Source organism: Oenanthe melanoleuca, chromosome 1 (genome assembly GCF_029582105.1).
Source record: "Oenanthe melanoleuca isolate GR-GAL-2019-014 chromosome 1, OMel1.0, whole genome shotgun sequence".
In the NCBI taxonomy this organism is placed as follows: domain Eukaryota; kingdom Metazoa; phylum Chordata; class Aves; order Passeriformes; family Muscicapidae; genus Oenanthe; species Oenanthe melanoleuca.
Window position 1 is genome coordinate 96,340,372 of NC_079333.1, and position 144,179 is coordinate 96,484,550.

Genomic DNA, 144,179 nt, shown 5'->3' on the forward strand with positions numbered 1-144,179 from the left:
TTCTTGGAATCGGTATTTGAGGTTGTCCAATCCTTTGCATTAGGAAATGTGTGGAGTGTGAGTAGCAGTCATGTCATGCCTGGCAGATTTTGCCAAGGAAACTGTTGGGTTTTGCAGCTTTGAAGTTCTGGGGATAATTGACGTGTGCTCCATTCCCACAGAAGGGCCTGGCTGGGGATGAGTTTAGCCAACATTGTATTTCCCAAGTGGTGGTTAAGCTAGCTTAATTAGGGAAGTGCCTTTATCCCAGCCCAGACAAAGGCTGCACTTGACCGAGCACTGTTGAGAAAATAGCTCTGAGGCAGGCCCTATGAACCTGACATGCAGAGGTGTCTCCTCCCTGGCCTTGAGCCTCTAGTGGAAATGAAGTCTTGGGGGGAGGAAATAAAAAGTAAAAGAATGACCTTTCTAACCTTCAGTGCTAACCAAACATGACTCAAGCCTAAGCAGATCTCTTCACCTGGGGAACTCCAAGAGGGAAGTGTAGGAGTCCCTTTGGAGCCCCAAGGCTACCAGCTGCAGGCAGGCAGGAAGGAAATGAGGAGCCAGACAAGCCCCCACAGCATCTCTGAGACGTGCCCATGGTCCCTCATTGAACCAGGGAGATTGAGGCTGAGTGCCCTTCCCATGCTGACACCCAGGGCAGACCCAGAGGAGTGCAAACAAGCACACCAGCCCAGCACATTTAGATGGCCTCTGGGTAGAAGATGTGTCACCCAGGGCACCATCAGCTCTTCTCTGCCCCACTCCCCAGGGAGCCCACAACAGCACTGCTGGAGCTCTGAGCATCCACCACCACCTCCATCATCATTGGGCCTTGCACAAATAACAGGAGAGGAGAGGAGAATGTTCTCACCTGAGAACCCAGCTTCAGTGCCAATAAAAGGGAGGAGATAAAACAGGGTCTGTCATACAAATGAGATCTTACACTGCAAACAAACAACTGATGTGCATAAACAGCATTGGAGAGAAAGCATGGCTCTGGATACATCAGCCACTTCTGCTTGTGCTGTGCTTTTCATTCTCTTACTTATTCAGTGTAAAATCATGGGAAGAAAATATGTCTGTAAGGAACCATTGTCATATTGGGGTTTGTTTTAGAAGCAAAGGTCTGTTACCCAGCCTGGAAAGAGCTCAGTACTCTCAGAACTCCCCAATGTTATCAGAATACAAAAGCCTGTGTTCTCACTGTCTCCATAAAACAAATAAACATGTTTTTTCTCCGTTTGCCTCAAACACATTTTGTTACAGTAGTTGCTCTCAAGCCTTAACTCTCAGCAAAGAACTGAACATGCCAGTCCCCCTTGCCTGTGCCAAGCACAAGATCAGGAGGTCAAGGCTGCAGGAATTTGCAGTGCAGAGCACTTTGGGTATTTCATCCACACCATTTCCCAGTCTGACAAACACCCCAGAGCTCTGCCCACTTTCTCATTATCAAGAGAAGCCAGTTCCTCCATGGGAATTCTGGTCTGTGCTGTCAATTCAATCACTAATCTGATGCTATGTCCTACAGCAGTGATAACCTGCACATTTGGGTTCTGAGCTTAGTCCTGTGGATTGAATGTACCCTCTATTTTGATAACCACGCATGCAGAGAAATACTGGGAGTGGGAGGGAGGAAGCAAAAAATCTGTGGAATGAAGTTAACCACTGGCTTGAAGATATTTTCCTGGAAAAAGATATGTAATGCATTGCAATTTTTGCTTTTAGCTCAATTTAAAGCAAGTACAGCTACTATTCTTCCTCAATTTTTCACTTTTTTTTTTTTTTTTTTCCAGTTTCCCTCTCAAGAGTTCTCTCAGGGCTGGGAGTCTCTGTTCTGTTCCTGAATGTCCAGCATGTTCCTCAAGCTACTGGAAACCATAGGCTTTACCTTCCCATTGCATAAAGGTAATTTGGGACCAAGGCTTCAAGCACACAAGAAATGGCATCAAAACAACTGTTGTGGATTGTTTTAATTTAATTTTCCCCAAAACAAAGCAGCAGCAGCAGCACATGGCTCTCAGTGAGATGCTGCTGTTGCACAGTTTGGCAGCTGGGCTGCCCGAGACGTGAGAGGATCAGGCACTTTGCAAAAGCAGTGTGTGTCAGCATCTCAGACTGGGGAAGAAAAACCAAGCTCTGGGCCCAGTTTCTTCTCTGTATTGCTCTTGGCTCCCAGGACTTAGCCCTTGGGAGGGATCCCAGCTACAGAAAATGCAAATAAGATCTTGCCACAGATAGAAGATAGCTTCAGGGACCTAAGACAGTGAGTTTTATCAGCACTGCCATTTCCATAATAAGTAATAAATCTACCAGCTTACGACAGGGCTGTGATAAGGATTTTGTGGGATATTTTCCAGTCATGTGGAGTATAAGACTGTAAGTAATTATTGAATCATCCAGTCCAGCTTCCTGGAAGTAGTCAGCTACTGCACCCTGAAAATTTACATCAGACTGAAAATCCTGGTGAGGTCAGAGAGCTCAGGCCTGAAGAACAAAGCCTGTGTCATGGGCAGAGTGCACTCACTGCTCCCCTCATTCATGTACCCTGGTACTACACATCCCAGGGATGCTCCCAGCTGAACCAGCCTCAGGCTTCAGGGTAGAACTGAGGGCTTGGCTTTAATTTGGTCTGCACTTCCAGCATTTGTTTTGGCTTTTCCCTGTTCTGAAAAAGATTTGTTCCCAGCTCATCTTGTTCTCCCCACTTGTGCTTGCAGGTCTGGGCACAGCTGAGGTTACCTATGCAAAGTCAGTGTTCAGTAGGAAACCTGAGAGGAAAACCCATTTTGGTGATGCACTCTGCATTTCAAGGGAACTATATCCCAGCTAAGAGGAAAGGTTTCTTTTACTGTCTGACTCCAGTGCTTTCACACAAATGGAGCCAGTTAAACAAGTACCATGTGGGGTCATCTGCTTGGATTACATGCTCAGCTTACTCTGGTAATGTGCTCTGGCAGATAAGAACCTGATCATCTTTAGCTGGACAGCTTCTAGTTGCATGGCAAACTACCTTGCCAAGGGTGTTTTACATGATACTGACATGTCCTTTGCCAGTACATGTACTTTGTATTAAAGCTCTTCTTTGCTGCCTTGAGCACATCCTGTTTGCTGATGCCCTCAGGAGTAAAGCACTGTGCACCCCTTGAACAAGGCATGCCTGAAAATCAGCAGGTAAGAGATTTGAGCACAATGCTGCATGGAGGTGGAAGCAGGATGAAAAAGGGCCAGGGGCTCCTGATGCTGAGCCACACAAGTTGTTTTCCTCCCTCTGACCCACCATGTGCCACAGTCTGGAAAAATCACTTAAAAATTATTTTCCCTCTTAGGCAGATGGGGAGATGCAAGTGCTTTGGCCTCTTTCAGACAGGTGCTGAGGGTTTCTCTTTATTTATGGTGACCTACACCCTGCACACCCCGAGCTCTGTTGAGGTCAGGTCAAAAGACACACATGCCCTCATGCCTCCCTGCATTGCATATTAAAAAATAAACACCTCACAGCAAATAGTGTACCTTGTTCTTTGATTCTGAATTGGTAGCTGTGGCAGGAAAAATATCTATTTCATTAATTCAGTGCCTGGGTGACAAAGGAGCACAGGGGAAGATGAGATTGGGTTTCTGGCAGAGAAATCCAGAAGCTGCTCACTGTATGGATGGCTATGAGTGATCCTTGAGGATAAGGTCTCATGGCAGTCAGTGTACATGTAGTGAATACCACTGTGGAGCCCAGTGGTGTATTCAGCTGGTAAAAAGTGGCTGTTTCTGCATAAGCTTCTAAGATTGGTAGTGCTGATATGTTCTGCTGGTACCTGGAGCCATGGGAGGTGCAGCAAGGCATCCCAAAAGTATCTGGTCACTGCTTTCCTGTGACCCTGGGGCAGAGCAGCCAGCCCAGCAGAGCCCACTGAGGATCCCCAGTGGCACCAGCAGAGCAGCCACTCCACACATCCTGTGTCTCACATTGCCAGGGCCTGGCCCCAAGTGTGCAAGCATTGCCTCAGCCACCACAGCTTGTTTTTAAGGACTGAGATTACCAAAGGCTTTTGCTCAGAGACTGCCACTTGACCTCTAAACAGTATTCTTGTGTTAGCATGTTAAAAGCTAAAAAAGGGAAAAAATTATTCATGAAAGACCTTTCCTGACAGATGGTTTCCTTATTCAGAGGTCTGCCTTGTAACTCAGAGCTTGAGTACTGCAAAGCTGAGGCTTACATTTGCACACCATGACTTCCCCTGCATCACTGAATGCTTTGTGATTATTTGTGTGAATTGGTAACAAAACCCTACCACAGAAAAAGCAAATCTATTTGCTTTGTAAAGTCCATGTAACTTCTGCACTTACCTCAGCTTGGGCAGTAAGGACCAGTAGGAGCTGCTTGCTTTTCCTTCTCCAATTAACTTTCAGGTTTTAATGAGCTAGTTCTTGAGCTCACTCAGTCATTGCAAGGTTATAAGGATTAAAAGAATTACAAGACACTTGTGGTCTCAATTATCAGTGCTGTAATTTTACAGCTTGCTTTAATATCACCTCAGATAAACACTTGGGCTCTTTTTCAGGCTGGGGGAACTGTGCTGCTCTCAGATCTGGCAGCTGCCAGCGAGGCCTCCAGTGTCATCCCCTTCCACTCTCACTTTCTTGTGGTCTCCCCCTGCTCAGTGCTGAAATGCAGTGTTTTGTTACCTATTAAAGTGTCACTCTCAGCAATGTTGTGCAGCTATTAAATTCTGCTGGATCATCCTTTGTGAACAAGAGGATGTTGACAGAATGGAAGCCTCATCCTTCAGCTATTATCTGGTATTCAGTGTCCTCCAATTAGTATGCACAATAAATCTAGTCCAAGACCCCCCACTGCTTTATGTAATTTCTGTATTAACCTCACTGCTTCTCAACGTGTTCCTATTATTAAGCCATTTAAAGACTTCCCTTCATTCAGTTACCAGAGCTATGTCTCATTTTCCTTTTTCCATCTATTTGCATACATTTCCAAAGGTTCACTTGTCATGACATTTGTTGTTGGTGGTTAATTTTTTAATTAAAGATTATTTCCAGTATACTTTCTTTACTCCATCCTCCTTACATGTGTTATCCTCCTCATATCTGTCAGATTGCAATGACTGGATTGAGAACTGATGGATTGTCACTTCATGTGTTCAAAAAGCCAAATCTTTAAGGCTGCCTCGGTAATTCTCAGGCTAAAATTAAGTTTTATGACAATTCTGCTCAATGAAAGATGCAAAATTTTTCTGGTGTTGCCCTGTACAATCTCCTCTGCTGTTCTTACTCCATGGGATGTGGCAGGAAATGGAGTCAGCAGTCTGCTCCTTTCACTTGAAGGCCAGTGGTTCTTAGCTCACTGGGAAACTTGAGGATACAGAGCCAAAGATGAAGCATAGGTTTTCAGGTCAAGGAAGGTTTGAAATTACTTTTTAAACTATAACTGAACTATACCTGTAACTCTGATAGTTTAGAAAAACACTGATGGAGGTGCCACTGGGTTTTTGTAGAGGTTAGATTCTATTTTTGTTGGTATTTTGCATCACTGAATGTTGCAAGTGAAAACAACTCTATAGTTGGACTTGTACAGTCAGAAGAGTCAGCTTTGGGAGGACCCAGCAGCTGCCCTACAGGAAGGTCATCAGAGTGGAGCCAAGGTCTCTGTGGTGGGGTATGGTAGGAGAGCAGAGGTTGAAATGAAAGAGTTAGACTGGTATAAGGGGAAGTTAGGCAAGGGAGCAGGCGGCCCCTCAAGCCTGTGCTGGCTCCATCCATGAAGGTTTTGAAAACCAAGTCCTGAGCAGTTTGGTGTGATCCCAGGCACCAGGCAGGCACTTGCTGCAGTTTCAAGACAGCAAGGACAGCGAGCAGCCAGTGCCGCTTGTCTCTCAGCTCCCTGGCTCCATGTACCCAAGCTGGGATGAGGAGGCACTGTGTTACCATACATCAGAAGATACCTGGAGCCACCTGAGCACACCTGCTTGGCTGAGTTACTGAGTCCCAAGGCCTCTTTATGACAGGCCATGGAAAAGATCTCCCCCAAGGAAGGCTGTGGAGGAAAAGCAGGAGATAATGCTCTCCTGTCTCTCTTTTCTGCAAGGACTGGGAAGTTGTTTCACCCCACAGTGGTAGCTTGGGCATAAGAGGGAATGTGCTGTTGCCTTTTCCTTTCTCAACCATCTTTCTACAGGGTGTGTGCCTTTTCAATATATTATACATTTTAAAAGCTGTGAAAAACCACTAAGAGGGAAAAATAACTAGAAAATAAACTCTGTGTCAAGTTCCTCCCACATTCTGACACATTAATATGAAAACATTCAGAAATACTAAGGTAAGGGAAACCCCGAGGAAAGGTTTATAGGAAAGTTATATAAAAGATAAATTATATATCTTCTTCCATTTTATCATTTCTGGCAGAGGAATGAGGAACCAGGAATATTTATACAATCCTCCACCTCTCTCTTTTTCAGGGCAGGCTGGCTACTATGCCATTACTGTATATCTAGTGTGTGAAACCCCTGCATTTTGCTGTCCAGAGCTCAAGAAATACCCTTTATTCTCTTCATAAGTAAAAAAGCTGATTTTGGTACCAAATAAACTATTCCTAGGGTAGGGAGTGCAATGCAACACAAGCAGAAATCTGTTTATGTGGACTTCTGCATCCTAATCTAAACTCTCATACCAGAGGTGATTTTGGAATCCCATACCAAAAGGTGGAGGGCAGTGGACATGGCCTTTTTTGTGCTCTCAGTTTTCAAGCAAGGTACTGGTTTGGTTTGGATTTGAAATATCTGAAGGGTTTCACAAATCTTGAATAGGAAACTAGCATCTTTCCTCCATCCAGGGATGCTCTGAAGACCTTGAAGCTATCTCAGAGCACAGGGCTGGTGCTCCTGCCACTTCTCCCCGTCATCACCCTGACTGGAGCACCTGGATGTGGGCTCTGGCTTTTATGGGCTTGCTTGGAAACATCTGCAGAAATTCCAAAGTGTTTAATTTCCCATCCAGCCCCTCCTTGCACACAGCTCCTCACTCACAGCCTGGGGTGCAAAGCAAACTGCCATGATGGCATTGGCTTTGTTAGACTGGCCAGCCCTCCCAGCCACAAAACAAATCAGCCTTGCCTTTCCAGGCACTTTCCTGGCCTGACAGCTGGAAGGAGGATGCAGGTCCTACATTCATGGTTACAGTGACCTCAGACTGTGGCACCCAAGGAGGTGCTGCTGGTGGAAATCATCTGCTTCTCCAGAGAGGCTGGCTCCTGGCTCCTTCCCCCTCCAGCAACCTGATGCTCTCTGCAGCTATTAAGGGGCAATTCAAAAGTGGGAAATGTTTGACATGACAGAGACAGAAAAGGAGAAAATGCTAATTGTTAATTAAATAACTCTCCATTTGAAAGTCTTTCCACTTCCAATGGCTTTGGCCACTGCTGGCTGTCAGGTTAGCTTGTGCTGCAGTTTTATCCCTGCAGAGCAAATCTTGCTCCTCTGGGAAGGCTGGTTGGCTTTTCACATCCAGCCCTTCCAGTCTGTGCTTCATGCAGATGAGGGGAAGAGCAACTGTCCTTGCTTCCCCAGCAGCTCATGTTCCCCTTTTATTCTAGATTAATAAAATAAAAGAGTATTTCTATCAGCTGTGGTAATCTGCTTGAGAAACAGATGTTTCTTGAAAAAGATGGAAGCAGCTTAAACATCTATGATGGGCTGATTCCTAATTCCCTGATTGAAAGCTGAAATTATCTTCATGTAACTTTGAAGAGGACATGGTATTTGTCTCCCTGGGCAGGCAGCACTCTGCAGTAAGCCCCTGAGAAGGCTGAGTCTTTAAAGGAATTTATATCCCCTGGGGGAAAATGCCTCTGGTTTATGCACTATTTTTTAAAAAGTGAAAAAAAAAAAAAAGTAATTTCACGGAATTAATTGATTATGGAAATTTTTTTAAGTATAGAAGATATTAGATTTGGTGACCAACAGGAGCTTACTGCCAATAGTACAAGTCAACTTTCATTATCTGGTTTTGTTCATTTTTCTCCTGGCTTCTAAGAATATCTGATCAATGTTGGAATCTAACTGCAAATGAAAGTGACATGTTGCAATCTCATTACAATAAAAATACCTGTCAAGCTAACAATTCTAAAAAAAAAGTCCTATATTTGTATGGTAGTTATAACTATCTCAGAAAAAAATATTTTGGACTTAGATGTTGTAAATTTATTTTCTTTTGCAATAGTTGTGTGTGTTGCCTCCATCAAACACTACCAAGCTTGTTCTCAGTATCTCTTTCTGGCAACATAAATTCCTGTGAGGGCTGAATCCCATTTAATCCATCTCCATCACACATGAAGTGGAATGGTCTCTAGTTATGAAGCTGGACTTGAATAAAAAGAAAGAAAATTTGTTGCCTTGTAACCAGCTTAAATGCACATGTGCATAATGTAGGGAAAAGCTCCTGTAAAAGATGGTGTATAAACCACATAAACCTGATAGCATCTCCTTTTCCTGTCTGGATTTATCCCAGTACTGTTTGCATTATTGTAATGAAAGTGATGGAGTTGCCTAGCTTTGGGATCTGGCTTTCTGACTCAGGACCAGCACAAGTGTTACTCATCCCTTGAAAATAATTAGGGGAGCCCTGTGTCCCCAGGAATCCTGGTGGCTGGCTGTCCTGCAGAGCAAGTCACTGTTATTCCACTGTGTCAACACATTTGAGGAGTGCACTGTGTGGTTAATAGCACCTAGATATGGCTGGCAATTTTTCAATCTGAAATAGGAAAAAATATACCTTTACTGCTATGTTTTCTCAGTTTTATTGGTGGGACTGATTCTTTTGACTGGCTACCTGCTCTAGATCTGGGTTCATTTGATGGTCCAGGGAGATGGGACCCATCTCTCTCCCCTGTACATCTGCCTGCAGCACCCAGCCCGTGTGTGCTCAGCTGCTGCTACAAGAGAAGGTTGGATTGCAGCAGTGTGGGAGCTCCTGGCCTCAGGGCAGACAGGCAGGGAGAGAACACAGGCAGGGAGAACACAGGCAGGGGGCCAAGTGGCCCTGTGGGCTGACAGGAGCTGCTCGTGGTTGCCCTGCCAGGTCTGAGTGACAGCAGTGCCTTGACCTGTGCCTGGGACAGGGACACTGCATCCCCAGCACTCAGTGTCTGCCTCCAGAAGAGGTGGGGGAAAGCAATTTTGTTTCACCCTGGTTTACAATGGTTTGGGGTTTTCTCCTACTTAAGTGCCCACCCTGTACATGCAGCCTCCAGCTGGATGTGGCAGTGGGTTGCAGGACGTTCCCTACATGGAAAGCTGCAGCTTAGCATTTCCTCAGAAAAAAAACAGCCTGCAGAAAACATCATACACCCTCCTCTGCCCTCTGTCCTGGTATCCCAAAGACTAAACAGAGTCTCAAGATGTACAGAATTATCTCCAGAGTCTTGGTCCAGTGTGCCTAATCCATCACTGTGGCTGTGTGGGAGAGCAGCAGCAGTGCTGCTCCCCTGTTCTCCCCAGGCAGAGGGGGACTCAAACTGGGGCTCAGCCGCCCACCACTGAGTGCCCTTTGCCCTGCTGGCCTCATGTCTGGGAGGCACTGCTGTCACCCACCATCTCAACCCACCCACAAAGCACTGTGTTAAGGACATGCCCAACATGATGGCTTCTGCAAGTTCTTGCTCTGCACTAAGCAAGCTGTCTCTTCTAAACTCATCTGGGCAAGAGAGAGATTTCAGTTCTTTTGTGTCTGAGGCTGCAGTATGAAATCCCATAGAGGGCAAAGAAACCCTTTTCTTCTTCATGCATATAGTGTATTTCTTTGGTTTGAACTTTCTCTGTCTAAATGCAGCCTGGTGAGTGCATTAAAAGAAAAAGAAAGAAAAGAAAGTCCATGGAAAATACTGCCCTGCACATGTAGCCCTTCCCCAAAGAGCAGGTGAGAGAGAGAGCAAACCACATGTGACAGAGGTTAGTTACCTTGCTGAATGCACTGCTGGCAGGAGCCAAGCCAAAAAGGCAGTCAGGGAACCCCTACAACACTGATCCTTAGTAGCTTCAGGTTCCAGGCAAAGATGCTGCTCCATATTGTGGTACATACACAACTTGCAGTTGTTTTTTCCTCTGCTGTTTGTGTCAAGGGAAATCAATTTTAGACATTGTTAAGATACTATTTATTTGCAGAAAGTGTATTTTTTAAATAGCAATTAATAATTTTAATGAGCAATCTATAGTCATTTATATTTTGGTTGTTTATCTTGTGTGCCATACAGAGTCTGCAATTTCCTAACTTGCATGGCATTCTGTGCAAGGGTGTATTTTGGTTTCTGCTGCTGTGTCAGGCTAATGCCACTGTTGCTATGGTAATGGTGATGTTTGAGTCTGCTTTGTCACCTTTGTCCTGCTATTTTTTTCTTTAAAAACAAATTCATGTTGTGGAGACCTGGATAACAGACAGAGGGTTTGTTGCAGGAGCTCAGCCCTTTCTCTTTTTTGTTTCTTTATAAAGCAGTGTGGCAATTTCAGACATGAATAAACCTAAAACCAGCAGAACTCTTTAGATCTGCTGAAGCCATCCTCCCACATAAATGTCACTAAATTATCCCTCCATGGCAGACTGGACATCCTGGTTGGGAGCACTGCAAGGCATCCCATCTTAATTAGAAGATGCCCATAATTATTAGTCCATCATCATCCTGCACAGTTTCATCAAAATTTTTAGAAAATCTCCATTATTTAGAAAAAGTCTACCAAATTTTTATCAGTTCTACCATGACCTCCGTCATTTTCTCAAGGCTGACTCATTTCCTGCCATTCTCCCTCGTTCCCAGGTATCACTCTCAGGACCATGCTTTTACTTCCAATTAACCCACAGTAAAATGCATTTTGCTTGTCTGGGTGCAGCAGGCTGTGTGATTCAGCCAGCCTTTCTGCTTTATTTACCCTCCTGCCTTTCCCTGGGTCTGTTATCAGCAGTGATTTCACATTTATTTCCACATCACTAACGAAGATGCTGGGGAGCAGCTGTGTGTGGCACCCTGAAAAGCCCCAGCAGCAACTTCTGCACCTGAGGATATGTTTTTCTTTGCTCAACATGTCACTCTACACTGGCATTTTCCCAGTGTGGCAAAGTGTACCAAACATAAAGCAAGGCACAGGATCCTCTACCAGCTCTGGTAGGACTGCTGAGGTTGAGCTAGTTTAAAATGTGGATCTCTACTAGAGTTCTGCACACTGTCCCTGACTGCTGGTGAATGGACAGCATTCCCAGCTTGGAATTGAACTTACCATCTGTGTGAAGCAAATTGGGCCTGAGCCCTTGTTTATTCCTAGAAGAAAACAAGGAGAAGTGGTGAAGGTCAGCTGGGCTGCTCAGGTACCCCAAGTGTCTGGCACCCACACCTCCTTTCCACAGGACTGGGGCAGCACATTTGGAGAGGGAAGCAAACCAGAGCCTGGCCTTTGGATGAAGGGATACAGTGAACCCACCCCATAAAAAATTATGAATTCCTCCTGTTCTGAGGAAAGGGCAGACCCCAGTTCCCTTTGGAGACGGGAGAGTTTCAGCAGGGGGTTTGGGGCTGGGTGGCTGTGCCAGCCTGCACACAGCTCTGGGATGGCAGCAGGATGCAGCTAGGCTCCAGAGTCAGGAGCATGGATAGCTTTACAGGAGCAGCCAGCACTGCCCTTACTCACCCTGAGCCAGGGTTACAGGTCATGAAGGTCTAATTCACTTTAAGCTTTATTTTGTGCTAGGAATTGACAGTGTTCTCTTCTGAACCACGTAGGCTTCCCAGCCACGAGACCTCCCCTTGGCATCATTTCTTGCTCTGGCTGTCTGTGCCATATTATGGCAGCAGGTAGCATTGAGGGCACAGCATTAGCACCATGTGCCTGTGGGGCTGCAGCCCACAGATGGGTGTGTGCCTGCTAATAACCCTCCTTTGCCCCTGAGATTCCTTGCCTGTGCAAATATAAAGGGGAAGGATGGGCTTCTGGCAGGGGGTCAGGGTGCAGAGTATCCCACCCATCCTATGCACCTGTGGTAGCAAGCCTATTAGAAAAGAGCATTTTTCATTCCTGAGCTGTTCATTGGAGGCAAATTGAACAACATGGCAATTACCCCCAAGATGCTCAGAGACCATTTGAGGTCTCTTGTGTGCAAATGATATGACAAAACTGTTTTGGAAAGCTAAAGAGAAAAGAGAGTCTTTATGTCCCTTGCTATCTCGAGGTCTCCTCGCTATCTGCAGTGCTGTGGCTGCAGGGCTTTGATGTTTGTCACACGTGCAACAGAGGCACTGGCAGTGCCTGCTTTTATAGCACCAATACAGTATTAACTGCAGCAATTTAAGATAGCCTGTAAAGAAATCTTGAGCAACTGGCTAAGTCCAGAGACACAGTTACTGTTGCTGGAGTGACATTTTGCCCTAATGGGATCAAGGCCATGCTCCTCAATCCTCCCTGCCTCTTCCTGAAACACAGTCGGCAGTTCATAAGCAGTGTTTGTTCCTCAAGGACTCATAAAATCACCTTTTTAGATGGGGAAAGACACAAATCATCATGAAGTTCTGGTTTCCAGTAGCTTCTGGGTTTTTTTTTTGAAGCTTTCCTGAGAACTGAAGGAGAATAAGGGTTTCAGCAGAAGTGGCCACTGCTTTTTCAAGAATGATAAAAAATAACTTTAAAAAAATCACTGTAAACAACTACTTATATCACTGCATAAATGCAAAATATATAAACTATTTTTTTGTCTTCTCTGTCATTTCTGAATAAATGCCAGGATCATGAATATCAGAACTATCAACACCACAACAGCTTTACTAGAGCCAGGCCTGCCTGCATCTTAAAACAAAGATCACCTTTAGGGGAAAAGAGGGGGGAAAACATCTCTTAAAATCCACCAGATTTCAAGAGAGGCTTTTTCCCTGACTCATTTGTAGCTGTGCCCTGGCACAGGAGAGCTAGTGGAGAGCTCAGTTTCTCCAGATGGTTTGCTGAGTGCACTGAGCACCATCAGCAAGCAGAGCTTTCCAGCCTGGTGAGCTGCACAGGACAGGAGAAGGTCACAGGCATGGCCCTGCTGGGGAACATTTCCAGCACTCCTGCTGCACCCACTTCTCTGAAAGTCCTCCCAGGCTGCCTCTCCCTGTCAGGGGGGCTGTGGCTGGAGGACCCAGCCATGCTGAGGGCAAACCAGCTAAAATTCCTTTTCTTCAATCCTTTCTGCTTGGTTTTCCCATCCAGGAAGAAGTCATGTTTATTATTTGTTTCAGTTATTCCTCCCTTACAAATCAAACAAGAAAGGTCAACAGTGTTATTATTTCACCCTGTTTGCTACCTTAATGTTGAAGTCATTGTTGCTGTGGTTTTCCCAGCTCTCAGTGATTCACAGCATAGAGAGCAGCTATCTGCAGGTAGGCAAGATCTGTCTTCTGGAGGTTAGATGTGGTGTTGTCTGTTTCCCTCTGCTTTTTGCTTGTGGTATTTATTTTTCATTCATATGTCTCTTTTCAGAAGGGTAAGGCAGTGTTTTGTTCCTTTCTCCCCTTCTCCTCCTTCAAAGATGGACTGAAACTTGACCTTCTGATTGTTCATCTCAGATGCTCTCAGGAAAGCTCTGAGTGGTAAATGAGGTTCCAAATGCAGGAAGAGATTACTGTATTTTTCTTTTCCTTTTTAAAACCTTGAATAGACGAAAATAGATGGTAATCAACAAACCTGTGGCTAGAGCAAAAATCCCTTTAACTCACATTTTACTTCAATTACATTCAGGACAAAGAAACACATTGCACCATGTGCATGAATAGATGCTTTATTATTCAAAACAAGCTTCAAAGAGCATTACGTCCCCTATAGAAAATATGCAATCAGTGTTTAATTCAATGGTAGGATGCAAATTTAAATTCCCATAAGGGGAAGGCTGTTAATGCCATTTAAATTGGTTGTAAATTACAGATAATACGCTTGAGACCCGAATACAGATTAGGAGAGTGTTGCTTTATGAATCCAGCCCTGCTTTGAACTTACTAAGTATTTATTTATGGACAATAAGACAGTGCAGGCTTGTTTACACCTATATAGTCATCTGACATAATACATATGCAAAAACAAAGCATTTTGTTTTTAAAATACAGAAGCTGTAAGCTTCAGTTTGATGAAGATTGGTTGTGTGGAGATGCTTTTTGGTTGCAATCATGTCTGTTCTCCTCTCTCTCTGCTCCAGAGTCATGTTATGAATTGCACAGAAATTAGCCCACAGCAATTGCCATTTCCCTATTTTATTAAGAGTGGAGGGAAATCCTGGGTGCCTGGTGTAACCCATTGGTGAGTGCTGGGACACCAGCCCTTTGCAGGGTTCAGAGGCTGCTGCTGCCTTGGCTGGGGTTGGCACCTTGGTTGTTTCACTATTGCAGCTCTGGCGTGTCCCTCCCCATGGCCATGGCTGCCACAGAAGGAGCCTCTCAGCAAGAGTTTTCAGGGGGTATTTTGTTTCCAGAGAAAGCAATGTTCTGTGGCTTCATCCTTTGTGCACCAAAATAATCATTAAAAACAACCGATGCACTCTAAGACCCAAGTGTTTAAAATGAGCTGTGTGTCTCACGTAGCACAACGTCTGTTTGTTGTTATTTTCTGCTGTGTGTTTCTTGCCCATTCTTTGTATAAGACAATAACTTGTAGAAATGAGATTTTTTTTTATTTTGTAAAAAAAACAGTCATTTGAGAAGCAGCTCTGCAAACCACTGATGGTATGAACAAGTCCTTCTGGTATGGATCCCATTAAGGCCACTCTAGCCATGTTTTGCTGGTCTGTGTCATGAGAAATTTTGGAGCACATTTCTTCATGTTGTATGTCCCTAGGTATATCAGTATTTCATCAGCACATTATAAAGTGAGTAAAAATACTTTGACTTGCAAAAGCACCACATTTTGTGGTTAATTTATTTCAAGGCAGTAGAGTTTACATCCCCAGAGCCATGGAAAAGTGGCCATTGCTCTCAAACACTATTTTACAGAGTGGTTTTTGCTTTGAATGTGTATGTTTGGGTGGGAGGGAGGAGGGGCAGAACACTTCTTCTTTTAATTGTTTCTGAACCTTCTGGCTCCATCATAGGAAATGCCTATCTCAGCTACTTGAATTTTACACAAGCACTTGGAAATTCATCCTAAGCTGACTCCAGAGAGGAAACCATTTACCCACCTTGCTTTCTTCCTACTGTTTTCAGGCCCATCCAGTTCCCTAATACAGATAAAGGACCAGAGCATCTTGTGCTTTTCTGTCATCTTAAGATTCTCACTGCCAAGAGAAATATCTTTGTAAAGAGATCATAAAGCCTTTTATCTTAAAATTCTGTGTATACTAACCAGCTCTTGCTGCTGCAGCCTGTACTGGGAGAGCACACAAGTCTTTCCTAAAACTTTCCAAGTCCTCCTGATCCCTGCTGAGGTCTGGATACCAGTTAGTGGATGCAGTGTAATGGTAATGCTGTTGCAGAAAGATAATTTCATTTATGCAGGGATGATACCATTTCTCTATTTCTACTTGTTTGGGTGCTCTTGAAGCTTGTTTGTTGCTCTGGCTAAACCATTATACTGGAAGAAACATATTCTGTAATTTATCTCAAATGACTTCCAGCTCTGCTTTAAGGCCACTAATTTCCAGAATACAGCTCCCCATCTTACACTCCTGATCTGCTCCATTTATTTCTAAATTCATAACAGTGCCTATGCCTACAAGAAAGTGCATGTGGTTTACATCAGCCTTCATCAACAGAGAAGCAGGTCTTTTGGTCGGGTTATAAAACCTATATTAAATAGCATTAGATCAATAATAGGTACCCATTGGACTCCACTAAAACCACACTATATGGGATTACCCTTCCCAACCTCCAAGACTTTTCAATTTCTCTGTTCACATTACTCACTCTCTGAATAGGAGCTACACTGGTTTTGCTTAGTGTTCTTTTCTCTCAAACACAAAAATGTAGGTACTTTATGGCAATACCATCTTTTGTGACCTACAGACTTGTGATTCTACTAAAAACATGTTATCAAGTATATTTGACAAAACCTGTTTTCCATAAAGTGATGTTGATTGGCATTACTAGTGCTCTCATCTTTTCATTTCTTTTTATGGATTGCATCCCAAATCAGCCTTTCCCTGAACTGTGCCTGGGATCAATGCCAAGATAACCAGTTCAGTGTCTCCTGCATATTTCCCTTGGCTTTCTAAAATATTGGCCCAAAACTTTCTTTTAAGGCCCTCTTGGTCATCTTCTTATTTGCTTTTTATTTCCTTCTCCTACTCTCATTTTTGCAGGATTTTCCCAGGGCTTAAAGATTTAGTTCAGAGGACTTGTCTACTTTTTTTTTATGCTACTCTTGGGTGCAAGCTACTTAGGACTACAGATTTTGAATAGTTACAGCTTATGACCTGTATATGCTGAACAATCTCTCTGATGAAGTTCAGAAACTTCATACATACAGGTTTCATACTGGGCTCTTCCAACACATCCAGTGGGCCAGTTCAGCCTTTGCTCCACACTTTTCCTGGTTCTTTGCAAAGTTCAATGTGAGCACACACACATTTCTGATCCAGCCTGACATTTATTACTGCTCTTTCAGTGCTGTCCTCAGGAGCCTGACCATACTCTGACTGAAGTAATTTTGGTTTTTAGCGGAATCATTAGCATTAAAAGTAGAGGAATTTTAGGATGCAAGTTCTGAAGTACCCTGGAACATCTAAGAGCCAAATTTCCTAGGCTCCTCTGAAGTATGAAAAACTTAAACTGTTTCATCAGTAAGAAATGCTTGTGTGTATTTTCACTGCCATATCTACATCATGGTCAAAAGTGAACATCACAGCAAGGAGGAAGAGAGCAGAATCTTGTTCAACATATGTGTGATAAGGTTTGACCTTACCTTGGTGGGCTTGATTCTGCACTGTGTGTCACATTGATTTGCATTGCAGGAGATACCAGCAAATTATTGCCTCAAGGTGCCAGAATCACTTTCCCCAAAATCTGGAAACTTTTATACTGTAGTAACTTAACTGTCTCATTTAATTAAAGCCTCACAGAAGCAAGGCTGATAGACAGACTACTGTGTCACGGTGGGATTGCCCCCAGACGTGGCAGAAATGAGTCCCCTGCTGTCCCTCACCCTACACACCTACCCCTCTCACCTCCTTTAATCATGCTCTTCCCAGCATAATTAAAGGAATTTCCTCCTGAGCCTTGTCAGCTGCAGATATCAATTTGCAGCCTCCATGTGACCAATGATTTAGCACATCTTCAGAACAGAAGTGGGGGTATGCCTCCAGCCTCCTGAGAGTGCTGCTGCCCATCCTGCTCAGGTCACACAGGTGTGCCCAGCCTGTCCCCACTCCTCTCTCACTTACACCAGTCCATTGCTGTGGAGCAGAGGGGAGCATCCCATAAAAGGCCAGGTGCTGGTGCATATCCCACAGATGGAACAGATCAGACTAGTAGGGGTCAGGGAGGGCTTAAAGAAGGGCTTAAAGTCTCCCTGGATGCACCACCTGGTAGCCCATTTCACTGTGCACAGGGCTTTCTAGTGTTTATGACTTCATACAGAAAGCCAGGTTTGCCCTTCGAGTTCCTGTGTAAAATATGTATAAAATACATATCATATCAAGCAGCCAATGTCAAGAGACTTTGGGCTATATTCATAAATGCTTCACTGAATCCCTAAAGACACAATAAATTATTGCTTCAGAAGTATCTTCATTCACCTGTTCCAGGAAAATGGGAAAAGGACAATCAATTTTTCTTTTTGAAATGCCAGAAATCCTAAACTTATGAAATTTCCTGACAGTCCCTATATTTGCACTGGGATTTTATGAGGTTGTATCAGTTGACCTTCCCCTTTCAGAGTTCAAGCAAGTTGAAAAAAAAGGAACTGTAATAAATATAGCCACAGACAGATTTAAGCATACTCTGTAATCCAGAAAATGGAACTTATTCTAAAGGCAGCTCCTTCTGAATTTTCAGTGAAAGAATTGATAGCATTACCCATTGAAATGGAATTTAAATGGAGTTCAGAGGCACAACGTTTTGTTCTGTAAAAGCCTCTGATTCTGAGCCAGCATCTTAACAAACCTTTAAGGCTGAGATAATGGGAAACTTTTGTTTGTTTGTTTGTTTTCTACTAAGAGCAGGGGTTTAAGAAAGAAGGAGGGTAGGTGGTGGTAGCACTGCCCCAGTGACCACCTGCAAGCCAGCCATCACTCCTCAATGCTACAACTCTGAGCAGACTGTGCAGACATTCATCCTATCAAAGCATGGACATTTGTCTTCAATGTCCTTTAGCTTTTCAAGTTCCTTCCTTCTGACCTTGGTCTGCATTTTCCTCCTGGAATGCATTTCACTTTCACACATTCCCCCCTCATGTGTAGGAAAGTCCTTCAGGTTTTGCAAAGCCCATTGTTCCCATCTTTTTAAATTTCTCCTGGAAACTTTCCTTAGCCTACCACACCTACAAATCTCTCCCATCTGGGGCTGGTTAGGCAAATACAAGCTGTGATTTGTGACTTATGTCTTTCTGCAAACCCTCTTCCTTTTATTGCTCCCCCACTTTCCCAATCCAGCAGAGTTTGCCCACCCCTTGCACCCTGCAAATATGGAGATCTCATGGTAAGGGGACCCTCCTTTCCTCAACCCACCTCCAAGGCACTGAGCCCACTGGGAATTTGCACAGTGTATTCCTTCCCACTCCCCCTGCAGAGCCAGAGCAAGTGACCTGGCAGTGTGTTGTGACCCTCCACTTTCTGCAGGCCACCTCTCAGCAATAATATCTATTTTTGTGCAAAGCTTTGATGCTGTTATCATTGCTCACAAATGCCACTTTGTACTTTGGTTGTTATTTGCCAAACATTAGGTGTTTCATGGGAAAGCCAGGATTTGGGCAGTGAGGCTGCCACCAGGCTCCCCTCTCAGAGGTCATTCTGAGGAAGGCACAGCTCCAGCTGCCTACCCCTGTTTCAGTGAAAATCTATGGGACTAAATACTTTTAGGTGTCTTGACAGCAATACTGTGTGCCAGTAAATAAATCCTAGTTTATAAAACTGTCTGTACTAGGAAGAAGGAAGCCATTTTCCCCACTGTACTTCATCCCTGTCCCTAAATATGCATCACACACCACATATATGGAGGTGAGACCTCAGTGATAAATTGCAGAGCAATGTGCTAAATGAATTTGTATTACACCCCCAACAGCCTCCCCTGCCCTCTGACTTTTATCCCATCTCTCAGGATTTACTCTAACATTCCTTGAACAGCCACCATTTAAAAACAAAGAGCTAAACCACAAAGGTCACCATCACCTAAAAAATCCAACTCACTCACCCATTAAGGTTTTTTTTTTTTCCTTCATGTACACAAGAATTTCCACAGAACACTACATGGCCATGTGGCAAGATGAGAAAGATATAGTGCTGGACCAGTTACCAGTTTCTTTAAACATTACATCACATGACCCCAAGGCTTTTATCCTGCAGCCGTACAGAGAAAAGCAAACAGGGAGCAAAGAGCTGCTCTTTGGACGTGGCAGCCTTTCACCACAAGCATGGCACAAGATGGGAGAGCAGAGAATCCAACTGTGCAATGTTCAAATTTAATCTTTCAGGGAGAGAAATGAAAGGGCCGTGGCACTGGGAAAGAAAGCTTTCCTGTTTCCTAGTGACACTCCATTTAGATCTGGAATAGATCCCAGAAAGGACTTTAAGTATGAGAGACCTTTGTTTTTGAAAACACAATTTTGGCTCATTTCAGAGGGGTTTTATGGTTTTCTGTGGGCATGGATAACTGGATTCGTGACAAGTCCTTTTGTGTCCTTTATCAGCAGAAGGATACAGAAGCTGTCACAGTACTTTTAAGTTTCCAAGCCCACATTGCTCATTTTTCCCTAAAATGTTTGATTGATGTAACATCACCATTATCTGGTGTATACATATTTTCTTTACATTAATGTAGCACAACCCATGTAATTTACTTGTCTGAAGTCAAATTGTTTCAATTTTTTTTTGTTCTCTTACAAAGAACTCTTTTACCTCCTTGTTGTGGTTTAACCCCAACCAGCAGCCAGGCCCCACACAGTCACTCACTCACAGCCCCAGCAGCAGGATCAGGCACAGAATGGAAGGGTAAAGCTGGAAAACTCATGGGTTGAGATAAAGACAGTTTCATAGGGAGAGCAAAAGTCATGCAAACAAGTGAGGAAGAACAAGGAATTGATTCACTGCTTCCCAGGGGCAGGCAGGTGCTCAGCCATCTCCAGTAGAGCAGGAACCCACCACATGTAACAGTGACTTGGGATGACAAACTCCATCTCTCCAAATGTCCTCCCCTTCGTCCTTGTTCCCCCAGTTCATGTACTGCATGATGTCAGATGGTTTGTAATATCCCTTTGGTCAGCTGGGGTCACCTGTCCCAGTGTGTCTCCTCTCAACCTCCTGTGCACCCCCAACTTCCTCAGCAGCATTACAGCAGGAAAAAGCAGAAAAGGCCTTGGCTTTGTGTAAGCCCTGTTCAGCAATGACAAAACCACTATATTATCAACCCTGTTTCCAGAACAAATCCAAAACACAGCCCCATACCAGCCACTGTGAAGGAAATTACCCCAGCCAAAACCAGCACATCCTGCATTAGACCTCATTGCTGTCAGGATCAGAGTCTGAGAGGGCAGGATGTGTCATTTAGCAATGACCATGAAAAAGCAGGTAGCAGTGAATTTGTAGCAATATAGATAAATATCACATCATTTAAGTGTGTACCACTATTAATCCCAGGAATCTATTATACAAATCGTGTGTTGCATGACCCTATTGGAGTTGATATCTTCCCTTGCAAGTGATGATGCACAGAAGCTGTTTCAAATTATTTCTATCTATGTTGCACCTAAATACACTCCAGAAGGGTGTTTGACTATCACAATCAAGGCATGGAACATAATTCAACAGAGAGGCTGATGAGCCTTTGGCACTATTTTCCACAGAATTCTCCTGGAGAAACTGGCTGCTCTCAGCCTGGATGGGTGTACTGGATAGGACCTGGACAAGCTGGACCAGTGGGTTGAGGCCAACTATATGAGGTTCAACAAAGCCAAATGCTGTGTTCTGCACTTGGGCCACAACTCCATGCAGTGCTACAGGCTGAGGGCAGAGTAGCTGGAAAACTGCCTGGTGGAAAAGGACCTGGAGCCAGGGTGTGCCCAGCTGGCCAAGAAGGTCAGTGGCAACCTGGCCTGGATCAGCAATAGTGTGGCCAGCAGGACAGTGATTGTCTCCTGTGCTCAGCACTGGTGAGGCCACATCTCAAATCCTGTGTCCAGTTTTGGGCCCCTCAGTTCAGGAAGGAAATTGAGGAGCTGGAGTGTGTCCAGAGAAGGGCAACGGGGCTGGGGAAGGGTCTGGAGCAAAAGTCTGACAAGGAGCAGCTGAGGAAGCTGGGGTGTTTGGCCTGGAGAAAAAGAGGATCAGGATGGACCTTATAACTCTACAGATGCCTGAGAGCAGGTTGTGACCTGCTGTGGGGAGCAGCCTCTGTCAGGTGACAAAGGACAGTATGAGAGAACATGGCCTCAAGGTGCACCAGGAGAGGTTTAGACTCGAAAGCAAGAAAAATATCTCCTAGTTAAAGGGTTGCCAAGTATTGGAACAGGCTGCCCATGCAAATGGTTGAGTCGCCATCCCTGGAGATACTTAAAGGAAGTGTAGATGTGGTGCTTAGAGACAAGCTATAGTGGTGGGTTAAGGGTTGGACTTGACCATCTTAAATGTGTTTTCCAAGCTAAATGATTCTACAGTTCTGTAATTCTGTGACAGCATGATGCTGACTGTGACCTGAAGTCATGACAATTGGCTAGCACCACAATGGGCATTTGGAGCTTTCTTCCCTGTTAGGGATCAAAGAGAACTGGAGCCATGTGATTCCCTTGTTGCTGGGGATGTCTGTGTCCTTGGAGAAGGGTGAGATATACTTCAAACATCTTTAATAAAATAAAATGATGATAAGCCATTCTCCAGGCAAGAGTTGTAAATACCACTGTGTATATTGGCTTTTAAAACAGACACATTAGCCAGAATATCTCAGACTGTGTAATTTAGGGTCTTTTATCATTTCATCTTCTAGTTACACTACCAAAAGGAGTGATGTCTGGAAGATAAATTTAATATGCAGAAGCAAATCCCTCACTTAAAATATATTTAATATTTGAATGGTGTAATAGAAAGGCCAGTTTTATTATTTTTCAAAAAACTGACTTAAAAACTCAGTGCTTCCTGAAAAATGGCTGAGTTTTTAAAAACCACCTAATCTTTTACAAGTTCCAGATCTTTCTCTTCTTCAACATCATGGGTAGAAAAGTTATTGTAGTCTGAAAATCTCAGTGTATTTTTCACGACCCATTGGTGTGCAGCAATGGGTTAAGCAATGGGTTGTTAAACATAGACTACAGTAATGCCTATTTCCCAGCAGAATGGAGGATGCAGACTTTACAAGTTTCTAAGGTGAAATTATAACAATGACTTTGACTGGTCTTGAAGCTCTTGCACTGAAGCAGATGTTCATACTTTACCTCCATGTGTGATATAGCTATTGAACAAAATTAAATGGCAAAACAGACACAGTTAATATGTGATGTATGCAATTTGATGACCTTATTGAAGGAAGGAGGAAATCAGACTTCACAACTCTTAGTAGTCTTCTCATTGCTTGTGGAAGGTTAAGGCCAACAGGTGAAAAAGATTGGGAGGCTATATTGAAAACAGGGTAGTCTGAATGAAAAAAACATGTAGCCTCTGCCATGCAGTCTATAGGCAACCTGTAATAATCAAAACAGAGACCTGCTTTTCACATGGCACATAGGCAACAGACTGTGACAGAAAACGAGGACTATGGCAGCTCTGCATTTGTATTTCAGCTAAAGAAAACACAGAATTAAGCTAGGAGAAAAGTGCATGTCAAATTTACTCTCTCTTAGAGGCCAGGAAAATCATTCCAGTGATTGACAATGTCAGCCATGTCTGTATATCCTGGAGGACAACCAAATGAGCAGTGGGTGAAGGCAAGGCCAACCAGCCTCTCCCAGGAGGTCCTAGGCACCCCTAGGCATCCCTGGGCATCCTGCTTTTGGTAAGGCTTGCAAGGGAGATTGCTGAGGCACTGGAAAATTCTTTACCTAATGAAATACACTTGCTGAGGTGTGAGTGCTAAATCATCCAGAGAGAAATTTGTCCTTCTGATCTGCCATGCAAATCACAGTGAAGTGGCAGGAGTGCAGTGTTTGCTTGGCTGCAGAGCGTGAAGGGGACTCAGTCCCCTCTGCTTCCCAGCACACTGGGCCAGATCCCATTTCCTCCCGTTTCAAATCCCATCTGGTTAGGTGCCAGCACTGCAGGCAGCATGTGCCTTTGCTACCAGAAGCCAGGCTCCTTCCTTGCAGTAGGGCTATGCATGTTCCTGAGCTGCCCTTGTTCTTCTTCCATCCTGGCTGGCACCCTGTGTGCCCCAGCAGACTGATCTGTGCATCATCTATCACTGACAGGTACATGAACCACACAGGAGAAGTTTGAAAATGTCCCTTACCCAAGCAGTGTAAGTGGCCTGAGGTGCTTCAGTCCCCAGTCCTTCTATGGCATCTAGAGATGCCCTGAAGAGTGTGTGTGAGTGTCTGTGTGTGTTCATGTGCAGGGCAGCTGAGTGACCAGAACAGATTTTTGTGCTGTGTGCTCCTGTCTGAGACATACAAATTTCATAGGAGAAATCATCCAGAAGTTAGCCCAGAGATTAACAAATATTCCCCCTAGGAAGGTGCAACCAGAACTATGCATCCTCCCCTGGCCTGTGCCTCACCTACACGTGGGACAGCAGCACTGCTATTTCCCCAGCTCTGCTGGAAACACTTTGCTCCCTGCTCTTGGAAGAGCATTAACACTTCCTAGCAGTGACTGGGAGCCATTCTGTGCCTGATGGACCCTCCCAGGCTTGTCTGCCATACCTGCAGTTCCTGACACAGGAGCCTTCAGCTTATGTCAGCAGTGCTTGCCCAGTCCCTGAGAGCAAGACCTGGTGTTCAGCACTACTGAATGTCATTTGTTTCTACTGCTCTGGCTTTCAAGGTCATCCAGTCTCCCTGCACAGTCAACTGCTGCACCTGACTGGGATCCTCATTCCAGCCAACTGGAACACATTTTTAGGAGGCTACTCCAAATGTCTAATTAACAGAATGAGTCAGGATATGACATTAGCTGCCAGTGTATCTCCCAGATCTTACAGCATCACCTCCAGTTCACAGACCAATCAACTCACGTTGTGCTTCTGGAGCACAGGTTTACCATAAGGCAATTCTTGCCCAAAAAAGGCTCTCCTGCAGCAGCATCCATGAGGAGCTGGTAACCAGGCAGCTGAGACAGCTGGTGAAGACCTCATCCTATGTCCAGTTGAGGTGAAATGGACATTTAGGCTTTAGGAGGCTTTTTCACCAAGTATTTTCCAAAATAATGTTGATGGATGACTGTTAAAGCATCACCCCCCCAATGTGTATCCATGTGTGCTTTACATGGGGGTTGGGGTCCCTGCCCATAGCACCATTTCAGGGTCCACATGTAGGAATGCCAGTGTTTTTGATCAGCCATCCTCAGCACAGGTGTAAAAATCCTGATTTAAGACTAATTATGGCAAAGTAATTATTTCTGAGCCATGATGGCAGGCATTCCCAATTAACTCTAAATAGGATGTAAATAGCAGGGGGAGAAAACCTTCTATAGGGGGAATCTAAGCTAGAAGGGGCCAAGGAGAGCCCAGACACAAGCAAAATAAATAGGAACCTTTTCAAGCAGAGGTTGTGTTATTTCTTCTCAGTTTCCAGTAAACCAGAGTACTTGAAAGAAGGCACACAGAACATTGGGTTTTCTCTGCTCTGCTGCAGATGCAGAATGGCCTTTCAGTAGCCCCTGCCAAATTTAAAAAACAAAAAATGACCTTTATTAGAGTTATCTTCTGAAAGGTGGCTCTACTATTGTTTACAGCAGCAATATTCTGGTAGCCATGTCCCCAGACTTTCATGTTTGGCATGTTTTATGTTCTCAAGAGAAACCCATCAGACAGCAGCCACCCAAAGGGAATCCTCCCTGGTTTATTCCAGGCACAGCCCTTTGGCAATGTCTCATGCCTTTGGGCTTCCTCCCAGTCCACAGACCTGGGCTGCAGGGCAGTTGTATTTTCAAAAGCTAAACAAAATGATGTTCAAGAAGACTTCAGACTCATTAACAATGTTTTACAGTGTTATCTCAAAAAAAAAAGATACTACTTTGCTCAAACATTACAACCAACTTTCTGATTTTAATATACATTTGTCCCATGGGGTTTTCACCCATTAAGATAGATTAAGTGACTATTCTAATGTACAATAGCAGATTTTGCCCTGTGGTTTAGTGGCTGGCTGTGGTTGACTGATACCCAGCCCTCTGAATCCCTGCTGAGTATCTAAGCTCTATGAACTGCAGTGAATGCATTTAATCTACATAAAAAGAACACAAATTGCATGTTAGCCTTTTTGAGCCCCGTAATCAGTTTTACAGTTTACTTGGTATGCTTCTCTGCAGCCCCAGTGGCTCCAAGGAGGTTCCAAGGATTCTTCCTTTTTTTTTTTTTCCCTGCCCATCTCACGTAGAATAAAAGTGTTTGCATTTTGATTGTGCTCACTCCCTGACCCCTGTAATTTAACCATTGTTCATATTTAGTGCTGACTGGAGTCCTGCGGGGCAGCTGATAACAATAATTTGTAATAAAGCATATGCAGGCTCTATTTTTCATCCTTGTTTTCCCTAATAATGCGAAATTAAATTTATTAATTAAAACAGATGAAGTAAAATAGGATTCCAGGGCTGCCAAAATACGTGGATTATCCCAGCCTCGCGTTGAGGACGATTATAATACTTGGCGTGTGTGCAGCGCTCCAAAGTGGCATCGCCGTTAATCCTTACCCCAGCGCCCCTCTGAAGTGTGCTGTTATTCCTCAATTTGCAGATGAGGATGCCCGGGCAGAGAGGTTAACTCCAGAATGAGCCAAAGCCTGAGCAGGCACAAGCAGCTTCCTGCAGCACAGCCCCTCTCTGCTCCCCCCAGTGCGATTTTGGATGATCCAGGGATTACCGGGGAAGCTCCGGCCCCCGGAGCTTTGGCAGGGCGGGGGATTGGGAGGAGATGCTCTGAGATGGGTTTGGAGGAGGGGGAAGGGGGGCTCAGCATATCCTGACAGTCCTGACATCCTGTGTACACCACGAGGTGCAAACTGAGCTGCTCCCTTGCCAGCTGCATCATGCAGATGAGGAGCTCATCCCAAAATTATTATAATCCCAAACACATACATGATCTTCAGGACTCAGATTAAAAAAAAAACAAAACTAAACTAATAGGGGGGAAATGTGCAAAATGCTCTTCAGACCAAATAATTCTCTGGAGAAATGTAGTTTCAGCTAAATATTTTGTGGGGTAGGGTTGTTACCAGTATTGGTGAGATGAGAAAATATTGTAATCCTCCATCTCTGCTCAATTTCAGCTCAGGTAATTTTGATGGTTTTTGCTACTTTCATATGCAAATATCTTTTGGTGTGTGAGTGAAAACAAAAAGGAAATTGAACACACCAAAACATGATGTCTTGGTAGTTCTGCAATTTATTTTGGAGTGGTGCTGGAATTTGTGGGACACTGCAGGATGAAACTCTCCCTGCTGAGGCTCAGGACTGCTCCCTCCCCCTGCACTGCAAATTGCAAAATGGCAAAATCCTGGATCCTGAGCAGCTCTGGTAGAAACAATGGGGGTGTGCACAAGCTGGGATGGAGACTGTCCATGGCAGGTTTTCTTGTTATTATTCACAGGCTGCAGGAGCCCTTGGCTGCTCTTTGGGAGCAGTAAGGCAGGACATGGGGTGCTAGGAGATCTGTCCCATCCCTGCAGGTGTTCAAGGCCAGGCTGGATGGGGCTCTGAGAAACCTGCTCTAGTGGGAGATGTCCCTGTCCATGGCAGGGAGTTTGAAACTAGGTGATCTTTAGGGTCCAACCCAAACCATTGATTTTATGATCCTGGAGGGTGCAGGCTGGTGTGGAATCATCAGACCTTGCAAAAGAAACTGATTCTGTCTAAAAATCTTGGTTTTACCCTGCTGAGGGGGAATAAAGGATAACCCTGGAACTGTGGCACAGTGGTGAGTCTGCTGAGGAGTCTGGGGGCAGGCAGCCAGCAGTGCTGCTCAAAGGGCTGTGAAGAAAGCACAGCCTGATCTCAGTGGAGACAGGAATTGATGGTGGGTGGCAGTCCCTTCCAGGGAGTCCAGCCTGGGTATTCCTCACACACCACAGGCTGCCCAGGGGACAGGGGGATGTGGGGTGTCCTTGCTGAAGGGACAGCCATAAATCAGCCTGTGACACAAGCTAATGAGGAGCACAATGAGAGGTGAGAAGGTGAGGGTGACTGATAGCAGACAAAGCTTATGCAACCAGGAACATCTTGTAGGGCTGGGACACTGGCTCATAGCCTCTATTGGCTGTTGCTGATGAGGTTAAAAGGATCATCTCCTTGTTCTTCTCAAAAATATCTATCTTCAGCAGATGGTGAATTCTGGAAGCTTGAGATGGTGAATATTGCAGGAAGCTGTGAGGAGTTCAGAAACAGATCACATCTTTTTTACCCTACAGGAAATCTTCATAACATCTGGAGGGCAGCTATAAAATTGTCTTATTTTATGTTTTAATTACATTTTGAGATTGTTAGGCTAAGCATCCTCTTCTTTAAAAAGAGTAAACTTCATGCCCAAAATATACAGAAAATTAAGTATCTACCAAGAACTGTTTTGGTTAGTTGTCACTTTTAAGTCACTATATTATAAATAATAGGAGAAGGAACACTAAAACACGAGTTTCAACAATTTTCACCAAGGGTCCAACAAAGAAACAGACTATAGGTGTTGACAAGAATTGCTTAGCAGGGAATGATATTGCATAATGCAGAGCCTGTGAACATCAGCTTTACATAAACTTCTTCCATATGAGACGTTAATCAGGATGGAGAACACAAGGATCTGAAAACAATCAGCATTTCTCCTTTCAAACCCCTGATCTTCAGTGAGAAGAGCTCATGCTCTCCCTGTGTGGTGGGAATGCAGGGGGATGTAAGGCAGCCACGGGCTGATCAGAGCTGGGCACATTTTCTGAGGCTGGGCTGAAAGCCCCTCATTGCCCAGGCTGAGCCCCCTGAAGGAAGATGCTGGCTCAGGGTAGAGGTGGGGGAGCCAGTGAAATGAATTTCTGAACCAGAGTAAGCCAGACCTGAATGAAACTGGGATGGTGATTCAATGGTAAAAATTAATAAAACAAGGAGTAGAAAGTGCCTGGGAGGTTGAAAAGGATTAGTGCAAGGGGGAAGCCAGCAGCAACCGAGACAGAACTACAGATGTACTGCATATCTTAGATAAATATAAGGATTACTATAGTTCCTACAAAGTGACTTGGTGATAAATGAAAATATTCACAATGTTAATGTAATGGCTATATGCAAAATACAAGTGTATTTTCAAATATACTGATAGGAATATATTTCATATGCCTATGACTACACATGAAAATATATAAGCATGAGTCACATATCTTTTGAACCAGAATTTTAAAGAATTGTTTTTCAGAAACATAAACAAACTGTATTTGACAATTCCCAAGTGAGATTTTGATTTTGCATTTTCAAATTACATTTTCATTGTCATAAATGCAAAATATATTAAAAAAACCCTAAAAAAAACCAAAAAAAAAAAAAAAAAAAAAAAAAAACCAAAACATAAACAAAACCAAACCAAAACAAAACAAAAAAAAACAGGAAAAAAAAAAAAGCTATTTGCCCTATTACCTTTTTATAAAGATCTCGTGGTGAAATGCAGTTTGATTACAACATATATGCTGTTCCCAAGGGAACTGCTGCTTGAAAGGACTTAGTAGCTCTGATTAGACCGATGAGAAAATCACTTGCTCTCAACTTAAGCTAGTATGAAGCCAGAGAAACACAATTGGCTTGAAGAACCTGTTTTACAGTTACCTGGCAAGCTGCTCTTCCTTGGGTAAAAGGGACCAAGCCAAGGCTGTTATGAGCAGAGTATTGTCCTAGCTCAGAGCAGCATCCTGGCTGAATATGAAGGTCAGATCCACTGCTGTGGTTGGTATCACCTCATGCTGTGCTCGTGCCATGCCCATTTAAACCAGCAGTGACTTCCTCTGTTCATGTGAGGGGCAAAACTTGCCTCAGACTGTGGGGCACAGTAAGTTCTGAATTAAAATGTCTCTTCTTTTGGTGCTGAACTGATGGAGGTGACACCGCCCTGGGAAGGCTCAGGGCACCGTGCCCAGACCAGCTGCAGCTGCCATCAGGTGACATCTCCATCATCTCTAGCCCACCAGGGAAGGCTGCTGGGCTGGGTGTGCCCCTGCTGCTCCCAGGACCTGGCACATGCTCCAGAGACTAGTGAGACCCCCTCTGTCTATGGTTATGTTACAGTGGGCCAGATCTTCAGTATGCACAACTTGGGAATGCAGCTTTAAGTGCAATACCACAAGTTATCTATTTCTTTTTGTCCCTCTAAATGCTTTTGGGATATATTTCTGAAGTTTCTTAAATTTTTTTCAGCACCATTAACTTTAAAGATTAATGCACAGTCAAGCAATCTTCTTTTACTTAAACAAAGTCACTTGCACATATACTTTCACTAACCACCTCTTGAGGAGCTAATGTTTACATGCTGAATTCTGCAATGACAATTTACCTCCAGTGTGCCCACTGCCCACCATAAATGCTAGTGCATCGCTCTTTCAAGTAACAGTATATTTTGGACTTCAGGAAAGTGAATCTAGAACAATCCCAAAACTGGAGTGTTTACTCCACAAATAATTACACAGAGCCATGTGGGAGTGCCTTTGGAGAGCTGCATCTGTGCTCTGCAGAAGAAGGCTGGGGATCAGAAATAGAAGAGAAAATCTCCTGGCTGCATGTCCAGCTCCTCTCTCCCACCCTCAGGACCGTCACCATGTAACCCCAACCCACAGTCTTTCTCATCCTGTATGGCCACAAACATTTGCCTTGGTCCCTCTGGCCTTGGCAACTGTGCTACATACCAGTTACTTTCTCCATGCAAAAAAAAAAAAGAAAAGAAGTCAGAACTGTTTTCCTTTCCCTGACCTTTGGCCAACCCTTGCTGTCCTTCTATAAATAGTTCCCCACCTTTGTTTAAACTCTTAAACTGGAGGTATTTATTGCTTGTCATCATATTCCCCAGGATTTTCCTCTCTGCTAAATATAATAGTGATCTGGAGTCACTCTTCATGTCTTACCCTCCCACCAATCCACCCTTCCATGTCCCTCCAGACCCGACCCCACAGACAAGAAGTGCATTTTCAGGCAGCCAGCAGGAAAGGGGACCTTGTCTCGGGAGGGATGGGGAAGGAAGGACACAGGGGAGGCAGGGGCCAAGATTGTCAGGCACAGTTTGCAGAGCACACCACATCACCAGCATTTCCACTTGAAGTGTAGTGCCTGATCCCATGGAACCCTGCTCCCAACAAGGCTATTACACACAAGCTGCAGGACAGTCAAATTTCATTATCCCTTCTGCAAAACATATGGAGGAAACAAAATGTTGGAGGATACTCCAGTGACAGCTAATGACATTACTGAAATTACTATAAATATCATCTTTAATCTAATCAAAAACAGTATATCAAAGACATTAAAGCTGCAGATGCTTACTGTGCCAGGGGGGAGCCAAATGAAGCTTTACAGATGTGTCATACTGTGAAGCTGTATTTGCATAATAGAAAATGAATGCTGGTTGTATCTCAGATTTCTGCTGCTTTTTAAGCCGGGGGGATCTGGACGTTGTATTTGGTGAAGATCTTTTCAGGTAGCCCAAGGTTTGGGCAGACAAACAAAAATACAAATTATCTGCAGGCCTGACAAAAAAATTACTAACAAATGGTCACTTCATGCCTTGCTAATTATTACCTGGGCCACTCTGTCATGTACTTAATTAGCATCATTTCTCTTGAAAGCACATTTCACAGAACCAGTGCTGACTGCAGAGTAAGAACCAACAAAGTAACATCAATCAGTTAATTAACAAGTTAACACATTTCCTTCCTTCTTAATTCCTGCTTTTGATTCTCATTTAGCTGCTTTTAGCATCTGAATTTTCAGGAGGTTTGTTTCTGGGCAACCAGTGGTAGTGATGTGAGAGAGGGACCCTACCAACACGACCTTCATGATATTATTTTGCTACTGTAGGGAGAGGTTTGTGCTCTTGTGGGGTCTCTAGCAGCATGGGGAACACTTCTGGGAAATAAAAGAACAGGTGTACATTTATTAAATACAGGCAGAATCCTGCTTACTGCTGGAGAAATGAACAGAGACAGCACTACTCCCACCACTGGGCCCAGGTTTCCCCTCTGGTGCTCACCAGAGCAGGAGAAGCTCCCAGGCTGCAGCACAGAGCTGCTTCCTGAGACAGAATATTTCCAAACTGGCAGAGCTACAGCAACCCATGGTTTCTGCAAGCATGAACCAAGACACTCTGACCAGCCTGGGGGATGAACTGCTTCCCTCAGTGTGCTCTCCTGTGTCAGCCAAGAGCACCATATTGCAGGGACTTTTGAAATCTCATCAAAACAGAGAGACTGTAATAACATTTTTATTTGACCTCATTTCTGAAGAAGGTACAGAGCTAAGAAAAGAAGAACTTAGTGAGATGATTTTTTTTGCTTTAGATTGTCCCCACTCAGCCATGCCCTCCTCCAAAGATTCCTTAAACCTCAGTGGTGTCCTTGCCTGAACTGTTCTTGTCTCCCAGCAGCCCTTCCTCCAGACACCCTGGTTTGGGTCATGCTCCTCCTTCCCTCTTTACTGACATGGCAATAGCACTTGTCTCTGACACAGCACCTCATGCAGCTGGGTTACATGGGAGGAGGTGTGGATCCAGCAGAAATGGGTTTTGAATGCCCCCAGGCAGCTCTTTGGAAGCAGATTTCAGGGTTTTCCTGAATGGACCAAGGTGGGAATATGCATTATGAGGGCAGAAGAGAGTGATATAGTCCTGGTAACTAGGCATGAGCATGGTGTGTGGTCAACTCCCTGCTCATAAACCCCAGCAGGAGCTTTGCACTGAGCAGAACAGCAGAGCTCTGGCTTCACAAGATGCCCAAGGCTGGATTTCACTAGACTGCACACTAGATTTTACCTGGCATGAGGCCCACATATGGTCTCTACTGCAGAAAAATGGATTTTGTCCTAAAAGATTACATGCCTGGATTTATTTAAACTGCCATTTGCAAGAAGATATTCATTAAAAAATAAAGCATCAGGAAAAGAAAGAGGTTCACTGGGAAAAGGATTTCTGTTCAGCCTTAATTTAAGTGGAAAATAATGTTTGTACTGCAGCATGGCAAATATATTAGAAGGATTTGAGATGATAATATAGAGTAGGTTAATGGCAGTTTCATAATCTAATCTGCTGTTGAATTTCGATTTTACCAACCATCTTTCCTCCTCGGGCTTAGAAAGTCTTTGTGTTTCCATAAATTCCAGCAGATTGAAAGAGTTCAGAGTTGAAAGCTCAGTGATTTAGATTTGCCATGCTGCTAAATGCTATGGCTTAGGAGCAGTGAATAACTGCAATATGGAGTCTCTTGCACACCAGGGAATCTCCAGCTCCTTGAATTGATGACAATCCATCCCAGGGATTTGCACCCCAGCTCCCATGGGCTGCTGCCTGCACGCCCACATTTGGATAATTCCTCAGAGGCAAAACACACCAGCAATTTTACTTTCAAACTCGTTTTCTCCAGCTCAGTGGACAAGGATGTCAAAAGGCAAGTTTTAGAAATGCAGGTACATTGCAGGGTGCTCCTGGCCATGCCCTTCTCTGGGGACACAGGTTGTGGGCAGCCAAATTCCTCTTGGGAGGATGGGAAGCAGAGAAGATGTGTTGGTGTGGGTCTCATGGGGACCCCCAGTACATGCACCCAGCCTTGAGGCTTGGCCCATGTCCTGTCCCTCCTCTGGGCTTCAGAGGGGTGCTGAGCACACTTTAGGAGCAGGTCTGAGGTGCAGCAGCACTGCTTTGTGTTCTGTTTTTCCAGCTGCGTGAGAGGACATGAGCTGACTGCGCCTCCTAAATGATGCATTTAACCCAGCTCCCAGAAAATGCTGGCAGACAGAACGTGGGTTTACTACTTTGATACTTATGGGGAAAGACTGGGGAAGGAGGAGGAGGATGTCCAACTGTTCGGAAGGGGAATATTTAAGGAAGATGCAGAAGAAGAAGCAGTCGGCAACTGGTACGCCTAACCTACAAATGTCAGCTTTACAGAGTGAGTCAGTCTAAAAATAACCTCCAATTGTCTCCCAGCTACTCCAGCAGCACAGCAAAAGCGCAAGTGGTTGAGAAAAATCACCAGAGGGGGGAAGAAAGATTCTCTGTCTGCCTTTTTCTTTTTTTTTTTTAATTAAAAAAACATATGCTTTTAGAAATTTCTGACTAAAAATGAAGCAAATACCAGGCTCTCAGAAGTCTAGCTGCAAGTTAACCTTGTTTAATTGCATTCACTCGATTTATTTTGCCTCTGTTTATTTTACCTCTGAAAGGCAGCATAGGCTGAATTCCAGATATTCTGTGGAACATTATAAATGTAAAACATGGATATCCTTGCATAATTGCATGAGAACTTCCCCTACCCCCCGACTAGACTTCCATTCCATACTCAATATTTTAAATTAGAGTATTGAATATCTCTCTGTATAATTTGCATACTTTCTTTTTTAGCAATCTCCCTGCTCATTTATGCCCTATGAACTATTCTTTTCTTTTTTCAGAGATCACTGAAATACAGTTTTTCTACAGCAGCATTAAACTAATCCGTGATAATATTTCAGAATAATTTTGAATGCATGATCCAGAAAACTGCAGAAGCTTTTCCCCTCCCTGTTTCCTGATGCCACTGCTCCACAATAGGTGCACCCTGGCTTCAAGATGCAGTAAGAGCCAGAGCAACAATACCAACACTGTTCCACCTCTATGCACTTCCATTTGATATAGCAAACCAACCAAAAAATGCAAAAGAAAAGATCTGAGACACGTGAACTTGAAAACAAGCAAACAAAAATGCTACTGAAAGACATGAAAACTAAATATCTCTCCAGTAATATACGAGACTGGTGCTTGCCTACAAATGTTCTACAGATAAATCCTGCTACAGCAGATTAGAGGAGCTATTTTGCCCATTAATACTACATAATTCTCTGATTTAAGGTCTCCCTTCCAGCATGGAAAGATGTCATGAGGCCTCTCCACTCTGGAACAAATTTTCCAGATGCTCAGTTTTTAAACAATTAAGCCTAGAATGTACCAATTTTGAGGCTTGAAACATTCATCATCTACCCTGTCATATTCACTTTTTCTACTCTGTGACTGGGAAAAAACACACAGCAGGGTTCCTGACAGGATCTCCTCAAGTCTTGTAGACTCCAAAGGCATTTTCACTGCCATAAGAAGCTCAAACCCAAATGGATCAAGCTTGATGCTGATACTGATGCTGAAGCTGATGCTGCTCAAGAAAGATCAGTCACAAGGATGTGGAGGAACATGAAATGAGTCAGGCAGATGGATGCTGCATTGGAAATGCCCCTGTCCAGAGTGGGAGGATGGCAGGGGCTGGTGTCCCTTGGGATCCAGGTGCTCAGCTGGTCTGTAGTCATGGGTGCTCCTCTGTGATGGGTTTGGGCCAGTGCAAAGACCAGTCCCTCTTTTCCTAACACCTCGAGGGCAGGACAGGAAGGGAGGACATGAGTGACCCTCAAGTGACTCTCCCTCATGGGGAAGCAGTGACAGACACCTCCACACATGTCCTTCCATGGGCTGGACCAGGCTTCAGCACCCTGTGGTCACATACTGAACTCATCAGAGCTGGGGAATGGAAGGACACTGCAGAACTGATGGCAGCAAATCACACATATGGACACACTGGAAAGAAGTGGCACAAAGCATTATTCAGCTGTTAATGAATCATGTGAATTTTCCCTGGACTCACTGGAATCAGCCCCAGAGATGGACTCACATCATGGCAATACAGCTAGACTTGCAAAGATCACAAAGTTTGAGCTCCAATTCTTCAATATTTCAATGTGGCAGGAGCTCCATATGTGGCTCAAACATGCCAGATGGCCTAAAACACACACTATCCTAAATACTCCAACACCTCTCTTGCCCTGCAAAGCCACAGAGCACCAGGCATGCAGTAAACATGGAACTGAGTCCCCTTGGATGTGAGTCAGTGATGGCAAAATGGAGCACTTGGTTAAAGAGATCAGTTCTCCAGTTTGTGTGGCTAATTGGTTTGTTTTACTCAGTGATACCCACTTTCCTGGTTCATTTAAATAATATCACTCTGGGAGGCCTGATAGCAGGAGGCTTTAGTGACCAAGAGCCTGTTTACATTTACATCATTGGTCTGAATCCAACAGAGAGCCTGATAGTGAAAGAAAATATTAGCCATCTGTCCAGTGCTTGACAGCCTTGCTAGCAATAAAACCAAGAATTGATTAGATATGGAGGTTTTCTGAATGTCCCTTGCTAGGCATGGCCTTCCAGTTTGCAGAGGGATGTCCTTGATGAAGCAGAACCATCAGTCCTCTTGCCATCCTTCCCCACTCCTCTTGGACCAGCAGCCAGCCCTGGCAGTCTCCACCAGAGAAATACCAACTTGTTACTGATACTATAGAGAAAAATGGCTCTGTATAAGCTGCAGCTTGATCTGGTGATGCATCACACTGTTTTTGAACTAACAGATGCCACACAGTGTCCAGAGCTCACAGAGACACAGTTGGAAGGCAGACCTTGCCCATTGCTACATTATTGTAATATTCTTGATGCCAAAATGGAGTCCTGTATTTTAATATCTCCTACTTGCACTTGCATCTTGTCACATACTAAAATGCCTCAGCTGTAAAGCTAATATTTACAGCCTTAGACCTAGGGTGTAGGTAGTTCCCATACCTGAACTGTCCACACCACCAGCAGATGCACAGGCAGCAGAAGCAGCTGTGGCTTTGCTTTTCCTTTGCAGGGGCAGCTACCCCAGAGGGACTGCCTTACCTTGGGACCACTGCTCTGCCTAAAACACTGCCTTTGAAACTGTTAATGACAAACCAGTGGGCCTACATGTTAGCAGCTAAAACATCTATTCTTGATGTAAGTAAGGAGAAAAATATCTTAAACATGACTCAGAGGGTGGATACACCTGAGAATAGATGGTGTGCTACACTCTCTGGAAGATGCTGGGCTTGTTGCAGAATCCAGCAGCAGGGATGAGTAAGGTGATGTTGTTCCTATACCCAGATAGACAGCATGGCCCATCCCCACACTGCTCACATGGGAAGCAAGGGGAAGGGCAGGATGCCACACTTTGGGCAGGTGATTTGGTCCCCTTTGTTCTCTGCTCTTCAGACAGAGACCCCCCCCAACCCACATGTGTGTATGTGTGTATTGAAGGCTACCCATGTGCAGTACAATTCAATAAATAATATCCCTTGCTTCTCACACAGCATTTCTGTGGCAAAAAAATTTTGCACCACCTTGCTTTTACTGTGTGTCACAGCCAGAAAGATCCCTCCCACAAATGATGGACTTGCATCCTACCACCTACACTTCATCACACAAGGCAGTAATAAATGCATGGAGGAGGACTATGCCTCAGGACAATTTGAGCACTGTGCAAAGGTCACTCTCTTCAGACCCTAATTGCTCAGCAAAAGTGACATTTAAAATGCATATCATTAAAATCATAACAAATTTATTTACCTCCTTCCTTATTGGGATTGTTTCTGCATACATTACACATTTGATATATTGAGTGCTCTGGAGGTCAGGATGTGTTTGCATTATAAAATACTGTTTTGTGGAATCACAGTGACATGGGCTGCCAGGTTCCCAGAATTACTCTGGGATGCTCTTGTAGGAGCTATCACAAAATCCCAACAGCCAGAGAGGGCCAACAGTCCCTGAGTTTTGTAGGAAGAGAGTGTGGTGGCTGTTTTAAGACTAACATGTAATATTGCAAAAGTAGCAGGCAAATAATATTGTGAACACTTTTGGGCAGGAGGAAGAAAGGTGTAGCAAGAAGTACATGTGCATGTGCACCTCTGCCTCAGTTCTGAACCATTTGTTCAGTGGTAGTATTGGCTTACTCATAATCACATTTATATCTTTTTTTTCATCATATGTATGTGTGTGTGTATCACTGTATCTTTCTCTCTGTCTCAGAAGATGGCATTCAAGCCAATATCTTTTAGGAACTGGAGACACTGTTCATCTAACATGTCTAATAGATGTTTTCTCTCTCACTTGCCATTAGATGTCAAACACCACTTTTTAGCTCAGCAGCCTGAAAACCACATTCACCATGAGAGCTGTTATCATAGTTCCTCTGTGTTTCTATTTGCTATGACATGATTAGTTGAAGGCAGACAAGATAAAAGCAAGTTCAAAAGGACAGAATTATTCCAGGTAGCCTCAATTTTCTCTGTTTCACTTATGACCAATCATTTATTTTGTTCATGAAGTTATTTACTTACCTTTTAATGTCCTTTGAAACACTCAGATTTGTGTGCCATAGAAGAGGAAAAAGGTTTTGTGACTATAATCATGGCAGTTTAATATCAGTGCCAGAGGCTGAAGATCTAGCTTGGCATCTTAACTGAAGATGAAGCAAATCTAACCAGCTATTGGTCCATGTGCTTAGCTCCCTTCTGCACAAAGACTGTGGAGGACTGAGGAGTCACATACTCTACTAAAGCATGCAGAAAATGTTTACTTACTGCTTTACAAGGACTGAACCAAAGCCTACTGGATTCTTTCCAATCCATTGAATTTTAGTTGTTTGGTCTTGGGCTTTTTTATTAAAGCTGAGAGAATGTTTTTGGCAAACAACAAATTTGTCAAAAAACGTCGTTTTGAAGAAGCGGCTTGCAGAATTGAGTCCAACTTGGTAAACAGATTTATTTAGCTGGGAAAGAAATAGAAAGCATTCATAAGAACATAACTGAGACTTTCCATGTTTTTCTTTGGAAATTATATATTTGTTCCACGTGTGACATTATTTAAGAGCTATAAAGAGGGATCTAGGTTGGCTAGACTGTATAGAAGAATTTCTTTTTTCTCTTTGTTTTTTCCAGACTGGCCACTGAACAGACGTGTACTATGTGAGTTTCACTCCTTTCCATCCCATCTTCTCTGTTTAAATCACTTTTACTTACTTCTTGCTGCCTGTCTTCATAATTTGCAATGTTTTTCCCCAGCATGGATTCAGTTGAACAGACTCTAAGCTACTAATCTCCAAATTCATCACATCCAAAAGATATCACCATTGGTTGGCAGCAACTGCTAACATCAGAGCCCCTGCAAAATGCAACAAATATTGTTTATTGCTGTGCTTTCATATATTGATCATAAAACACACTTTAAAGTAGACTGGAGGTAAGATCTGTGTGACGCCAATGGGCCAAGTATTATTTCCTCTTCACTTTCTATAGGGAACAGCCAAATAAAGAGCCAAAATAAACTTGTCTTTCGTCCATGACAGAATCCCCAAAGTGTAACCCTTCAATCCTTCAATAGTGCTGCTGGATAAATCTACAGGAATGTATCCCATGCCTCTGTCAAGCAGGATCCCCTCTGATCAAAGCAAGTCAGGTAAGAGAAAGTTGCATTTTTCATTGCTGCATTGGCCTGTTGCAGATCCTGGAAAATGTGTGAAAAATACTCCCCCCTGAGACCAGGACAAGACTGAAAATTCTGGATTTTCCTGGGCACCCCCTTTCCACAGTCTGCATTTCAGAGAAACCTTGCACAAGGATGGAGGGGTGGGGGTTTGCAGGTGGGAAGGCTGGCATGTAGACTAACATCCTGCCCCCAGTGGAGCTGTCCCACTCCTGGCAGGATCACTGAGTGATGCCAGCTTGCAGCCCTGGTGCTGCCTGGAGGGTGGGAGCACAGAGTGGCACCCCTGGGCTTGGCTCCCACTGCAGACAGGAGCAGGCTCTGGAGCTGGCTGCCCTGCTGGCTCCCATCGACTGCAGCTGCTTGTTTGCTGCTCCTGGAAAGCCTGGCTGTCTGTCCTGGCTGCCTCCTCCTGAGCTGAGCTGCTTCTCAGCTGCCTCATTTCCTCCCTGTGACCCTCACAGAGGCAGCCTGGAACCTCTCTGCTCATTGGGCTTCCAAGTGACTTTCCATCTATTTAATCTATCATTAAAACTTAATGCAAGGTCTTCCCATCAGAAAAAAACAGATCAAGGAACAGAGCGTTCCTTTCCTTTCATGATGTTTTCTGATTTTTAACAACTATGCCCAGATATTTGTTTGACAGCTTTAAATCAAGCACTCAATCAAAAGCCTGTACCAACCCTGCACAGGAGCTTCCCTGGGATATTGCTTCACTTTTTCTTTCCCTTTTTTTTTAAATTCTGCACAGCAGAAGTGAATGGCATAATAGTGGATATTGGAAATAAACTCTTGAGCTGTGGAAGGACCATCATTAGAGCTGACAAAAGCAGCTTTTGAGGCTGCACCAAGATCAAATAAATGAGAACTGGTAGGAGAAGCTGGCATAGTTTATGGATATGAGGTTCAAGTTACCACTTTTTTTTTATTCAATTAACTTTTGTGATACTTTGTATAGATGGGTCTAAGCTGAGGGTTTCCCTTCAATTGAAGCAGAAATTCCTTTGTCCAGGATATTAATTTTTTCCCCTTGAGTGGCACAAGAGGCTTCCCCTAATTCACTTCCAGGCTGTTTAACCCTAGTCATTTCCCTCCCTTTTTTCACAGCTCTCCCTTATCCAGACTTTCCTGGTGAAAACACACACCAGCCTGCCTTAACCCAGAAGGATAAGAACACCTCACTTTCCTGTGAAAACATGAGAGGAAAGAGTTGGACTGTTCTCTTCAAAAGGGAATTTGTCATGACATCCCTGCATCTACAGCCAAAATGTCCACTGACCACGAGGACCCTACTTTCACCTTCATCCATGGAAGAATTTAATTAATCTTTCTATATTGGCAGGCGAACAACATTTCCTGAAGAGAAAAATAACTGTTAATTTCCAGAGGTAATTAACAGTCACTGAATGAGACTAAAGGGCTTTCATCAAAATTACCAATCAGCTCAAATTTGAAGAGATTCTCTCCTCCTCATTGCATCTTCATCTCATCCAGCCAGTCCTGCTGAATTAGTGCCTAATAGAGTCTCAGACATATTCATATCCTGTCAAATTCCCATCCTCCCAAGGAACTGTCCCTTTCAAATGGTAATACAGAGGGCGTATGATGTGCACTCGTTGCTATTTTGGATTTAACAGCTGGCTGCCTTGCACTAAGGGTAGCTGTGGAAACTCAGCTGAGGGACGTGTGCGTGTGTGTGTGCGTGCACATCTGTGTGAGTAAACGCCTACTCCTTTGCAAATGATACCATTTATCTCAAACAATGCTCTCTTTATAACTCTAAAAGCTAATTTTCATTTTAGACCATCACAGCTGCTGAAGGGGAGAATGGTGCAGCTTGACAGCAACCAAGAGCAAGGCCTCACCCCAGACTGGGCTGTGCAGCCCCATTTTCACACGAGCTTCAGCAGATGAGTAGGGTCACCATCAGTACTGGGGCACTGGTGTGGTGGCCCTCATCAAGACCTAAGGGTTTAAGAAAGGCTCTCTTCAGGCTCTCCTCACCTTGGCCAGGTGAGGAAAGGCAGGGGGAGGGGCAGCCCTGGGGATTTACTTGTTTTTGCCCAGTTTCAGATGCTCTCAACACAGCCCAACACACACATTGGAGTGCCTGAGCAGAGGCAGATGGTCTAAGGGCTGAGCTCCACACAGCAAGATGAGCACAGAAATTAGGAGCCCTCCCTGGTCATTGCAATACAAGTTTCCCCCCTCCTGCTTTGTAAATATTTTGAGCCTGAGCCAAAGACAGGTGGTGTTTGCAGGGACATTCTCAGTGACTCCAGCTGGATCTGGAGTTCCTGTAATTTGGACATCTCGGGGGAACCTCACGGTGACAAGTGACAATGAGAATTTCTAGTAAAATGTTTCTGTGTGCTGTGCCAGGGCACTTCTGCAGACAGCACTAGATGGGCACAGAGCATGACCTCTGTTAACAATATACACTACATGAAAGCTAATAATTCTGGCTAAAGCATATTCAAAATAGGATGCTCGAAGCAAAACTAATGCATTATTCACTGCTTGTTGGGAATACAAGAACATGGAGATAGACATCTGAGCCTTGGGCTTTTTCTGAGATGTACTGTACACAGGCTCAGTGGGCTTATTGGCAGCACAGTGACTCTTACTGCCATGGATCCTTCATTACTAATAGCATTTAAAATCTTGCTCTGTGATCAAATAAAAAAAAAAGTGGGCATATTCATTTTTGCTTTCTAGTCACATACTGTGATGAGAGATATTTCTAATGCTGTATTCATTCCCTTGGTGTAAAATGTGCCCTTTTCTCACCTTTACATTAAATCAGACAAATATTTGGTGAAACTCATAGGGTGAAACAGTGCAAAAATTGCCAATTTCTCAGTAGGTAGCTGAAAACAATTCTGAACAGAGCACCAACATAATCAACTCGAATGTTAACATGCAGGGTCTGCTAACGTAATGCTTCTCAAAAATAAAAATGTGTAAAAGAAAGAGAAAAATATGATATTTTATATACTTGTGATATAGAAATAAAAATATTTGTGACAATTTAACAGCCACTGCAAGAGCAGCATTGTAGAAAAATCTGGGATTTGCCTAATTGCCTATAGACAGCCTGAAATATAGAGACCTGCCTCTGAACTAATCACTCTTTGGTTCTTTTGTGGTCAACAGAAAAACACTGACACTTGGGGGAGTGATTTATCCCTTCCTAAAGTACATGTCTAAGAAAGGTCAAATGAATTGCATCCTAAAAGTGCTTATTTCTCCAGGCTGACCATAAAGGTTGAAGAGTGACTAACTCAGATGTAAATTAATACACTACAGACATACAAGCCTGTGGGTTGTTGGAGAGGGGGAGAATGCTGAAGTGCACCCCTATTCTTCCATTTGCCACAGTGGAAGGGTCTGTAGAATAAAGATAAATACTCTTCCTCCTCCTCCCCAAGGAAGGTTTCCACAGTTTCATCAGATGAGAGATTTTTGGTTGAAGGTGTTTTGCCATACATCACCAGAAATGGTACTACACACCCAGACCTGCCCCACAATATCCTGTGAGACTGAAAAACTTCTTCTGCAGGTGTTGCAGCAAAGACATTTTGGATCCCAGCAAGTAAGCCTGATATACAGGAATGGTTAATCCTCCTTGGAGCCAAAAGCAGCTTGACTGGATCCCAATTACTGCTTAACAAGGTATCTCTTGTCAAAACAGTTTTGAGGCCAACTTCTTCTGATGCTAGCTGATCTTTAAGTGCAACTGAAGATTGGCTTCAGTAGCACATCTTTGCTATAGCAAATTCTCTCTAAGACTTCTGGGGGGCTGACATGGAACCAACTTTTTGCTAGAAAACAGATTGAAATGTAAAAAGCAGCATAGTTCTATGAATTACTGTTATCCAAAATTCTCAGTTATCATTAGCTTCCCTATAGCTTATCCTTTTAAAAACCCATATAGCAATGAAACTTGTCTAGGTGTGTGTCTAGGTTCTTCTCACTAAATACTTTCAGGCTGATCAAATTACATATGAGTTCTAATGAATGTTCATATATTTAATTGAAAAGAGAATGCTGAGAATTGTGAGAATGCTGCTCTTGAAGTTGCTGTGCTTGATTTCAATATCCATGAGCTTGTATTTTCCATGTTTGAGAGCAGAAACTTTGCCTGAAAAGCCCATACTTGAATTTCAGATGACCCTAGAAAAAGGCAATTTTTAAATGTTAAAGAAAATCAAATACACATTCATATCTGCTAGCATGTGTTCCTCCCATTATAAAATAATTAAAGAACTACATCAGGCTAACAATCACTGCATCAAAAAACAGTATGTACTATGGTCACATTACAAGCAACAAAGTTGAGCTTAGTGATTTATGACAATATCACTAAAACCTCGTGATATATTTAGTGAGTGGTAATGGTAAAGGTTATAATTCCTCTGAGGGACAATAGTGATGAAATAAACCACGAGGGTCAAGTGGATTATGACCTTGTGAAAACTCAAATAATGGAGATGGAGCTTTATAAACTTCCTTATAATAGATAATGCCTTAAACAATTTAAAAGCTGCTCAGTACTCAATTTGGACTTGCCACAGGCTTACTACAGCCTATATATTATTAGAGAAAAACCTGAAAATTACTTCTGTCACTATGAATCTTGCATCTGCTCAGAACCCCCATTTTAGTTGCAATGAGTGCTCTTGCTGGGCTCTGAATGCTCCCAACAGACAGTGTGCATGCATTCATCTGTCAGTTCTCCCCACCCAGCATTTGCAGTGTGGCTGCTTATGCAGAATTTAAAGCTTGCAATGCATCCTGGATTGCTGTGTTAGTAATCACACCTGGCAGTATTAACTGTGCTACTGTACAGTACCATCCCAGGATCAAAGAGTTTCTACATGATCAAGTGATAGGGTGAGATAAATGACACTGCTGATTGTTTTACACGCTTGGCAAAAGGAAAGATGTCACATTTGTCAGCACAGACAATTCACCAGGTTCTTGCAGATCCTCTCTACAGAGTTACCTTATACACCCAGCTTTAGAACATTGTTTATAGTGGAGCTGAGGAGCACCACAGATGTGAGTTCATGCTGAGATTTAGGTGGAGGTGGAGCAACATCACATGCAAATGGTGACTATCCGGACCCACCTGAATACAGGATGCTGCACAAACTCTGAAAACAGTCTATGGGATCATAAAAAACTACAAGTCTTTTGCATACGTCCTCTCTATTACAAGACCATGAGTCACTCGACCAAGGTCATTCACATACATAGTTTGGGCTCCTTCATTTTTGTTCTTGCTGTAGTTTTCCTCCTGTGTGGCAACCAGCCTCACTAGAGCTAGCTTTTTGTACCAAGATACAGCATTGATCTGGCAGATTTCTGGAGAAGCTGCAAGGATAAAGCAGCCATGCTGAGGCACACACGTACAGCTTTATAAATTAATGCACAGAAAAATTCTTCTGCCAGAAACATGGAGAAGTTTGAGCCCATGCTCTCTCAGCTTCAAAGGCATGGAGGAGGAGAGAAGGCAAGGAGACAACACAATGCTTACTTACCCACTTGTGTAAGAGCACTGACAATAGCAGGCCTGGGAGGGCATCAGTCTGAAAGCAAACAGGACAATCAGCTGCCATTGAGAGAGGGATTTTTGATTGATTTTAAATTAAGGTCACTGTCCCCAGGCCACCGCTAGATTTGATTATTTCTGTCACATTTTAGAAGAGTGACAGAAACTTCTTTGCTTCCAGTGCTCTCTCTCTTCAGTGACTCAATGCATAATGATGGCAGGTGACCAGTGACTATCAACACACACCAAGGGGAAAGGGCAAAACAGAGCAAGCCCAGCCACGAGCCATTTGTCATGGAGGGACCTTTCTGAGCAAGCTGTGATTTGGTTGCTCTCTGTGGATTTCTCTCCTGTTAATTCATTCATTTTCCCCTCAAAATGACATCAATTGCCTGCTGTCATGGCAAAGGGCTTCACAGCTGTGTTTGCACGGAGAATCACCTCTGTACAGCCAGGTGGTGTGTTAAGGGCCTCTCCCTTTTGTGCTGGAAGCCAGAGCCACCAGTCCCTGCTCACCCTCTCCACACTGCTCGGGATCTGAGGAACCTCTGCCACATCTCCCCTCTGGTGCCTCTTGCCAGTGTGCATGCACCTAACTAAAAAACCCTTTCAAGCCATGGACTATCACTGCTACCCTCCTCTGAATCTTTTCCAGCTCCGCTATGTCCTTTTTGAGAAGGTGAGACCAGAATTCCAGCGCACATTTTCCAGTGTAAAATCTTTTCCTATTCGTTGCTCTCCTAACAAGTCCTGACATTTGAGTCACTCTTTTGGCCACACTGAGCATGAAGCTGACATTTTCTCAGCTGTGCATGTCCCTGGGCTCTCAACCTAGGGAAAGTGATGGCCAAAATCCTTCCATGAAGATGGGCAAGAAAAAAAATGACCAACTGCAACTGTACAGTTGTGCTGCTGTCTTGGGAAAAAACAAAAAACAAACAAAAAAAAACCAAACCAAACAAACAAACAAACAAACAAACAAAAAAACCTCAGAACCACCTCAGAATAACAGTAGTGGATTTTAATTCCCAAGATGCTACAAAATTCCCTCTCAGGCAGCTTGACCTAAATTCCTATGGGCAATAAGGAAGCCACATATTTGGAGCATTTGAAACAAAACTAGACAAATGCCCATAAATTATTGTATGGGGGACATTCCTACTCTCTTTTGGAAGATGGATTAGGCAGATGACCTACTAAGTTTTTTTTTTCCTTCTTTCACTAATTCCTACGATGTCATGAGTGTGTGTGCTTTACCCTTTCTTAAATCATAATCTGTTTGATCCAGCACCAGTCAAAGGTTTTGAAAAGCCCATTAAACCGCAAGAGGAAATCTTGAGCGGTTTGCTAATATCAACAGAAATCCAGATGGAATTACAATCATCTTTTATGCACATTCGAGGGCATATTATGTAATACTAGCCATGGATTTAGTTTAATGCACCGCACCTTCCGATAAGCTGCTGACGACACTTAATAGCGATTTGAAACCAACAAAAAAACTCCTTTGCCCTTGACAAAACTGGTTTAAAGCCTAGAGCTGAGGTCAAGGGGTTTAGGATATTCAGAGTGGGATGGGGAAAAGACCATGGGGGAGGAGGGGGGGCGGGCAGGAGGAATTAAAAAGGGCAAAGAGGTGGAGGGGAAATCAGAAAAAAACAGGAAGTCAGAATCGCGGTCAATCCGAGATAGACGCAGAGGAGACAAGGTCAAAACTTCAAGCAAGCAAAAAATCCAGGAGATTGATGAAGTAGGCTGACGCTGCCCGCTGCACATCCTCCCGGGTGTCCGTCCGGGCCGCTCCCGGCGGGATCCCGGCGCTCCGAGCCGGGCGCGGGGGCGGCGCTGGCGGGCGTGGCGCAGGCTGGGCGGGCCCGGCCCGGCACCGCCCCGATCCGCCCCGATCCGCCCCGATCCGCCCCGATCCGCCCCGATCCGCCCCGAACCGCCCCGAACCGCCCCGGCCCGCCCCGGCCCGCCCCGCAGCGCCCGGCGCGGGGGGAGCGGCGGTACCGGGCAGGGCAGGGCGGCGCGTCCCCGGCGGCGGCGGCCGCGCTGACAGAGCGGGCGGCGGCTGCGGCCCCATGGAGCCCAGCTAGGGCTGCGCTCCCTCCGGCGGAGGTGGGTGCAGGCGGCGGCAGCCGCGGGCGGGCGGAGCGGTGACAGGTTGGCCGCGGCGTTCTGCGGCGCTTTGCGGGAATGCCGCCCCCCGAGCGCTCTCCCCGGCGGCGGCGGGCGCTGCGGTACCGGGAGGGCGGCGGCCCCCGGGCCCCGCTCCGGCCCGTGACCATTGTTTCTGGCGGCGCCGAGCGGGCGCAGCGCGATCCCGGTGGCGGCGGCGGCTTTGTGCGGGTTGTCCCGGCAGTGGGGCTGCGGCGGGGGGGCGCGGAGGAGAGACCGTGACCGCACGGGCAGAGCCACCCACCCACCCCCGCCCTTCCTCCTCCTCCTCCTTCTCGTCCTCCTCCTCCTCCTCCTGCCTGCGCAACTTCTCCAGAATCGCGGCCGCGGGTGCCGTGGCCGGGCATCGCCCCACGGACCACCGAGCGCACGGCGGCGTCCAGCGCCCGGCCCGCGCTCCGGGAAAGGAGGCTGCAAACATGTAGGATGGATTTCAAGATGGGCGGTAATGCGATGATTTGGGGTCCCTCGCCTAGCCGGTCACAGGCGAGAAGCGGGAGGAGAATTTTACCCTTCCGAAGTTGGGGCAGGAATTGCTGCCGCTGTCGCCCGGCTTCTGGCGAAGTGTGCCAGGCGGATGGACTGTCACCTGCGTCCCTGTCCATGGCTTTTTCTGCATGGGGCTGTCGCGGGCGTGGAGCATCGCGCCGGCGTCGCGGCGCTCCGGGCGTACGTGGCGGTGGGTGCCAGGCTGGAGTGTCGTGCTCCAGAAGTTCTGCATCCCTCCGGGGGATGCTGCGGGGTGCAGGCGCCCTGGGCAGGAGTTGCTGGGCAGTTATTCTCCTTCTCTCATTTCACCCCCAACACACCTCTTTTTTGAGATTGGTTCGGCTTTGGTTTATTTACCGCTGTTGATGGTAGTTTTCGTGCATGTTCTCCATCAGAATTATTTTTCTAAAAAGAAAAATTATTCAAATGCGGGATTCAAAGTATATATATTGTCTAATGGGGATGTATTGTTAAAGAGGAAAGCGTATTTGGTTACGCATTAATTCTTCAGCTATTTTCCGTTTAAACTTGATGAGGAAATGTTCTTCTTTTTTTCTGAGTAACCTTTCATGTCATTTATCATTAGCAAATCGGCTTAGCATTCAAAGTAAAGCTTTCCTCACAAATACTCTACTGATTACTAATGTTATGTCTGAAACAGTCCATAGGACAGAAATCAGAAACACACCTCCGTTTTTTTAATATGTAAATTCGAAAAGCCTTTCTTTCCATTTCATGACGCTGCAAGTGGCCCCGGTTAATCAGATGTAACTACAGTAACTGGCAGAGGAGTCTGCTGATAGGCAGGGTGGTTTCCTGCACCGCTCTGCTAGAGCAACCTGATCAATTAATGCATCCTCACTATTCTGTCCTTGGCATCTCTGATGTATTTTATAGTATTTCTGTGAGGAGCTCCAGCAGGGAGAAGCTGAAGCCTCTTTCACCTTCAGACATGACTGAAGCCAGATTTGAAGAGGGTATAACTGTTTGAGTTGACTGGAGAGTGCTGCTGAGTTCCTGTGTATACATTAAATTCTGGAGGCAGTCCAGTAGCCAGAGCTATCTGGGTCAGACTGGAAATCACCTCACTGATGGGTTTTGCAGGGTCCTGATCTCTTCCTATGAAAAAAGAGCAAGCATTAAGCTTTTGCAACATGCACCCATTGCATTGTAGACATGGGCTGGAGAACGGAGCTGGTCATGTAGTGAGCTTGCCATGTGCAATCAGCAGGTCACACTGAGCACCCTACAACTTCAGGATGCTTGAGTTCACTGTGCAGAGCCTGCAGCAATATGAATTACAGGGGGAAAAATGCATTTAGATGTAACAAAGGCTGCTGGCTCATCTCCTGCATGAGGAACTAATTTTTTTTTTTTTTAATCTGGCTCCTGTTTCTGCCTCTGACACAAACTGCCAGTGTAGCTGTGGGCAAATCATTTCATGTTTCCCTCTCTCCTCATCTCTGCCTGACCTGCCAAGGTCTCATCTGTACAGGGCTGTCTGTTCAGACCCCGACCCAAACCCCTTCTTTCTACCAGCTGCACACAGCACTCCGAAACCCAGCGTAGGTGGTACCTCTGCTCCGAGGGGATACGGTGTGACATTCAAATGCTGCTGCTGGAGGCAGTCATGCAGACCTAGCAGCCTCACCAGTCTCTGATCCTACCCCACTAAAGCTGTCATTCTCTGCTGCTGGTGGAATTGCCCAGCGTTGTTCAGGCTGTGTTTGGCTGCGTGCTCACCCTTGTGCCTGCATCAAGCCAGGGAGGCAAGTGCCAGTGGAGATGGGCTGAGGATCACCAGCCCTTCGGGACACACTGTCACTTGAGGCTACAAAACACGAGAGGCCTGCTGTGATTTAGAAATAGAAATCATATCTAAAGGGTAAATTGCAGCAGTGTCACAGAAGAAATGACCAGAAATGGAACCTCGGGCATTCCTGCACAGCCAGCTGCGTGCTGCTGGGAGGGAGCGGAGGTGGAAGGGTGCAGCTCCCTCGGCATAACAACGGCATTCTTATTTTAGCATGGAAGACAGCCAGAGATAAGGAGTGGTTGTCATCCGGCTGGTTGGAGGATGAAAAAAAAAAAAAAAAGGAAAAAGAAAAGCTGTGTGGAAAAATATTTTGATGTAGGTACTAAAGGAAAAAAAAAAAAGCAGATAACCTTGCAAGTGGTAGACTAGCTATGTAGAGCTGGCAGGACAAGGCTTTTCCCATAAAATCCAGAATGATCCTAAATAAGCCCAGACCCTGTTAAATGACACATGGCTTTATCTATTTCAGATGTTTCTAGGTCCTAAAGATGGGACCAAATGTGAGGAGTTTGATGTGGCAGATAGTTTAACCTCAACTACTTTTACGTAACTCACGTGATTGTTACAGTAGCTGAATACCTCTGATGGGTGCCCCAGAGCTACTGATAAAAAAAAAAAAAACAAAAATAAAAAAACATATTTTCAAAATCCCCTGAAAAATCTATGGCAGCACAGGTGAGGGTTTGTGGAAGAGAGGTGGCCATCCTCTCCACAGGTAAGAGGATAGCAGTGTGGGAGCTGTTGTGATGCTGTGTGCTTGCTGGTCTGTATGCACAGGCAGCTGAAATGGTGGCCAGAGAAAGGGATATAAAATGGGAGCTGACAAATATTCTTGTTATGAAACTGGAATGGATGAATGATTTATGGAGGTACTTGCTTTCATTTTATTTTGTTTTGAGAGGAAGGAGATGGTTGGTGATGTGTGGCACTAGCCACGGATGGCTTTGTTTTGAGATCAGGCTGTGCTGGGTCCTGCCTCCAGAAACAGTATCTACAGAATAACAATACAGTGAAACACTTCCCAGCATTGCTTGAGTTCCACAGACTGTTTTCAAGATGAAAAAGTTTTCCTTATCTTATGTTCAAAGCCATAAGTCTAAATCCTCCCAGCGGAATCTAGATTTCAAAAAAGAGGTGGCTGTGTGAGAGGTCCTAGGCTGTGGGGATCTTTGTTAGCCTGTCTCAGTTCTCCTAGGGAATTTCCTTTCCTGCCTTTGCAGTATTGCCCATCTCTCCCAGGGCTGCTCTGTAAATAGGCCACTCTGTGGAGGAGCTGCTTGTTAGTTCTGGCTTTCCTTTTTTCCCACCCCCACCCAGTTCTATCCATGCTGTCCTTTAGTGTACAGAGCAGTGCTGTAACATGGGTGAAGTTTGTTTACAGGTTCACATCTGCAGGATTTTGCCAGTCCTGTGAGTAGCTGGATGTCCTGGGGACCCTTGTGTCAGCTGCAGCTCCACACTCAATTGCTGGCTTTGGGTGTGAGTGACTGGATCCCACTGAGCAGGACCTGTTTCCAACATCCTTTGATATTTCCTGGTTAATAGAATCATAGAATAGTTGGATTAGAAGGGCCCTTACAGGTCATCTAGTCCAACCCCCTGCAGTAAGCAGGGACATCTTCAACTAGATTAGGTTGAGAGCCCTGTCCAACCTGACTTGGAATGTTTCCAGGCATGGGACATTTGCCACCTCTCTGAGCAACCTGTTGCAAGTCTCCCCCCTCTCCCAGTAAAAAAGTTCTTCCTTATGTCCAGTTTAAATTGCCCCTAGTTTAAAACCATTATCCCTTGTCCTATTGCAACAAGCCCTGCTAAAAGTCTGTCCCTGTTGTCTGTCCTGTCAGTCCTTGTTAGGGATAGGAAGATGCTGTAAGGTTTTTCTGGCGCCTTCTCCTCTCCAGGATGAACAGCCCCAGCTCTCTCAGCCTGTCCTCATAGGAGAGCTGCTCCAGCCCTTGGATCATCTTCATGGTCCTCCTCTGGCCCTGTCCCAACAAGTCCATGTCTTTCCCATGCTGAGGACCCCAGAGCTGGATGCAGTATTCCAGGCAGGGTCTCACAAGAGTGGAGGGTGCCCTTGATCCAACTGTTTGTGTCATTGATGAAGTTATTAAAGGATACCAGTCCCAGTATGGACCTCTGAGGGACATCACTCATCATTGACCTCAATTTGTGCATGTAGTTGTTTGGAAATGCTTCTTTATGATACCAGAGGGATAAATGTTCTCAAGAATTAAACAAAGAGCCTGGGGTAGGTCTCCTGTTTCCTCCACGCTCTTCAGGAAAAAGGTGTCCTTCAGCTTAGTAGCTCCCAGGTGTCTGTATTGCTCCCACTCTCTTCAGAGTGGCTGCAGAGCAGCCACTAGAGCAGAGGGAAGGCAGCTGCTGTCGACTTGGAGGACAAGCTGGGTGTGGATTTGGGTTTCCCCCACCTCCCCCATGGCAGGCACAGAGATGTCAGAGCAAGTCCCAGGACTGACTGACTGTATCCCCAGATGTCTTATCGTTGAGCTGATGATTTGGGTGGGCTCTCATTGACAAGAGAGGCGAGGGAAGTTTTCTGGGGCACCTCACTTTGCTTCAATGGGGCTGCTAAGGGCAGGTCCCTGATCATTTGTGGTGCAGCTCCAAATTCATTTGGTCAGGCTAATTTTGAAAACAAATCTCTCTTCCAATGTCTGCATGTGCTTCAGCCTTTTAATTATTCTGCACTTTTCCTGTGGCATGGAAACAAAGAGGTGGAAGTGTAGTGGCCACCAGCAGGGCCAAGAGGGCAATGGCTCTTGCCTGCCCTGGCAGTCAGTGTGCTCCTCATAGCAAAGCCAGGCTATTTGGAGGAGTGCAGGTCTTTCAGTCCAGGAAAAAATAATTTGTTAATGGCCAGGGAATAATCACTTTACTCCAAAAATCCTCCCCAGCTGCATTGCACCAACTGTTCTTTATCAGTCTCTGAATCCTTAATGACAGTAGCAGTTAATTTCTCTTTCTCTGTTTTTTTAGCTGCAATGTCCTATTTTCTCTGAGTTTATTGAGAAAATAATAGAAGTAATTGCATAGTTACTTGTCACCTTTCAGAGAAGAAAACTCCCTGCCTGAATGGCCAAGTTAGTTACTTGGTGACTGATTCAGACAACAGCAACTTTTTGTAGCTCATCAGTTATTAATCTGTGCCTAGTGAATAACTAATTAACTAGAGGAGTGTTACTGAAATTCTAGTCTGTGATTATCAGAATATGGTGAATAAACTGTTCACAAACAGTGTGACAAAGGCACATGTATATTCTGTTGCATGTAAGCAAAAAAATCAAGAAACAAAGGGTTAGGAGTGACAAAGTGAGAAATGTGAATTCATTATGTTTATTTTCTTTTAAATTTGATTGTCTTTGAAGCTTATGTTCCAGTATTGCAGAAAATGGTCCTTGGTTAAAAGAAAACTATTAGGTATTCCTGTCAGTATATCTATAATAATTACATTAAAGAAAAGGTAGAGGAGCATTGGAATAGATGGGCAAGGAGAATGGAAGGCACAAAAAATAAAGTGAAATGTGAATTATTTTTGTGTTTGCATGATACACATCTTCCTGGTTGGTGGTGATGGATTACTTGCTGTAGAGCTGCATCTACACGAGGCCACTGCAAAGCAAACAGGAAGGGCAACACATTGTTTTTTAATCAGCATTTTCTTAACCAAGAAGTCAGGCATCACTGTCTGAATAATGGATGCCTTCATCTCCAGCCTTGGTGATGGGGCTGGAGATCAGAGGCAGCTTTCAGCCAGGAGGTCTGCCCTGCAGAAAGGTGGGGGTAGAGGACTTCTGACATAGCCAAGCCTGCTCTGCAGGCTGTGGGATGCTGAGGGGAGAGCAGAAGGAAATAGGAACATACAGGCAGATCCTAGAAGAGGGACCACACAGATGAGCCTTTCTGTTCTCATGTGACATGCTTGTAATTCATCTCTGGTCCCTGGGGGATGGATGGAGTTACCTCTTGCCTTTTCATGTCTGGAGAAGCCATGTATGCTTAGGGTGGATTCACAAAGCTTCTGTGGCAGAAGGAACTGGGCTCTGCCTTGGAGCTCTGCTGCATTGTGTGTGCAGGACACATCAAGGAGTGTCCTTCTTTCACAGGACTGGTGGTGCCAAGCTCAGTATCTCACATCTGCCCCCACCCTTGTGCCTAAGCTTGTGTTCATTTTGCAGAAAACTGCTTGACCACACTCCAGTTGCACTACAACAAATTAATGTTGGTAGGTGGAAGAAAACAGATGCAAGGAATTTACTTCCCCATTCACTGAGGAAATGCATCTGCCTTTGGTTTGGGTTTGATGTCCCTAACTGATTTTTTTAGATGCTTGTGTAACAGCTGTGTTTAGCTATGAAATCATCACTTCTCTTTTAGGATACATTTTGGCCATCACCACAGCTTTCTGTCCTCTAAATGGGGGTGTTGAATTGATGGGGGTAGCCATCAGTTGGATGCCATGAGTGCTGTGGATGCCATGAGTGCTACAGACAGGAAAGTGGAAGCAGCACAAGGCTGTGTGCCATGGATCCATCCCCACATTCAGAGCATGGAACCTCAGAGCTGGGCAGTGGCTGGCCTGGAGGGACCTAGCACAGCCTCCCACCCAGATGATTAGGTCAGGAGACAAGGTGAATCCCCTTGGTCACAAACAGACATCTTAGACTCACTTTGATTACTGGAAAGGCTGGCCAACACTCTTTCTTTGTATTTGCTTTTTGGTGGAACTGAAGAGCTCTTTGCTCTGCAGCATAAAGACCCAAATGTTTTGGATAATTCTGATTTTTTTAAGAAGAGGTGCCCCTGCATTTCCAAGGAGCTGAGGTTCTCAATCAAATAACCTTTTATTTTTAAAAAGGAAGGAGGTGTTTTTATTAGAGTTTCCTGTTTTGAACTCTTTAGTTAGAGGGTATGAAGTGGTCAGAGGAGAGAGACTTATCATTTAGATCAGAGTTGCCTCTTTGTATTTTCTTATTTGTATTCATAATACTCATGTATAAATTATTTTCATGTATGTACACATATGTGTAATATATTTAGAATTGTGCCATTTTTCCCAGTTCTGTTTAAGGCTGCTACTTGAAGGAAATCTAAATAAGGTTTCCTGTCAAGAGTGGTTTAGATTTAGCTGGCCCTGCCTGGGGCTGAGGGATGGGTTAGGACACTTCTCAAGGTCCTTTTCAGGACCCTTTCTGTGATTCTAGGCAGTTATTCAACAAAACAGATTCATAGCAGGTTGTGCTGGTTCATAGCTGGTAATGCTAAAAGGGTTTTGCTATAGCATTTAATGTGGTTATTTGTTTGAAAAGGAAATAATAGGTAATTGTAGCATAGTTACTGCTGTTGCATTGGACAAATGTTTCTTTAAAGAGGAAAACAACTGATGTTACATTTTTAGACCAGCATCATGATATGGCTGTGATTAATTTTTCCAGGAGCTTTGTGTTTTTTATATCTGCTTAAGTGTATTAACATTTTAAAAGGTCAAAGGTAAGCTTTAAAATGGATGCCAAATTAAGATGGATGGGAGGAAAATGACATTTACTTCTTGTTACTGCACATTGTTTGAATTTGACCAAAGGCAAAAACAAAACAAAGAAAAACCCTCCCCCCCACAGGCACGCACACACGCATGTGTGCATGCATGGACAGACAGCCATGTTCCCACCACCTGCCTTCCCTCCACACCTGGTCTGGCAAAATCTTATTCATCAAGTCTGATTAATCATGATAATCATCATTAGTATCCTAATGAAATCAGCAGTCCCATGTATCCACTTCCAGACAGCCCTTGTATTCTTTCCCAAAGTATATAATTTAACTAGTGTGAGTGCACTCTGTAAATAAAAGTAGCTAAAATATAAATATTAGGAAAACATGGCTAATGAGAACTCCAAGTACGTTATCATTTCCTGCCCTTGCTATGTTTGAGATGATGATTTCATCAGGGAAGGGACTGGACCCTCATCCCTATTCATGCAGTTCCTTGCACATTGAGTCCCAGTGAAAGCAGAGAATAAAATATGGTGGGAATGATGCCTTTGCTTCCAGAGGGAATGGTGGCCAGTCCCAGCCAAAGGCAAGGCTTTGGGTTTGGACCAAGAGGCTTAGCTTGAGAGAAGGACCAGATCTGGTTTATGTCCATCATTTCCACTCTCACCCTTAAATGATGGTGGGTGGCCTTGCTGGTGATATGCCCTGTGTCTCAGGAATCTCAGCCACTCTCCTGTGAAAGGCACCCAGCCTGTGTTTGTGGATGCTGTTGAACAAGACAGATTCATTCCTCTCGCTTCATGACATCTGCCAATATAAAAGAGTTCAAAACAAGAGAGAAAACCACTAAAATTTCTTCAAATCCTTCTTCCTGGTGGTGACTAGTGGCTCATCAAGGGAGGCTTCAGACTGTATCCTGTGTCAGCCTGGGGCACTCAGCCCATGTCCTATCCCAGAGCACACCCCAGGTGTCACCCAGAGTCACCCAGTGCCAGCTGTGGCTGAGCCACATGTAACCAAAAACAGGCAGTGCTGCTGTTCCCATGCCCACATCTACTGCAGCCCTTGGGCTCCCAGAGCAGAGCATGGGGGAGGAGGAGGGAGAAAGATGCAGCACTCAGCCCTGCCCCTGCACAGCAGCATGAGGTATGTCCAAGGCTGGGATAAGGGATAGTCAAATCTTCTCCTCCCTCCCCAAGAAGCAGCAAGCTCTCCTAAGCATCCTTTCCTGGGTGCTGAAAATGTTTGTCTGACAAAAAAAAAAAAAAAAAGAAGGAAAGATTGCAATTGCTCATATTCTTTTTTCCAGTGTGAAAATGTATTTTTCATTTCAAACTGAATGGATTGAATCTGAGTAGAACAAACAAGACAGTTTTATTTTTTCATTTTACCAAAATTTCTTTTTAAATCACTCAACCCAAATACTTCTTTTTAATTTTTTTTACCCCAGCCTTGCCACTATAGCAAACAATTCCATTATTTGCATAGCTCTAATTGCAGTGATTAAACAAACACAGCAAACTCCGACCCTTTGCAGAGCCTCATCACAGCCCCACAGCCAGCTTGGTCTGTATTTTGTCAGCAGAGAGGGAGATGTGGCTTTGTGTAGACTGAAAATAAATTATGGACTTTCTGGTATTTTTTTCCCCCTCCAAACTGATACACTATCAGTTTGGAGAATGAATAATTTTGCCTCTTCTGTTGCTAGCTGGCTGAGAGATATCTCCCTATTGTGAACCTGGTACAGTTTAAAAAGCGTTTGGATTTTCAGTGCTTTGTTCACATGTCACGCATAAGTTGCAACCTCTGTTGCTGTTATTAGAATAATGTGTAGGGTTGCTACTCTGTTAATAATACCCCTATTAACATAAAGTAAAGAGAGACAAATATCTACATCTGTTTGGAGTTTTTTTTCTGTGAAGGTGGTGTGTACCTGAAGACAGGGTTAAGGAAAATTTTATCTGACTCCAGTTGCATCAAATAGGAGCAAACAATTATTTGGACATTTTTTAATGACGTTTATTTATAGCAGGTAAGGCACAGGCGGCTGCTATTTCTCAGCGTGCTGGAAGAATGTTCTCCAGATGGTGCTTGCTGTTTATGCTTCTATTCACTTCACTTGAACACAGCAGCACTCTGCACAAAACATGGAGAATTGGAAAATAAAAACAAAGATGTTTGTACAAAGAGCCGTGTGATTTGCAGGGATGTCTGAGCTGACTGATGAGCCGTGCGTGGGGCAGCGGGGGGATCACGGCTGGCACGGAGCCCTGAGCCCTGCACGGGGCACAGACATCACCCTGCTCTCCCAAAATGTGAGCAGAGCTGCCCATCCTGCCCCGTGTCTGAGCCTCTCCTGCACAGCAATTGGGGTGAATGCAGGAAAGGCTGTTGTTTTAAAGGCAATATTTCTGTTAGGTTTTCTGTGACTGTGCAGCCCCAAGGTGGGAGGGACGCGAGATAAAGCATTTCCTAAACCTCACCTGTGCCATCGTGTTCCTTCAGCTCCTAATCTCTCTGCAAAGTACTGGAGCCTTTGGCTGGTTCACCTGAAAGCAGCAGCTAAAGCCAAGACTGATGCCCAAAGGGAGCAGCGTGCTCCATGATTTCTGCTGGTTGCAGTGGTGAAGATAGATAGGTGCCCAAATGCTTTTTGTTGTGCAGGACTCACACAAAACATTCTCAGAGTGGAAGCTTTAAATAAAAGACTCTGGAATCTAAATATTTTTTTTTCATTAAAAAACCTTGGGAAAAATAGGTAAAGAACTCAATTATTTAAATTTATTACAAAAAAAAAACCAAAAAAAACCCAAAAAAAAAACAAACAAAAAAACCAAACAAATTAGCCAAACAAAAAAAAAAGCCCCAGGCAATCATAAAAATAGATATTAATAAGCAGAAAAAAGGTATTTTTTTTTTTTTTATAAATATAACTTAATGTATGGGTAAAATAAATAAGTATTTCTCACTTCTACTGAAAACAAACAAGAAGAGGACAAACCCACAGCACTTCAGGGCAGGTTTTCAAATACCAGAAAACCATACCAATTTTAAACTTTGGAACAGGACACAATTATTTCTTTGAGAACATGAGCATTCAGATTTCTTCGAAATCTAGTTTAAAGCCAGCAATATTTTTAGTGAAATTAAATTTTGAGAAATTAATGTGTGAACAGCTCAACTGGTTTTGAGATTTTCTCTGGTAAATGGGCAGTGCTGCACAGCTCTTCAATTCCTCTCCCTTTCCCACTACCCAAGGGACAGCCCTTTCCCAAGCAGAACTCTTGCTACATCAGCTCCATGCTGTTTATCCTCTGTTGCTCCCTTGGCAGTTATTATTTCTTAATGTGTTAATTGTAGTTCCTGGACCCTTGTGTGTGAGGGTGTGTAATGCTCATGGTAATGATGCCCACACTTCTCTAGTTCCTGGAATCACAGAGTGAAAAACTGAAATATGGTTTGGGCATAGAACATCCAGTAAGAGAAGTCAATTAGAAGAATTCAAATAGCATGGCAAGAATAAAGTGGGTAATGGGGAAGAATAGCACTGGGTTAGGGTGGGGGTTTTTTAGGCTTATTGAGTTCTTATTCCTTCTGTGGCTCCGGCTTTGTGTGATATATATATTTTGTAATTAAAACGTGAATTATGTCACTTGCTTTCCACCTTTTAACAGTATTTCACAGTAAATTTCATTCCTAATAGCAAGTAGTCAGGGGTAAGGAATGACTTTGCTGAGTGATGGGGATTGTTAATTATTAAAAAGAGACCTATGGATTTGAAACAAATTAGACCTCATTAAGCCTAGGTCTGTTTCCACACAGGCCAGCAGACATGAAAAAGCCCATCCAGGAGCATGAAAAATCCCACTTTTTAGCTGACACATCCCTAGTGGCGATGCTCCTGGGCTGGTGGGGTGCATTTGCTTGTTTGGTTTGTGTCAGAGATCCCTGGTCTCTGATCTCAGTTCAAAACCCGTGACTCCCCTGGACCTTTCCCATTCCCCTGCCACTTCTCCCATCACCCCCAGCCCACCTGCACACGGGACTCCCACCTCACTCTGGAGCTGGAGCCCACCTGGCTGGGAAGCCAGTGCCCAGACAATGTTGGATTGGACCATATTGGTTGCTCCAGGTCTAGTGAAAGGAGAAACACAGGAAAACTCTTTTTCTCTTCCTTGATTTTGGAGGGGAGGATCTTGACCATAGAGTTCTCTCCATGGCTAGGCTGGCAAACTCTGTAGGATACATTTATTCCATTTACAGAGGCAGGGTTTTTTCATTTGTTTGTCTGTATTTATTTTGTTATCCAAACTTATCGGTGACTTATGTTGTTTGTACCTAGATTTTTTCTGTGGGACTTCAGCAAAAATCCAAAGTGATTGTTGAAGTCTACCCTCAAACCTCTGTAACCATGCCATGTTTTGAGCTGCTTTTTTGAAACTTTTTGAAGGCAATGGATGAGTGCATCTGCAGGTGAATCCTAATAAGGAGAGTGAAAGATGGCCTTAAATGATCATTTTAATTGTATATTCACAGGCATGCCATGTATGGGCTTTGCTGTCTGGCTGAGACATCCCCCACATCTCTGGCATTACAGGCAGTGACACACTCATATCAGGAGAAGAAACGCCCCTTCTGCTGGCTAGAAATCAGCAATAACATTTTGACATCTGTGCAACAGTTTAAAATGAATTATTCAGTACATAGATCATGCTGTTGGAGCAGCCAGCACATCTCTGCCCATTTACTACTGTCAGTCCATGGTGGAGATACCATTGATGCCAGAGAGAACTGAGCACATGGGCTGGGGGTAGGTTTTGGCCCATAGCCTGAAACAGCATTTGACAGCACCCCTGCAGAACATGATAGGAATAATCTGCTTTGCCACCAGCAAAAGACTGAAAGACAATGCCAGTCTGTTTCTTCTCTTGGAGTGTTTTGAACACATGCAGATCTTAAAATCTTAAGAATTAAAGAAAATATCTTAAGATCTTAAGAATTCAAGCAATAATTAATTGTTCAACTGTTTGAGTTTTGTTTTAAAGAGTGAGACTGGCATGTAATTTTGATTAAATCAATGTATTGCATATGACTCTACAGAAGCCCTGAGCATCTCTTTTCTACTGGGAGTGGAGCCTGAGCACAAACTGGCAGCAGGTCCAGGCCAGTCTTCAGCTTCTGCCAACTTGGAGAGTTAAAGTGAAGAAGTATCTAATCCCTGTCAGCAAAGAAAATTCATAAGATTCATGATATCAGCAGCATCTGATTTGGAAGAACAAGCTGAAGTGCTGTAAGAACACACTTTGGGGAACTGCAGATGGGGAACTGGGAGGAAACAGATAACTAAACACCAGCACATCCCTTGCCTGCTCAAGACAGGCATTGAGGAGAGAAAGTGGGCATTTATCTTGTGGTTAGCTTTCTGATTCAGCAAGGTCATCTGAATTAAGGCAGTGTATGTGTGGTGAGAATCCAACATCTGTTATTTCACAGGATGTCTGTTCCCTGTAGCTGCATTTTTAAAAATAAAATGCAGAACACAGTATGGAAATGTTCTGTGCTATGGGTTACTGTCCTTTCCTTGCCCTTCTTTAAGGACTATGTTGTAGCTGTCCACTGATGCTTATCTCACAGGTGAAAATTCAGAGAGTATTGCAGTGTTCAGCAATATCATCTGCCTGTCATTGTTCATGTTTTTCTGTTAGCTGGCTAAAAATGCCTGAGTTTCTACCTGCTCTTCCATTTGTGTGTAAGAAGTAATACTCTGCTGTGGAAGGAGCTCAGTGCTGTACATGAGAAGGCAAGACATATTATCCATGTAACTGTAAAACAAATGGCTGGCATAATGAAAGTTAAGCAAATCCTTATGTCCCCTGAAGTCAGTAGAATTTAAGCATATAGCTAAGTCTTGCTTGCAGTAAGGGTATATCCTCTGATAGGAGCACTGTAGCTGTGAGGTTTTTGAACCCCTGTGTGTGCATAGCTTTGTTTTCAGAATCCCCAAGAGCTTGGCAATTAGCTGAAGGATGTGGAATTGTGCTGTGCAGCACACAGCAGTGCTGGATGCTCAGGTCACCTCTTCAGCAGGAGGTGGGACCTGGCTCCCTCAGCCAGTCCCTGGTGGGAGCAGCTCTGCAGCTGGAGCTGGGTGTGAGCTGGGGTGTGCAGCCCTGTGTGGGGACATTTTTGTAGACACTAAAGTCTGTTCTGGCTTTTGTAGGGCTGCCATCACCAGTGTCTGAACCTTCTTGCTGTCTTTGATCCACTCACCATCGCTGTGCTCCCCTGGGGCAGGAGGATGTGTCCCCCTTAGGCAGGGAGTAAAAGAGGCACAGAGAGATGTCAAACCTGGTTTTAATGGTTATTTTTTGTGTCAGCATGTGTGGAGACATCTCTGGGGGAGGGTTCCAAACCTCCTGTAGTTTTGGACCCTCTCTGCTGTTACAAACTTGGTCCAGAGTGGCACCGTGTGGGAAGCTTATGAATGGGGCTGTGGATGTTCATCTCCCCTGTGTCAGAGCAGAATTCAAGGACGTGCCTTGCTGGTGTGGATGTGGGATAGTGGGGAACAAGGGAATATGCAGTCCAGAAGAACAAGGAGTGGGTTAAATATCTCAAGTAATGTATGTATGAGGGTGAAGAAGGATACCTGGATTTATTGCCACTTGATTGGAAGGATGTGTGTAGCCTGTGTGCATCCATTAATTAGTGATGCAGTTGCTCCATGCTGGTACCAATAAAACCTTAATAGTACATGATACCAGCCCGTGATTGCTTCCTTTTTTCCACATCCCCTTGTGAGGATGTGTGTATATCAGTGCAGCTGTGCTCTGTGTACAGTGTGGATGTGCTGTGGCTGCCTGCACAAGAAAAGGACAGTAAAATAATTCAGCTGATTATTACCTCCCATGTGATTTTTCCAAGTGTTTATAAAAGGATCTTTGATATGCAGCACTCTCTAATGTGCACAAAATAACCAGCATTGTTTTCTTTCCTTTTCCTGAGACATACTAATTCTTAAAATGGCTCCTGAGCAGGCTTTCCTAGGTACGTGTAGCAACTGCAGCCTGATGGTTTAGCAACAACAACAACAACAACGAAAAAGGCTGTCCCCAGTTTCCTTTATATGCACATTGTGCAGCTTTTCAAGCAGTGCATCAAGCACTGCTGGCTGGAAATTTCCAGGCCCATTTCCTCCTGCCTGGTGCATGCTCATAAAGCAAGATTGTCTGTATGGTCTGTAGCTGCAGTACTGCAGAAAGTCAATAAAGAGCTGACCAGCTCACCTCTATCAAAAGCAGTTGAGAAGCCCTGCCTCATCTGCCTTATTAAAACTGCACTTGACTCCTGCAGAGAAACCTAGTTGGAAACCTTGAAGAGGAGGGATAAAAAAGGAGTCTGAAATTGCAGTGAGTATTCTACAGCTAGGTCTTGCAGTCAGGTTAAAGAGTGCATATTGTGAAATAAACCAAAAAGGCAGTTTCATTAAAAATGAGGAAATGCCTGAATTTAATGCAATGAACTTCTGACTTTCCACCTGCACCACAGCACGGAGATATGATTAGTTATTGCAGCAATGAGGAGATTTAACTTGCTCCCTAATGGATTTGTATTTTGAATTTAAATATGTATATGCCTACCTATGCATGCGTGTTTATGCCTATATATGCATTTGTGCAGGAAAAGGCATAATGTAAAAATAGAGGCAAGAAGTAGAATTTGTAAAGGATGTTTGGGTTTTTTCTCCTTTCCTTTATATAAGAGTAATTGATTAAATGTTTGCCAAGCTTTTAGTAGTATCTGCTGGGAATCATCACCCTCACCTTCCCCAGGCGTGCCAGCTTTTTTTCACCTTGAAATGAAAAAAGAGAGAACTTGAACAGAAAGATCATTGCTTTAGCTTAATATTGTAAGATTTCAAAGATTGAATTTTCTGATAGTAATGAAATGAACCCTGAGTTGTGCCATGAATTTGATTGCAGTTAATTTGATTTTTGAGATGCTCAACAAAGCTTGCCCATTAGCTTTAACCTCACATACTTTGGATTTGTACAAACGTATATATGGGTAGAGATAACATGGAAATCTCTCTCTGGTGGTTCAGCTGCTTGTAACAATTACTGTCACTGAGTACTTACTACCTCTAGGGCTGTTGGAAGTAGTATCCACTGAGTTGCTGACCAGTAATCCCACTATGTTTATTGTTTTCGTGGTGCAGGGGTAGTTTTCCTTTTCACAAGGAAAAATACAGCTGAACATCTCAGCCAGGAGACTCAGGCAGACTCCATCCTGCAGTTTTTTCCAATTCTCACTGATCTTAATGAGCCTAGTCATAGGAATAGCAGTGACTCTTGTCAGAAAGGAGTTTTTTTGGCTGAAACTCACCATTTCTGTTTATGTGATTTGCCTCCTCAGACTTCAAAGTGAACGTGCTCTTCTTGCTGGTATTTGCCAAGAGGCAACAACTGTGGGGTGGGGGTATTCCCCAAGGTGGTCCCAAAGTCTGGCCTGTTCTCCTTACATGATTTATTCTCAGTCAGCAGTTGATAAGATGGTGGGAGATGGCCTTTTATATATATGTGTATATAAATAATACCAGCCACAGATAAGAAACTATTTGGTGATGTCAGAAAACTAAAGACTTAAGGCTGCAGATAACTGGAATTGTGTCATGGAGTTGATCGTGTGTGGGAAAAAGAGGAGGGTAACTCTGCTGCTGGGAGAAGATTGGTCACTATAGAGGAAAAAAATACAGAGTGCAGTTTCCAGAACAGGGGAGAAACAAGATCAGGGAGGGAAGAGATGAATGGCAGGGGCTCACAAGTTGGGAGTGATGCCTAAAGTTCTCCAGGCAATGGGCAAAGGGTTGAGCTGCCAAGGAGATTACTGCCATGAGCTGCTCCTGGGAGGTCCTGTGAGCAGGGGGATGCAAAGTCTCAACAGAAGTCAGGGGATATATGCCTTTGTGATGTGTGGAAGGGAAACTGCCCAAAGATGGAAAAAGGCTGGACACATGACTGGAAGGGAGGTGTTTTGTCTGGATCTGTGCCACTGAAGTACACGTCAGGCACTTGTGGAGCCAGGAACCAGGCTGTCTCCTTCCAGCTCCATCACCCTCAGCAAACCTGCTGGAGGCTCATTTCCTGGCCCCAGGGTCTGGGACAGCCCTGCTCCTCACCTGGGCACTTCTGTGTCTGTGCAGGGCTCCTGGAGGGCATGGCTGGCTGCTACAGGAGCAAGACCAGGGCATGGCCAGTGCCCTCCTGTCCCCCTGAGATAATCTGGCCTGGGTGCAGTGGAGCACTCGCACCAGGGCTGCTCTGAGAGCTTGGCAGGGTGAGGGGCCAGGTACCAGGGTGTGCCTTTGCAGGGAGCAGCTGTGCTTCTGCAGGATGCTGGCATGCCCACGCCTCTGCAGCATCCTCTTGGATCCTGCCAAGTCACAGTCCAGCAGCCTCCCTTGCTGACTACATGGCAAGGAGAGGTTTTGTAGTCATAGCTTACTATTTTATAGGGTTTTGGTTGTTACTTAAATTCTCTTCCCTCCATTCTACTTTTGGTGGCCCCACTGAAGGCAACGTGTGCAGTTATTTTGGTCAGAATTAGGCAAACCCATTCAGCAGCAGAGGAAAGGGGGAAAAACATTAAAGAGAAAGCACTGATTACTTCCTCAGAGAGTCCCATAGTACCAAATTCAGCACAGAAAATGGAGGGAAGGGGCAGAAACCTCTTTCTCTTCAGGGGTGTTGAAACACAGTGCCCTGGAAATGCTCAGGCAACAGAGACCATTAAAGCACCCTCTTGGCACGGAGCTGCCTGTTCATTCTGGCTGTTTTATCTCATGGTGGGCAGAGTTGTATCCTCCATGAGAATCTGCATCCATGGGCTCCTTGCTGCCAGCCTGCACCTGATGCAGTGGAGACTCTGCATGCTCCCTGAGGGACACACCTTTCCCCATGGCTGAGGCTGGGAGCAGCCTGAATCCTCCCCAAAAATGAGGATACAGCTTCCAGACTGCCACAAAGTTAGACTAATTCAGAGGCAGCATGTCCGATGTCTCTCAGCCAATGCCAGCCAGAAAGGAAACAATTTTACACATCAGCAATTTTTTATGATTAATAATATTATCCTGCCTTAATTGAAAAATGGGCTGGTGCCCTCAAGAAGAAATTAAGCTACAGGAATTAGTATCTAACCTCTTTATGATGAATGTGTATTTTTACACACTGCATATTACTGACAGTGCTTTTAGAAAGAATCGTGCCGTGTATTGTAATAAAAATTGTCCTGCACTGTTTGTAGTTGTGTGGCACCATTCTGTCTGGCTGACTTGGCTTTAAGAGCCGGAACGCTTGGGAAGAAGCAGTGTGAGGATGCTGAAATCCTTTTAAAGGGAATTTATGTACAAACAGGAGGATGATGTGTAGGCTCTGAGCTCTGCTATCAGTTGTTATTGCTGGGAGATATTCCCAGGGAGTCGATGCCAGACGGAGCATTAGCCACTGCTGGCCTCAGTGCCTTCGTGGGAAGTCAGTCATAAAGTCAGTGAGGGCTCCTGTTTGTGGGATTTTTAAACACCAGTGAATCATTTTACGTAATAAAGCGGTTGTCATTGGTGAGTTTGTGTAAAGGTCTTTGTGAACCACTTTCTACCAAAACAAAGCTTCAGCAGGAGAGACAGGAGTGCTGAAGGACAGGGAGATTTGTTATGGTGAGAGCAGAGCTAGCAGCTCCCTGGGCTGAGGTTTGCCAGGCGCCCAGCGGGAGCAGGGAGCTGTCACCTGTGTCTGCTGCAGCCACGGGTGGTCCTGGGGACAGGAGCAGTCCTGGCTGCAACGCTCCTTCCACGTGTCCTGGGACTCTGGCTCGTGTGGAGCAGCCCAAGGAATCCAGGATTAAAGATGAGAAGGTCCAGGTCTCTCAGTTGGACAGCTGGGGACAGAACAAAGTCAATAAAACTGCTTTCAACTCCACTGCTGCCCTGGCACCATCCACATCTCCTGCAGGTTTCTTGGAGGTCCAGCACTTCAGCAGGAGACTCGCATTTAATGTGACATATTTCAAATGCCTTCTTTCCCAAACATAAAACACTTAAATCAGCTCTCATCAACTGAAATATTGCTTACCCAAACCTTTGAATGTTGTGTGTCAAATCTCCCTGGAAACACAGTGAAACATAGATGTCTGTGTTGGAACACTGGTGCTTTCCAGTGTCCCTGGGCAGAAGGGTGTAAGGAGCCTCCTCCTCTTCTCCATCCTGGAACAGTGGGAGGATCCTCATGCAAAAATATGTGCTTGGGTGGTGCCATCTTTCCTGGAGGGAAGCCTGCCCAGAGTTTGGGGCTGTGTAGGGAGGAGAAGGGTCTGGGCAAGGAGCCAGGAGTATCTGTGGATAGGTGGTCACACTGGCTTTGCAGGGATGCGTGGGAGCACAGTGGGAGCAGCCTGGGCAAGACTGTCCTTCCACTCCTTAGCCACAGCCCTTTGGACTGTGCCTGCCTTGGGGACTCCAGGATCCTCCCAAGCCTGCTGAGGGGCAGTGGAGGGTGGGCTGGGGCTGGCAGTGTTTCCCTGGTGCCACACTGCTTCCCTGATCTGCTGTCACTGCCTGCAGAGGCAGGTCCTGGAGCATCCTCACACTCGTTCTCTGGCATCTCTAAATTTGTTACTTACCTCCTCTTTTTTATTTCAGCCAGGTCCCTATTACAGCAGACAGTGAGGAAGTCTGCATTAAAATGCTTCCTTCCATCCGTCTGTCCTCCCCTCCTCCCAGCCCCATCCTCCTTGTCCCTGGAGGAAACACTCATCTCTGCCAAGATCCTGCCTCACAAAAGTAAACAATATGAAATTACAATAAAATGTTTTGATTTGCTGGGCCTGACATTCAGAAGCTGCACAACAGAGACTTACAAAAAAGGATTTTCTATAGATAGCCAGTGTGAGAAAAAAATAAATCTCTCATATTGGGCGTTATTTAGATCCAAGCATCAGGGCAATGTGAATGGGGAGCAGAGGATTTTGTTGCCAAACCTGAAGGTTCTTAGGAGGTTTATGCTGCAGCATCTGTCAGCAGCTTTCTGCCTGGCATCTGCAGTGACTGGCCTATTGCACAGTAATGTCAATATTTGGGACTCTTGTCTCTCTGTGTGTATATGTACTGTTGTTGCTTGATGCTTTAAGACTGAGTAGTGTACTGAAAGCTCTCAGAAGGAAATAGATGAGCTGAAACTTGTTTCCTCCAGGGCTGTTCCTCATATCTCAGAAGAAGGCAAGCAGAAGTGGAGGTGTAATCCCTGGGAGATGAGCTTCCTTGGGCTCTTGTCAGTTTAGCAGGCTGGGTAATCTGCGCTGTCATCAAGATTTGCAGATTAGCTGTAGTGAAGCTAGTTGGCTTTGACATTTCATTAGGGAAGTTTTCTATAGTTTTTCATCTTCAGTCTTGGGGCTCTAAATTATGACTGATGTAGCTTTGTTATGCTTACACCTTCTAACATTTATGCAAGTTGATGCTGGGGCTGCAAACATCTTATCTGCTGAGGATTTTTTAAATCATTGCTTGTTTATGGAAGACTAACTGGGTCAAAGGCTAATTTTGGGAAAGATCCACTTTCCCCAGTGCTAACCAATAAATTTTCATCTGGATATTGTAAATTACCCAACCGTTATCTCCTGAAATGGGGATAAAAGCAAACACCATTTATCCTATAATCTGCAAATATTTTGAAAAGTGAACTGGAATTTCAATGAAAGGGATTATCATCAAGGTCTTATGAGAACTCTTAAGGACTTTTGTTTAGAAAGGAAAATGTTAAATTTAGAGAGAAGAACTGTGCAGATGAGGAGGGAATATGTACGAGTGGCAGCATTGTAAATTGTCTCAAGGGTTCAAGGGACCGGGGAAGGACACTGTGTCCTGAAGTCACTCCTTCTCAGAGATGTCTCTGCTGATAAGTGCCAGTTGCTGTTGCTTGTGACAGTGATCGAGGGGGACAAGGCGAGGGATCACCCTGTGGGCTCCAGCAATGGTGAGCAGAAATGGGGATGTGGCCTGGTTTATTTATGAGGGCTGGACGTGCCCTCACTCTTCCAGTTGCTGCAGAGGACAGATCCCTGTCCTTGGAGCTTCAGTTGCTGTTCCTGTTACCCCCTCCCTCTGGAGTCCCTTTTCAGATGTCCCCTCTGGAGGGTGCTGGCCTGGGGGCTGGGGCTGTGTGAGCCTTGGCTAGTGGGGAGGGTAAGCCATGGGCTGTGTGAGCCATGGGCTGTGTGAGCTCTGTGAGCTGTGTGTGCTGTGTGAGCCATGAGCTGTGTGTGCTGTGTGAGCTGTGTGAGCCATGAGCTGTGTGTGCCATGGGCTGTGTGAGCCATGGGCTGTGTGAGCTCTGTGAGCCATGGGCTGTGTGAGCCATGAGCTGTGTGAGCTGTGTGAGCTCTGGCTGTGTGAGCCATGAGCTGTGTGAGCCATGGGCTGTGTGAGCTCTGTGAGCTCTGTGAGCTGTGTGTGCCATGGGCTGTGTGAGCCATGGGCTGTGTGAGCTCTGTGAGCCATGGGCTGTGTGAGCCATGAGCTGTGTGAGCTCCATGGGCTGTGTGAGCCATGGGCTGTGTGAGCCATGGGCTGTGTGAGCTGTGTGAGCTGTGTGTGCCATGAGCTGTGTGAGCCATGAGCCATGGGCTGTGTGTGCCATGGGCTGTGTGAGCGGTGTGTGCCAGTGTGAGCCATGGGCTGTGTGAGCCATGGGCTGTGTGAGCCATGGGCTGTGTGAGCTCTGTGAGCCATGGGCTGTGTGAGCCGTGAGCTGTGTGAGCTCTGGCTGTGTGAGCCATGAGCTGTGTGAGCCATGGGCTGTGTGAGCCATGGGCTGTGTGAGCTGTGTGATTCCATGGGCTGTGTGAGCTGTGTGAGCCATGGGCTGTGTGAGCCATGAGCTGTGTGAGCTCTGTGATTCCATGGGCTGTGTGAGCTGTGTGATTCCATGGGCTGTGTGAGCTGTGTGAGCCATGGGCTGTGTGAGCCATGGGCTGTGTGAGCCATGAGCTGTAGCTGTGTAAGCCTGGGCTGTGTGAGCTCTGTGATTCCATGGGCTGTATGAGCTGTGTGTGCCATGGGCTGTGTGAGCCATGGGCTGTGTGAGCCATGAGCTGTAGCTGTGTAAGCCTGGGCTGTGTGAGCTCTGGCTGTGTGAGCCATGGGCTATGTGAGCCATGAGCTGTGTGAGCTCTGTGATTCCATGGGCTGTGTGAGCTCTGTGATTCCATGGGCTGTATGAGCTGTGTGTGCCATGGGCTGTGTGAGCCATGAGCTGTAGCTGTGTAAGCCTTGGCTGTGTGAGCTCTGGCTGTGTGAGCCATGGGCTGTGTGAGCCATGAGCTGTAGCTGTGTAAGCCTTGGCTGTGTGAGCTCTGGCTGTGTGAGCCATGGGCTGTGTGAGCCATGAGCTGTAGCTGTGTAAGCCTTGGCTGTGTGAGCTCTGGCTGTGTGAGCCATGGGCTGCAGGGGCACCACACTGGGGACAGCCAGGAGGGATGTGTGGCACAAGGCATTCAAGGCAGGGATCAGCAGGACACCAGGCTCCACTTTGTAGAGGGACATCCTTGTCCCTTTGTGGCCACGTTGCTTCCTCACTTCTGCCTCTGTCCCCTTCACTGCTGCTGTCTCACATCCTTTGCTTCCCTGTCAGCCTGCTGTCCCACAGATCCTGTTGACAATGGCAGGTGGGTTCTGGCACCTGAAATCCACCTTAACACACTGCTTTGTACTTCTGTTGCAAAACCATGAGTGAAGGGCAGAGTTTAGTTAAAAATTATTTGCCGTGCTCTACTCCAGCTGAAAAATACAGAGTTAACATAAGTGTTGGATTCTGTATCTTAGGGCTTCATTGATTTATCCATCAATTATGTCATTGTAAACTGAAGATGAAGTTACACCTTCTGAAGTATGGGATAACATATTATTTAACCAAACTTCTGCTGGATACTTCTGTTTGAATTACTTTCAGTGGGAGAAAAGGATACAACCAGTAAAATCATCCTGGACTGGCCACCTTGCAACCGCATAGGTTGGTTTGGGATAAATTAGCAGTTCCAGTAGCATGTATTCCTGTGATCCAAAAAATGGAGAAGTGTTAAAAATACAAGTTTTTGTGTGTGTATGTGCCCATGTGGACATATAGACACATGCTGTTCCTGTCAAAGGTAAATATCAATTCTGATTATCTTAATATTGATGTAGCAATTTAGAAATAGCTTTCCAAGAGTAGGTGTCTACTGTGTTACATTTACCAGCATAATGAAATCAGACAAGTTTTCAGTCCATAAATCACAATACAGTATTTGCCATTACAATTTCTGTGCTTGTACTGAGCAAGCAACACTATCTAAAGAATTTTATTTAATCAAAATAATGAAATTGAAAATCTGTATTGACTCTTCTTTGGGTCTTTCATGTTCTTTTGTGCTTTGACTTGGGAATAGATTTTGTTTTTCAGACTCCATTTCCATAGTTACATTATTTCTCAGGTTGAAGGCTGTCTGTCAAATCTTAAAATCTTGTGTCATAAACCTCAGGATGCTCTTTGTGGTGTTTACTGGTTGCAGCATAACACTGGCTGCACATTTTCTAATGATCTTCATTATTGTGCTTATTTGAGAATTTGGAGCACAAAGTGGGTCCAAGCAGACCACAAGAATCTTTGGCTTTAAGGCTATGATAAGAAATTTCTTAATGGCTTAGTAAAAGACAACATAAATTTAAAGTTGATTTTTGGTCATCACAAGAAGTGCTATTGCTTAGGAATGGCTTCAGTGTAATATTCTTTCCTTCTAGAAAGCAAACTGCAGGGAGATCTGTGTATAAGATTGACTGCAGGCAGAAAATAGAATATTTTTTTTCAAGAACCTTAAACATTGTTCTCAATATATTTTAATTCACAAATGCAGCTCCTGTAATTTTAGCTGAGAACAGTTTTGCAGCTCAGACTGTGGAGATGCCCTGGGACTCCACTTGCCAGTCACTCTGAGCATTCAGTCCAAGTCAGACCTTCACAGTTGGATTGTGGAGAGCCCATGGAGGCCTCCATGGTCTGCCCAAGTGCACCTGTTTACATGATCAAGACAAGCCTATTCTTCTCCAGCTTTCAGAATTACAGAAATGGATCACTTCCTCCATTGTGGTCAGAAGAATTTTACATCCAGTTTTGTCAACTGTTATTGAAGCACAGCAGACATCTCTCAAGGAGTCTTAATTTCTGCAAGATAAGGGCACTGCACAGCAGCTCTTTATTTATCCCTGCTTTCTGCATCTTCCCTAGCAAATTAAGTTTTCTACCAGCTCTACTTCTAGTGTTCTCTTGCAGCTTCATTCATCTTTACCCTTCTTCTTCCATTCACTTCTTCATCTTCCCTACATATTTCTTTTCAGGGAGGGGGATTATTCATTTGGGTTTTCTGTTTGGTTCATTTTTTAATGCCCAGAATTCTGTGTCTTGTGCTCTGCTCCATCTCCACTTTTCATAGCAGCACCATGTGCATCCCCAAAGTTGCATTCCCCAAACTCTCTGCTGATGCCACATTTCCATGTGCTACCACTTCCTTCCATTGCAGCTAGTCCTAGGAGTAAATCATGAAGCATGTCAGCGTAGTGGCCTTTCCTGGGAGGAGAGTGAAGTTTGAGATGAGTGGTGGTGTTCTGCTAGGAGGTGTTTGGTGACTGCTATCAAGTGGTCCTTTGATCTGGAGAATACTCAGAGGTCCCCACAGTTCTGTGATACAGATGTCAGAACTCTGCATCCTTCCCTCTCTTTTTGCTCCTTGCATCAGGTTTTTGGGACATGCTCTGCTTCTGCAGGTGTGGTTCCTGCTTTCAAAGGTATCTGCATCTCTGGGGATGATCCAGTACAGCTCTCTGAAGCTGTTGCACCAAAATCCCACCAAGCTGAATGTAGGGCTTCACAATGGGGCCTGATGTTAGGGCCAAATGTGCTGTTCCATAAGGACTAGCAGCTGACTTCCAGGGCACCCTTGGAGAAGGTGGTTATGCCCAAAGACAACATTTAATTCTTCTTACAGCCCTATTTTTAAGGAAAGGGGTTCCAGTGATCTCAGATCATCTGAAGAATCATGTGGCAACCTCATCTGGCAAATAGACTGAAAAACACGTTCAGATGCTAGTGCTCACTCATCAGCACCATGATTGTCTCTGGGTTAATAATAGCTCCCTTTCTTCTTCATTTATCCCCCAAATTTACGCTCTAATGGAAATCATGCCTGTCACATGTTTAAAACAGATTTTCATCACTGGGCGTATGGAGGAAGTTAAAGGAAGTGATAAATCTCTAAAAAACAATATGATAAAATAAATCCTCTCTTACTAGGGGGCCAGATATTGAGCTTTTACTCTTTTGGAGTCTTGATCTGTAGCTGGCCCTGCTGACTGAGAGATGACTTCTGCTGCAGCAGGACTTGAAGTGCCAGAAACTGCCCTCTTGCAGACACATGGGAACCCCAAAAACTGAACTGTAGGTCATGATATCCAGTGAATAACTCATGTGTTGTCTGTTAACAAGGAATAGATTGAAGGAACTGAGAAACATGAAACAAAACAAACAAAAGGCGACCCCCAGAAATCTGGTAAAAATTGGCCCTGTCTGAAACAAACTAAGAAAAAACTTTGGGGTTTTGAGAATTTATGTCTTTCTTTTTCTTTCCTTCAATAATCTGAAGGAAATCCTTCACCCTTCCTACCCGCTTCTGACACAAGAAATATTTTATACTTAGTTATTTCCCTCTGTTAGTATCTGATCGATAACAGGATCAAACTGCTGACTACACACTCATTGCTTTCCTCCCCGTGTTGCTGCTGTTTGGATATGGGGAATAATCAAATGAGGATCAGAGTGACGCAGCTGCTGTAACCTAATGTTTCTGTCACACCAGTACCCTACTGATGGATGGGCAGTTGTTCAGCTTTCTGTCGTGGGGACCATGGGGCAGGTTGGGGCGGGTGCTCAACTTCTCATCCCACTCCATGCTCAGGCATCTTCTGGCTGCAGTTCAGCAGCAGTGATGGTTATCTCCCAGCCTGCCCTCCTCCCTTGACCAGAAGAAAGGGAAAAGAGGAGGAAGGCTTTTGTTCCTGTGGGATGAGCCACTCCAGCAGCAGCCACAGGATGCGGAGCGGATGCTTTCTGCTTGCAGTCCTCCCTGTTCTGTGGCAGCTAAAATAAGCCAGTATGCCATGAACCTTTGAAGTGCTCTTGTCTTCTGAGTCACTTCCCTGTCCCTGATGGGCAGTGTGATGCTGAGGGATGTTGCCTTGCATCACACACATGTGCCCAGCCATTCTGCCTCCCACTGCATTGCCCTCGTGAGTGGCAGCTTTGTCTTTCCTGACCAACATCTTCCTTAGGGTATTTTCCAAGACAGTGGAAAGCTAGGGCCATAGAAGAGGCACAGAGCCTGCTGCCACTTCTGGCCTCTGAATGTTCCTCCCTGCTTTCTCTCTTTGCAGATTTTTTGTCTGAGTAGATCTGGGAGCAATGCCATCAAAGCAGGTTGTCTTCTCTGCTGTCTCTGATGGCCACTGCACAGATTCAAGTGTGGCCTCTCGGGGCAAGCTGGCACGCACACCAGCAGTGCTCCAAGTGAGCCAGATGGACCACCACAGTCAGAATCACATCCTTATTCTTGATTTTACATCATACAATTAAAGAAAATCCTAATGTTGTTATGCTCTGTCTTCTCTTTTCTCTACCTGAAATTGCCAGTTACGTGAAATAATTTGTGATGAGTCCAGAAACCACCAAAAGCCTAAGTGCCTTTTGAATGAAATTGCCTATAGGTCAATTTTCTTCTTGAATCAGTCCAAAGACTTTGATTATGCTGGGATCTTTACCCTCCAAACAATATAATTCTTTTAGTTTTAATTAAAAGAATTTTTTCCTTTGCACTAGACTGATTCTTAACTGGCTTCACTAAATCTTCTTATGCTGTAAGTAGCAGTGACCCAGATAAACACATTTAAAAATGCAACTACTGAAACTCCAGTATGGTGCCTTTGTAAGACACAGAAAGACTAAAATAGTTCTCTACATTTACAAGGATAACAAATAACATTATATCTTTAAAAGCAGATTCATAGACCAATTTAAATTTTTCATATTACATGTACAAATCTGTGTGAAATAAGTGTTGCTTAGTTTGGAGTCAGAAACTTAAAAGTCACAAAGAGGCTTATGAAAAAAAATTGCTTTTTCTTTTTGTGGATGACCTTTTGCATCATGACAAGACCTTTTGAAAAAAGAGACAATAGCTGTCTTTAAGAATGTGTCATAATGCAGCCACACTGTCAGGACCATATAGGCAACTAGGGTAAGGTTGCATTTCTGTTTTCCTCAGTTTGTGACTCTGCAGCTTCAGTGGCTTTTTGATGTGAAGTCTGAGCTTGGTTCCAGCTAAACCCAACCTGGTGCCCACCAGCCATGTAAAGCCAAGTCTGGAGAAGGCAGCTGTTCTTCACTGGCTGTATCAAGGGTATTGCCAAAGGGCTTTGTTTAACATTATATGGTTAAGGTTAAGCCCTTTCTAGGGTCCTAAAAATTGGTTGATGAAATAAGGGGATACTGCCCCTTGTTCCAGATGCTCATTTTGTGTATCAGTGTGTGACAAATGCTGCCCAGGATGTTCTGCTACCAACTTCACACTGCTGTAGGACAAGCTACCTTGTTCAGATTTAATTGCATGTAAACATTGCTGCTCCAGGAGTAAATGTGACCAGAACTTCTCCTGGTAACTACTGCCCAGGTCATGAACAGCATGGAAGGAGTTGCTGGAGCTCAGGAGTGCTCAGACTCAGCTCTGTGTGGTGGCTGCTGGACAGGGAGGGCCAGGTGCCAGCAGGGCAGCCTGTGGGGTGTCCCTTGCACCCCATAACTTGGTGAAATGCAGACCCTTCCACCACTTTTGGTTTTGTGGGTTTTTTTAGACATTGGCGTTGGCTCTGTTTACACAAAGAAGAAATATATGCTATCGGGAACAACTGGATAATAAACAACCCTTAATGAGCATTGAAGATGCACAGAGACCTCATCCCTCAGTGCCTGTTTAGACAGCTAAACCCAAACAGGTGCTGGCTGCTGGGCCCTGGAGAAACCTTCACCCAGAGCAGGGGCTGGATTGTCCTTAATCACTGTAAGGACTGGGCAGGGTTTACTGGGTGTTAATTGTACTGGGTGTTTTGGGATCTTCAAAGACCCACACCCCCCTTCAATTTATTTTTGGTAGCAGTATGCTCTCCTGCTTACTCTGGTTAGCATTGAGCTGTAAAATTGTTATTGTCAGACAAAAAGTCAATGGATTTTATTGATTCTTCATGCTTTTGCAGCATTCTGGGGGAGCCTTTCCACTGGACATGGAGGATGCCTTGGGGTGGCAAGATGAGTGACCTGGGATGCATTCACCATGGCTGCATTCCATGTGAAATGTGGGTGCTGGCACTGACTTCACCAGTGAGGTGCCATCCCTAGAGTAATCACTAGAGTTAATCTGCACAAAATGTTTTCTGGGAAAGATGGCCCTTTCAGTTGCATCAGCCAGCCATGGAAATGCAAGTTAGTTGTTGCAGCCTGACCTGTCCTCCCCATGGGGAAAGCTGTGGATGCTGAGTTCAGGGCAGCTCTGGTGCCTTCTTGTTGTGGAGCACATCTTGAGGGAGTTCATGGTCACTACACCTGCCTTGGTGGCCACCCTGCCCAGTACAGCCATGGCCAGCACTGTCTGCTTGGCTTCTTGAGCTGTGGACCATGACACCTTTTCAGGGAGGATTCAGCTGAGCTCATAAAGGGTTTGTGCTCGCCAGGGGAGAGCTGTCTCCTCTGGTTTGGTCTGTGCTGTCCAGATGTTTACCCAGCTCACCAACACTTTGGCACATGAGCATGTCCACTGACAGGCAGTAAAAACAGTGGTTTTTCTTGGTTGCTGCCTTAGCTCTCAGGGCTTCTTTTACAACCCCTGTAGTGGTGTGGCTTGTTCCTGCTGTGCATCTCATATTGCAGACGCCTCTGGTTTCCCTCAGCCACCATCCTGGGCAAAGACAGGCCAGCAGCAGCCTCTGGGAGCCCAGTGTCCTGGCACACACTGCTTCAGTTCCTCACAGACCACCCATCCCTGCATGTGGGCTGCCTAGATAGCTGGAGCCACAGAGTTTCTTGGGGTAGCATGGGACAGAACCACATTTTCCATGCAGAGGACCTGAAAGGTGCAGCAGTCCTTCTGGTCAGCAATTTCACCCCTTGAGCTTGGGGCAAGTGCAGAGACCAGATGCTGACTGTCCCACTGGAAGGGATAGTGGAGAGCTTTTTCAGGTGGCATCTGCCCACCCTTTGCCAAAAGCAGGCTCTTCAATGAACGTAGTTGTTTTCTTTAACATCCCACCAAGAAAATACAGAATATTTTGTAGGTCTTGGGTGGTCTTGCTATTTCTATCTGCAAGGGTGTCATTTTCATAGCCAAGCTTGCTACCAACATAAGCATTTGCCTGAGGCAAGAGGAGCATGTGCCATTTCTCACAATTCACATGGGCTTTAAGCAGTTTTTATTCCTTAAAGTTACTATAGAATTAAGACTACTTCCTCCTTGTTTGCTAATCTCCCAGGCTGTGTTGTGTGTCAGGTACTTGGAGCTGCAGGAGGTGCAGTAGTTCAAGCCCTCAGTGTCCATCTCTGTTCTCCTGGCCATACCCAGTGCCCCACACTCAGGCAGGGGGAGGGGGTCACCCTGGGGACAAGTTGCTTAAGAGTTGGCAGATGGGATAGGGAGGGTTGGGCAGGCACGGGTGGCACTCCAAGGCTGTCCCCATTTCAAGGGTAGGTTTGGTGATGGCCCTGTCCTTGTGGGAATAGGCCTTGGTGATGGTGCCACCTCACTGTATACACAGGCTGAGGGAGAAGGACCACACACATCACCTGTGACATTGGTCTAGGGTGGGCTGGAGTCAGTGGGAAAAGCTGGTGCCTCAGGGAAGAGAGGGGGAGTAGCAATGCTGTGGCATTCCCCATTCCATACAGTACAAGAAAACTCAGCTCCAGCTATATGAAAAATGTACATGGAAAATACATCACTGCCTGGAACAGAATATACATAAAACACAAGAGACAGAAGTGCCCTCAGACCCCCTTGCTCAGAGCTGCTTCTCAAAAGGGTTTCTGTGGGGCTGACCTTCCCCCCAGCCTACTCTTACACCTCATCTCTATTTGAATTAGTGCAGGAGACAAGGGGAAACAGCCTCAGGCCCTGTCCTCCTGTTATTACAAGGATAAGCTAGAACATGGTACAGCCATGGAGGCTTTTATTTGTGTGTTATTTGTTTGACTTTCCTAAAGGAAGAGCCTGTGAGAAGTATGTTCTTCCCTAATAGAGCATCACCTTACATTTTCATGGCAGAGAGTCTGCCCTGTCTGCTGAAGTGGCCTGAAGAATCAAAAAGATTGACAGCAAAAAAAAAATTACTTCAGAACTGCACTTGTTTGTTGGTTTTTTTTTTGTTAGTTCTATTCTTCTTTATTTTTTATTTCCTTTTCTTTGTTGTTGGTTGTAAAGGAATGAATCTACACAGTCAGCTTTCTTCCTCCACTGCCTACAATCCATGTTCCAAAATTCAGTTTTGTGATGAATTGATGCCAGGCTGCAGCCCCGTGTGCCTTTACATGCTGGAGTGCAGGACCTCTTACACCCAGAGCCTCATTGCCATGGAGCAACGTCACCTCAGCAGCAGAGCTGAGCCACAGTCATGCTGTGAACTGCATTGCTAGCCTGCTTCCTGAGGCTGAGCTGAAGAGCCAAATTTGAAATGCCCCAGTCAGATTTATTGGAGAGGGCTGGTGACGCTCCCCAGAGGACTCACGATCTATGGTGATGGATGGCGCCGATCCATTAACGTGGTACTCTCATCTGGGAAAGATGGAATTGTCGTTCTGCATCCTGCAGCTTCCCCAAGTTTTTCTGAACACGTAATAGCACACATTGCAGTGGAAATTACTGGTGAAAAATGCTGCAGTAAATATGTCAGGGGCTCTATATCCTATGGCAGTGTGCTTCTCTTCTGAAACCGTGCAGCCATCATTAAGATAGGGGGGTGATAATAACAAAATTTGGTATAGCACACTCATCATGATGTATGTTCTTTTCAAAGGTTTGATGGAAAAGTATGGGCAGGACTGACCTTGTTTCCTTTTGCAATAAGCATCTGCAAAATATGTTCATGTTGACTTGTTCATAGAATCAGGAAAATGCTATTGACTTTTACCTGCAATAGCAGTGCAGTTTTTATGGCACTGGTTGCCCTGCCTACATTTTCTGAAATACAGCCCTTTTCCTCTGAGTAGTCTGAGTCTGGACCCCTGATGACAAAGAGCATTATTGCTTTTTTGTGTAGTCTTGGCATAGTTTGGAATAGTCTCACCTCCATGCATTGGGAGCAGTGTGTCAGTCAGAGCTTGGATACCAAAGCAGCTGGAGAAGACTATGTTGAACTGGCTAGAAGATCTTTGTTCTTAGAGCATCAAATTAGTGAAATTCAGACAGCATTCACAGTTAGGCTGACTAGAAGTGCTCCAGCAGCAGAGAAACATGATGAAGAGAGAGGAGAAGGCACGCTGGAGGAATGCACCTACAAGGAGTGGCCAGCAGCTACTCTGAAAGGGAAGGCAGCCCTGTGCCACCTCAGTGAGGGTGTATATGCATGTGTGCCCACTCATCCTCATGAGAGATTGCAGGGGTAACTGGAATCCAAGCTGAGCTCTGTGCTTTGTGCTAATCATGTGCCAAAATAACTGCATGCCCATGAGACCTCATGACCATGAGACAGTCGAGAGGATGAGGGAAAAGACACAACAGAAGTACTTGCTTGTATGCATGTGCATGTAGGACATTTGTAGGCACTACAGGTAATGCAATTTATTGCAATCTGTAATTGCAGAGAGACCTCAACAAATTAGAGAGATGTGCAATCACCAGCCATATGAAGTTTAACAAGGGCAAGTTCCAGATTCTGCACCTGGAACAGGGCAGCCCTGGCTCGATGCATAGACTAGGGAATGAGGGGCTGGAGAGCAGTGTCACCAAAAGGACCCTAGGAGTCCTGGTAATGCCAAGTTGAACATGAGCCAGCAGTGCCCTGGCAGCCAGGAGGGTCAAGCCTGCCTGTCCTGGGGGGCATCAGGCACAGCTGGGAAAGGGAGGGGATTGTCCTGCTGTGCTCTGCACTGGGGGCCTCTCCTCAAGTGCTGGGGGCGGTTTTGGGCACTGCAATAAAAAAAATACATTAAACTGTTAGAGAGTGTCCTAAGGAGGGCAGCGAAGATGGTGAAGGGTCTGGAGGTGAAGCCATGTGAGGAGCAGCTGAGGTCACTTGGTCTGTTCAGCCTGGAGGAGACTGTGGGTAGACCTCATTGCGGTCTTCAACATACTCTTGAGGGGAACTGGAAGGGCAGGTACCAATCTCTTCCCTCTTGTGACCAGTGACAGGACCCAAGGGAGGCTTCTAGAAGGGCAAAATTGGTCATTGTTGAGAGATTTTGAGGTTTTCATGTTACATCCATCAGCACCATTCATGCTGCATCTCATGCTGGTGTTATTTTGAATTCAGTCAGAATTCATCTGACATCTTGTGCATCATGGCATGGTGGAGAGAAGAGGTCAATTCTCTTGAAAGTCAAGCCAGGAAACACTTCCTACAAGTGAGAAAAGCACATGTAAAATTATGTGAGATTCAAAGAAAAAATGCTGGATTTTTTAATCACATCATAGGAGCCTTACATTTTTTTTGTCTCTTATAAACGAAATTCTTGCAGTGGTTCAAAATTTTGCAGGGACGAAAATAAGGGGCAATTTCTCTTGAAAGTTTTTTCCATACATACATTATGAGGTAGGATGGTGCTTGAAATCTGCTGTGTGCATACTTTCTGTTGAGGATTAATGCCATTGTGTAGCTGATGAAATGTTTGGCTTGGCTTATGAAAGTGATGGGGAGGGAGAGAAGGAGAGTCAGTCTACTAAATCTGAAATTTTGAGCATAAACTTGATTTTGGCAAGCTGATGGAGCATTTGGTTGCTTATGCTAGTGGGGAAAGAGAGCATTAAATAACCAAATTTTGCACAGAGGGAGGGAAGATTCCTCTATCCTTTGGCCCCCCCAGGCAACACTCCAATACTCCTGCACCTTTGTATCTGCTCCCAAGTGAGACCCTGTCCCACAAGAGAAGATAAGCTGACGAATCTGGTGTTTATTGCCAGCTCTTCATCCCTATATCTTCTCATTTGTGACTATATCTGTGTCATAAGAGCCACCAGAGCTCTGGGCAGCAGAAAGGGTTTATCCCTTTCAGGCCATGGTGGCAAGTTGGGTGGCACATGTATGGGTAATCACCTGCACGTCCTTACCCGTGTTCTTAGGCAAGAGTGTTTGTACATCACCAGAAAGGATCTGTGAGCTGGAAGGTTCCATTTTTCACTTGGTTTTGCTTTTCTTCTCATTATTTATTTATTTAAGCCAGGCTATATAAGGACGATGAGAGGCTATGTGAAAATGTGGCTTTCAGTTGATTTAAGATGAGTTGCAGAAGTGTTGGAATTTGCTATTCTAACCCCATGGCTTTATAATAAAGCTGAGGTTAGCCCTATTCCGGCCGTCTGCACCAAGAAAAAGTGGTTTTTAACTGGAGCTGGTGTGCTGTAAGGAGTGGATAGGAACAGGTTTGCAGGGAGTCTAAAGGGCTGGGTCTCTCAGGGACTGGTGTGGTACTAGAGGCACCTCAGATCATGTACTTGGTTTGAGCTGGTGAAGCTGGTTTACTCCTTGAGGGAGTAGTCTGGTGTGCTTCACTTTTGTGGCTATTTGGGAGACAGACAAAGGGGTCAAAATCATGTTTGTTTAACAGGGAAAAGTATGATGTTCTGCCTGCAAAAGTGCAGAACACTTAAATAGCAATTTAAGAACTGATTTTCAACTTTACCTCACTAACCTGTTGGCTGAGACCTGTTAATACATCCATGGTGGTGCCCCTGTCCCTCTTACCAGGAGCAAGACAGTCACATCAGCAAGAAGAGATGGGCTGTGGTTGACAGCCTTTGCCCCACTGATGCTCATCCGATTCTGGAGAAAATCAAGTGAATGTGGTAAAAATATCTGTGGTTGGGATCAATGGAAAGAGTCAGGACAAAATAGGGAGCTGAGTGTCTCAGAGCAGTGAACAAACCTCCACTGGGGAACTAAGAGGCTTTGAAGTCATTTCACTGATATGAAACTTGGAAATCCTGTGTAAGAACTGAGATGCTTTATGGGCTGTTTAATAAAGCACTTGACTAGGAAAGGAACAAATATTTTATTAGGCTGACACTGAGTGCTCTTTGTTTCAGGTTTTGGGGGGAAGCAGGGCTGGCAATTATGTTTAATTGGTATCCTTTTCCTCTTGTTATCATTGGTGTATTGATTGCTGGGAAAACAAAATGCGTGGGTTTTAAAATTTACTGTAAAGTGAGGCCTCTCTTGTTTGTTTTGTTTAGCTCTGTATACTCAAACCAGCTCATTTTTCTTTGCTTTGCTGGCGAATATAATGTTTTGATTGAAAATTATACTAAATAATCAGTTAAATGGGCTATTTAATGACAAGAAAAAATCTTCAAAATATTTTTTCCCATAGGAAAATTATGCACTTCACTTTTCGAGCCTAAGAATGCTAGCATGAATCTGCATTCTTCCTATGATCCTACTGCAAAAGTAAATACATGGGTGCAGAGCACGCATGAAAGCTGTGGAGGTTAAGGTATAGTAAATCTCAGGAGCTCTGATGCAAGGCATTCAGATCCCTAGAGTAAGTTCAGTTTTTCCCTCATATAGTTTTAATTTAGGTAGTCTTAGACTAGCAGTCCACTGTCAATTTTCCTTCCCTGTGGGAAGCTGACTTACTGTATGAGAAGAAAGCCTGGTAGATGAGATTAGAGCAGTTGACACTGAGGAAGGCCTTTGTCACCGTGTCCCACAGACACATAGCTGATGTGGGGGCTGGATGAGCAGACAGTGGATTGGAAACTGGTGGAACTGGCCCAGCAGCACGAAGTCCAGTTGGGTTGGGTGACTGGGGTGTCTCCAGAGGTCAGTGCTGGGTCCCACCCTGCTCAGCCTCTTCATTAATGATCTGGATGCTGGGAACAGTGCACCTGCAGAAGTTTGCAGATTACACAAAACTGGCAGGAGTGGCTGATACATCAGAGGATCATGCTGCCATCCAGAGGGATATCAACAGGCAGGCTCACAGGAGCCTCGTGAAGTTTGCCAAAGAGAAGTGCAAAGCCCTGCACCAGGGGAAAAGCATCAGTACATGCCAGGGGCCACCCACCTGGAAAGCAGCTCAGCAAAAAGGACCGGGGCGTCCTGGAGGACACCAAGTTGACCACAAGCCACAAAGATGATGGGCTAGAGCATCTCTGCTGGAGGAAGTTTGGTTTTTTGGAAGGTTCTGGTGAGAAGATAGTCCCCCAGGGCTATGCAGGCAGCACCTTGCCATGGTAGGTGCTCAGGGCTGGGCACTGACACAGCTGTCCCAACACAGTGCTGCAGCTGCTGATGTCCCCGTCCCAAGGGACTGCCTCATACTTTGAAGGAGACATCTGCACACAGCCAGCTGTGTATGGGGAAAGCTGATTTAAACAGGTACTTCTGCAGTCACTAAAACAGTAACTTGTCTTCCCAGTTTGAACAGAAATTGGGAGCACAAAAGCTGCACCAAGTCAGAAGCCCCAGCTGGCTTGAAGGGACATCACTTAACACGTGACTCACCAGTAATTGTGGCTGGCAAATTTATGTTTGTCCTCCACGTCAGGTTTAATGCATCAGATTTCCATGCACTGTCTCCACCTCAGAGTATGTGTTCAGCTCACTGGAAGCTAAGCAAGTTGATGCTGTTCTGGCATTTGTGCACAGCACCAAGCATAAAACATAAACTACGACTGTAAAGGTTTTATTTTCAGAAAGTTGGTGAAAGGTCCTCCAAGCATGACAGTTTAGAGACCCCAGGAACAGGCCTATGCTGTTGATATGAGAAATATTGATGATTTGGGAATAGCAAGATCAATCTGAAATAATTTCAAGATAGCCCTGTTTTTACAGTGCTGTCTTACATGTAATAGTATGTACGGTGTAAGCAGCAGTCCTTTTGTAAGCAGAGCACATCAGTTAAGTGTTACAACCAGTTAGTGAAATAGTTTGTGAGTGGAGTAAAAGAAAAAGGAAAAGACATCCAGGAGTAGAGCAGCGAGTGCCATCTCCCCTACGCTTAGGGTACGTCACAGATTCCACTGCAAATGTAGGGGGTTTCGTGAGGCTTTCAAATTGGGTATAAAAATTCACTACAAGTTGAAATTTGTCAGGAAAATGTTCTATCCCTTCCACAGCATTTATTGTCTCTCTTGTATATATTGCCCTTGGGAGTGAAGGCACTGGTTTCAGGCCTATGACAGGATTTTCTTTTCAATTGCACTGATTTGTTTTTAAATGAGAAAAAAGTGAGTTCTCTTCTCCCCAGAATGGATTACTAACTACAAATTGTTGACAACAGCAATATAGTTAGCAAATATATGACTCTAACGTGCTCTTTGCAGGCGATTAGCCTGTGCAATAGGCAGACCTATGGTGGTATTTATTCAACTGAACTATTTAAAAGACTGAAGTACCATCAGTTAGTCAGGCTTCTGCATTTGAGAATGATCATGCTGTGTGCTGAAGCAGTATACATATTGTCCACATCCCATCTATAAGGTGCTGTTTTACACTGCTGTAATGATTTCCTTTCTCTCTTTTTTCTCCAGAGCTTAACAGCTTGGATGGGAGCCTTGACACAAATAGCTTTGCTTCTTGAAAGGATCCCCAAATGCAGCAGTGGAAAATAAACCTGTTGCATGATTTGCATTGGAGCGTTATTTCTCTAGCATCCTTTAAAGTTGTCTGATGAGGTGCTTATTTTAACTGCTCCATGGCACATTCAGCTTGTCCTCCACAGTGTAGCTTCCATAGAGTAAGAAGTACCATGAGGCAGTGCATACATGCATGGTGAACAGGAGATGTGCAGAGGGATGGGCAGCAAAGGCTGTGGGGGTAACTTCCATACTGACAGTGATACTCTGGTGTAGTCCCCCTTCCCTTTCTGGCTGGTGCCAGAGCAAATCCTGCCCATCTTTCCAATGCCTTTCTCTCCTTGCCCTCAATTGATTTTGAATGGTACTTCCTAAATCTTAGGAGTTGATTTTTAGGTGTTTGAGTCAAGAGACTGAGGCAAAAGAGGGCAGAGGTAAACTGGGAGTTCCCTGGTGCCCCTTAGAGGAGACAGGGAAGTGCATGCCCAGCGATTCCCTTTTTGTGATGACCAAGCAGTGGTCATTGAGCCCCTTTTTCAGAGGCAGTAGGACTGTGTTTGGGGCTCAGCTGTGACTGGCAAGAGGGTGAAAGCAGCTCACCTTACAAAATATCCTGTGGGTCTCCTCTGCTCTGCCTACCCGTTACCTTGGAGGTGTTCACCATCAGCCCATCTGCAAGCAGAAGGGGCACAGGCCCCCCTGGCCTTCATGGTGCCTCTGCACTCAGCTGACATGTGGTTCATCAAAAACAGCACCACAAATGGTGCAACACTGGGGCAAGGCAAGTTCACCATCACTGTGAGTTGATTATTCCTTTGCCCTTCGGTGCTTGAGGATGACATTACTAAAAGCATACATGGGGTAGCCAGGATTCTCAGTCCCAGGTGCCTGAATGAAAAGGTGAATCAGTGGGAAATCTGAGAGGCAAACACTGCTGAAATCATTTGTGGGTTGCATATGTGGGAGAGCCCACCTGTGTGTTATTTGTGTAGTAATAGTTCTGTGTATTTGGTATATGAAAGCTCACTTGATTAACATACATGTTTTCTATTCTAGCAACAAAACACCAATAATAATATGCCAAAGCCTTTGTGTATGGCTGAAACTATAGAGACCAAAATTTGTAGCATGGAAGATGATCTGTACTTGGTTGGATCAGTGACATCAAGCAGCGAGTTTTGGGAAAATATTGAAGTCCATATCCAACCATAATTTTGTCCCCAAGCAGCTCCATTAAGTCAAGATTGTTCATTTTCTGTTCGCTACTGTGTTTATACTCAAGGGAAGTCCTATTTTTCCAGGAGATACTGAGCCAGGCATCCACAAAGGGAGCACCTAATCCTTTCCCATAGTGTGCACAGTATAATTTGAGTTCTGTGTAGACACGAGGTACAAGCCATGGTACAGACGAGCAGGCAGAGCTCAGGGAGAGCTGTGCTGCAGCCCCACAGGAAGGCACACAGCAGCCCTGAGGAAAGTCTGTTGCACAGCCATCAGCAGGAGATAAAAAAATAAGCTGGAGTTATCACTACCCTTTCAAGGCATTTGTGTATAGCTAAGATATCATTTCCTGTACAGTCACACACATCATTGCATAGTGCCATGAACTTTGCTCTTATCAGCACCCTGATGGGAAAGCTCGGGTTATTTACAGTAGGACTTGTTTCAGTGTTTCAAGCTCCTTCTCAGTTAAAACAAACAGCAAATTAAATATAAAATAGATAAGTAGGAAAGTGAAATTGATTGTGCAGGATTGAGGTATGACAGGCAGAGAAAACTTAAGACACTGCCTCTAGATTACATTACCTTCTTTATGTATATTAGATACATGAAACTTATTTTAAATACTGGATAACTGAATAATTTATGTTTAGTGAAGCAGCAAGTTTTACAGACCCCAAAAAAACCCCAACCCCAGTGCATGCTTCAGGTTGATTTTTTATTACATGAGACGTATAGTATAGCGATCTCTATTAATTGGTACTAATACCAATTAATACTGAAACGTAGTGAAAACTTACTTTTGTTTCAGACACTTCCATGAGGATTTAGGGTTTTGTACTTTATGCTATGTACGTAGTATATAAAAAAGGAGCCCAGGAACTACAAAGCACCTTTGGACAACTTCAGTCTTTCTCTTGATCTCAGACCTTCAAAGTTGCCTCATTTGAGGCTTGGGGACTTGGATCCTTTTCTCTCTGCCTGCTTACTGACCTTGATAAAAGATTTTTAGTCTAACACGTGTTTAGCAGCCCTGGGATTCCCTCCCAAATGAAACTAAAAATAGCTTTACAGGGGGCAGGATCAAGTTGTGCTGGACTCCACTGTACATCTCAGCCAGCTACTGCCAAACTGCAGGCTGTGGGCAGGATCAGGAAATAATTTTAAGTATGTATATATATTTTTTTTAATATATGTTAATTTTTTTTCTGTGATGACATGCTCAAGAAGCAGGTGTACTGGAAGTACAGAAAGGGAAGCTTCTACATAGGAAAGGTGAGGGGGGAAAAAAATCCACCCCAAACCCATAAACCTGGGTCAAGGGCTGCACCTCACCTTTCTTGTCTCCTTCCCCTGACACAGTGGGGCCCTCCCAGAGGCAGTGACCTGGCTCCCAACAATGTATATTTACAGATCCCAGGCACATATCGAATTCAGTGGAAAACAATATTTGACTGTTCTTTGAAAAAAAACAGCCAAGCTTACAGGCTTTTGTCCATGGTTTCTGCGGGTGATGGATGAGCTCTTCTTCCCCTCATCTCGGTATTTCCTCTGCCTCCAGCCCTGTCGCCTTTTACAGCAGCAATGGGGGAATTTTATTATGTTTTATACTTTCATCTTCAGCAGTGATCTGTCTCTTTCTCCATGGATCCCTACAGCATGCTAATCCCTCAAGTCTCTTACACAGCATAATTTTCACCTTAATTTTTCTGTTTCTCAGTGTTTAATGGGTTTGCCAGGGGAACAGGGGGTCATTTCCTGTCCCCACCAGATCATTAATTCTCTATGAAAACACTGCAATCTCACACTTCTCAAGCAAACAGAAACAGTGCAGAGGCAGTGTCATGTGCAGAACACTCAGCTGTGCTGCAGCAGCTGGAGGAGCAAAGATGCTGGTGTGCACTGCAGAGACCAAAATGGTCATTTGAAAAACAGGCAGGGAGAGATTATGTAAGAGCAGTAGAAAATGGCTTTTTAATTCCTTGACAGAAATTATGATGTCTATTTTTTTCCAGCTTAATCTGCTGAGCTGTCTCCTCATCGATTTTATTTTTATAAACAATTACTCTTTTTTAATTTTTTTTTTTTCAAAACAACACTGGGCCACTGGTTTTCTTACTGATACTTGTCACTTTCTGAATAAGGAATTTGATTTTTGCTCCTGTTTTCAGCACTTGGGCATCTCTGCCTTCCTGTAATCTATCTCAGCCAAAGCTGGAAAAAAAGGAAACAAACAAATAAAATAAACCCAACCCTATATTTGTGAATTTTTTCTACAGAACATTTTATGAGATGAGAAAAATCCAGAATTATTCTCCTTAAGCCAGTAGCAGGAGGGCAAAATAAATTACTCATGTTTACTTTTAAAAATCCTTTTTAAGAACTCAAATGTGCCTGATAAATTATTAGTATTCCACCCAACCAGCCTCTGCTATCAACTCCTGGAATTTCTGCAGGTATTCTTGTGCTCACTGTAGTATCTCACTGCCAAATCCAAGGATTTACATGCCTCAGGAGAGATCTAGTAGATTTCCCACTTCCTTGCCTTGGAAATTTTTAGCCTCTGTTTTTGGGCTTTTGGTTTTCCTCTTTTCCTTGACCTCTTTGCAGGTTTGTTGATCTTACAAACATCTGGACCAGCAAATCATTTCTGTAAGCACTGCAGCCAAGGAGTTCTTTACATGCTCTTAGATTCAGGCACATCCCCAAGCTGGGAGCCTTCACCCAGACAATTTCAGTTTCAGAGCAGTGCTGCCCTCCCTGTCATCTCGTGTCCTCCCAGTACCCGTGTGCCTGCAGGAGTGGGGAAGTGCCTTGTTCCCGTGGGCCGGGGTAGCCAGGCAGTGGTGATGGCACATCATCTGCTCATAGGGAGCAGGATTCAGCTGTGTGCTCTGCTGGTGAAAAATGCACATTTGGGGTGTGCTGGTGCTTTCCCATGGTAACACAGTTGAAACTGGACAAGTTTCCATGGTGATTATTACTACAGCAGGATTCTCTTCACACTTCAGAAGAGGCACGGGCGGCACCAGGCAAAGCAGCCAGGTATCAGCCAAAGTCTGCTGGCAGCAGCTCACAGGGCAAAAATTATTTAACCTTCTAAATAAATGGATGCATAGTGCCATTAATTTTCTGATTTTTTGGATTTTTTTTTTTCCGCAGGGAAGGGTAATGTTGATCTTTAGGGGAAACAGGCTGCATATTTCACCACGATCATGAACAGAAAACATCCCTGCCCATTTTTAATTGCCATTTGCTTGGCTGATATAAAGAGTTGGGTTGTCAAAATGGATTTCAAGTTCTTTTGATGTTTTTTCCCCCCAAGTCTTTAATTAATCAGGTGCCTGGTTCACATTACTGTCTCTGTCTAGCTCTGTGGCAGGGTGAACACTGGGGTTTGGATTGGTTTTGCTTTGCCATTCATTGCATGACCATGCTCCTTACTGATCCTGCACACAGCAGTTTTGTAATGAAGAAGTGACAAGTACTGAAGGGGAATGAGGTACCCTTCACCAATGGCTGCAATATTTTTAGAAATGTTTATTTTGAGGTTTCTGTTGAGTTAAAACAACATGCTGTCACTCAGCTCTGATGTGCATTGTCATTATGTGAAGCTTTGTTTAAAAATGTGGAATGGGCATCCCGAGTCCTTGTTTCAGGCTGTGTACTGAGAGGGTTTTTTGGCTGCAGGCAGTCCTTTAGGCCGTGTTTATGGCTAAATATAAGTTCCTCAAAATGTTTCGCACAACACTCAGGGCTGTATGTATATCCAGCATCTCTGTATATATAGTACACTGTATTATGGAGCCGTTAGCTTGAAGTGTGGAAACGTTTAATGGCTTTTCTTTGGTGACAGGGTCTTTAAAGGCAATTGCAAATATTAGTTTAGGGAAGAGATTTATGTGGTGCCTAAAATATGTTTCTGCTTGCAGGCCAAATTATGCCGGTGCTGATGCTCCTGGCAGCGGGGAGCCGCCGCGGGTCCCACTGACAGCGATGTAGAGGTGGTGCTGGCAGAGCCCAAGAAGCCCTGCGACATGGAGGAGCTGTACAAGGATGCCCCAAACCTGCCTATGGATGTCACCAACTCACCCTCGGCGATGGCCAACAACAAGCTGGAGAACGGGGTGGCCCAGCTGATCACAGCGGAGGCGTGGAACATCAACTCGGCCGACCTGATGAAGAAAGCCCTTTCCCCGCTGGTGACAGTCCCCGCGCCCTCCATCCTGACGCCGCCGGCCGAGTCGCAGAGCGGGGTGGCCCTGAAGGTGGCGGCCACCGTGCTGCAGCCCATCTGCCTGGGGGACAGCCCCGTGGTGCTGCCCATCCACCTGCAGGTGGCCGGCAGCGCAGCCCCGCAGATGCCAGCCGCCAATGCCGCCACCCCCTACGTGATGACCACGCAGGGCCCCGTGCCGCTGCCCGTGCTCCTGGAGCAGCACGTCTTCCAGCACCTGAACTCGCCGCTGGTGCTGCCGCCGGGGGCCGCCTGCCCCGCCAGCCCCCTGCACGCCGGCCTCTTCCCCGGCAGCGCCACCCCCGTCGGGCAGCCCCAGCTCCTGGACCCCAAGCCCTCCGGCCAAGCGCAGGAGCCCGTCCTGCCCCCGGTCTTTCAGACGCCGGGATTCGCCGCCGTCCTTCAAGACCTGTTCCCCTCACAGGGCGCCCTGGGCTCAGCCCCTTGTCAGCCGCCGCCCGACTACGCCACGCTCCCACCACAGGCCTTCAGCTCGCCCCTGTCCCCGCTGGTGCCCCCCGCTACGCTGCTGGTGCCCTACCCCGTCATCGTGCCCCTGCCCGTCCCCATCCCCATCCCCATCCCTGTGCCCATCCCCGTGCCCCACGGCGCCGAGGCCAAGGCGGCCCCTGACCCGCCCAAGCCGCCACTCTTCACCCCGCACTCCTGCAAGGGCACCCAGACGCCCCTGGAGAAGGAGGAGACGAAGCCCTTCGAGCTCCTCCACCCACGGGAGTTTCCCCAGCTGAGCCGTCACACCGTCATCAAGATGGGCGGTGAGAACGAGGCGCTGGACCTCTCCATGAAAGCGCCGCCCGCGCTCCGGGCCGGCGAGGCCGCGCCGCCGCCGCCGCCCGAGGACGGGGCGCTGGACCTGTCCCTCGCCTCCTGCCGCAAGCCGGCGGCGCCGCACGGGGAGGCGGCCGGCCCCGGCCCCGGCCCCGGCCCTGGCCCTGGCCCTGCCGAGGCCGGTGCCCACCCCGCGCCGGACAAGCCCCCCGGGCCGGCCGCGCCGTTCGCCCCCTGCAAGCCCGCGGAGGCGGCGGGTAAGGCGGAGGGCAGGGAGCTGCTGCGGCCGCCGCAGAAGTGGCTGGTGGAGCAGGCGGGCAGGGCGGGCTGCGAGCCCAAGGCCGGCAACAACATCGAGATCGTCAGCACCTCGCAGACAGCCAAAGTCATCGTCTCCGTCAAGGATGCCGTGCCCACCATCTTCTGCGGCAAGATCAAGGGCCTGTCGGGGGTCTCCACCAAAAACTTTTCCTTCAAAAGGGACCTGCCCCAGGACTCGGTGCTGCAGTGCTACGATGTGAAGAGCCCGCCCGAGCCCCGGGACAGCGCCGAGGCCCTCAGGAAACCCGTCAAAAACAGGAGCGTAAAGCTAAAGAAAATGAACTCGCCGGAGATACATATTCTTCCAATCAAGAAGCAACGGCTGGCTGCCTTTTTTCCAAGAAAGTAAATTATGGGTTTTTAGAATTTTAAGATTATTATGAGAGGAAGAAGAAAAAAAATAATAAAAAAGATGCACTCGGTTTTAAACGCATTTAAAACTTTAAACTATCTTTGTAAGTTATTTTTGGGGGAAGAGGGAGAGGATTGGATGTACAGTCCCTATAAGCTGGGTTGGTTTGGTTTGGGTTTTTTTCCGTTTGTTTTTGATTTTTTTTTTTTTTGTTACCAAATTTTGACTTTTCACGGGAAACTGAATAAAAAGCAACCTATTTTTCAAGCAGATTGCACATTTTGCAGCTTTAATGGAGTAATGGATGAGTCAGAGGGGTAAGAGCTATTTTCACTGCCATAAAGTGCTTTGATGATGTAACTCTTCATAACAGTCGGAATGGAAATTTCAAAATAAATGTTTGTACGTGCTAATTGTTTGCGGCATTCTTTTCTAATTTCCGAATCACTTTCAGTCTACACAGAAGGTCATGCAAAAAGTCTGTAAGCTGTAAAGCACCGCAACTGACTTGGGATGAGCCTAAAATATTAACAAAAAAAAAAAAAAAAAAAAAAAAAGGCAGGCTAAGAAAAATTACTTTGTCTCACAGCAGTGTCAAAGAACATGTCTCAACAGCTGCTAACAGTACCCAAATGAGCTGCCAGAGGAGTGAGAGTGAGTGCTACAGCCTAGTGCACACCTAAGAGGTTCACTGTGAGGGACCCATTGCAAACATCTTAAATAATGTTATCAGTCATTTAAAATAGAAAAGCCTAAAAGTCAGGGGAATTCGGTTGCCAGGGGACAGGAGGGGAAAAATGGATCACAGTTTTTCCCAGCCTGACTACAGCTATATGGAAAAGCTGTTTATTGTTTTCTACATTTGATGGCTGAAATCAGTGCAGGTAAAAGAGCAGAGCTGTGTAATTTTATCACTCAGCATGTACAAAGTCACCAATGTCAATGGAGAAATGTGAATGTACAATTAAAATAAAAGTTCTGCTAGGTTATCATTTTGCACTTGTCTCTGGAAACAAGTTGAAGGTGAATTACTGTCTGTCAGCTTCGAAGTTCACACAGCTCACTGGTAAAAAACAGATCCTGATGGAGGGACAAATGTGAGAGCAGGAGGACAATTTTTGGTGGGCGCTGCCTTTTTTGTGGCTATAGAAAACTTTTGTTAAAATTTCAAGTTACATATTCCTGGCAGTGCACCAGGACTGCCTAAGTAGAAAAGGCTGTTGTAAAGCCATCAGCTGGATACTGTCACACGCTGACTGTGCCTGCCTTTGCCTAGCTGCAGCCAGCCTACTTCTAAGACTACTCTTGGATAGCTTTGGGAAGGTTTTTGCAGTTGTTCATACAATGAGAAGTTGCTCAAAGGAGCAGCTTCAGTGTCTCAAGTCTACTCACACCCATAGGTGTCATGCCAAAATCTGCTGCGAGTTTTGATAGCAGCAGACACCAGTTCAGTATTTGGAAAATGAATCTGCACTGTGAGATTAGGAAGGGCATGATGCTTCTTTTTTCCTTGGCTGAAGGATTACTGCCTTCTTGCTTAATACAAAAATGGAAGACTTTCACATTAGGCATAGCATCAGTTCTGTCAAACTCTTGCTTTTTAATTATTTTAAAGCCTTTTATTTTTCCCTGAGGTGGCAGAACTGACAATGTTCGGAAAAGCATAAAGTGTTGATGGATTCATTAATGTTTAGTCATCTGACTGTATTTTTTTTTTAATATCTTTTTTTCTTAAAATACTCAGCTACTTTTTTTTTTCTTCTTCCAAGAAACTGCTAATGAAATATGTCATCTGTTTATTGCAGTGCAGAGGCTGAGGATTTCAGCGTCCCTTGGGATGACCATCCCAGTTGTCACTGTCCCCTTCTATTTCAGCCTGCCCATTCTAGAGTGTCAAAAATCCTTCTGAAAATGTGAATTTTCCCCAGGGCTATAGCAGAGTAAAATAAGGCAGTCACCAAACTGGCTGCTGTCATTTTTCTTTTGCAGTTGGCAGAAGCAAGTTCAAAAAAAGGTTTTTTTATTTTCTTAAGAAGTGTTTCACACTGGTGGTGGCATCTGCTGCACCAACTGCCCCAATCCTTGCCAGCCTTGTGTAAGTCATTCCCCACAGCATCCTCAGCAGGCAGAGAGGGCATCCATCCACTGCTGGCCACAGGATAGCTGGGACAGGCAGAGCCTGTTGGTGGCACTGGATGCAGGTGCTCAGGTTTTCCCTCCTCTTCTTCAGAGATCTTTACTGGGAACATCAATGCTGAGGGTACCTCCCAGCCCACTGGCTTAACTGAATTTAGACCACAGGCTCCAGAAACCCTGACAACAAATTAGGCTGAATCAGCTTTATGACATTATAAACCCATACAGGCACTGTCAAAACACCCAATGCCTGGGGATAACAAATTGAGTTTAAAGCAAACTGGTACTGGTTGTAACAGAAGACCAGACCAGCAGCCATGTGGCTGTATCTTGCCCCAGTCTCTTGGAGGAGTAGCTGCAACCTCTTTCTTCTGAAGCAAGGCTGAGGAAAACCAGAGCAGACTCTAATTATCCTAACATCCCTCTCTGCCACTCCAGGACAGCCTCCCCAGCTTTACAGGGCCAGAGCAGGCAAGCCCCCTGGCACTGCCAGTTGCCACCAACAGCCCCAGAATGTGTGACACAGGCTGGAGCCACTCCCATGGAACTGGATAAACAGAGCAGACTGGGCACACTCGCTGCCTGGCTTTTCCATTGCTTAAACTGCAGGGGCAGGGGCAATATTCTCAACAGCACCTTCCCAGGAAGGCTTAGGGCAGCTCACACTCCTTTACCCTGCTGCCATTTCATGCAAGCCCAAGCTTCAAGGTTGTGCTATGGTAAGAGGATCCACACACTGGCACCTCTCCTGCTGCTGCACTCTGTAGGGCAAATGATGCCAAGTAGGGACCATTTGCCTCCCACCACCCTCGTGTGTGAAGCACAAGTCCTACATCCCATCAGCACGGGGGAGAAGCAGCCATAGAACAAAGTACTCAATTACACCAAGATTGAGCACTTTCACCTCGTCCTCTTCCTTGCCTCTAGCAGCAATTACAGATTTTGTATATTGGGCCATTAATTTTCTACAAGGCTACATTTTAACTGCTTCTGAAACTTCTGTATGAGGAGGAGAATGCAGAGCTGCACTCATGATATACGGAGCTTCCATTTCTGGTGGCTGTTAATGGAGACATTAATACCTCCAGTGAAGTTGAAGGGAAAGTCATTAAGCTGTAATGGTAGGAGGAAGACATTTTACAATGATGACTATATGCAAGAGGGAAAGAGAGAGGAAAGGGAGAGAGGAGTCGTGCTCTCAGGAACACCCCTTGTTGGCTCCAGTCTCCACATGACTTGGACTTGGGGTGTGGGGTCTTATTAGGGCGTGACTGAGAGGGTGGAAGGTTATGAAGAAGGTGGGGTTATGTTACTTTTGCCTCTGCTCTCTTCCCTGTCATGTAGGGGTCTTTGCAGGAATCCAGAAACTGAATCCAAGGCAGGCAGAAGGGCTGCACATCTCAGATGAAGGCCATGGAACAGGGCAGCCTTGGGGGCAGGAGTGCTCAGATGTACCAGTTTTCCTACACAGGACAGCCTTTCCCCTATGCTGCCCAAAGCACAGCTCCAGGACCAGGGTTACACACCTAAGGCTTCCACACATGGAGTTAGCTGTTAATTAATCCAAAAGAAGGATGAGCAGCTTCTCAGACAGGAAACTTACATGGACTGGGTGGTTTCTAGGTTGGGAGAACACCAAGCGGTCAGGTAAGGCACAGACAACTCTAAGTGCAAGGAAAAGGGAAAGAACAGGGAGAGGAAAGCAGAAATGGAAGCAGAGACAAGATCCAAGTCTGCTAGCACTGCACCTTTATTGAAGTTAGCAAGCAGCCAGACAGAGAATGAAAGGGAGAAGCAAAATGATGGCCTCTGGCTGTGAGCCACTGACAGAAAAGAAAGGTGTCAGCTCCAAAGACACAGCTCAGGCCACCCGAGAGCGAGGAGAAAGACACTGAGCCCAGGGAGGGCAACGCTATCTTGGGCTGAAGGCAGCCAAAAAGTGAGGGCTGGGGGAGACCATACATCAAACCACTCATGCAGAGCACACAAGGCAGTGTAATCTGCTCCTGCCCTGACAGCAGGGAACAGGGAAAAGGGGCAGCAAAACCATCCCAGCAGAAATGCAAAGGGAAGCAGAAGAGCGGAGGTAGCTGGTTTTGCCTTGCCTGTACTCTCCTAGCACCTATGCTCCTATCTGCTATAAAACTGATATGCCACGATGTCTTAGGATCAGTGCTCACTTTTTTAACCACTTCTAGCCATTTTCTACTCAGGCCTCCCAGAGGACTGGGATGATTACATCACCTTGAACATCCATGCAGAGGTTTCACCCACAGGGGCTGAAGGATCCACTTCACACATTTGCACATGAAAGATTTCAGGGGAAACCATTTGGCATAGAAGTGGTCACTGAGCATAGAAAGGAGTGAATCAGAAAAGTCTGTGCCCCATCACTTGTACAGAGGCAACTTGGGACTGTGATCTGACAACAGTAAGTGACTTGTTAACAGTTCTCATGAAAAATATTAGACAATGAAAACAGCATAAAACAACATTGCATAATATCCTGGTGCCAGATGTTTTAGTTTCTTTTTGTGCTCAAGTTTATAAAAACATGTTGAAGGGCTCAGTCAAGGACCTTGTTTTCCTCTGGGGTCTGTTCCTGCCTTCCCAAAGGCAGACAGCCTGACACAGTGACATTAATAATGTTAATTTGTGCAATTTGCTTTTTTCACTCACCTTTCACTTTTTTCCCAATGTTTTTTCCTCTTCCTATTTAAAGTTGAATTTCTTTTAGACTATACTACATACCCTTAATACTGAAGTTTTCAAATCAGAGTACTCTGGGTCAGTCCTACACACACAAGCAAATCCCCTAATTTTAGTGTGGAAAACATATTTTCCACAGTTGTTAAAATCATGGTATTGCAATCCTGTTAGGAAAATCTGTTCTGTTGTTGAACCATCTGAAACATTTCTTCATGTTTGAGTAGAAATATTACTAATCGCTAAAATATTTAGTACTGCTTTGTGCCCATATACCCCAAGCTCTCTTAGAATAATACCATAATATCCCAGTACTGAAATTATTAGATTCTTCCAAACTAAGATATGAAAATTAAAAGAGCAAACAGCAGGGTACAGCCTAATCAAGTATCTGGAAGGAAGGACTATTTCTACTTTTTTCCAAGTGGAACATCATTTTTTCACTGTTTGGAAGTGTATTTCCAGTGAAACGCCAGTAACAGACACATTGCAGCCCTGCATCACCCTGTGTCCCCCCCCTTGCTCCTGGGATTACTAATGTTCCTTAGGCCACAGCTGTTTCAAAACGGTCACATTTTTTACATTGTTTCAATGTCATCCTTCCCACCACATCCTCATTAACGGAGTTCCCATCTTTCTTTGCTTAGGGACAAAGTTAGGCAATGATTTGTCCTACACTGGCATCTCACAAACCAAGGACAGGCCACTGGACACAAAACAAGAAGCTCCTTCTTTGTGGAGGTCATGCTCCCGAGGAAAACCCCTAAAAGTACCATCAATAAGCATTGGAAAAGCTATTGATTTTTGAGGTTTCTGATACACAAGTAATTTCTTGCTTATTGAGAAAAAAACTCTAAACCCAAACCTACCTTCATTCAAAGTTATAAAGGTAAGAAGTGGGTTTTTTTTCCTAGTTTTTCAAACAAATGTTTCAAAATAAGTACTTTGAAAGCTTGGTCCATAGAGCACAATCTCTATGCTAAGAGAGCATGTGCCTACCCTTCAAAGACCCTCCACAGCTCAGCCATGAGGCACAAAGCCACCACAATCAATCTTAAAGCCCAGTGGTGCATATGCCACACTCACCTGCATTTGTGTACACGGGGTTAAGAGTGGGGTTAGAAAACACAACAGAATATTTAAGTGCTTGCTGTCCGCTTTTTGCCACATAATTCTGTGCAGCAACAAAGATCTAAGAAAGCACAAATATTGTCTATGGATAGAGCTTTGGCTATACTCTGAACAACTGGACTTTAAAGCCAGACCTCTTGTCTGGTAGAACATAGGACCTGGCCAATATTGCTTGGTTATTGTAATGTGTACCTGAACATTTGCTTCTCAATGCCAAATAGGTCTTCCAAAAAAGGACTTGAGTAAGAGGGTGGTTCCAGCTGATTTGCAATGAAGAGCACTTTAGGTGGAGAATTAACTCATGTGCTAGAGTTGAAATGGGTATTGAGACTGCCATGATAGAAACTGGCTAATAAAACCAATAAAGTCTATTAGAGGCTTCAAGATTCCAACAGACTCAAGAAATCTCTGTAAAGCAGGTGTTGGTATCTAGTCAGATCACTCATACCCTCAACTCCCATGGACTAAATTGAGAAAGAGTCTGGACAACTATGGTATCAATAAATGAACTTACATCAAGTCAAACCCAAGCCTGTATTCCCAAGTTTTGGCTCATCTGGTCTGGCTTTAAAAAATATCATACCAAGAGTGAGTGAGTTGTTAGCAGCCGCTAAGAAACAATTTAAGGACAGAGAGTGCATGTCCCAAAAACTGGGTTGGGAATTACAAGGATTCATCCCTTGTTTTCAGATAAAATCATGTCAAGATAAAAGACCTCACATCCCTGATAAGAGTTCGGAATTATTTTTCCTAACTTTCCCCTTAAAAACCCCAGCTTAAACAGTCAAAGACGCATGTCATCTGTGAATCTGAAACAGTTTATCTTGATATATCCACCTGGTTTTCTCCTTCCTAATTTTCCATTACTTCATTCTTCATGCATTTTCCTTCTCATGTTTATTGCAAGCAAACCCTATCACTCATCCCAGCCTTGCATTTCTGTTTTCTTTCAAAACATTTAAACTTTCCCCAACCTGTTCATTTCCTGTAGCCAAACACCACCCAGGCAATTACAATTAATACATTACAATGAATGCAAAGATGTATGAAAGTAATATACTCCCTTTTGTTGAACTGGCTCTTGAAAACAAACATACAGCTGATAGCAGTCAGGTAAAAAAAAAAAAACAAAAACAAGACAAACAAAAAAACCTTGTCAAAAGCCAAAAAAAAATCCCACCCCAAACTAAAACCAACCAACCAACAAAACTTGCCCCTGTCTCATTACAATTAAACCTAATAAGCAATTATGTTCCAATATAATAACATTACCTATCTACTACCTCACTCCTAAAGTACAAGCATAAACCAAGGGTAGACTAAAACTGAGTATTTCTTTATTAATTTCTCCCTTGCTGCTATTTCGCTCATGTAAGCACAGGCACTTAGAAAGAAAAGCACTTTGTTAGCAAAGAAGATTATACCTGGAGTAACACTGTGCAGGTGAGAGGCATCTGTTCACAGCAGAGTACCATGTACATGCCCAGGGCAAGGGCTGAAATCAGTAGCAATAGCTGGTACATCAAAGATAAAGCAAGCAAAAACTGCAGAGTCCTCCTCTTACTTTTCATAACACACTGGAGTAAGAAGCACATCAAAAGGGTCAATAAGAGGAAACCTATTCTGCAGCATTAGTTTGGAGAGATGGAAGTTGAGGTAGAATTCAGACCTGTTTGAAAACCTCACTCTTGGAAATCTAGACAGCATTAGCCCAATTGCTTAGGGTAATAGAGTGCCTACATAACTACTGAAAAAACTAACTACTGAAAAAGGGAAACATTTTGTAAAATCATGACCTCTTGCATTTGAACATCAGATTTTTTAAGGTCTACCACCATTCATTACGTTTTTTTCCCACTGCCATGCCAATTGCCTCAGCATCTGCCTGGAAGGGTAGATGAGTCTTTGTCTTTCCAGTTCTGGACCTCAGAGCTGGGACAGCCAACACAGAGTTATGGCAATTGTCATGGTGGTTTTTTGGCATATTTGTTTTCTTCCAGCTGTCACAACTAGAAAGGAACCATTGGCAAAGAGGATTTCTGCCAGCTTCAAGCTGTACATCTGTTCACGCTTGTCTGTTCAGACAACATGGGATGCAATCTCCCCTTCCCCTTGTGCTGGCATCTGTTTGCTTGTGCTGTTTGTCCTGAAAGGCCTTTGATTTCAAATGCTGAAAAGTGAATCTCTCTATGGATGAAAATGCCTTCATGTATTTCAAAAATAAAGAAGTAGAGGTGTGCAGCCTTCGCTATCAGCGCCGAGCAGTTCCCCTGCAGATAATGAAAGCTGCAATAAAACTAGCAGTGGTCCATAAAGCTATGAGGAGAAGCAGCTTGTCCTCAGCGTGTACAGCAGGACTGGGAGATTCTGGAGCTGATGGAAGCTAATTCTGATTCAAATGGGACAAATTACAGCTAATCAAAATTATCTGCTAGGACAGGGATGGATGATTATGTAAGCAAGGAACTTAAAAGCCCGCTGGATCACCATAATGGCATGTTTTAAGTATACATAGGACTCTGTCATCTACCACAGCCACAATAATAAGGATTTATTTAGAATGAACCATCAGAGAACAAAGTAGCAAAATACTTCACAATTAAATTATCCCCCAACTCTACCTCTGCAGTTTCTGCACTAAAAAAGATATATAAAATGTTGTATACAGATATAGTTGCAGACTCACATCACAGTGAGTCTACAACAGACTGTTCAGATTTAACAAGTCTCAAAATGGCTCTGCATGACCTTTGAAACAACAGAAACACTGACAGTTTGGGAACACAATCCCAGGATTATGGGCTAGTTAGTCAGCTTTACAGAGTAGAAGATTATAATCAAGGCCTGAAAAAAAGCAGCAATCATTTCACCACTAAAATGGACATGAAATCAGCTTCTGCCTCCCTGCATCACTCTTAGGCATTTCCAAATGAGCACTTTTTACTCACTCCCACAGTTTTACATGTAATAAAGACAGAGAGGAGGAATATATGACCTTTGAAATAGATCTCAAGGTCTTTTTTCCTCTTCAAACCAAGCCAGAGTAACTCTACACAGCCTCAACTTGTTATAAAGAGCGACAAAAAGATGAAGACGCTCATTACTTAGAAGAGGTTCACACCTCTTCATTCATTTTACTCAATTATGTAACTAGCTGGCCAATCAAAGAAAAAATACTGCTATCATCCCCTTTTACAGTGTGTTTCTCTCCATGATCCTGCATTAAAACAGACAACATTCTATGGCTGACAAAAGAAGGCTGGGGAAAACTTGGGCCCACTGCTGAATGAGATGGGGGACCTCATTACATAGAACATGGAAAAGGCTGAAGTACTGAATAACAGCTTTGCCTCAGTGTACCCATATTTCAATTCTCTGAATTTCAGCTTAAATTAAAAGAAAGACAAGCACAAAGAAACTTTTGTCTTATCAGGTTAAAAGTTCAAGATTTTAGTCATCCTCACCCAGGGCTTCATTTTTCCCCTACAGAAATACTTGAGATACTCAAATTTAGAATTTTTGTATCATGTTCAGGACTTACATAATCATATCCACAGACTCATACAAAACTGTCAAGAGCTCCAGAGAAGGTTAACATCGCTTTTTGCAAATTATATCCCTAACTGCAGAGGGAGAAGAGTTTCTACAAATATAATGAGTAAGCAGATGAACATCTTTGCGCCTGTGTCTACCACCTGAAATAAAAAATGGTGTGTCTTTATCCAAGGCAACAAAAAAGGGGAAGATGCTCCATCCTTCAAGCCAACATTTGTAACATTATATTGCTGTCTTTCACTGTTATTCCTATATTTGTGTGAAAAAGTCCTGCAATATGTATATTGCCACAGTCCACCCTCCAGCCTTCAATTCCACTATTGCATAGGTGTTCTGCAAAAATAATTTTTAGAGCTTCTGGTCCTCCCAGGCTGCAGTATTTTATTTCCAATAGTCCCATGATGCACTGAGGAGTTATGGCACTGTGTTCCAAGATGACTAGAAATTACAGAACCAGATAAACAGATGAATCCATGTTGATAGAAAACTTGGAGAAACAAAGAGACTAAATCACATTGTCTGGTATATCAAAGAAACACAAAAAATATACTAAGTATGTTCTGAGGGAGATCAGACACAAAATGCCTCTGGACTACTGGCACTGCCAACTTCCAATTTTCATCATCTACTAGTGACAGTTGTGAGGTTACCATTAACCCAATCCAAGTTCCTTCTCAGGCACTGGCTGATTGCTGATAACAGTCACTGGAACAAGAGAGATCTGTATCACAGAAATAAGAAAGCTTCAAGTGTATGAAGTTCAAACTTACTGCCATTAACAGCTTTGATTTAAAATACTTGGTGTTTTTACCTGAACACAGTACAAACAGTTTTTATAAGTCTCTTTCCTTCAGTGGTTATATGAGAATTCTGTAGGCTGCAAGTTGCAAAATGAGACATACAAAACTAAATTCTTATTTTGAAAGCATAGAACAACCCAAGTTCAAACATTAATTGTTTCAAATTAATAAGGCTGGAATGATCTTACCCTTTTCATTAAAACCTCCTTATATCAGATGTTTCCATGAACTGCCCAGATCAGACAGCCACCCTTGCTTACACAGAGAGTGCTCACATCCACACGGCATCAAACAGAACAGACAGTTACAATAAAGAATAAAAAATGTATTCTGCTGTAAGACTCAGAATGGTTGAATCTCACACTACAGCACACGGAGAAATTCTGGTACAGCAACATCACAGTTATCTTTGTGCACATGGGTGCACAGAAAGCCTTGAACAAATATTTATACCAATAATAGTGCCATGTACAAAAATGTCATTCCATAAAGACCAAACAGAAAATTTAAACATCTTTGTTTGTCTTATGCCAAGGGCAATGAAAAAATGGGAACTATTTTCAGTCAATTGCTTCCACTTAAATTGCATGAGATCTTTTTATGCTGAGGAACTCAAATTCAGCATAATAAAACACAGAAGAAGTAGTATACAATTATATATATGTATAAACAATATTCTGAACACATGGGGCATGATGTTTTCCTAATATATAGTTTTTGGTGTAATCATATGAAAGTTAAGTCAGTATTTTTCTAACACCAAGAGAAAAATATTCTGTTTCTTCAATCAATGCTCTGACCTTTTCTTACTATAAAGAGCATGCCTGTATTATTCATCTAAGCATACATGCACCACAAAAGATATGCAAAACAAATCGATGCAGATAAACTTTAGTGTCAAATGTCTAATGATGTAATAACAAAAACAATTCTCAGGGCCCAAATGACTTTCTGAATTGAAATTGCATTATAGTCACTTAAAATAACAAAATACTTGGGCTTGAGAGTCACAAAATTCACTGTTTTCTAGCAGTACCTCTGTGGAAATCTGATGAGTATCAGTCTATGGATAAAGAAAGTCATTCTCAAAAAAGGAATTTGTAAAAAATACATTTATACTATATGCTTTCATATAAAAAGGCATTAGGAGATATAATAAATCCTACCATTTTAGGACTACACCTTCCCTAACAGTTTTTATCACTTGACTATTACATACAGTACATTCAGTTTCCTAAACAGAAAGTATATTTTTTTTGTCCCTGATGTATTTTACAACTGGCAGTGACAACAAACTGTTTTATTATCACCACGCATTCTTGCAGCTTATACAAACAGCACCAATTTTACCCAAAAAAAGGTTTATCAGTTACAAAGTAGCACTTCCTCACAGGAAATATAAACCCAAAACATTGGAATCAAATGTGTATTTCCAAATACATATCAGAATATATGGCTCAGAGTTAAGGGATGAATAACCAGGAGTATTGCATAGTACAGGGATCTTGCCTGTATGAATAAAGAAATCCTTTGATTGTTTGTCACCTTCTGACTCCAAGAAAAAATTAAACAGGTGCTAATGAAAGTAATACACAACTAAATTTACTGGTAAAAAAAAACAACAAGAAATTGTACAGTTCTCTCTGGCACAGTGCAAAGTACATATTAAAAAACTGAATATATATGTACAGTGTGTATGTATATTTTTATGTAGTATGTATTTCCCTGACACATACACATGTACATATAAAAAGCATGAACACACATCCATGCCAAACTTAACAAAAAGATGGAATGTTTAATATGTGGATGCATTGTTCCAGTGAAATCACTCTGTCCCAGAAATGGCTGTTTATACAGCCAATATGACCTTCCATGAAACAGAAATATTTACTGCCTGCCTAAACTGACAATATATGATACATTTGTCCTCATTACTTCCCAAAGGACTGATAATCACACTTTATAAAAGCTTATATTTGTATTAAGCCCTCTCTTCCATAACCCTTCCTCTTTTCTGAAAGACCAGAATATTCACTACAGAGATGAGATCTTCTATTTTAAGATTTTCTTGCAATATAAAAGTTTACAGCCACCCCTGTAAAAATTATTAACACCTGATGCTGGTTTAATTTATTATTTCCCTTTGGGATTCAGCTGTTTTGTTTCTGAATATGAACATGTTGGCTGAAGCCTGTAACACAGAACACACTTTTCAGGATTCGGAGAGCGTTCTTACCAGACCTGCCCACACCCAGTATGATCAATTGTCCTTCCCTGACAACTTTCTGTGAAAGAGTTTACAAAAAACACTAGAATGCAACACAAATCACTCCCTCCCTTTATCCTGAATGTCTCTTTTATATTTCGAGAGCACATTAAAAAAATAGAGGTTTATATCAGCAAAAGAGTTTCAAATCAAGGCGATGGCTGTGAACCTGAGAGCTTGGTGTGATCCAAACACATGAGTTTGTGGTACGCCACTGGCTAGTACTTCCCTTGTTTAAGTCGTTCAATGTGGTAGCACAGCTTTAGGGCAGGCCCCAGCTTCAGTCCCATATATTTCATTATCATATCACTCCTCAGTAAGAGTAGTGCCTTCCCATCAATTTCCTGCAGAAGGAAGAGAATAAACACAACAGCCAACTACTTTAACAAGCTGCATGGTAAAACAGGAAAAGTACATTATAGTTGTTTATACTGTAGTAAAAATATATCTGCTATATATAGGACAGTAACTGTAATTTTGAATTTACAGATGACTACTGAAATTTAATTTGTTTTAGCATTTTTAATGTGTGATTAAGTATTTGAGAATGTTAAAGAAAGAAAATTATAATAAATAAAATAAACTGATCAAACAGCCCTCAGAATTAGGGTTTCCAACCAGGGAAAAAAGTGAATGGGTCAAGGGAAAAAAGAAAAAGAAGCTGCAAAGGAAGGTCTGTGCAGTTAGAGATTAAATGATCCAAGCACTGAGGCCTTGCACTGAACCTTGAAAACAGCTGTGGGGAGGATTTTGGCAAGCATGTGTGAACGGTCACAGAGAGGAAGTGGCTAGAGACCATCTAAGTATGGGAAATTAGACAGATCTATTTCCATGTTGAACCAAAGAGACTGTCAGGATCAAGACCAAGGACAACTTAGTCAAATTTCAACTGTCTGAGAAGCTGCTGGAATATGACAGTCCTAAGCTCTCAGTATCATTACATACCACAGACAAACAATTAGTTCCATAAAGCACCATAAAGAGAAACACTGTCTTACTTTATTAAACACAAACCTGGAAAAAAAAAGTGACATTTACTGTTGTTATACAACTAAGAATAAAATATAAGACAGGAATCTCCACTGGAAGTTATTTTGATTTTTCCTTCCAATCCAGCTTACTCAGAGATTAAACTGTTAGTAGGAGCTGGAGCAGAACATGGGTGAAATACTACTAAAGAGAAAGCCAATCTCTTTTTGGAGGGCCATATATGCAATAAAATAAGAAAGCAGCAACCTACCATAGAAAGGCACAGTAAGAAGAAGGAGGAGAGAAAAAACCCACCACAAACTGATACAGTTTCTGTCTCTAAATATAACATCTGTCAGACCTATGAAACCCTACACATTGTTTTCCCAAACAGATTAATTAAATATTTCAGCTGATGCTCTGAATTTTAGTATCAATGGCCGCATGACTAGCCAACAATGGCTAACATCAATCTCTGCTCTAGGAAAGTAAGTCTCCAAAACAAGGGGGACTGAATGCCCTACACTGTACATGAGAATGCCATTGTCTCTAGAAACACCAGGGGTGCCAGGGATGATGGCCATTAGAACCTGGGTGCTTCCAGGTTGGCATTATTCCATATACACTGGAAAGTGGTGGCTATTTATATTAGTCTGAAAGAAAGAAAAAATATATTGCAGGAGGGGTTTCAGGTGAAAAAGTAATTTTCAGCCTCTCTCTAATATAGGAAAAGAGTCTACACCTCCAGTTGCAAACAGACTGATAGACATGAAAGCTGTATTTTAAGAGATTAACATGACACAATCTACTAGAACAGAATGGATATGCATCATACATGTCTTCTGAAGAGTTCTGCATGTGGAGCCAGTGCTCGTGGATCAGCTTCTTTCACAAAACGCACTACTTCCTCTATTGACCAAGTGGAAGGATCCTTATTCAATATTCTTGAAGGTTCCCTTTTTAGTGAATTCAAATCTGGTCCAGTTGTGGAACTTGCAGCTTTTAATACAAAAATATAGTGAAAGGAAGAAATATCACTAGTTTGTACAGGGATAACACATTTCATTTCACATAGGATACTTTAATATTAAACTTAAGGCATTTCTTATGCATTGTTTGGATTATATTAAAATGAAAGGATGCTTTATTTTCCTTCTAATAATACTGTACTGTTCCTTTTGTCTTTAAATGCCTTCTATAACTGCAAATACTTACAGCAGCACAAACATTAACACTGTGACATACCTAGAGGGATTAGCTTTACTTGTATTTGGCTCCTAGGTGCCAAGATGCTATTAACTGGGAATGAGGCAAAGGCAAGTGAAGCTGTGCAGACAGACAGTAGGAAACCCTATCCCTGTACTTCAGCAACATGGCAATATTTGATAAGATGCTCAAGAAGTGAGCTGCATACAGTTATCCCTGCTATGGCTTGCTGCAGGGTCCATCACAGTAGCAAGAAGGAAGCAGCAGTTCCAGCTGCAGCAGGAACGACCCTTCCTGGCTTGCACTACACTATTAGTACTAACAGTTTTGTATTTGCAGTTACATTAGCAAGCCTGACATGCTTGGCAGCAGCACATTTCACTCCATATTGTAAGCTTTCCAATGGCAAAGAACTTTAATCATAACTTTGCATGTTAACAGAACAGTTACATGCTCTGGAAGGTTTTGTGTAACAGCGTACCTTCAATCCGCCTCTGTATTCGATTCCTACTGACTTCATAGTAACCACTGCTCCCAGCAGAGCTCAGGGACAGCCTGCGCAGCACTGGGGCTGAATTTGAGGTAGCAGTTGCTGGCTGATGGGAATTCCTGTAATATGCAGCATTTCCTGAAGTGCGATACTCTGTGGAACTTCGACAGGTTGGGTTGGACGAATTTACAGAATTAAGTGCAGAATCCATAGAATCCTCAGAAAATCGGTGTTCTTTGGAAGTGCTGTTTTCCTCTATAGGCAATGTTTCTGCTGCACAAAAAAGCAAGCATCAATATGTTCAAAGTGATGGACATCACACCCTTCTAGGCCTTGCTACGTTCTCCTGAAGGTACTGACAGATTGTAACACTGTTAACAAATCTCCTGTGAGACAATCACTGAGACTGAATGCTTGTCCCTTGTCCTCAACTAATCAGTGGGCTCTTACTGTATTTTAAAGCATTATTTTTGCAGCAAAATATTAGATATGTCAAGTTTGAGACATTCTTCCATTAGTCATTTTAGTTGTACTTATTGAATGGTATGAGCAGGGAAATGACAGAGTAATATTTTTAAAAATAAAATTGTCTGCTGTAAATATGGATACAACAAATAATTTTAGTCGATAATTTTCACTGTTTTTTAAACATATCACTAAAAGGCCAACAAGTAATATTACACAGCATTTATTTTGCAAGAAAAAAAAAACCTCATGTTAACTAACAATTGTTTAGTAAGTTCTTAACAGCAGAGGGAGTTACTAACTTCATAAAGAAAAAAAGTAGACAATTATTATCTATGGACCCCAACAGGTTCAGACAGAGGTGCCATTATTAAAAAGGGACGTGGTTACAGGCAAAGCCACAGAAGTGAGTGCCTGGTATGGCACACTAATGTAACATGTTTTGACCACTCTGCTTTACCTACACACAGTTCTTTGCATAGGGCAGGGTCTCAGGGTCTCTAACTGCAGACTCTGGAAACCTACAGATTCAGTAAATTACTGAACCCATGGAGCAAGTTAAAAAAAAAAGTCTCAGGAAGGGAGTATAACAATATTCTGGGTTTTAGGCCTTTTCAGTGAATTTATATTCTGCAAACAATAAACAACATCCACTCAGTAGTCCTGGGAACCTTTAAAGTCTGTCAGTACTGATTCTAAGCCACGTGAAGGGAGTTCAGCATGTCCCTTTCCCCGGGCCATGAGGCAGGAGCCAGGTTTGCTCGATTACTGAAAATTCCACTCCCATTTAGCCCAATTCTGTCTGTTTGAGAGAAGCATGCTATGTGAGGAAAAAAAATCCAAATGAACAGGAACACCACTCCATTCACTAGCAGTCACAGATATTCCTCTACATTTGCATCAGGCCAATATCTAGCACGAGAAAGAAGTTGGAAGCATGATGCACAAATCTGTATGAAACAAATGCTGCTTTGGCAGGAGAGTTATGATCTGGAAAAATATAGCTAACAGGTTCATAGAAGTGTAAGCCCCACACTACCATCTTGAAAATAACTGTACTGAAGTTGTAAAACATATGCTAGTGAGGCAGCATATTTTTTGGAATAAGAACTGGTATATTCTGCAAAACAAGTTCCTGAAATAAGCTTTTTATTACCCTTCTTATATGAAAACTTTAAAGAATTTCTTGGGCAAATGCCCAATTAAAGCCAAAGGAAGAGTATTTTCCTAAAAAACCCAGTGAGCTTCTCAAGCATGCTTTCAACTTGCTTCACAGGGCCTTAGGTTCTCTTTCTGAATGCTGTTTAAAGTGTAGTACAGTAAAGAACTGTTATGTGTATTTTGACCATCAAACAGCATAACCCTGAAAGGGAATTAAAGGCTCTCAGAGAGCCAGATCCCACTTAGTGAATTTGGTAAGGCAAGACTATAGAATCACAGAATGGAACCATAGAATCATTGTGGCTGGAAAAAGCCACAACGACCATTGTTCACCCAGTACCACTGTGTTCACTACTGAGCCACATCTACATGTCTTTTAAATACCCCCAGGGATGGTGACTCAACCCTGGGTAGCCTGTTCCAATGCTTGTCAAGCCTTTAGTGAAGAAATTTCTCCTAATACCCAACTTGAATTTCTCCATTTGCAACTTAAGGCCATTTCCTCTTGTCCTATCGCTTGGGAAAAGTGTTAGTTGGGAGAAGTTCTGAATTCCCACCTCCCAGTAATTTCCTTTCACATAACTGTAGAGCACAATAAGGTGAAAGGAGGTGAGCACTTCCACCAGCTCCCTCAGTACTCCTGGGTAGATTCTGTATAGTCCCAGAGACTTGTGCATGTCTTAAATGCTGACCATTTTCCCTTGGATTGTGGGGGCTTCAATGTGCTTCCCATCCCTACCTTCCAGTTTAGGATGCTGGGTACGTGGAGAACAACTGATCTTAGTACTAAAGACAGAGGAAAAGGAGGCAAGAAGTACTTCAGACAGCATCCTTAAACTTTGTCACTTTGTTTCCCCTCACATCCAATAAAGGCTTGAGATTCTCCTTAGCTGTCCCGACTGCTGAGAAAAATGAGAAATATTTTCTTGTCTTTTATGCCAGATCAAGTTCTATTTGGGCTTTAACCTTTCTAATTTTCACCCTGAATAACCTAATAGTATCCTTGTAGTCCTGATTTTCCTGCCCCTTCTTCCAAAGGTCCTTTTTTTTCCTGAGTTCCAGCCAGACCTTTCTGTTCAGCCAGGACAGTCTTCTTCCATTCAAGCTTGTCTTTCAGCATGTGGGGACAGCCTGCTCCTGTATCTTTATGTCCAGCCTTCCTGGACTTCTTATCTGCAAGGTGATGCAACATCTTTTACTAAATTTGATAGTCATGGAAAAAATAAGCATTTATGGATACAAGTCCTTCTCTTTCATATAAATAACTTTTAAAATAACCATTGCAAAACTTTCTAGTTTGTTAGACCTGAATGAAAAAAGCAAAGAAGAAGCTAGTGAGGTTTTCAAAGAAAACAAACAAGAAAATAAAAGCCTTTATATTTCTCAGTACTTACAGCAACTTACCAAGATTAAAAACAAAAGGTATCATTCCATAGAATTTCAGAGAGACTTTAAGAGATGAAGTCAATGATGCACACTATAAAATTAAAAAGTAGCCAACCAAGGAAAAATTAGAGCTGTAGAGAATGAAACCACATCTCAGTCCAAGGCCAAAAGGCAGAGCTGATATCTTAAATTGTTACAACAAAGCTGTATGAAGGAGCATAATGTTTAACTGACTGAATCTGCAGATTCAGATTTCAGAAGTCCTGAAAGGTAGGATGAAACAATGGAGACAACAATCCCCAGCAGAGAGTTTTAACTGGAGTATTCAAGCATGTATCAGCCAACTCAATGTAATATATTAAGAAAAAACATATTTTAAGTTTTTATAGTAAACTAGCAGGAATCCAAATGTAGGTGGATTTTTGTTTTTTTGTTTTTTTGTTTTTTTTAATAATTAGTTTACATTATCTTGTCAAGATTTCTGTAAAAAAAGATGTTAAAATTGCAAAAGAACCTGAAATGTAATCATTCCAATTATATCCCAGATTTCTCTCTGATGGTACATATCCTGAAGCAAATACTAGGTTTGGGAAAGATCAACTCTGCTTTTTTCCTCCAAGATATGAGCATTTGAATTTATCTTACTGTAAATTATAAACTCATGCACACAAGGTGGAAAAACTGGACTATTTCCCATCATTTTTTTAGGGAAGGCTTCCTGTTCAGTAGCTATGGTATGTGATCCACTTTCCAATCTCATTCATCCAGCTTCTCTACAAACAAACTGCAGCAAAATTGGCATCTAGCAAATGGAGCACTGCAATGCATGGAGTGAGACAGTTCACCCACCTCGGCATTGTGAGCAGCTGTGATTAACAGAGGTATAGAAAGAGATGGGAGGTTCCACTGCAGAATGCCTGACCTCTGAGTGGATTAATGAAAGGCCAGTAAGAGGCCTTAAGTTTCAAATGTAAGGATGACAGCAGACTGCTTAGGCACTGAAGCCTTAGCAGGAACTGGATGTTTTGTTTTCTTGAGGCTCTTCTGGGAATTTGAAGCCAGTTGTTCTGTTTCATACATAACAAAATGATGTAATTGGACACAGTAGTAGGAACACTCTGTTTTCAGGGGAAGGCAGTCTGAGTTATTCCCCACTCCCTCCTCCTTTATCTTTCATAACTTTAAGAAGAAAACGTTCGTGAGCAAGAAAGGCAGCAAAATCTGCAAAGCATATCCTTGAGCAGATCAGAAGGAAAACGAGCTGTTTGAAAGACCGTTGCCCACAATTACTCCATTTTGCCTTCAAATGATATTTCAAAACAACTATTTTAAGACAACTGTGTCTCAATGGAACCAGAACTTTTTGGGGGCAGATCTTTCTTGTTAACCAACCCATGACTGACCGCTACAAAATTGTCTCCAGATTTTCAGCAGAGGACATTGCCCTAATGGGAAACACACAATGCTAGAGAACACTTTGCCTGTTAAAATGCACAGAGTACAAATTCAAACCTCTGAAACCATGGAAAAACACTTATTTTAATTATTTTTTATTCAAGTAACTGCATTTTACAATGAACTAGTGATCTTAAAATGTATTTTAAAGGGTACACTGACTCCATCTGTAAAAGATCCACTAGCAAACAAGGAATAAAAAACAGTATGTGCACTCATGTTGACTTAGGATTTCTTACAAGATACTGCAGATCTACTTAAACATTTGTTTTGCTCAAAATGAAACAACTTCATTTAAGTGTTATTAAGTGTTCCACACTTATTAAGTTAGTACCAAAAATATAACTTAGATATATAATATATCTCTGGAATTAAACCAGAGCTGCTTTCGTGAAGACACAGAAGTTGATAATCAATGCAGAACTGTATATAATAGCTATGGGAAATATAAAGATGTGAATATGTTATATACACACACAAAATAATAATAAGTATAATTTTAAGTAAGCTATCATTTGGAACATTTTAATTTTACATCCTTTTTTGCTTTAACTGTAGTCTTACGGCTTTTTAATATGCACAGAAGAGATATTCTGCCCCCACTCATGGTAATAGACATAAAATAATTTCAAGATCACAAACAAAAAGAAAGGAAAAAAGGAGGAAAAAATAACTAATCCCCATCATACTTCAAAAAAGCCTTGGGAAATGATGTGCAAGAGAAAGTTTGCATCAGATGGGATAAGGCAGTATCATCAACTTACCACATCTTAACCAGTTACGTAGCAAACTGGTTACTCAACCATTTCGCTGTCTCTCTCACTGACAACTTAAACCTAGACACTTTACTTCACATCTGAGGCAGACTAAGGCTAGTTACTGCCCAGTTACTGCAGCTGAGCTGCAGCACAGAAAAAAGTATTATTTTATCTGTGAACTACACCAACCTAAGAGCGAGCCGTCACAGGGAGGCCACACCACTCCCCTGGCCAAGGCTGCCTTTCACTCAACCCTTCCCTGTGCTCATCCAAGTCCACAGAGAGTCACTCCAGAGAAGTAAAACAAGACTCTTCACCAGAATTTTTTCTGTGCTTTTGCTCACTGCTTCAGCTCACTACCCAGCCAGAGAAAGGGAGCAGGGATCACAACTTCCACTGGCAGCTAGCTATAAACTCATCTGAATTGTATCATCAAGCTGCACCCTTACTCACTTAATGAACCCAGCCTAGAGTTAAGAGTTGCTTCCAATTTACCTCCTAACCCATTTCGAGGCAATTGGTTTTCTGCTCAGTAGCCCTATATGAAGCATGAGGCTTCATCTGTCACCTGTGTGCCTGAGCCCCTTCACAGAAAAGGCTGCAGATTTGGGAGAAGCACTGCTGGAACTTGCAGTAGATCTTCCTTAAGTGCAAAATCTGTGCCAGTGATCAATAATTAACACACTTCCACCCTGACCTGTCAAAGGCTAGAGACAAACCAGACACATATGTTGTACTCAGTCCTTTTTGACTGGAAATACTGAAACCATAAATAATCCTCATATATAATTCTGACATAATATAATTACCTTCAGATGGATGAGCATTGTTTCTGGGAAGCTTAGGGGAAAGAGGGGCAGTATATGGTGGAGAGTCCTGAGGGTATCGTTTAGCACTCCTGTTTTCAGGTATTTCTTCTTTGGCTGTGAAGAGGAAAAGTCACTACCTATTATTCTAGCATAAAGCTGCTCATAGGCAAAGTCCAGAGACAGAAGCAAAGACAGACATCAGCCATTCACTAGGTAGAGTTCCATTTCTTGTGTCACACAGACTCAGTCTCTTCAGTACAAAATTTCAAAGCTGAATTACCTTGACCCTGTCTACTTTCCTGAATAGTTAAAACAAAGAATATGATAGACATATGATAGACAGAATTATAAACATAATTTCTTCATTGGAAAGAGGCAAAAAAATTTTCTACACCAGCACCCAGAACACAGACTCAGCTATCAAACAGCTCTGAGGAAGCTTCATTCCCCATATAAACCTTGTGACATGGTCTTGACAACAAGGCTATCTCAGCTGTGACTCCTGGCTTCACCTGTGACTTGTAATACCAGGTCCTACAAACAAACTGTTGGGAGATCTTGGGCAAGTAATTTCATCTCCCCTTCACTCTACCTTCCTGGTGCAGCAAAGGTATTGGACTCACACAAAATTTCACAAGCAGCCAGTTTCACAAGTTTTTCTACTAGATGACTGGACTGTATATAGTAGAACGTAAAATTTTTTGAGCCACCCCTAAGTAAGGAGAAAAGAGAAAGAAAAGACTTCCTACTTGTGTTGGAAAGGTTAGACTGAATTCCCTTTCAGGGGAAGTACCTTCTCACAGACAGCAAGCATCTTTTGATAAATTTATTTTATGAGCTGAACATAAATTTAACAAATGAAATGTGAAGTTTTGAGCTTGTCTTTTCAGCAGTATCATCACAGAGGTAAAGTACATATGTTTTCTGGCTTGCCTACAAGGAGAAGTTTGCTGAACAAAATTATTTCTGCACATGTGGTATGACCTATCCATTACTGTCAAGGCACTTCCACACTGGAACCCATTCACTAGGAACTGAAGTGTATTAATTTCAAGCAATTCATGTCACAGAAAGACTAAAAAGTTGCATTTCATAAAGTCCCCACATTTCTCAGGAATAAGAGCACTTGAAAATAACAAGTGATTAAGAGTACCTGGCTTATTCCTATCGTACTCCATAGGACTGTGTGCACATCCCATGTAAGGGCTGAAAGGCTGGCTACTGAAGAGATTATCACACTGCAGACTGTGGCACAGTTTCTCCAAGAAGCGCAGGACAAACGATGCGCTGTTTACAGAAGGAAGATTGATGGCATGCTTTTCCCCATCAAAGGAAGCTGTGAATAAGAAGATTATGTCAAACACCCCCCAAGCATCATGAAGTATAGTAAAATACCCCCATTTACTGAAAGAAGAAGACTTGATTTAAACCATGCAAGACATGAGAGGAGTAAACAATCACTCTGATAGTTTAAAAAAATTTATATCCAAAGGACTGTTTTCACCTTCCATTGGATCCATGTCAGTTTAAATTTGCTCTATGGAAACTTACTTTAATAAAATAATTTTGGATTCACACCAGTATAACAAAACTTTATGTGGAATTTCCATCACTTATAAAGCAGCAAGCTCTCTACCACGTATTTGAAGATAGCACAAGAAAGACCCCTTACAATACTTGCTAAAAAAAACCCCAAAATCCTCCAAAAAATCAACAGAAAGCCCAAACAGTTATTATAAAAAAAAAAAAAAAACAAACGAAAAACAAAACTACCAAGAAAAAAACGCCATGCAAAAAAAAAATACCCTGAAGAAATGAAACAATTTTATTATTTTTTTTCTCAGTTTCTAACTGAATGGAGAATGCTTGTGGTAAGGTGCTGGCATCCACTACCACTGAAATTCTGACTCAGAAACTGTTTTGCCATTTGCTATTTTATCACTAGAGAAATCTATCCTGCTGTCAACACTACAGTGGTCAAGCTCCCATTTATTTCAACGGGAGTTAGGTGGCAGAGATACCACAGCAGCCACAAATGGATCTGTTGTCTTTTAAACTGAGTGATTACAAAGAGCCTGGACAAGTGCCTATGTCTTTTCCTTACTGACCTCTTCCTTGCCCTCAAACAGTGTGGCAGCTGAGGATATTTTTCTTTTTTGTGAAAATTAGTCAGGTTTGGAAAAGACTCAATACTACAGATACATGGACAAATAATTACCATTACATCAGCTGAAAATTTTAGTTACTTGTGATTAGGAAGACTTTAGAACAAAGGAGGAATGAACTTGTAACTTAAGCTTAGGGCTGAAAAGAAGTGGCATAAACACCAGGTTTATGCATCAATTTGTCTTTTTGGTTTTCAGCCTGTCATGCAGCTTTCTGTTGTTAACATAAGTTTACAAATGATAAGCAGAGCTTTAAAGGATCACATTTTGTTGGTAGCAGATGCTTAAAAAAACAAAAAAAAGCCAGAAATGACAAGAAAGCCTTTATTCACAGATCTGAATTGAGGAATACTTCCATATTGTGTTACAAAAGAGACAGAGAATATACACAAAACCAAAGAAAATGCCTAAGTCTAGCGTATTTTAGGCTTCCTTAGGAAATCTGAAGTATCAATTACTTACCCTATCAATGTAATGAAGCTTCTGATTAGAGTTAATGTGAATTAACCATCCAGCATCAACAATAATGTGCTGCCTCTCCCATTTGCTTTCATGACAGACTGACCAGCTCAAGTGCTTGAAGTTTAAAAGTCAGTACTACAGAACCAAGGTGTTTCCATAGCCTATTAGGTTTTTTCCGAGGCTCCAATGTCCATATGAAATGTTAATGATTAACAGTCCCACATGTGGTTCAGACACAAGGTCCACTATATTCTGTTTGGGGAAGGGGTCTCCAAAGCCAAATTTTTGCTTGGAACTCAACCAGTTCTGGAGAGCAAATGGGCTGTGAGACTCACCACAGTTTGACCTCCTGACAAATTTACTGCAAGGCAGTAGTCAGCTACAGCAGAAATTTAAAATGCTCTGTAATAGACTTATGGATCTTCCTATATGGCCTTTGGACAAATGACTTATTCTGTACCCCTTAATTTCTCATTTTGAAAGAAAAGAAAAAAATATTGAAAAGAACAATGTTATTCAAGAGTTGTCAGGAAGATAAAGCATGAAACAGCTGAGGCATTGTGACTGCCCCAGCAAAACATTCCATGAGAAAAATCCACAAATAAAGATTCAGTGCAAACACAGCTCCCCTGGACTTTTAACACCTGAGAGCAACCATACAAACTCCAACCAAGGTGTGGGATCCAGATCCCCAGGCTCAACTGTCTACTCTGCTTGGGAAAAACAGAAGCAATATGGCCTTTTTTACTGGGGAGAAACATTCCCCAATAAATGCTAAGGGAAAAAATAAAAAGGAGTACCAGTGAGGTGCAATAATTTCAATTTTAACGATATATAAACAGGGACTGGAGCTTGCATGTGCAACCCCAGCCCTCAGGATGAAGTGCAATATTCATTTCTTCACCTTCTATTCTTTAAGTATGTTTTACATACCAGGTTCAAGCTAGGAGAAAAACTGAGAATGAAACAATCAGAGAAATGTGTTTTTCTGATAGTGATGAAACTCATCCTAGAGTCTGATTTTAATTCTCTGCTTGAGAAAATTTATCTGAGCCTCAATCTATTTCATCCCACCACACACCATAGTCTCTGTGCTACAAAGAGAAAAAGGAGCTGACACCACCATCATTAGTGGGCTTGCTAATCAAGCCTTTAATTTCCTCTCTGCTTTATTTGCCTGAATTGAAAGCTTATGCATTAAGCAAAAATAAAATAGTTTGTGCCTTTGTTTGAGAAAGAAAAGATGGAAAAATTCTAAATTTAATTTTATTCAAAACAATTATTTTCTTTGGCAGCTGAACCAAAAGAACCCACTAATTATTCCATATATTCCAGCAAGATTATTTTATCCATGTCCTCATCAGCACAGTTTCCTCCTACAGCAGGTATAATACTTTCTATAAAAGCATCAGTTCACAAAAGACTTAGGTTTCTTTGCTTATTCTCTGCCACAACATTTTTTTTCTTGACAGTCTAAAAAAAAAAAAAAAAAAAACCCAAATAAAACCCTCCAAACCCACTTTAAAACAAAAAGCCTACAATTGTAATAGCTTATTTTATTCTACTGCTGCTTCCCTCTTCTTCCTTACTATTCATGTGCACAGCTAGATGTAATGTGCTACATTAATCTAAGTCATATTTTATACTTCACAAAATTTATCACATACAAATTTTTGATAAAATGACAGGGAGTGTTTGCTCAGCCACTTCTCAGCTACCTGTCTGACAAGTCAAGGAGAAGCAAGAGCTCAAGAACACTGGAAACCCACTGGGGCCTTGTGGCTCACTGTCAGCCAGACCAGGATTCTGCTTCCAGAACAGTCCACATCACCAGGTTCCTCAAATCCAGAATACAGGCCTTGGGGTGAAGCCAGGTGCATAACAGTAAATCCTTTTTGTACGGAATTTTTGAATGCAAACAAGCCACAACTATATAAGGAATCTGAAATTTCTCTCTCCTGTTTGAAATTACTATTTTCAATTACTCAGTCACAGCCTAGAGATGCCACTGGCCTGTGATTTATTCCTTCATGATGAACAATCACAAACAGAATACTGTCAATGAACATCTCCGAGCATTTTGCTCTAGAAAATTGACTTGTCTGAAATAGGTACTGCAAGGTATTAATAATATACCAAATATTCAGATATATTGAAAAAATAAAGCAGTACCAGTTCCAAAACAACATATATACAATGCTATTACACCTCTACTACACAGCAGAGAAGCAGCATCCATTTTGTGCATAAACTCAGGTGGATGCCTAAGCAAGGCTCACTGTAGTTCTGTCATACACAGGTTGGGGTGCTGCTCTCTAAATACAGTTAGACAGCAACATTTTTATGAGTATTTAACTGAACCTCTAGTCCACTAATCATCTGTCACATCTGGTGATAATATAAAGAGATTAAAGTAATGCCAAATCTTTTACTGCCACTGATGGAATTATGAAATGATGTGCTAACTGTTATACATAGGATATTTCCTAGCCTAGAAGGAGAAAATGCTAAGCAGCAGCTAGTCAGATTGAGACATACAGATAGGTTTATATGTATTACATATTGATGGCAGGCCTGTAGATAAATTATCTCGTAAGAGGAGACATAGGTGGATGAAGAGTCACATAAGATACTGCTGCAGTTCTGTGGAATGGGGTAAAGGAAGCAGCAGCAACTTTAACATGCGGAATCACTTGCCTGGTAGCTAAACAGATTAGTTTGAGACTTGTCACCCAATTGGTTAATGCCTTAAGAACACAAACACCATGCATGGATAAGATTATGCGAATGACTTGAACTAATAACGTTGATTATTTCACTTGTAGTGAGTTTACTTGACAAATGTTTGACTACAACTGCTAAATGAGGTACACAAGCTATACTTAGTGTAAGAAGCTAACTGTATTGTGCATTTGTAATTTAAACACTGCTATTACTATAGTTTAATTTAAATTTAAAGAATTGTTCAGATCACTCTGAACTCAGAGTAAAATAAATCATACATCATCAATGTTCACACCTGTGTTTACACAGTAAAAAGTGATATAAATTCATTGAAGCTACTTCAGTTCTTCTGCTCTACCTCAGTTCAACAAGTAAAGAAACAAAAGAGAGTATCATCACATACCAGTTATCATTTCCCCTCCATGATGGCCAGATTTCAGAAATCCAAAGACTGTTTTGGCTTGATAGGCACAATCCACACAAGCCTGTACAGCCTGCTGAAGTACCACATTGACAGGACCTGGTCCAAAATGGTCTGGAAGCTGCTGAACCTTCTTCTTATCCAGGTGAGGCCCAGAATTTCCATGTTTGTTCACATAAACACACACTGAAAAGGTACAAGCCATATTTACTGCCAAAGAACCAAGCCATGTTTCCAAGTTAGAACTGCAAATTGTCGTTTTAGCTTTAATCCTGCAGAAGAGTTATACTGGTGAACTCAGGAAGCCAATTGTGCACATGTACTTTCAGAGCATGCAGAAAGTGCCCTTCTACCAAGGTTCTTTTGACTGAATCCTAAACTCACTTTTTTTTCTTGCTCTCTGAAGCTTCTACCTCACTAATGTAACAAAGCTGACATGATCTGTGCTTGTGTTTTGATTAATCTCTTCTCATACACTAGTTCCAGTGAAGTACAAATTACTGGCAGCAGGACTCCAAGCTACCAAGTCACAATTCTACAGAGCATGCCTTACCAAGTTACTGTCTATTTTTTTCCTGTTTGAGAAGCTGCAACAAAGAGAATCTTGTTATAGACCTGCCACTGATGCTCATTCTGAAGCACCCATATGGCACTAACATAAACATCCCACAGAGTGGCTACCAAGGCCTGTAGCTTCGAAGACCTGAACCACTCACAGGACTTCAACACAGAAATGTGGCCTGTGCTAAATAAACACTTCTTTACAAACACTGTAGTGTTTAAAGGTGGTTTAAAGTGTAGCACAAAACAATCATACAGGACTTTTGTAACTACTTTTTAAAGAGACAATGTGAAACTGTCTTCTAAAACAACTGCCAAGGCAGAAGAACATGGGAAACATGTAAACGATGATTTTTTTTTCTTAATCATCCTGTCTGCCACATGACCAAGAATGCACCCGAGACATTATTACAGCTTAATGAAAAAATGTGCCTCTGTGGTGATTGAGCAATCTAAACATTCCACTACACAAAAGACTGACATATTTTCTGAACCATAGTTTGATTTTAGATAAAAACCCTGAGCTTTTAAAAATAAAGTATTTCTACAAGAATTTTAATGACGTAATGTCTTCATGCATATCTGTTTACTCTCTGATGTCTCCAAATTGAAGGAAACCTATTTTTACAAATAATCAAAGCTACAAATCAACAATAATAGTATGGCATTTTCTGTCCAGGTTCAACAACAACTGCTTTGCAAAAGATTTATTTTCCTAGGAAAAAGGTAGGTACATGTTTTCCCCTTACCCATGACTGAAATGAGAAGACTGGCATGAGAAGAGCCTGACAACTTCTATTGTAAAAAGAGGTTTTAAATTCAAAAAAGTAACTCAAGCAAAATTATCGTAATTTATGGAGTTTTTAGAAAGTTCTGAGATTTCGGCTGACAATATATGAATTGTCTCACTATAGGGTTACCAGTTCCTCAATGGGTTAGTTCATTTACTAGCTTATTTCTTTTCTGCCAATCCTTTTCAAGACACATTTCATTATATTTAGAGGCAAAAAAAAGCAAACATTTGGAAAGAGGAATGTATTTCCTCTGATTGCCATTACTGGGTTTTAACAGAGTTGTTTCTTTTAATGTAAGGCTATATAGAGATAAAATCTCTATTTTGTTACATTATAGTACAGCTTGCATGGGTTCAGAAAATCATATGGGCTTTTAGCTACATCTATTCCCATTTCATACATTAAGGAGTGGGACAGACATGAAAGAAGTGTACCCTTTCCTTCTTCACACAGGAACAAACTGCCAGGTCTAGCAGACCTATCAGAAGTCCCTGTGCCCCAGCATTTACTGCTATAATGTGGGCACCAAAATACTACTTCTGAAAAGTAACTCTGGCTCCTACAAATAGCTTTAAAAATAAGGCAGCTGGATAATGACTTACAGTAATAAGTTTGCAGCACATTCTTCATAAAGTGAAACTACCCAACATGGAAGGCATTTCACACACTTTTTTTTTTTTTTTCTCTTTTACCTGTGGATATAACTGCTGCAGTTGCACCAGACAAAGTGATTCCATCTTTAAGTGTCTGTGCAGTGCCATTTTCCCCCTCAGGAGATGACTGAGGAGAAGGAGATGTAGGAGTCAGTTGCTCTGGCAAGATTTTTTTCTGTTAAGAAGGAGAAAAAAAAAAAAAAAGAAAACAGAGTCAAAATATTTAATGTTCTTTAAGGAGTCTGCACAACCTTTCTGCTATCAATTACCATCTTAATGAATGTGTGTGGTTCCTTACTAGAAAAGTACCACACACAGCTCTGAAGGGAAAATTCAGGAAAGGAAGACCAGAAACTGTCAGTTCACAGTTATAGCCACTTTAGTAATGCAGTGGAAGACAAATGACTTAGGAAGGAGCCCACCTTTCCCTAAAAAGTGGGAGAAGAGCTTTATACACTAATTCACGACTCTTCTAAAAATCTTAGGAATAAGTATTTTGGGGTATTTTTCTGTCCATGCCTTTCCATCTGGGCTTATCACAGCTCAAGTTAGTTGGGGTGTGTATGTATTGTCATAGAAAACCCTAAGTCACATCTAGGTGTCAACAATACAGTGCACCTGTATTTTCCCTTAGCTTGTTTCAAAGGGGGATGAAATTCTCAAGTAACCACTTCCAGGAATTTTCAGGTGCTTCATGCAAGATTTCAAACAAGAATGTAGTCACAATCCAGTCATGCTTGTTGCCAAAGCGTTTTCCTTTCCCAAAGCAAACTTATTTGCAGCTTATAATACGACAGATAACCAGAGTTCAGAGCACAGTGATTTAGAGATTGGTCTGTGTGCATTACCTTCTCCACCTGAGGAAAAGAGAATTTTGTTGTAATTTGGTTTGGACTGGGATTTAGAAAAGAGATGTGCACATCACATTTCACAGAATATGCTGACTTGGAAGGGATCCAAAGGGTCATTGAGTCCAACTCCTGCCCTGCACAGGACATCACTTAGACTCACATCATGTGACTGAGAGCATTGTCCAAACACTTCCCAAGCTCTGTCAGATTTGGTGTGGCAACCATTTCCCTGGGTGAAGGCACTGTTCCAGTGCCCAGCCACTCTCTGGGTGAAGAACCTTTTCCTCATATCCAACCTACACCTTCTCTGACACAACTTGAGGCAATTCCCCTGGATCCTGTCACTGGCCACCAGAGAAGAGATCAGTGATGTGTTCTGACATACTATGAAAATACATCTAAATAAAAGAAATAATAAATCAAAGTTCATCCCTTTTCCCTCCACTGCTTATTCTTGCATGGGAACAGATTACATTTTGACTCTCTTACCTAGCTAAAATTAGGAATGTAAGAGATTACCCAAGGTCTTGACATTGCTGAATGCAGCAGAGACTTGTGGTCACGTGGTAAGGATTTACCATTAAAACTGATATATAGTAAAGTAAAAATTCAGTCAATTTGCTAAGGAGGGCTAAGCCCTCTTCCATTTAGCAGTATTTATCCTTTAAACTTTTAGAAGCAGCCTATTTTCCAAGTAATGTATTGAAAACCATATAGAAAGCAATCAGAATATATAACTTCCTAAAAGAAGAAGTGCTTAGCTTCTTCACAACACCCAGAAAGAAGAAATTAATTTTCTTCTGAAATTCAGGGCACTTTTAAGAAAAAAATCTGTGCCACTTAGTTTGAAGAAGATAGGTTTGCTGTGAGGAAATACTTGAAAATATGGCACTGGGTGGAATCACCATGAACATAAGGAATAGACTGCCAAGGCTTGGCATTGCTATGTGAGATGAGGTGGCACAGAACAAAGTAGTGAAGTATTACTTGTCAGGAATTGATCATTTATCTTAACATTGGGTGTCAGAAAGGTCTCCATCTTCAATACAGAGGAAAAAAATGCACTTGGGAAGACTGAGGTTTTGATCTGAACATTCCTGAAGGCCCCCTGTAGCAAGGATTCTTTTACCAAGCTACCAAAAATGGGTGGTCAAATTAAAGGAAAAGATGAGGAAATGGGGGAAAATGTATGCATGAAAACAAAATACAAACACTAAACTAAAAGGAACCATCCACTCTCCACACCAATGCAGACATGTGGTGAGACTAGCTGGCTGTTTCCTACCTTCTCCCTCAGAAGGAAATATAGCATGTTATGCTTGCTCAGCTGAGGCTCTCATTTTGTAACCCCCAGTGAGAGCAGCCAGCTGTGAGCCCAGAGCCCTGTTGTTTCATCAGACAGGCCACATTCCCAGCAGGGCTGGGCACAGTGGCTGGGGCTGGCTGGCCCCTGCCAGCTGGGAGGGCACATCAGCTCTGTCTGCCTGCAGAGAGTAGGGCTCACAGCTTGTACCACCAGGACAACTTCACCAGCTTAATGCTTAAAAACTCTTTTTGTGGGCTTGAATTTAGGGTTGGTACCCACACTCAGACCAAGGGGTTTCCTCAAGAAATTCTGAAAGGAATTATTTGCGCTGTTATGTAAAGTGTTCCTTAAAAATATAATGAAAGAGATATACAAAGGTTTCTTCTTTATTATAGAAGAGTAAAAACATACAGCGCAAGCTGTGAGAAACAAATGAAAAACAAAATCCAACATGCATCTCATACTTACAGAGCCTAGAAAAAATTTAAATAAAGGAGAAAAACAATGCAACAGCTCAACATTTCCGGCTGTATAATAAAAGTTAATATCTGCAAAATGACAAATACTGCAGCATAAAAACCTAAAGGGGTAAATAAGTTCAAACAACTCTGCAGAGAGACAGGCAGATACCAATGTCCCTAAATACACCAAATAGCCAGCTCACACTTGAAGCATAACAATTTCGTGCAACATCTGGAGGGATTTTTTTTTTTTTTGCATCAATCTAGGGGGGTGGGTGGAAGAAAAAAAGCCTCTTTCAAGCCTCTAGGCACATACCACTTGCATATTTGCATACATACTCTGTGAGGTGTACAGGCTGTACGGCTGCACGTCATGTCAGACACACCCTGTCCACAGAACTCCCACAAAGCCCCATTTCCTCTCTTTACCCTTATGCTAACAGGTGTAATAGTCCAAAGAAAAGTTTACACATATGTATAACATCTTGGCAATTTAACCACTTACCAAAGCAATAACAGCCTTCTGTGAATTCTCAAAAGGAGCTAATTTTTCAAGTTTTTAATGCTAAAGTTAACAAGGCAAAAATCCCAAATTGGATGTATCAAACCTAGACTTTGCAAAACCTCTCCATTGCCTGCTCCCACAGAGGAAATCAGGAGTGCATAGCGGTACCTCAGATTTGCTGCCTCAGGACAGGCACTAACACCCATTCCCCAAACAGTACATCCAAGCACCTCACACAAACCAGGTGTCAAATGCTCCAAGCAGACACCTTCAGGTACCCAGGGCCTAGAAGCCTCTTTTAATGGCAAGGTGTCTCCAATTACTATTTCAAAATATAGATAAAGCCTCTTGATTTCTTTTTAATGAGAGCTAGAGGACCAAATTCTTACAAGCAAGTGCACATCCTGACACACCTGAATAAGACCTTAAGACATGACCATCCTGTGCTCAATGCTATCCTTTAAACCCTGCCCAGACTTAAGAAAAACACCCCACTCACCACCTAAGCCTGGATAGGAGCACATTTCTCCTCTTTAATCTCTGTCACTGTGCATTTTTATACACCAAGTAAGAGAGAAACAAAACTGGAAACCAATTCCATCAGTTGCCTACCAGTTTGCATGTCTGACTGCAAGGGGCAGGCAGCAGAGAAGAGTGCTCAGCTTTCAATTTATGGTCCTCAAAATTATTTCTTATCTTGTCATCATCATTTCAACAAAATGCTGTTTCCATTTTCATACTAGATCTTCTGGCTATGCTCTAATGTTACTTCACTAGCACATCACACTGACCAGCACAATCGCTGGAAGTGAGAATCACCACCTTGCTATTACTCCACTTCTTCCCACACACTATTAGGAATAGATCCCACCACTCACACTGATGCAGACTGGAGCAGAAAAGACCCAAAACTTCTACTTTTTGATTCTTGTGGGGAGGAAAGGGGAATGAACACAAAAAAAACCCCCTAAGAAACACCAGGAAAAAGCACTTCCCCCTACCTCCACACTAGTGATGCAAGCAGGAAGGAGCACAAGGACAGACTCAAATTGCCTGAGGAAAGACATTACAGGATTGCCACTCTTCTTGGACAGCCTGCTGTGCATGAGCAAGCCTCAGAAAATAGACTGTACATCCATGGCAATCCAAATTGCCCTAAGTCTGCCCTGCTGTGATCCTATTCTTCCTTGCAGCAGCTGTAGTATTTGTGCTTTTTTGAGGAGGAGCAGACGAAGAAGGATAGGAGGGATGGATGCTGTGCTGTCTACCAGTTGAGCTGCCTGACCTGGCTCACTCAGAGATTGGTCATCCACCAGCGCTGGTGCCAGTGGCAGCAGGAAGTGAGGTGAGGGGACAGCAGCTCCAGTGTGTACCTGACCAAACAGCTCCACCAGAGCTGAAGCTGGAGGCAGCTGCCAACACTCCAGGTCTGCCTCAGCTGGGCAGGGAGAAAGGCATCTTGCCTTTCAGACCAGGGCATAATCAGGCTCACATCTAGAGAAAAAGAAGCTTCCTGCTTTATGCTAGAAGATCCAGGGTTAGGGGGCATCCATGAGATTCTTTTGGCAAATCAAGCTGTATGCTTAAAAAGCCTAAATTACGCAATAAAGCCCAAGCTATTTTTAATTCTTTGTTTCTAAACCTGAAAAAAATCCCCAAAAAACAAAAACTGCAAGCTATATATATGGTTCAGTAACAAACTAACCCAAACTAAAAACCTTAAAGGCTTTCCTGTGTCTCTATTTCAGAACAGCATTTTTCAACACCAATTACTCACCCACAAATAAAACAGCAATCTTGTTTGGGAATAAAATAATCCACAGGATCTTATACTAAAATATTCCAGAAAAACTATTCTAAATTTGTTCTTGTAATCAATTGCTGAAAACAGTAAAGCCCTGAAGGCTGAAGACAGAAAATTAAGTAATAATAATAAAAAAATCTCACTACAAAATTTTGCAATATAAAGTAAAGTAGTAGATAAGGACTAACCTTTTTTCCAGGTTTTAAACTTTTTTTCCTTGTTTTAAGATTTTCAGTATGAGAGGTGCTTTTTGTCAGGGGAATATTTTTAGGAGACCTGCCCTTCTTGGGAACTGCAGACTGTCCAGGGGGTTTGCCCCGACCTGGTTTCCTGCCCCGCTGCGCTGGTACCGGAGCAGATTTCTGTGGAGACTGCATTGAACGCCGGGTCACTTTGGAAGGGGAAGATTGGATTTTTGCACTGCTCTTTGTAATGGAAACTGAGGAAAAACAAAAACAAAAGGGAAGGGGGGGAAAAAAACCTCAAAATGAACAATGGAAAGCAACTTTTCTAACAAAGGCTTAAAAAAAATAAAAGCGTACTGCACAATTTACATTGTAAAATGAATATATTTTTTACTTTGAACTTAAGTGGTTGGCATGAAACTATAGAACTTCATTGAAGCCAAAGAGAGAACTCTTTGTACCCATTCTTTTAGAGGGACTTTCCTAAGAGAAAAACATTCAAATAAAAATTGGGGAAAAAAACCCAAGAATTAATCCACTCACCTTATAAACACTTCCCATAATTGAATTACAGTATTTATAAAGTGCCATTCATCAAGAAGGCCTTCAAAAATACTTCACAAATTATACAGCCTATAAAACATCCCTTTTCCACTAAGAGCAGTTTCCACAATTATAAGACATGCAAACTACTTCTAGGGAACTACAAAACAACTTTGAACAGCAAAGAAAATCATCCCAGTGACAAGGAGAAACTGATGAAAGGCAAAATGTCTTTAATAAATATTTGTCTGAGATGTTGGTTTAGAAAGTCACACTCACATAACAATGCTCAGATTTTTCTATCTGGTGCCATTTTGAAGAAGGGATTCCAAAAATCAAACACAAAGTATGACTTTTCTTCATTCTTAACATTGAAGTGAAGTGGGTTAGTCTCCCATCCCAATCCAATATGGGATCCCAACAGATATCCACCTGGATATGTTCCAATATGTATATGATGTGACAGCATTATAATCTGGTGTGAGGCTCTAAGATGTAACCAGATTTCATTCAATTAAAATTTCCTAATGAACAGGTCATTGCCACCCAACTCGCTCTTCTCTGAAATAATGATGGTTTTACCAATTCCCTTCCCAGTGTGCAGATTAGAACCCAAAAAGGATGCCAAACAGAACATGAGGACATATCCTCAATGAAAAGATGCACTGCACCAGCTACAGCAGCATCTGTGGCCAACAAAAAGCAAATACTAAGTCCTAGTGGCCAACAAATACTCCATTCTGTTGGCTCAGCTGCTGGCAGGCAGACAGATGCAAAAGTTGCAGGACAGGTAAGTAGAAGATGAAACGGAAATTTTTTTACATCAAACCACCTTTGTTGAGGGGTATGGGAAAGAAACACACAACGTATTTGAAATAACTTGAAACCTTTACACTAAAATTAGACTGTTTTCTAGTGTCACACTGCCCCTATCACAGCCTTTTGCATCTTGCTGATCGTAAAACTCATGTGATTCACCCTAACCTTAAATACCATAAACTTAAAGTAACATAACTTGGAGAAGTATTGCAAGTTAGAGTTAAAGCAGGCCTTGACTGTGTTGGTTACCACTGCCTGATTCAAAGCACTAATTCATACTGGAAATGGAGCATAGGGGGCTCTTAATTCTGGAATTTTGTGAATTTGGAATCTCTCTTCCCTGAAAATATTAGTATGTTGAAGCTTTCTGTCAAGCAAGTAAAACAAAAAATAAAACAGAAAGATACTTCTGAAGTGTGAGATTGAGAAAATAAAATATTTAAAGATTGAGTAACAGTTTAAATGTCTAGCTCTGTGAATCATATTCAACTTAACAGTCCAGCACATTGCTTTGCAACTGTTTCTTTAACTCTGGATCTTTATTCAGGAGTTAACTGTTAAGTATTTGCAGTAGAAAATGTCATTGTAAGATGAAATATACACTGCACACAGACTTCTTATAAAATACAAGTACTGCTGACACACATTTCTAAAGCAGTAGGAGCATTTACATACATTGCTCCTTGCCTGATTCAGTTACTAATCTAATATTCCTAAATGGCAGTTCAGAAGAAATCTCTTCATTATGGCTGGTTGCAATCCTAATACATCAAATGCAGACCTGATATCCTTAGGTACGTGGGAAGGACCACGTTCTGGATGAATAAAGTGATCACTTTCCTTTTATTTATGTATGCCAAAACATATTTTCATATGCATTGACAACTTAAAATAAGATGAACAGAATTTTAACCAAATGTTGCCACAGCATTACTCTTATGTTCGTGAATTGCTGAACAACTCACGTTAAGCTGTATATCTAGAAAGCAAAACAATATCAACTGTATGCTGTATAATACAATACTACATATTGTATTATACTTACAACATTATAAAATGCAGCTATTTTTATTTATTTGTGCCACACTACTATGCATAGAACAAAACAATCATGACCATGTAAAGAAATGCTGTTTAACAAATTCTTTGTGTTTCTGCCTATGCTTAAATCTAGCAAATGTACTTCTATTCTCACACAGTAAAGACACAGCTGTTATCAAATACACACTGCTTTCAAGTCAACAAGTTCTTGGAGCAGAGGTATGAGTTTTGGACACTGGGCAATCCCTATTCTCTTCCAGAAGGACATTTACTGGACAAAGAGTAACAATAGAAACAGCTCCAGCCACTTCATGCAGCTCTCTTGAATCACACACATCAAGCACTACGTTGTCTCAGCATCTTCCTACCTGGATACGCCAGAGGACCAAATATGAGCAGTATTAACCATTAAGGGGGTGGGGGGAATCAGGTCCCACTTGATATTTTTCCTTCTGCCTAGGGCTGAAGCTGCTTTTCTTAACAGGCAGGACTGCAACAAAGCCCATGCTGCTTGGGCAGGCTCCCAGAGATAGCAGCAAATGAGGAAGCTGCTATTTGCATTTGTTGATTTAAGAGAGGATGGGGGGAGTGCAAGGGAGTGGGACTGCTAAAGTAATTCCCATATTGTCTGCAGGCTGTACTGACAGTGATCATCAGTCACCTGCTCATACTTCCCTCACCCTGGCCTTCAGAGGGAGACCAAAGGTTACACTGGGTCACAGGATCTGGGGGGAAATGAAAAGACATGCAAAATCAAGCTGCCAACCCACTGCATCTGTAGACAGAGTTATCCCCACTAGGCCACATGTTCCAAAAACTAAGACATTTTAATAGTCTCATGAGAACTTGTTAAAATATAACGATGAAGAGAATAGAGAGGAAATATGCCAAGCTCTGCTTGCAATTACTGCAGTATTTAGCTGGAATATTTACAACCAAAAAGCACATTTGCCTTTTGAGGATGCTGCTTTGCATCACAAAGGCCCTCTCATTTGCACAAACAAAATCAAGCATTTGTGTCATGTTGCTCATCTATACAAATATCCACCACTCCAGTTCAGGAATGGGATGCATTGCATGGCAATTCCCAAATATCTTGTTTAGAGCCAAAACCTGTACAGGCACCTGCAATAACTAAAGAACAGAGGTCACACTACACAGATATACTTTACCATAGAAATGTTAGCAACTAAGCAGCACTTTCAAAGTTCACAGAGCTCTAATTATACTGCCCTGTTTGTGTGAGGTATAGGTAGGTATATAGTCCATCATGCAACTCACAGCTTTCATACTTTCAAATACTTCTCTTTCAAAACATTCTTTCTTCCCCCCGTCCCAAACAGTCCTGTGAGAATCTCAACACCTGCAAACTTTGCATTTAATGTACGAAAAACCCCAAATCCTATATCTTGGAACTCACAATCTGGAGATGCATGGCCACAACTCAGCCTCTCACTGAAACAGGCAGATCCACTGCAATCAACTGAGCTCATTGGCATGAAAAGGACCCAAAAGGTTACACCTTACATGAGGGCCAAGCTCTGCTTCCAGAAGCAGAAAAACTGCCCAGACACTGGCAGAATTTGACCCCAGAATGTTATCTCCAAGATCTCTTGCCAGAATAAGTAAGATATTTAAGACAACTGTGAAATATGAAGCTACCGAATCCTCCAGTACTTAGGAAGGGGATGGAACAGATGACAGCTCAAAAGCCTGAATTCTCATGCAATTCTAATTAGTAAAATTCCCTCAAATAATCAGCAGTGACAGTATCACTCCATGTTTTTATGGAAAGCGGGGAGAAAAAAAAGCTTCAGATTTGTAATATTTAAACATTATAAATCTCCCATTCAGTTAGTGTCACGGAACAGTAATTACAAGACAAGGCTTAAAACAACTGATGGGAAATGTCAAAAAGCAAGAGGGGCTCACTGCCATGCATTCTGTGAACACAGAATTGTACAGAATTGAGCTGAAGGTGCCAATTAGACCAGTAAAAAAGGTAGTATACAAATTTTATTTGTACTGTAGTATTGTTCCTATGCCCACCCAATATATAAACCCAATGTTCTTCTGAGAATATAACAGCTTGGTCCTTCTGTCATGTACAGACAAAAAAAAATGAGGCAAAGAGATTTAGCAACTTACCCTAAATCCATGCGAGCATTCCACAGGAGAAGTAATGGAAACATATCTCCTGAATTCTAGCCTGAAGTTTTAACTATAAAATTAACCTTCTTTAATACAGTCAGTTATTATCATGATAGTTTTGACAACTGGCAAAGAAAGTGGAAAAGATTAGCAATTTTTCAAAACAGCTTACTGCCAAGGATTATAAAAATTTATGTCCTTATGTCTCAATTGAACAACAGAGCCATACAAAAGCATAACTATCGGTAACACATTCCACCTCTTCCTATCTGTTTGGATTACTTCTGGTTATGAGGTAGCTGTGAGATACTAATTGCTATGTTGCTATGATACAAAATCAGTTATAAGTGATTATTCTGCTATCTAAAAAGCAGCATCACACTTGGAAACTTCAACATCCACCTTGGCAAGACATGGACACTACAGCTTGAAATTTTCTTCTTCCTAGATTTTAGTTTCTGTTACATATATAATAAAAGAAATAAAAAGTCTCTGTCTTCTGCAAAAATTTTTAGCCTACCTTACACAGAACTGAAAGACAAAATGGAGGCTGCCAAGCAATGTAAGACAAAAATGGATAAAAGAAAGAGCATTCTTCTCCCAGTGTCTTCCCCAGGCAGCACTGCAGCACCTTCACTCCCACCCCCAGTCTCTCACGTTTTCAGGAGGTAGGCAAGCCTCCCCTAAAGAACCGGCCACTGAAAATACCATTTAAGATCCTTCAAAACCCGCTGCTAACCAAATTAAGACATATCACCTCCAAAAAAAAAAACTTTTACAAGCTAAGATGGGGCAGGGGATATGTGGGACTTGGGGATACAGGCAAAACAAATGAAAGACTCCTGAAAGATCTGTTCAGTTAATCCTCAGAAACCAAGAACTGTGAAAAGCCAGGTTCTAGTCTCACCCTACAACAAGCATTGCCATTGCAATCATATTAGCAGAAATCCCAAACCAGACAAAAGCCAACAAAAAATCCTGTATTTGATTGATAATCTGGAAGGAAGGGAGCTTCTAACAAGGAAGTGCACAAGCAAAAAACTTGAACTATCAAAACAGCATCAACTTGAATTACCTGAAGTGAACTTAGATGTGCTGATGATGAATCTGTCAATAAGCCTTAAAAATGCCCAGCTCTACACATTGGGTACAAATTTAACAACCTGACTTTTCACCTAATCATTACTCATTCTGCCCTGGTCTTGCCATTATTTTTCCCCAAATAGCATAAGCAGGATGAAAGCTGGGCCCAAAATGAGACAATAAAAAGCAACAAGCTTCTGGGGAAGGAAAAAAGACACACAGAGCATGGATAGTACAATGCCACAATTTGTTTTGTCTCAGCATCTCAATGACAGCACTGATACTCTGAACATAGCTTATACCTATTAACACAGATTTGGAAAATATCTATTCAATCCCATACACTAGTAGGGCATCACAACCATTTGCTGTGGCTTGGCACAACTAGGTTAGTAACTCTTTACTGCTTAGTCCCCACAGGGGTAGGGTTTTCTACTACTCAAGCTGCAGTTGGGAGGTCTGTACAGTAGTACAACTTCCTGTTTAGAGTATACTGAAATAACTGCAGTGTCCATAAGGACCGAACAAGAGCAAATTAAAAAAAAATCCATGTAGCAGTCAAAAATACATGTGCTGGAGTACTTGCAATTTACAAGAAAATTACAATTACCTTATAAATAAACATGGTAAAATGACGAGGAATCCAGACTTACAATAAGAAAGATAACATCTTTGGCAAAGGCTAAACTTTTATTTTTTCTTAAGTGATTACTGCCCTGTAGCAACACTATCCCAGCCTTGCAGCAAGATGTCAAGAAACATTAATACCAAATAAAAAAAAGCTTAACATTTGAGAGAAAGTGGCAAGTCAGGTTTTAGCCTGAAGCACTGAGGAGTTTTTCATGTACAATTCTGAAGACAGCATAAATCTGCTTACTGTGTGTGCCTGGTTTAACTACTGTGATCTGCTTGTGAAGAGAAGCTGGCTGCACTGACAGAAAAATAAAACCTCCAGCAGTATGAAATTGTACCACTTCACCTTTTTTTCTTTAATGAAACTTAATTACCATGCTTATCTGATTTTTTTTTTGGCTTCTCTAAACAACACAGAGTCTTCACAGATCTAACTGCAGCTCCATCTAAAGTTTCAACACTTCTTCTGTTTCATCAGCAAATAGGGCAATACTTTGCCTTGTATGATGTTGCACATTAGTGCACAACTCAGCTGAAAACATAACACAGCTATTTTCATGTAATTTCATCAGCAACAGAGAAGACCATCTCCAGTATCTAGCTTGGTAAAATCTGCACAAAGTAAACATTGAGAACATGACTGAAAATTAAATAAAAGTAACAAATCATAAAATAGACACATAAGATACTTTTAAATCTCTGCTTGAGCCTGTACTACTCTTATTGCTAGAGACAGTTTTAGAAGGAGACCTTTAACATCAACATGCTGATTAGCATAATGAAAGAAGATTGCTCTCACTGACAATAAATGCACTAAATTAGGAGAAAATCAATGAGGGGACACAGGGTGTGGAAGAGAGGGAGACACAGGAGAAGGAAAGAAGGAAAATGACTAAGGGTAAAAGCTACAGTGTATTATGGTTTTGGTTTGGTCTTTTAGAATTATTTTATCATCTTCCTTTGGCCTCCCAAATTTTTAGAGCGCAGAGAGCAGTTCCAGTTTTTTGAGTTCATTGTATCATCTTTATCCTTCAAAAATCCAGCTTCATAAGGCTGAGGGGATCATGGATATGTAGAAACTAATCCCTCTCTTTCCAGATGTGTTCACATCTAAATGATAGATACTACTTAGTATTGAAATCAATCTTTGCAGGTGAAAGTACTTACTTGTTCCCCACATGGCTTGTCCCTAGTCATTCTTTTGTTTTCTCTCTTTTACAGAAAAGGTTTTACTTCTATTATAAATAAAAATGTGGGTTGCCTAAGTAACTGCCATTTACATGTAATAACTAAACAGTAAAATGAATTTATACAGAAACAGCAAATAGAAATTGTTCTGACATTCTCCAGTCACCTGCTGCCTACTTCAATCATAAGTCTCCAATGCAACGAGCTACAGAGCAATACAAGAATATGAAGAATGTTCTTGGGTATAATAACAGATTTCTCTTATTCAACTGAGTAAAGTAAAAATTACAGTCTATTGTGGGTTAAATAGAAAAGTAGAACACATTTGGCCTAGAAAAAATAGTGAATAAAAAAACATGCAAAAGATATAAAACTTTAAATGCCTTCTTAAAGTATATCAAAACAGAAGTTACATGTACCCAAGAGATGACCAAATTTCAGAATAAGAAAATGCAGAAGGTAACAAGAAAGCAACAAGACTAATTTTTTTTTTTTTTGCATTCATACTCACTCCAAGGAAGCACACAATATCAGTAAAAGTAAAAAAATTCCAAATATCAATTAATGAATAATCATGAGAGGAACATAAACATAACAGAAGGCACCACTATATCACTAAGTTTCCATATATTGTGCACTTCTGGACCCAGTGGCTCAAAATGCTGTAAGTGAAAAGGAAACAGCAAAGAAGAACAAGGGTGGGCAGAGGAATAAAACTGATCCCTGAAAAACAAAACTAAAATCTTCCTGTAAAAGTACTGGAAGTACAAGGACCTGTTTCAGTACAAGAAACCAATGACAACAAATGAAACTATCAGCAAGTTTATATCAACAGTTTATCAACAAAAAATATACTCAAGTAGAGAACACCTTGTTTTGTAGGTGCTAAACGTTCAGATGGCTCCAGTATACAATAGAACAGGTTAGATCAAGTTCCTCCCCTTTTATGCTGAGTACCTGAGAAGGTAATCAGCATTAAAGCATTATTCTGGGCTTGGAAGGTGCTGGGCTGTAGATGGACAGATACTAGGAACACTTGTGCAAATCTGTCTCCTATGTGCTTATGCTTTCCTTCAGACATCTGTTCTCAGCCAGTCCTGGAGAAAGCCTTCAAGAGCAGATGGTCCTTCAGACTGGTCCAGCACAGACGTTACTATGTCAATCTCTTTCATTAGGTACTTTTCACAACACTGTTTATGTGTAACTAGTCATCCCTAAAAGCATTCAAATTACCCAGAGACACAGAGAAAACAATCTATTGCATCCTTAAAATATTAACCTTGAGGCAGCGGGCCAAGCCAACATCAAACACTGAAATCAAACCATACATAACCAATGTACTACCAGAGGTATTTCTAATGACACAAACTACAGTATTAGGTAAGAACAGCTTCTGATAGTATAAATACCAAATGGTACTTTTTATACCACTGTGCACACATCCAGCCAGGTCCACTGAAGTCCCATCTTCTGATAAGGACAAAATATAAACACAAATATTAAGACCTGAAGGCTATCAACAGTTGGTCTAAAACAACTTTTCACCTAACATCTCTATATTATCTTCTATCTTAGCTCATGAGCTGCCTAATACCAATGAGAGGTACAGAAGATACAGTTATAAAGAGCAAAAATAACACAAAATCTGGTCTGAACAAACTCCCCCACATCCTAGAAGCCTGTTCTTAAACACTTCCCATGGCAAAGGTCCTACATTCTCTCTGGGCATCCTAGAAGTCTAAGACAGTAGAAAGCTGAAATAAAAACTTCCCTGATTTTCATACTGCCTCCCTTACTGCATTTTCTCTCTCTTTCAAAAGGATAAATTAGACTCCAAAATGGCAGGAATAAATAGGATAAATTAGACATCTCATGGCAGGAAATTGTTGTCCTAGGTATGAATGAAATTTAAAGCATCCTTTATTGCTTTCATACTTAGATTGCAGGATATTGACTTTGCATGTTCACTAAAATCTGAGGCTTTTTTTCCCCCCCCAACCCTCTAAGTAGTGATTTAACACATTTAAATGCTTTTAGCTTTACAAAAATCAAGAATACTTTTAATATTCACTCCAGAATTCAAGCCACTCTTAAGCCTCAATTTTTTTCACTTTCTGTTGCAGAAACTCAAGCCAGAAATACTGAGGTAACCAGCAGGAAAAAAGTCCAGACTAGAAAAACACTTCAATACTCCAAGCAAATCCCTGCAATGTAACATGTCATATTTTTTTCCTTAACAGGAGTAGTCTATGTTAGTGTAACAAAATGAAGAATCCTGAAATCATCGAATTTCTGAATTGAAACTACTTGATTTTACTCTTCTTGAAGTTATTATTTACATCTTAATAAAGGATTGCCATTGTAGTTCTTTAATGGCTCAACAGTGAGAAACCTAAGCTTGGAGAAAAAAATATTTCATCCAGATATGTCAATTCAACAAGTGTGTATAACACATACAAACATAAAATATAAAATAAATAAAAATAATACAAAACAAAACATAAAAAACAAATTACTTATGCTCAGAATGGAGAAAAAATAAATACACAATTTCAATAAAATTGCAGTTAACTTTGGGCTCATTTTGGATTCAAAAATAAGCACTCCAGCCTGAAACTCTCTGCACTCAGTTTCTATTACATGTCCAAAATTCTCAGTTTTAACTACAAGTAAGTAAGAACCTTGCTTCAGATTTTGTTAATGCCTAGTGTTTTATTTTCTCATTAAAAATCAATAGTATCCTACCTGGATAGATATTTCAAGTCTGAATTTTGTTTGGTTTATTACCTGAAGAACTGGATTACATAACCAGCTTTGAAACAACTTTGAGCTCCACCAAGCACTAATCAAGAAAAAATTCTTGCCTGATTATTGAGGTATGTCTTACCTCAAAATATCACAGGCTTTCCAGCAGTGAAATTGGAGTAGACTAAACAATTTAATAATCTTCTTTCCAGAAGATGAAATTGGACTCAGAAATCTAAACAGTCACAAAAATATGTTTTAAAAATTCTATGCCACTTATTTACACAACCCCTCTTGTGCATCACAGAATAGGTCAGGTTGAAAGGGACCACAGTGGGTCATCTGGTGCAACTTCCCTGCTTAAGCAAGGTCACCCCAGAGCACACTGCCCAGGATTGTGTCCAGACAGTTCTGGAATATCTCCAGTAAGGGAGACTCTGGATCTTCTCTGAGCAATCTGTTCCAATGCATAGTCACCCCCACAGTAAAGAAATAATTAACTTAAGCATAATAAGATGTCTCATTCATGATCTCAAAGACAAGGTGCACCTTCTGAAGAAGCTGAGAAACACACTTTAGAGATTGGGAGTGTGATATATATATATACCATATTGTAATTCGTGTTTTGTATAAAATAAGTCTGCAAAATAAACGAGCCACAGGAAAAGGCAGTGATTGCCTCAGAACTAGGTAAATTAACATATCTACAGATCGGACTGCTACCGATAAGCACCTATCTCCTGGGGAAGCCTGGAAACTCACAGGAGAACAGCATTTCCCGAAAAACCCATCACCAGGACTGCATTCCCCGACTCTGGTCCCCGTAAAGATGAAATCAACCACCTAAAAGCAATACACAACGGACACAAAATCTCATCAAGGAGCAGGAAGGACTTTGTCTTGTGTGGACACCAGAGCTAAATTTGAAAGAAACAAAGGACTGTCCCGCTCCAGGCTATGAAAAACAGTATAAAAAAGAGGCCAACCAAGACAGCGATGTGAACACCAGGGGAAGCCAGTGCGATAGAGGCTGGGTAACATCGTGTGTTCACCCAATTCCGACCCCGGGCTCGGTATTGTTTTTTCCGGTTGTGGCTTTCCAGGACCGTATTTTGGTCGCGAAAATAAAATTTGCCAATTTAACCTTTTAATTCGGTTTAATTCGTTTATTACCTATAACAGGAGCATAGAAACATTAAGACTAAGGTCAGTGTGGTACCTATTAGATGATTCTGATCAAACATACATCATCTGAACCTTTTGACTTTCCCTTCCCCTCTCACTGCAGCTTTGTACCAGCAGATCATTTTGGACAGCTACACACAATTACTCCTTTGCCAAAATCTGCCAGAATGGACTAAACTCGAATCCAGATACTACACCCCTGGCAGCAACTTCAGACAGGCGGGTGAGAGCAAGGATGCAGTGGTACCTTTAACTAATTCCGATTCGATTTTCCATACAGTTCTTGATCTGCTAGCAGAAGACTGAGAAAAACAATGGGGATGAAAAGGACAGGAAACATTACTGATTTCTTGCCTTCTTGCTTCTGTTCCTCTCCCACTTCTGGTGAGAGTTCCGTGACACCAATCTACTTGTTCCTGACTCACCTAACACCAGCTGGGAAAATTCTCACTAAGAACAAATTATTCTGGTTAATAAAGAAATTAGTTAAAAAATTATTCCTCTCCTTCAAAACCTCTCTTCCTGACAAATTTGTATGGGATGAGGATAGAAAAGCTCAAACAGTTTGTCAGAAAAGCCTTACACTACAGAAAGCAGTCCCCAGAGCAGCAAAGAGATTACACTGAGGGATATCCCTCTTCATGCTACTTCCCTTCTTTCTAAGGTAGAGAGTTGTTTGTTATAAAGTGGCCATTAGCTAGAGACACTATCACCTGATCAACAAACATCCCTAAAGGCAAGAGGATGACAAAGCATTCAGAATACGCAGCCACAAGACAGAATTTTCTGAGTATGAAAGAAGAAATACTAAATATATAGTTTAGACCTGCAATCATCACAGAAGCAAAGACTACTTTACTTAGCAGTTAGCATAACGTAGAGTGTTGCAGCAGCTAATATATTAGTATCACCAAACAGGAGGATGTATCTATCAATAATACAAACAGCAAATCTAGTTCAAGATTCTTTACAAGCATACAAAAATTAGAGGTCCTCAGAAGTCCTCCTAACAACATTAAATATAACATGTTCCCAGAGATACTATGAGCAGGCAAAAATTGTTTTCCAGTAATTTCTATTAGCTTTATGCTACATAAAGAAAATTCAACAACATTTCATCCTCGTCTGCTACTCACAAATCAAATCTTCAGTCTTATCTGCATATAGCCAGCTGGTTTTTAAAATTCTGCTGTAATTGAGGAAAAAAACAATTAAGCAATATTATTAGTCATCTTACCATTGTTCCCTGGTGGTTGTAATGCATCTCCTGTCAAGCTACACCATCCGACTGGGAAAATATCTCGAGAATCACACCTGCACCAATAGTCAAATGCTCCTCTCCAGCCATCAAATGTAACAAAAACTTCATCTCCTTTCACATCTCCAATGGTTGCCGGGCAAATCAGGTATGGGTTTTTTCTGTCTATAGCTTCAAGTTTCATTCCAACTTTAAAGCAGTTTGGCACAGGTTTTGGTGGTTCCTACAAAAATAATCATAGTAGAATGTCTGTATTTCTATGACCTCTCAGAAAAAAAACCAAAACTAAGTACCATCCCTTTATTTTTCCTTTACATTCTTACTACTTTTAGTCACTACTCTCAGGAAGTTATGGAACACATTCATTATTTGTATTTCAAATTTGCCTTTGCTCTTCTGCACTACAAAATCTTCATTCTATTCCCCCAAACACAGCTGGGATAATTAGCAAAATTCTCCATGACAGAAAGACCCTGATAAAAGTATTTACATAAGCAATAGGTTGCAACCAATACATTATGTCTGGACAGCAAGACAGCCAAGACACTAAAATGAAATTATTACATGCTAATAAAGAAGAGGTTTGCAGAGCATGGATATTTCTGGGGACTGATAACTGCCTGGTAAAAGCTTTACCTCCCAATTAATCCATGAAAAATTCATTAGCATTGGACATTATTTATAGGCCTCTGTTAACTCAGTTGGCCTTAGACCAATTCCAAGTGGACAAAAGAAAAACAAAAAAGTGAATGTGACTAGCATAAGTGTACCTCCACAGCAGGAGTTGTGATCTAACAGAACACAAATTACCACCTCAGCCTCAAGAACTTTATTATCCATCTCAGATGTGCTGCAGGCTAGCACTGAGAAACATGGCTCATCACGCCTTAGAAAATGTATATTATCTTATCGAAAAAAAATTATAATTATATGAAATTAACACCAAGTGATGTGATTGCAAGCCTTAACCCAACTGTTTGATTTGCTGACATACTTACCAGTATCACTCTCAGTATCCAAAAAAAGAACACACTCAGTATGACAATAGGGTCATCTCAACAAAAAACTAAACCAAGTAATTTAAATATTACTGTTATTTTTATATAATTTTCCATATTTTACAGTAACTTTCTCAAGAATTATGTTTAAAAAACCAAATGGCTTTTTCTGCTATTTTCAACTACTTTCTCACAGCATTTTAAATGATGACTGTGTGCCCAATTAAAATGTTTAACAAAACCTTTCCAAGCACTACTGCATTCCAATGGGGTCTCATTCCCTATTAATTTTTTTTTTACTAAAGTGCACATTCACATGACTACAGCGATGATAAGAAATGTAATAGGCATTTTATCTAAAATCCATGAGATAAAAAATAAGCAAACACAATTTTTCTAAATAGCACACCATACTTTGAAGTCTTAGCTCAGGTAAAGAAATGACCCTCTCCACGGACTAGAAGCAGATTCCTTTCTGTCTAGTTCTACAGCATGTCAATCCAGTTCAAAGTAATTTTTAATAATACTCTTGCATTCCCTGTCTTTGCTGCAGACAACAGAGTAATATCATAGCATCCTCATAATAAAATATAACCATGGGCCAATTGATAGAAGTTGTTTACTAGAAATGCCTTTCTTCTTACCTTCTTAAAGAATGCTGCAGGTGCCATTTCAGCTCCATTGAGAGTTCTTAAGAGAAACATTGGCCAAGAGGATGCATTCATCTGGAACCCTGAGGACAAAAAAAGCCCCAAACAAATGGTCCTACTTTCAGTTTGTAAAATACAATAGAAGAAAAAGGTTATAAAGTCTGTTTTACTAATGCCTTGTTCCCTCTATTTCAGACTTGGCTGAAATAGAAGTAGCTAAGAAAAGAACATGTTGCTGTAGCTGCAGAAAGCTGTGCAATTCATTTCTATTCTGAGTGACTCGCCTGCAAGAATCACTCATAATGTCAGGTATTCAGATTAATTTTTAGTATTTAATGACATGTAAGTCCTAGCACAGGAGAGCATTAGGTTTTCCCACAAAGTCTCTGGTCCAGTGGAACTTCCCAGGCACAAGCATCTTGCTTTCTCTTTAGGTTCTAGCTCATTTATTGAAAAGATACTTTTTTACTTTTGAGAATCTTGTTATTTTTTCACCAAAACACAGACAAAAAACCAGTGAAACTGGTTTTTCTCCCTCCCTTATTGAAACAAATACATAAATAGCCAGAAAAACAAAGAATACCTAAGAGTGAATGAAAAAAAGTAATTTTAATAAATCATGTATCATATTGAAAAACATAAACTGCATTGTCTATTTTATTATTCTTCATTAACAAGTGGATAAAAAATCATAAACAACAATCACATTTGTTTAGATGAATTACCTTATTTAAACAGAACAAAGGTTTGGCTGAAAACCTTCTTATTCTAGATAATCTTCCCTTACAATCAACCATTTTCCAGTTAAAAGATAAAGCAAACAAAAACTCCTTTTGCTTTCTTTGCTTTCCAAATGAATGTTTTAAAGTAATAAGTCAGATAACAGACACAGTGAAAATTTTTTTCTGCTTCTTTAGCAGTTAGATGTCTGGAACAGTTTTGCAGAGAAACAGACATAATACAGCAAATCAGAATTTTTTTCCACAAAGCAAATAGCACCATAATCTGCCAAGAGCTCATGAATTCCCTTATAATGGGTCTTTAACAATTGTCTTAAAAATCTGTAAGTAGAAAGGTGGAACACACCTGCAATTCTTGACCAGTTAAATAATTTACTCATCTAAAATGCTATAATATGCTATAGTGTTTCTTTAGCTCATAGCATTAGGCTATCTTCAGTAGAATAAACAGTTTTCAATCCAGAACTACTTATGCCACACCAAAGTTACTGCAGAGCTCCTATAGATAAACAGTGTCATAATTCGGGGACCACTGAGCTGATTGTCAGGCCTGGTTTCTTACAAGAGTCTTTTTAAAACCTGAACATGTGTGGTTATTGAAACACAATATTCCCAACAAGGCAGCTCAGAAAAGATATACAAGCAAGACAGAGGAGTGACAACTAAACAACAGCTTCAATTAACTTCATTTGGCCTTTAAGTTGTCCTGGTAAAACCAGAGAAAATGCCATCTGCAATGTAATTTGCTCAGAGCATTAAGCTCTTGACAACAAAAAGCTCACCTATGGAAAACAGTGGCTGGAACAGGAACACTTTGCTGCAATAATCACTTTCTCAAAACCCTTATGTAACATGCATAATTAAAGCCATGCAAAAATAAGATAGGAGGGACTATTTTAGTTAGTTATTATGATAAAGTGGAACATTAGTATCCAGAAAGTTGCCTACTATCAAGGAAAAAAAAAAAAAAATCTGTTGGTTAAATGTCTAACAGGAGGTAATTATACACCCAATTAGCTTCCAGCTTTACCCAGGAACACGATGCTGCAAAACTGCCAAAAAGGCTTTTTCAAAAATTTATCTAGGTATGCCAGAATGTTTGATTGCTGGAATTCAGCCTATCTCTAGAAAAATCTAGGGCAGGAGGGCCAAAATAGTGCTACTCACATTCTTTTCTGTATTACCAGCAATTGTTCAGAGGGCAGGTAAACCTTACATGCCTGGGTGCAGGGAAACAGCTTGCTAGGTACTGCACTGCAGGCAGCCTGACCAGGTAAGAGTAAGAAACAGTATCTAAGGAGAACGCATCAACCTTTCTACTGATGGCCATGGAAAGTTTCTCCTCTTAAGAAATCAACTGCCCCCATCACACATAACCAGAGCTGTTTCATTCATCACTCTGGTTTAGAAACACATTTTAAAAACTGCTGTGCTCCTGAAGCCATATTTTTAACACTGTACATGTGTGCAGCTGAAGGAACAGGTATACTATTCCATTTTTTATACTGGTATCACTTTATTCAATCTAGAAGGTTGTCTCAGGAACTTCAGAGAGGTTAAACTGAGAAACCTGATGAAAAAAAGAAAAAAAAAAAAAAGTTTTTCCCCAATGTCAGGAATTTCCAGTGTTTTCATTTAAAACCTCTATATATCCATTGGAAAGAAGGAGAAAAAAGACCTTCTGGACTCAAATTGTATCTATTGTAAGCAATATTCTACACTGGCACCCTGGTTGCATTGCTTTTCTTGTGTTTCTGAAGGAGCACAACAGCACAAAAATCAACCCTTATAAACTGTGTGAAGTGTCCTAATGGCTATGTCAACTGTTCTGTGTCTGTCTCTCCAGAAGCAAATTAAGATTCATACTCTAGTGAAATGATACTTTTCACATCATTTTTCAAACAGAAAAACTGGAAGTTGCTTCCAAAGCAGGATGACAAGCTTTTTGAGAGGCTACTGAAAGAAAGCATTTCTATCCTTACTAAACTTCCAATGAGAATTCTCTAAGAATTACTGCTGGCACCAAACCAGAAGTAGATTCATAACCATAAGATGAAAAAGTGGCAGCAATCAATTTCTGTATACAGTTACATTTTTTATTATTTTACAATTTACTACTTTTATTATTTCTTGCATCTTCTAAAAATTACAGAAGATCATAAGATAACAGGGGAGAGAATGTTCAGGTAAATTTTGGTCATTATTTTTCCTCCTTTTTAAAAGCAAAACTACTTGCAGATCATTGTAAAATCTTTAAATATTTCCATACATAGAAGTTTAGGTTATTGACAAATACAGTACAAGAATGTAGATCTAAATATACCTGTTAATCACACAAAAGAAAGGCAGTGTCACATTATACAACCTCTAGCAGTTTAGTCAAAGTTACCTCTGACCATTCATCAGATAACAAGGAATTGCACTGTAGGATTCCCTATTTAATAAACTTCCTCAGTAAGACTAAACTGAAGCACTATTTCCCAGTCTGGGGAGACAATGTTGTCACTCATACTACTCATGGAAGGCAAAAGAAGTTCTGCATGGTATTTCTAGGCATAAGAAAGCTGTGTCTTGTTCACAAGCATTTGTTGTGCTCACAAACCAGCCATGATGAACTGATCTGACATTCCTGAACATCTGTTGATTTGAGGCAATGAGAATATAATGCAGTCTAAGCCTGCAGTTTGCTAGAGCTCTGGAGTGCTGCTTTTACCACCTCAGAGTAAAAATTCAGAGCAGAAAGCTGCAATTCTGCACTAACCCACCTTATGCTCCCTGTTCTAGAACACAATCAATTTGCTCAGTGCCCAAGGAAACACCCAGATTGCCCTGCAGCAGACAGTGGCCTCTTGAGTGCTGCTCAGATGCACTGATGAATAGTAAAGGAGCAACTTGGCTTTCTCCAGCTCTTTCCAAGGGCTCCCAACAGAAGCATGCATGGATCATGCAACAAAACACTGTATACACACACATAAGGCAGGCTGTGTGTCAGGGAACATTTACAGAATGGGCACATTAATGATTAAGGGCCTATTAAAAAAAAAACAACAAACAAAACTGCTCATTCTTATCTCACAAGAATGAAAAAACAAGAAAAAGCTGCAATTCACTTAGCCAAAATTAGTTTACTTACCTCTTTTTCAATTAAAGAATGATTTGGTGAAATTTAATTTGCCAAGACAAAAAGGTAAATTTGACTTTCTGAAAGCAATATTCCACACATTGGCTCAGCAGCTTTGTTACTTACCAAGTGGAGGCTGGAGCATGCCCCCTTTCTTTTCACAGGTCCCAATGGGCTGTATGTCTGAGGAATCCACAAGCCTCCAGAAATCATTTTTGTTGTCACTTCCATCCAGCCGCAACCTTAGCCTGGCACCAGTGATTCCAATTACTGTAGCTATACAAACTGAGGTAACATTGCGAGGATCACGGGCTTCCAGTTTCATGCCAACTTTGAAATCATTTGTAGGTGGAATTCTAGACTACAATAAAAGGTAAAATACTTTTTCTTATTGTTGTTAATGTTGCTAAATTTACCAGCCAGTTCAATATACAGCTTTATTTCTTCCCAACTTAACATAAAAATGATAAATATGAAGAAGCTTTTAAACTCAGACTGTCTAGCAGCAAGTCAGAAAAGGCAGCTGGATAACCTATCAACTGCATAAGCATGATTGATTTCTAAAAAGATAAGGATGCTAAGAAGGGAATCTTTATGAAGGTATGAACATAAAGATAGGGAGCAGTAAAGTGAATAGAATACAAAGACATTAGGAAACATGATATTCAACTCAAAAAAAACCCCAAAAACCAATACACAAACCAACACACACATCTAAGAAAAAGCCCAACCACAAGGTTTATTAGTTCCCAATCCAAAAGAAATAATTATCTTCATTGTAACAATATTCTGGAAATCAGAATTTGGACCCTTCTGTATTAAAAATAAAAGCTTTACAAAGAAAGAAGACAGAAAATGAGTTAGTGTTAACATTTTGAAGAAAGAAAACAGTCCTAAAGTCATATAAAACTTCTGCACCAAGACAAAAACTGTAGCTTTGCTTATTCATAGAGAACTGAATATAATCATAAACATACAATGCCATGCTAATTTAATTAGCAGAGGGAAAAGAAATGTGACAAATACAATTTGGTCTTTAGGCAGAACCTTTTCACATGTTAAAGATGAAAAAAGAGGGTATTTTTTACTCATGTATTAACACACTACGGGCAGAGATTGATTGGATTGCAGGCTGATTACTTGCCTTCTGTCATATTGCAGGAAATAACTACACCTAATGATGTTCAAAACTTTGTATCAATACTAACTGGGATGGAATGCCTCTCAGTATTCTCTCCAGTTGTCTCCTCATTTCCAGCCTAAATTTTATTGATAGAATTTTTGGCCAACACTATCATTTAGTTTATTTTTGCACCTTAGTAAATAAAACAAAAAGCTACAACTGACCCTTTATCAGTACCCTTTCAACAATGTAAATAAGTCAAGCAGTGAAATTTGTCTTAAGAGATGATGACTATTCCCCTATCACCTTGGAAACTCTTTCCTGCAACTCTTCAGTACAAAGTCGTTTTTGAACACAGACACCCAGAACTGTAAGCAGCCTTGCCCACGACATTTAAACCCAGTAGCTACCCCATCCAGACTAGCACAGTCTGACTTCTAATACAGGAGGCATGTTAGAATACCAAAACCATGGGCATTCATACTCACAGGACTCCCCTGCCCCCTTGCCCAACCAGGTCAGGTGGGGATCCCACAGCAGGCAGACAAAGTA

The 144,179-nt window shown here is 42.6% G+C and overlaps 2 protein-coding genes and 1 long non-coding RNA gene across 6 annotated transcripts in view; 2 read left to right on the plus strand and 1 right to left on the minus strand.

The window, feature by feature from the left end:
* The first annotated feature begins 13,302 nt into the window (after positions 1–13,302).
* LOC130258990 (uncharacterized) lies at positions 13,303–40,394 on the plus strand. 2 transcript variants are annotated; one of them, XR_008841567.1, is made up of 4 exons: positions 13,303–13,378; positions 33,150–33,380; positions 38,646–38,755; positions 39,890–40,394. It is a non-coding gene; the product is annotated as an uncharacterized LOC130258990 (long non-coding RNA). The 2 variants fall into 2 exon arrangements; XR_008841568.1 differs by lacking the exon at positions 33,150–33,380 and having other exon boundaries at positions 13,309–13,378.
* Positions 40,395–46,324: 5,930 nt separating this feature from the next.
* On the plus strand, positions 46,325–90,718 carry RAI2 (retinoic acid induced 2). 3 transcript variants are annotated; one of them, XM_056498340.1, is made up of 2 exons: positions 46,325–46,460; positions 88,395–90,717. In XM_056498340.1, exon 2 carries the CDS (start codon positions 88,500–88,502, stop codon positions 90,156–90,158), a length of 1,659 nt encoding a protein of 552 aa, XP_056354315.1. In that variant the 5' UTR covers positions 46,325–46,460; positions 88,395–88,499; the 3' UTR covers positions 90,159–90,717. The 3 variants fall into 3 exon arrangements, with proteins under 3 accessions (XP_056354315.1, XP_056354330.1, XP_056354323.1); XM_056498355.1 differs by lacking the exon at positions 46,325–46,460 and adding an exon at positions 46,844–46,965 and having other exon boundaries at positions 88,395–90,718; XM_056498348.1 differs by lacking the exon at positions 46,325–46,460 and adding an exon at positions 46,851–46,941 and having other exon boundaries at positions 88,395–90,718.
* Positions 90,719–100,797: 10,079 nt separating this feature from the next.
* Positions 100,798–144,179, minus strand: part of SCML2 (Scm polycomb group protein like 2) — a 72,048-nt gene continuing 28,666 nt past the window's right edge. Inside the window, exons 5-16 of the mRNA XM_056499393.1 lie at positions 142,631–142,865; positions 138,638–138,726; positions 136,975–137,218; positions 124,353–124,603; positions 119,277–119,412; positions 117,212–117,415; positions 112,611–112,793; positions 111,458–111,571; positions 108,118–108,222; positions 105,415–105,696; positions 104,563–104,726; positions 100,798–103,102 (exon numbers count right to left, since the gene is read on the minus strand). Coding sequence (XP_056355368.1) covers positions 102,977–103,102; positions 104,563–104,726; positions 105,415–105,696; positions 108,118–108,222; positions 111,458–111,571; positions 112,611–112,793; positions 117,212–117,415; positions 119,277–119,412; positions 124,353–124,603; positions 136,975–137,218; positions 138,638–138,726; positions 142,631–142,865 — 2,133 coding nt within the window. The 3' untranslated portion in view covers positions 100,798–102,976. The remainder of the gene's footprint in view (positions 103,103–104,562; positions 104,727–105,414; positions 105,697–108,117; positions 108,223–111,457; positions 111,572–112,610; positions 112,794–117,211; positions 117,416–119,276; positions 119,413–124,352; positions 124,604–136,974; positions 137,219–138,637; positions 138,727–142,630; positions 142,866–144,179) is intronic.

Bases quoted from the DNA above. Each gene is read 5' to 3' on its own strand.
- RAI2 (XM_056498340.1), top strand. From the start codon at position 88,500: ATGGAGGAGCTGTACAAGGATGCCCCAAACCTGCCTATGGATGTCACC.